Below are 116402 nucleotides of genomic sequence, written 5' to 3'. Positions count from 1 at the left end.
ATACAAAGACAAATCATTAATAAAAATCTTACGACAATTACAGATATTTGATTGAATGTATGAAATTGAAAAAAATTTTCATGAATTTGTAATGAATACAGATGAAAATAGACTAGATGAAAACTAAAAATGGACAAAACATTCCTCTTATACTTTTTATTGGTAATAACTCCCGTGAACTTAGTATTCTGTGGTTCATACAGTATTTTACATATTTTATCTCAATGTTTATAACAGGTTTACAATGTACAGTGATCTCTGTTTCATGGCCAGGGACACAGTTAATAAATGACAGAGGCTAGATTTGAACCCTGTTCTTTGTATACTAGCATACTTTGTATGCTAAAAAAAGGCAGGTGTTATGAAGTTTCTCATTGATTTTTCTATTTACTGGGTACTTATAATATATATCCTTTTCCCCATCTGTTTTTGAGACTATATAGATTTTGTCTATATATGTTTGAGTCTATATAAAGTCATCCCATGGGTTCTCAAGTCAGAACTTTAGAGATGTTCTGATTACTGCAGATAATGAATTTTGTGAATTGGTCACATTCATTATTTGGATTTGCAATAAATGTTTGAATTGGGTTAGAACCAATTGCCATATTTTACATAATTATAACTTAAAATAGTATGGATACTTGGGACAATTTCAGGAAAGTCATTATTTGTACTAATCAAATCTTATCTATATACCTACAGTTCTGGCTCAAGAACCAATGGGAAGGTTCATATTCCTTCCCCTCCATCCCATTGTTCCTTTCTTTGTATGGTTTCCAATCACAAGGATTCTTCGAAGCTTCAGGGGAAGGTAGTGTAAGGCAATGATGGAAGCTTTATCTCTTCCAAAATCACTAGGTGACTGACCTGAAGTTTTAAGATGGATGAACTGAGGTGACCTTGTAAGTTATAGAAGGTCATGAGATCCTGGAAGATCACTAAAGCTATGGCTTTAGTGTCTACTGAAGTGGTGAATTGTGGTGATAGTATCTGTAGGGGTGGGCTGGAACAAAAGGAAAAGTTATGTTTGAAAAAGTAGAGCCACTGGAAAAGATCTCCCTTGGAGACGCACATACAGGCACACAAGGTGTTTGAATGTTCATGAAAAATGTGAAATCACTAATTAGAAAAATTTTCAAACTGAATTATATGTCAAGACTTGCTCTTACCTTCCTGGCAGATAACTACAAGTTACAAGTTGGCTACAAGTTCAATTTCCAAATCCTGTTTAAATTATTCTTGTAATTCATACTCTGATTCTATTATGTTTTTCATTGCTTTCCGTGTGGAAAGAAAATAACCTGTCCTATTATCTGATGCATAGGATAACATTTTTATTTTTTTCTCTTTTTGGGAAATTCTAGATTTCTCAAAGCAACATTAGTGTAAACAGCCATTTTCCTTGTGAAACAGAGGTAAGATGAGGAGCCAATGGTTGTTCAAATAGCTTTCAATTTCATAGCTTTTTTCTGCTTTGTTTTTTTTTTTTTTTTTTGGATTGAGTGCAAGACAGTTAATGAAGACCTTAATTCAAGCCCAGTCTCAGATACATACTAGCTGCATGACCCTGAACAAGTCACTTATGTTCTATTTGCCTCAGTTTCCTCATCTGTAAAATGGGGATAATAGTAGTACTCACTTCACAGAGTTATTGTGAGTTTCAAGTAAGATAATATTTGGTAAAGAGCTCAGCACAGGCCCTATACCAGACTTGGGGAAACCAATTTTAAACTCATCACCACTCTCAATGTTTCTCATGGATTTTAATTCTTGCTCCTGTTCCCCTCTTATGATTCTGGGAACATTTAAGAGAATAAGCCTTGATTTTGTAAAGCTAATTGGATGATTAAAACAAACAAGAAATTAAAAAGAGGCTCATCAGCACGAATATATATATATAAATATATATACATATATATATATGTATATATATTGGATACTCAAAAATCCATATAGGGATCCTTATTTTTTGAAGAGAATGTTTCTTTCTTCTTTTCCTTATATGTGTTAGCTAGGATATCAATTTCTAACAGTGTAGACTGAGAATGGAGCTGCTGCATCCTTTTCAAAGCAGCTTTTGAAGGCACCTGGTTACAAATATACACTTTTGAAAGTGAGAATATATAGTTCCTTGCCTAGGGACTGACATAATGGACTTATTTGGTTGAGGTAACTTTTCCAGTAAGTGGAATGTCCAGAAGGCTACATTTTAATTTTCAGGCTTCTTTCAGCAAGGAATTGAGAAGTTTTTAATTTCTTTGGGTTGCTCTGTTTCCGGCCAGAGCTCTAATCCAAATGAAGAATTTCTGTTTCATTCTGGGCAAACTTATAAGAAAGACATATGCTATAAACTTTCTATTCATATATATTTTGGTGGTCTCAGATTATTTCCCTTTCCCAACAGATGGGCCATAGGCAGCTTGGTCTTTTTCTATTACAAGATTTTAATTTGCAGTATGTAAAAATATATTTTACATATAAACTCTTATGTTTCTGCATATAAGAATAACTGTCATTGTCATACTATACAAAACTCAAAAGTATTTTTATTTGAAAAAGCATGTTGTATGTACACTGGAAAGAGCTCTGCATTTGAAGTCCAATATACCATGTAGAATGCTATCACGATGTTGCTATTAGCCAGTTGCTGGCTAATGAAATCTAGACTTGTGAATCTATTTACTGTATCACTTAGCCACCCCTCTAGAATATCCTAAGTTGAACAAATCCCTTTGAGACAGGTCAAGCACAAATTTTGCAGCTCTGATCATAGGGCTTAACTGTTCTGTGTTTTAGTGTCATTATTTATAAATTATTCATAGGGGTGGTCCAGATCAGGGCTTTTTAAGCTTTTTTCCACTCATGACCCTTTTTCATCCAAGAAATTTTTATATGACCTCGAGTATATAGGTAGATAAAATAGGTATACAAATCAACATTTATGGACAATAAATCATAATTTCATGACCCACATATTCAGTTATGTGACTTCATGTGAGGCTGCAACCCACAGTTTAAGAAGCTTTGACTTTGATGATCCTCTTAAAGTCTCTTGTAAACTTCAAATTCAAAGATTACTATGATGGCTACAACTCCAGCAATGAAATATATACCCATCTTTGGATACTCTCTGACCTAGAAAGAATATTAAGAATGCTTTAAAAGAAAAATTATCAAACTTTCTTGAGATTGATCTTGGGACATATATCAGTCCTTTCATGATTTCTCCATTCCTTTCCCCTAATAAACAATTTCCTTGTAGTTTCAGAAAAGAAAAAAAAAAAGTTGGACAAAGTCAAATTACATAGCACTTGTACCTAATTGCATATGCATTTTTATACATCTAAAGGCCTAATCTCTTTAATAAGAGAAGGGATTGTCTAGGTGAATGATTATTACAAGTTAGCATTGCAATGATTTTTCTTGTATAAAATTAATTTTTTTTTTCTAGAATGGTATGACAAATTCACTTCTCCATCAACAGAAATTTTGTGTGTAAATGTAATGACATTTTCACCACTGACTTCTCCATCTTTTATCACATTCTGCCAATTTGTAGGGTGTAAAGTAAAACACAGAGTTGTTTTTATCCACATATCCCTTGGTGATGGGGTGCATTTTTGTCACATAGTTTGCAATTCTTCTTTTGAGAACTATATTTTCATATCTTATTGGGGATGACTCATCTTAGGGCTTTATTTCTGCAGAGGGTTACAGATAGTGGGGGAATTCTGGGTGAATTCCTCCAGCCCAGAAAGGGAACCTGCTGATGTATCTAATTTGGATTCTCATCCTCTTTCTCCCCTCCGCCCAGGGCATCTTGACCTTTTTGAGAAGTGTGTGTGTGTGTGTGTGTGTGTGTGTGTAACAATCTGTGTTGTAATTAAAAGTTACATCAAAGTGGCAAGGAGACATCTGCATATAATAGCATGTTGGTTATGTGGTCCCCCATGCACAGTATGTAGTTAGCACGTGCCCAGTGTGCTATAGTTATGTAAGAGTATTAGGGTATATAAGGCTGAGAGAATTTTGAAAAAATGAACTCCTGTTTTGACCATCTTCCTGAGTTCTGCCCTTTCACTCATCACCCATGATCAGGATTTGGGCTGATACCACAATCCTCCAGTAAGCAGGTCTGGACATATTTCCATTCCTTATATATCTCAGGTATCAGAATTAAAAAAAAATACATATCTGATGCTGGTATGATTGGATTAAGTCAAGGAGTGCTCTATTGAGGAACTTTCGCTGTTAAGGGACAGATCAATTCTCTGAGAGCTTCCATAGCTGTGGATCATAACATCTGAAGGAGTTCAAGGCAGCCTTTGCTGACAAAGGTGTTGCAGACTGGGAATGAGATAAATTGGAGGCATAGGGAAGAAGAGAGAGGTCAGAGAACACAAGGGCCTCTTAGTCAGAGAGGTCAGTATACAGCAACTGCCTCTCAGTCTCCTTGTATCATCTTCTCGCAAGAGGAGATCCATTCTAGGTTGGATCTCCAGCAGCCACTGTGAGGTAGCTCCTGTGTATTCCAACATTCCTCTACAAAGGCAGATTGGTATCTTCTCTGCAATTTACAGCCATGGAGAGTTGCCTGGGGCACTCAGTAGCAAAATGACTTCCAGAAGATGAGTGATCAACTATGTGATTATATGTATCAGAAGTGAGAGTTTAAGCCAATTCTTCCTGACTGTGAGTCCAACTTTCCATCCACTTTTCCACACTGTTTATAAGTTTTAGTGTAGAAATTTCAACCACTAATGGAGATCAGCAATTCTTGGCCATAGTCATGCAGCTGGTTCATGTCATAGTCAAGACTAGTTCTTTTTGACTTTAAGACTAATCCTCTACTTATTACAGTGTCTTTAAATTTTATATGAAAAATGATTTTTTTATTTTATGCTAACTTCTATAACCCTTTGTTTGGTTAAGAATCCTACCTAGAGCTTAATTATATTTGTTAATAACTCTACTTCCCATTTTCCTGTAATTAAAAAAATTGGACCTTTCATATTTAGGTCACATATCTTATTATAGCTTGGTTGTGGTAAAAGGTATAAAATGGTAATCTAAAACCTAATTTCTATGCGATTGCTTTCTAGCTTTTTGGGTACTTGTTTTTGTTTTTGTCAATTAGGGTATATTTGAAAACTAATTTTGATAGTCACTTAAACAAATGAACTTTATTACTCTGTTTTTCTAATTTGAAAAAGGCTACTCTGGTAAAAAACTGAATTTATAATCTAATTTAGGAAATGTGGATCTTATATGTATATATACATATATACTAATTTAGAAACTGTGATCTCATATACATACATATATATATATATATATATATATATATATATATATATATATATATATATATATATATATATATATATATATATATATAAAAGCACATACACATACATACACACCACATAGATTTTTTTATCCAACCATGAAAAATTACTAACCCTTCAATTATTTATCTTCCTTTATTTCTGTAAAGAATGTTTTATGATTGCATTTATGTATATCCTAGGCATGTAGATTAATTCCTATATATTTTATTTATTTTATAATTTATTTTGAATTTCTATCATTCATTTTTTTTTGTTAGAGCTGTACAGAAATATGCATTTTGTGTTTCCTGCTTCTTCAGTGAAGTTTCTTTATTGATTAATCATGATTAGTTCTTTACTGATTCTCTGGGGTCTTATTAGTAAGCCATCATGTTAACTGCAAATAGGGATATTTCTTTTATCCTGCTGCTAAAGCTAGTATTTCTAACAGTGTTCTACATTCATAGTATCACATTGAAAAAGAGCTGCTTTCATATGTTTCTTTTTATAATGGCTAAATGTTGGTTTATATTTAACTTTTATGAAGGTTCTTTATATAGTTTCTCAAAAGACAGATATAGGGAAGGGATAAAGGGCCTATCTAACATAGCTGTAACAGAGGACCAGCAGTCCCAATTCATTGAAACACTTGCATATAGGTCAAGTTCTCTTTTGCTGGCCTCCTATCAGCAGAACCTACAGTAAAATGAAGTGGATGACTTTAATGTTCAAAGCCCATTTCTTTCCTGGAGTCAAATCCAGTTAGGTAATAGAGAGAAGTATCAAAACTCCAAGAAAAAAGATGGTCAAAGGCTAGTCAAGCATTTAAGACAAAGAAAATCCAAAGGGCAGAGCATGCCGATGAGGTAAGGATCTCCACTAAATAGCCTGGGAAATAACCAAAAGATGCTATTTACATTTGTACTAGCAGAATCAAATGATTCTATTTCTGGGGAAATCTCTTCCAGCTATGATGCTTTTTAACTGTTTCCTGCTAAAGCAAATGCTAAACTGATATCACTGATTTATTAACTTCATAATTTAGTTATTTAAAACCCACATTGGTGGCCAATGTTTATTTCAGCCAATAGTATCATTCCATTCTATTAAAACTGTTCACACTTTGTAAAGGAAAAACCAGGTGTTAACAATTTATTAACATATTTACAATTTATCATTTGTCACTGCATCAACTGAGTTGATGTATTTGTCATTACATCAACTGAGTTCTGAATGTATGTTTATGAAGGGAAGGGGAAAGGATAAGTTTAAAATTCAAAACTGACTCTTTACAAAAGAAAGAGAGTTAAGACTTGGCCAGTGTCGGGTTAGAATCAGAAGTGTTTTTTGCCTATATTAAGTTTCAGATTTAAGAGTAGATTAAGGATCTCTCCCAAGATACTAATAGTAAGCTAGCTTTCTTTTGGGACTCAACACATTTTAGTGAACTCTGACAAATATTTTAGTAAATATTTTCATTGAGTTGGAAATGTTGTGTATTTCCTTGTAAAGTGTCTAACAAATTACTGTACTGTGTTTATAACTATTATTTTAGTAATGACATTCTAGCACTGAAGCTCAAACTAAAGCTATATAATGACTTTTCATAAGTCCAACTTCACTAATAAGTCTGACTTCACTAATATAACTTTAAAAAATTCTATTCAGTAATTCAAATGATATTGATATTATATATATACATGATATAAATGATTACTACATGATCATAAACCATCTTTATTATATAATCACATTTGAATAGAAATATGGTTCATGAGAAAATACAGCATTAGGAATTATTTTTTCCAACTTGATTCTCTTTTCATCAGGAAAACACCTGATTAATTTTATGAGTTGATCTACCAAGGACAGACTAAGGCCTGGATCCCAAGTATACCTTCTTTCCCTTCAGACTTGTAAATTCACTGATACATGGAGTTTCCCTTGAAGTGCTTCCTCTATCAATGCAGGTCAATTCCTTCTTTGTAACTTCTAGTCACAGAAAATCATTAGGACACAGAACAGTTAAATGACTTGCCCAGGACCACATATGTGTCAGAGGTGGGATCTGAACCCCACAACTTCTTGTTTGTAAGACTAATTTTCTGTCAATCATGTGCCACAATGCATCTTCCTAGGCATATAATTTTTGATTGGAAATTCATAAGTTAGATGTTTGTTTTACATGTAAATCTCTTACAAATTGGTTGATGAGGCCCAGTTCTGCACTGACGGATCAAATGGGAAGAGTTCCTTCTGCATGAACTGAGAAAAGAGTTTGTGAACCTGTAAGGTTGAACAAAGAGAGAATGCACTATTTCAAAGGATTACCAGATTCAGTCAGTATTATTTCAGTATATAGTCTGAGTTTGGCTCCCTGAGTACAACTGCATGGCCTTAAGATAATGTGTTGACATTTTACTTAATTTTCAAACAGATACACCCTATAAACCTTATTGAAGGTAATGAAGAGGTGGGACTACAATTAGGAAAATAATTCCTAAATGAGTCAACACTAAAATGTATTTTCTAAACAAGATGCCATTGTATTTTCCTAAATCACTCCACAACCCCATAATGATATAGGTATGGGAGCCATTAGTTGCAGGACTTTAACCATATGTTCTATAAGGATGTTTTCTGTAGAATCATGGAACTGGAAGGGACCTTAGGTATTATATGGTGTCAGCCAAGCTATGTCTGTTAACCTTGCCCAGCTTCAATATACTGTGGAATATAGGATGTTATTTTATTTAATTGTATGGGATACATTTATATAGCTTCAGTATTAGATTTGTCTCCTGCCTTTCTTCTGGCATATTTTTCTATAACCACAGGTATTTGAGATATCTATCAATTTTCCTCTACGCCTCAGGAATTTTTTTCCACTTTTTGTATTCCATCTTGGATTATCTTCTGTCCTGTCTATGAAACTTTTCCAAATAAATCAAAATATACATAAAGGTGTTTCCTCTCTCCCTCTTTACCTTCTTTCTGAGTGGAGGGGAGCAACATGTGTTTTTATATCCTGTATATACAATATATGTAATTGATGAATAAATATCTTGTAGCAAAGATCTATTCCTTTGGCTATATGTCCCAAACACCAGTTTCCGATGCCTTTCAGTTATATACAGGTTCCTTGAAACCCTGTCTTTAATCCAGTTTAGATGCATCCTTTCCTTCCTGCTAGCCTGTTAATACACTGACAGCAGCAATCAGTAACAGGTTCCCATAGGTGTTAGCAGAGTTATCTCCTGACATAGAGGTAGTACTTTTAGGGTGCAGAATGAGAACTATATATATAGTAATACATTTAAAAAATCTTAGTCAATTTTTAAACTTTAAAAACTTCAGAAATATAAATGCTAAAAACAAAAACAAAAGCACTTACAAAATCAACATCTGAAAAATCATTTGAAAATATCAATATATTTACTAAAATTAAACATGATCTCTATCTTGTGTTATATTGTTTAAACTTTCATTAGAAAGTAGCAAGATCACATTTGTAAAGGATTGCATTTGCAATCTTAATTTTAAAATCATCCAAGAATGAGGTTTTGATTGATATAGAGTTTTTATGGGATCAGAAATGAAAAAAAAATCTAATGGACATATATCCGATGACAGAAATAGCTAAGTAGGAAGGACCTCTTCCATTGACTGACCCACCAGTTTGAGAATGTCATTCAGAACTGTTGCACTAGAAAAAACATACTGACAGTGTGCTCTAAATGTGAAATTTAAATAATTAAAACTTTCAAATTATGTTTGTTTGTTTTTTTTAATTTTGTAGCATTCAACTTGAAATTATTAAAGCTTAAAATGCCACTAAGACTTTTAGGACCAATGAGAAAATTTGTTTTGCGTGACTATGCATATTTGTTACAATGAATTTTCAAGAAAATTCATTGTATTTGTTTTTTAAGAATAAAGAGGTTGAGGGAAGCAACAGATGTGGAAATTTTCCATGTTCTGAGGATGTCACCATATTGTTAGTTTTGTTTAGTTTTACTTTTTTACAAGGGATCTATTGATATAAAAATGCAATATAAAAATAAAAAACATCACCATGAAGAAAAAAAAAAACTATATATTTGAAAAGTTATGTAATAAATATTAAATTAACTATAAATCATTTTGTTTTTATTTATAAGTGGAAATATTGATATTTATAATATTCATAATAAAAAGAGGAGAGGGTAGACCTTGGAGTTAGGGAACTTAATTTTGAATCCCAATTCTGATACTTACTACCTGTGTAAACTTGTGATGCAATGGACAACTCACTGGGCCTGGAGTCAGGAATGCCTGAGTTCAAATTTGGACTTAAGACACTTGCTAGCTGTGTAACTCTAGGCAGGTCACTTCATCTTTTTTACCTCAGTTTCCTCCTGGAAAAATGAGCTGGAGAAGAAGGATATGACAAACTACCCCAGCATCTTTGCTTAGAAAATCCACTTAATGTCACCAAGAATTGGACATAACTGAAATGACTGAACAATGGCAAGAGCTTTGGGTGTAATTCACTTAACCTGTCTGAGCCTCAGTTCCATATAAGTAAAATAAGGCCACTGAATTAGATCAGGGTCCCTAACCAGGATCCTATAGACCCACAAGTAGTCTCTGAGTAGATTTGGGGGGGGGCTTTGATGGGAAAATAATTATTTTTATATATTCATATATTAACTTTTCATTTCCTTTATATTCCATTCACTGAAAAATGTTATTCCGAGAAGTCCACAGGTTTTACCAGACTTTCATAGATCTTTAAGAACTTCTAGACTGGATGAACTTTAAAGGCCTTTCCAGCTTCATATATATATGTAAAATCTCTTTTCCAGGTCTTCAGTTCTACTGAATTTGTTCCCTTTTATAATTCTTTGAATTCATTTTGCCATACTGTTTTGTACTTTCCTCTAATTATACTTTATATTCTTTCTTATGACCATTATGTATATGATCTTTTCTCCCCCATAAGAATATTTGACATTTGAGGACAAGGAGAACATATCTTATTCATCTAGATATCTCACATAATTGGTAAGCAATAAATGTTTGCTGAATGATTATCTGAGATGAAGTGAAAGTCTGGCACATAAGGGATGTGTCTGTACATGTATATGTGTGCACTTGTGCAGGCATGTGTATATCTATGTGCACATCTTCATAAGTATGTGGCCCTGACCCATAATGCCATCACTGTAGGAAACTCCCAACGTGGAAATTTCCTCCATGGATGATTTAACTTAAGAGTTGGCAAACTACATTAAGCTCGCTAAATACCAATCATGCTTGGTTTTCTATTAGGCTATATAGTTAAGAATGCTTTTTTTAATAAATATAGTAAAATTTATTTTAAAAATGTAAAAAAAAAATTCTCATCTTGGTAGAAAAATAAGCAGCAGCCAGATTGATTTTTAGGTAATGTTATAGCCAACTCTGAAAATTTTTAAGAAAAAAAGATAAGAAAATTAGGATTTGAATAAATATAGGTTTACTAAATTAGAGATTTCATAAAGAAAACTATTGTTATCATAAGACTTGCAGGAGAAATGATGTATTTGATTCATTTAGCTAAAGTTTAAAAACAAAATAGTTTAAGAGCACTGTAACTTACAATAAGTTGAAATGCTACATATAAAGTTTATGGCACTGTTACACCTTATATTAAAATTCAAATACTGATAGTAGAAATAGCAGCAATTTATCAAAATAATTATACCTAAATTTCCTAAATGCTTAATCTTACATATTTAATAGAAAACACAATACAACTTTTAGAGAAAGATAACAAGAGTGTTACACAATTTAGTGGTTTCTAGAGTAACAACAACAAACAATTTAGGGGATATAAATATGAATAAATTTTAATAACTATATAAATATATTTATATACACATATATTCAAATAGTACATATTAAAACTTATGATACATTTTCTAATACATTAGATTTTTTCTCATTTATATATTTAATGGAAACCCATTAAATATTATGTAAACATAGCTCATTTCGTAAATGTAGATTATTTCTTCCTTTTTTTAAAGCATGTAATTTTTTTTTAAAACTTCTAAGTATTCCTGAGTTGCCCTGGAAACTGGATCCTGATTCAGATTTGGCATTCTTGTGGACTCATCGGTAGATCCTACTGGAAAAGCCCAGCAAGATCTCGATTCAAATTCAGCATTAGCTGGGGGAAAAAAAGGAAGAAAAAAAAATTTACATTTGAAGTTAAGTGACTTACCTATGGCCTTATGGACAATATATATCATAGGGAGGACTTGAACTCAAGTTTTCCTGAAGTCACCTACCATACTGGGTATGTTTTGAAGTTCAAATTAGACACTGTATGCAAAATGTTTTGCAAAGTTTAAAGTGTTATATAAATGTTGGACTCTATAATTACATTTGGAGCAATTCATCAAATTGTTCATATAGTATTTTTATTTCACCCTCTGTAATACAAGTCAGTATATAAGCTGCACATATAATTATGTTCATGGTGGTCTCTTTACTTTTGCTTCTGTTGAGCTCTATTTCCTATTTAATTATGTTTATTATTACCTTTAGGATCACAATGAAACCAACTATGCCAATTATTTTATTTGCCTATTTGAGGAAAATGTGAAGTACACTTCTATATAGCTATTCACTTCTTTCTAAATTTTGTTGAAGTCTGCAAATATGCAACAAGGTGTCATATGAATATCACTTTGTTCTTCCAGTACTGGTGATTACTAGAAAAAAAGATTGTAAATTAAGGATTAATTTTTATAGATGCCATTTGTAGGTGGTTTTTGAATTATGGGATTCTGAGTGTCTTTTGATCCCTTTCCCATTCACTCTCTTGAAATCACAGAATTAAACAAAATAATAGAATCTCAAGACTTGTATATGATTTCAATAGCTCTCTAGTACAAACTTTTCTTGAACAACAATCTTCTGCATCCTCCAAAAGTAGATGACTGTCTTCATATCTGAAGAGCAGAAGGAGTTATACAGAACTGAGGATCAATTATATTTCTATTTCGTGGGATATTGTGACCAAAGACTTCATCACTTATTGACCAATCAACTGGATCTAAGCCTCTCTGTAAGTAGCCAGGTTTGTCTTCTAGAAACAGATACAGTCTATCTCTGGATTTGTGCTAGCTTTACAGCTTATTAGAAAGAACCTGCTACATTTTAAATTTCACTGGCATAGAAGAATTCATGGTTACTTTAAAGTGGTAAAGACGAAGGAATAGCTCCTTTGTGGCAATTTATAAAAATCAGGTATAGCATCAAATTGTGATATTTTATTTATGAACTATTTGTACATACCTTCATCAAGTTCCCTACTTATGCTTTTGTCCAACTCCTGCCGCATCTGAAAAAAAAAAAAAAAAAATTAAAACACTGTTCAGAACAATGAAGTAAATGAGGAATAAGAGCCACAAATAATATATAGAACTCAAAAAAATCTTTTAAAGCATCACAGACACCCAAAGAAATTACTAATAAACTTAATTTAGCCATAGAAGGTATTGTATGTCTGCTTTGTTACCCTAGGCTTGCTATATATCAGTTTCCACTCATCAGTGCCAATTTCCTGGAAAGAGTCAATCCCAGGTCTTCATTTTAACCCAAGCTGACACCAATAAAGCAAAATTTATAAGCTATTTATAAATGTTAAAAAATAAATATTTTTTAAAAAAAGAAACCAGTACAGTTTTCAAAAATCTATAAATAAAAAAATATTCTTTTATATTAAAGTTACTTTCCAACTACAAGCTTAATCTATGAGCTACAATTTTCTCCTATGCAAAATGGTAATGATACTTACACTGATATTTTATAGGGCATTATAAGGATAATATTAGATAATATATGTCAAATGTTTTACTAAGTATAAAGCACTACCTATACATCTATACATCCTCCAAGACAATTCCTATTATTTCAGTTTTTAGATTTGAGAAATTATCATATTGATACTCTAACCACTCTTAACCTAATATGATATTTCTCAATAAGGCTGGCCTCATGCAAGGGTAGGGTAAATCATAAGTCCTCCTGAATGGGACCCCTCCTCCACAAATGGGGAAATGGTGCTAAGAATCAATCATAATTTTTAGTCATTTTTATAAACATTAACTTAACTGTTGGTAATGTAAATGTACGATGACTAATAAAATGCTATGCTATTGGAAGAAATCAACTAACACACATATTGATATTACTGAAATAAGTGAGAAGACAAAATGAAGTTTCTAGTTAAACTGAAGGATGACTTAGAAGGATGAACCATAGTTGGTTTTACTATGTATCCAAAGGTAACAAGAACCATAGTTTCTCATGTTATTTGGCCAATTCCTATCACAATGCTTATTATAAGGATCTTCAAAAAGTTCACCATCATTATAATTGTAGCCTTTGGGCCAATATCTGTTGAAAAGAATTAAGTAGAGAAAATCTATTAAAAACAGAGTTTCTTAAGTCAAAACTAATTTTGATCCTTAGTAACTTTGAAACAAAGATGAGAATAGGAGGAGATTCCAGGAAGTATGCTAGAAAACATAGTTCATGTTTGAGAAATGAAGGAGACAAAAGTTTTCAAGATTCTAAGAAATCTATGTTTGTCTCTCTGTATGTCTCTCCTGACTATTTTCTGCCTGAAAAAGTTAGAAGTTTAAAAAACCAACCAACCAAACAAACAAAAATCCATTATTAAATGATAAGGAAAGACTGGCTATGGTTTTGGGAATGACATTAGCAGTCTGAGTGTAATATAAATATTGAGTAGGTTTTTTTTTAAATGATAAAAATACGCATCAAGTCATAAGTGACAAAACATGAGAAGACATTTTTATATATTACTTCAATCTAACCCATTAAAAATCAGATGGTGATTTGATAGCAAAAGATAAGATATGCAAAATGATAAAACTATGAAAATTTTATGGGAAATGGTAATAAGGTCAAGTGATAAAAAAAAAAAGGCCAACTCAACGAGAAGGTCAAAAAAGCCAAGAAGTGACTTTAGCCAGATTGTACTGAAGTTCCTGATAAAACTGAGAGACAAAGAGGGTGACATGGTTTAGAAGATAAATTCATTTGTAAAACACTGAGAAGGACACATACAAATGTGAAAAGAAGGAACAAAATTATATAAAGCTACATAAACAATTGAGATTTCTGGAGAGACAAGATATCAGGGCTATGATAATGGAGTTGGAAATCAGGAATATCTATATTCAAATCCTATTTGAGATATTTCACAGTTCCTAAGCAAGTCGATAAACTTTTCTTTGGCTTTACTCATTTGTAAAATGAGAGAATTATTTTCAAAAGTCAAGTCAAGACAACTTTAACACTTTAGTTTTCAATAAGATAATGTAGATACAACATTAAAGATGAATCAGGAAGAGAAGTTGAATCAGATCAAGTATGAAGAAATCTTTACTCATGGAAATATAATTAAGAAAGCACTGAAGGGTTATTTGATATATATAAGATTTTTCAGTAAAGAGATAACAAAAGATAGAACAAAATTAGAGACAATATTGTTGCACTCAAAAAAGTTCACTGCAAGGACAATGAGTACAAGTGATCCATCTACATACTTTTTAGACTTTACAAAATCTTTTTAAGAATGAAATACACACATCACTGTATTCTTAATGTAATCAAAGTTTTTTTCCATTTTGCCTTTTATAATGTTCTTCAGTTTTTCTTTGATTATAAATTCCTCCCTTTTCCAAAGATCTGACAGATCTTATTATTTATGAAATCATCCTTTATGCCCAAACCATGTACCCAATTTGACGTTATTTTGGTATGGGATGTGAGATTTAGGTCTATGCTGAGTTTCTGATATTATTTTCCAGTTTTCCCAGAAATTTTTATCAAATACTGAGTTCTTATTCCAGAAGTTGGAGTTTGGGAGTTTATAAAAAACTAGATTACTAATCTAATCTATTCCATTTATCACCACTTTGTTTCTTAGCCAGTACCAAATAGACTGTTGCCTTGTAATACAGTTTTAGGTTTGGTACTGTTAAGCTACCATCTTTCGTATTTTTTTTTTCTTTAATTCCCTTGATATTCTTGACCATTTGTTCTTCCAGATGAATTGTGTTATTTTTCCTAGTTCTAAAAAAATAATTTTTTGGCAGTTTGATTTGTATGGCACTGAAATAGTAGATTCAATTTAGGCCGAATTGTCATTATTATTATATTAGATTGGCCTACCCACCAGCAATTGCTATTTTACCAATTATTTAGATATGATTTTGTTTGAAAAGTGTTTTGTAATTATATTCATAAAGTTTCTGGGTTTGTCTAAGCAAGTAGACACCCCAAAATCTTATTTTATTTATAGTTATTTTAAATGGAATTGCTCTATCCACTGGGCTTTGTCAGCAATATGTAGAAAGGCTGATGATTTGTGTGGGCTTATTTTATATCCTGCAACTTTGCTAAAGCTGTTAAGTGTTTCCAGTAGGTTTTTGGATGAGTTTCTAGGAATCTCTAAATATAACAACATATCATCTACAAAAAGTAATAGTTTTATTTCCTCACTGCCTATTCTAATTCCTTTAATTTCTTTTTATTTTCTTATTGCTAAAGTCAACATTTATGGTACAATATTGAATAATAGTGCTGATAATGGGCATCCTTGTTTCACCCTAGATCTTAATGGGAATGCATCCAGCTTCTCTCAAATACAAATAATGCTTGTTGTTGGTTTTAAATAGACACTGCTTATTATTTTAAGGAAAGCCCTCTTTATCCCTATGTTCTAAAGTGTTTTTAATAGAAAGTGATGCTATATTTTGTCAAAGGCTTGTTCTGCACCTATTGAGATTATCATATGATTTATGTTGGTTTTGTTATTGATGTGGTCAGTTATGGAAAGTTTTTTCATATTGAACCAGCCCTGCATTCCTGGTATAAATCCCACTTGGTCAAAGTATATTATCTTACTGGTAACTTCTTATAATCTCCTTGGTAATATTTTATCTACAATTTTTGTATCAATATTCATTAGGGAGATTGGTCTGTAATTTTCTCTCTCTGTTCTGGCTCTTCTTGGTTTAGGTTTCAGTATCATATTTGTTTCATAAAAGGAATTTGGCAGGATTCCTTCTTTACCTATTTTTCCAGATAGTTTATGCAGTATTGAAATTAATTGTTCTTTATGTATATACTGCAGCCTCTTTTGAGAAGATGGGGAGGAAAAGCATAAGAAATGATAAAATAAAAAGTACAACAAAGAAATGGACAGTTTATGAATGCCTTGTATTGTTAAATATGCTTTCTTGAAATGGAAATTTATTGTTCAATATTCTGAATCCTTCCCAATGTTCTACTGAGAACTTGACAATTTGTGTGTGTATTTTTCTATTTTTAAAAAATTTTGTATTTAAATTTTAAATAAACACATAAAAAAGAAATGAAAATTATTTTTAAGATGATAAATCACTGAATTCACTGTAAAAGAAAAAATAATAAATTTGGTTTTCCCAAATCATTTCTTCTTTACCCTTTATTTGACTGTGTAAATCAGTGGTCCTCAAACTTTTAAAACAGGGGGCCAGTTCACTGTCCCTCAGACTGTTGGAGAGCCAGACTATAGTTAAAAACAAAAACTCATACTCTGTCTCCGCCCCTCCGCCCATTTGCCATAAACCAGTAGGCTGCATAAATGTCCTTAGTGGGCCGCATCTGGCCCGCGGGCCATAGTTTGAGAACCCCTAGTGTAAATTACATAACTTTTCCCATAAGCTTTGTACCATTGGAATGAAGTATTATTACCAAAAAATGCATTAATATGGAGGATACTTTCAAAAAATCAGTTATTAGACCATAGTGGTCCGACTCACAAATGGAGAGACAATAAAGAACACTGAGCAAAATTGACTACACACCTTTTCACTAATGTGGTTACAGAGAAGAGTAAGGAGAAACAGATTGCTGATCAAGGAACTGAGTAAGTTAAGAACACACATATACATCTTACACAAAGAGGGTCAGTGAAAAGAGGGAAAAGTAGTGAAAGTGAGATTTATTCTCAAAGAATAAATATAATGTCTATGTCTATACAGGTAAAATGAAGTGATCAACTAAGAAACGATAAGGAGACTTTAATGTGAATATTTTCTTTAAAATTGCAAAACACTATTTTTAAAATGAATATTTTAATTAAATGCTTCAGAGGAAAGATTTATTAACTAAAATTCATATTATATCAATATCATGCTTACAAGATGCTTTTATCTTGACTGATTAATTTATCAATTGACTAATGTATTAATACATTTTTGAGGGCACTTAGCAGTGTCTTTAGCAGCTGTCTTTATCAGCTGCTAAACTTAATGTTGACTACATTACATTTATTGTGTAAGGGCTGGAAAGTCCTTAGTGGGAGAAAAATGCTATACACCTACAGTGCCTCTTAAGACTATATATCTAGTTTAAGAAAACCTTCATACAAATATGAACTAAGAAACAATTTAACATATAGCTATCTACATTACATGAGATTGCTTTGCAAAAGATTTCTTTAGGATACTCTAAAAAACGGGTGTGTTTATATGTGTGGGGTTTTTTGTATTTATATACACATTTGTTTAAAGAAATTCTGAAAAAGAAACAAAAGTATCAGATTTTAAAAAAAAGTTAAGATGCTATTGAAGGAATATAGCTTCTAGGAGAGACAGCACTAGGGAGGTTCCCCTGACTTTGGGGGGGGGCTTCTATTCTAACAATCTATAAGTGATTCTAAAGTCTTCTGGCTTTAGAATCTATGATCCCGAGGTCCCCTCTCCCCCAACCTTGAAATGTTACTGTTCTGGCAGTCTGTCAATGATTGTAAAGTCCTCTGGCCTAGGAATATAATAGTATTTCTTCCCTTAGATTTTAGGGAAGATAAAGTGATCCTGTGGCCCTCTTACCTTAGAATACTATTGTTCTAACAATCTGTCTGTCAATGATTTCAAGTCTTCTGGCCCTAGAATAGTCCTATAAACATTACTGACTCTCTGTTAGTCAGTGATAACTATATTCTTGAGACCACTCCTCAGTTCTATCTTTGGACCATAAAATTAGCATATCAATGACATGAAGAACTGGATAAAGGTGTTCCCTTTTTCCAGATTTTTTGTAAAATTCTTTTGGAATTTAGCCCACTTCAATTGGTGTTACAATCACAATAAATTTTGCCCCTTGACTTGTATATGGGTCCAGCCTACAAATTCTTTTGAGACACCTCGTGACATTGGGATCCCCAGCCTTTTGGGATCCCTTCCCAACCTCAACACTATTACCATGGGAAAATAAATCAATGAAGATAAGTCTCTCTTTAAATATTGGTTGGTGTCAAATAATATACAATTTAAAGAATTCTTACATGAATTTCACTTCAAAGTTACAAAACTTGTGTAAAACTAGGTATGACTATATTTAAGAAGTTAATAGATTGGAATATGTGATAGTTGTGGATCTAAAAAAGATTTTAAAATTGATTATCCAGTATTTTAAATTATCATTAGTTAAAAGAACCACCTTTAATCACAAAAATCAATATGATACATTCAAAAATACATAAATAGGAAATTTTACCACAATGAATATTTTAGATTATATCTTTAACATAAAGGAAGTAAAAATAAAATTTCTAAATGACCAACCTTTGCCAAGTAGGCCTCCATGCTGTTTGTTGAAGACACTGTGTTTCCAGTAGAATATAATAAATTTCCTCTTGGAATGAGACGCCTATTGAGGACCATAGTAGTATGAAGATCCCCAACATGAGGGGGCTCCAGAACTGGGCTTGTAAAACTGTTGATTAAAATTCTACTCTTTTGTTTTTCATTTAGTAGTCTGGAACTCAACTCAGCTAGCCTCTCATTAGTTCTGTGAACAATTCAAAGCACATAAATGGTATTTTTTGTTAATGCTATCATAATGCTTTCCCCTATAGTTTCTTCACTCTAAAAAACAATTAAAGTATGTAAGTTATTTAAGTTTTTTACGTAATTCAGTTACTTCCATTAAGATCCTTTCCTAACAAATGTTAACTGAGAGAAGAAAAAGATTTTCAGAGTGTCCTGGGAAAATTCAAAACAAAACAAACCACAAAAGATACTTGCAAATCTGGGATTCCTTATTAATCTGATTTTTAAGGAAGCCATTAAAAGCACTTGTATTCTATAAATTCATATGAAAATTACTAGAATTATTTTAAGGGTCTCAGGTAGTAGCCAAATGACTCAGGGTTGCAGTCTCGAAGGAGAAAAAGAGGTGACTCAGTTGAGGCTAAAAAAAAAAAAACATTGTCCTGAAGATCTCAAATAATTAGACAGCCCATAAAACCTTCCCAGCATAGTCACCAAGACATATAGCAAGGAATATTGACAAATCCCTTTTTCTTTAACAGATGGTATCTTTTGGCTATCCAACACTTTAATCTAAAGCCTTATGTAATATATGTATAATATCTTTCTTTTCCCTTCCATTCATTTCCTCAAAAAGCTTTCACCTGCACAAAGGTTATAATGTGTCACATATTACTATGATTCTGTAATACATTTCCCAATATACTTTAAACCTTTTAATATTGTAATTCAGTGAAATAATAAAAATGTTATTCTAATTTTCAAGTTATCTAACTTCATTAAAGAAGGATTAATTTGTAGCAAATAATGAAAAGAGATATAGCATATAAAAAAGGCACACTTAAAAATAAATAAATTTCATAGGATGATAGATTAAAGACAGAGAGGGATCTTAGAAGCTACCTAATGAAACGTCCTGCTTTTAAAGATAAAGAAACTGAGGCCCCAGGAGTGGAGTTGTTCAAGATAATACAGAAGTAGTCAGGTCCTTTGACTCTATAGCCATTGTATCATCTTTTTAATGCATTCCTTGGTATATATTTAACATTTAAAAATATTTGGCTTGTTAAAATTTACAAAAGAATATTCTCTCATTTCTCAAAATCATAAATATGTCCATTAAGTATTAGTTATATTCAAAATGGAAAACTTTAAAAGTAATCTGGTAAAATTAAGTACTTTTCCCCCAGTGTCTATATTCAGATTTACCTGTCTAATTTGTTTGACAGTGATTCTCTGATTTTTAATTCTTCAGAATAAAGCTGTCTGTATATCTCTAGTTCTGCTTTAGTAGAGTCTTGATGTGAGTTTTTCATTTTGGAGAGTTCAGATTCTAGATCTCGAATTCGATTCTCCATTTGGTTTCTTATTGAAGCATTGTTATTTTCTCTTGATTGTTCTAAGTAATCTTGAGTTGCTGCTTGTGTCTAAAGCAAATGGAAAACAAAGAAAAAAAGTTAACAAAAAATGCCTGACTCTATTCTTAAAATTATAAGAAGTTCATTGCCACATTCTGTTTCAATTTCAATTTCTATTTCAGTTAGTGATTCAGAGAACAATTCTGAATTCTTAAAAATAGATCTAACTTTGAAAGAACTTAACATCAAGGTCAGCTGAGTTAAATTTGAAGTTAAGAAAAACCCAAACTATTTCTATTGGATATTAGTTCACAAATTCTAATCCTTGTGCTAATATGTTAAATTATAAAAAAACCCAATATGTATGATTTTAAACTCTAGAATTTTTCAGAATATTTTGTTACAACTAAAATATCTATTGGGAAGAAAAATGTCACCCTTCAATTTTTAAAATTATGCCAACTATTTTTAAAAGTGGATAGCAAGGGGAGGATTCTGGGAAGATGGCAAAGTAGGTTGGTAAATTTCAAACTCTCCCAATTTCCCCCACAGATAGAACAAATTTATATATAAGGGCAAACATAGATTGGTGAAAAACCAAGAAGACTTGGGGTAGAACAAGGATCCTCCAGATACAACCAGAGAAGATCTGAAGATCCAGGCCTGGGATTAATCAATGAAGTGCCTCTGGGTTAGTTCCACAGAAACACAGAGTGGGGAACCCTGAGGTTAGCTGGATGTGGCCAGAGCTTCAGCAGGAACCACAGAGAATTTCACATTCTGGACTATATGGAATCAGGGTCTGAGTCTGAGAAGACAGAGGATGATTAGGAATGCCAGGCCTAGCTGTACTGTAGACATTCAGCCCTAGGTGAGAAGGAACTAGCACCTGCTAAGTGCAGAAGTAGGACGGGCAGGGACACTGATGATTGCAGGTATTTGCTGGAGAGTGGAGCTCTTGGTTTGGGGATCTAAGGTGAAGCTTGAGGCAACCATTTCCCACCCCCCCACACTCCAGGATTAGAGGTATTTACACTAATACTCTTGTGTTTGTTTTTTTGTTTGTTTGTTTGTTTGTTTTTTAATAAAACCGGCAAAGAAGAAAGACCAACTATAAAAACCTAGTATGGGAACAGGGAAGACTATGGTTCTTTAGAAGAGATCCCTGAAATTTAAAAAAAAAAAAAAAAAAGCTTCTACCCTAAAGAGTAATGTGATATGGCTCTCTGCCTAAAGAGAATTTATGGAAGAATTCCAAAAAGAATTTAGAAATCAAATGAAAGGTCTTGAGGAAAAACTAAAAACTAACTAACTAAATAAATAAACAAAAACCATACAAGGAACATGATGACTATGAAAAAAATTATTAGCCAACTAGAAAAGGAGATGAGTCTCAAAGATGAAAACAATTCTTTGAAAATTAGAATTGGGCAAGGGGAAGCCAATGAAGCTATGAGATCCCCAAAATAACAAACATATTATAAAGAATAAAATAGAACAGAATGTGAAACAAAATAAAAATGACAGATATGGAAACAGATTAAAAGGAGAAAATATAAGAATAACTGGACTGCCTGAAAATTGTGATCTTGACACAATAATGCACGAAATAATCCAAAAATAATGTTCTAAAATGATAGAACAGGAGGGAAAAGTAGAAACAGAAAAAAATCTACCAATCCCCACCTCAATGTGAAAAATACATAGGAACATTATTGCCAAGTTTTCAAAACCCCAGATCAAAGAGAAAATTTCGCAAGACAAGGAAAAACAAAACAAAACAAAACAATTCAAATATGTTGGAATTACAATTTGAACTGTACAGGACTTAACAGCAGCCACGACAAAAGATCCTAGAATCATATCTATCAACAACCAAAAGAATGAGGCCTGTGGCCAAAAAAAATCATATCCAGCAAAATTATCTACTGAAAGAGGAAAAAAAAATGGACATTCAATGAACTTGCAGGGCTTTCTATCAACCAAATCCAAATTTAAAAGAAAATTTAACATATAAGAGCCAATAGGAAAGATCAGCTTCAAAGAACTCAACATGGATAAATTGTTTATGGGTTTTTTTAACATAGGAAATGTATAACATATGTTTAAGATTGGAACTATAGGACAATTCAAAAGAAAAACTGGGGTATAGTTAAGGTGAAAATAGCAATTAGGTTATACGGACGAGGTGCAGAGGAAGAATAGATACAGAGGTATTAGAGGGAGAAGAACTCCTACTTCTGAAAACCTACTTACATCAGCAATAGGTTAAATAAGTAACAATTTATGAAGGGTATAGTATCCTCCACAATCTATAAAGAAATAAGGGGGGATATATGAGTGAACAGGAAAGCAAAGGGTGAAGGAAGAAGACAAAGGAGGGATCCATAGGTGGGGGGGGGGAGATTGAGTAAGAGTAAGGTAAGTTAGGAGTAGAATTAAAGAAGAGGGTCAGCAGGGATAAGAAAATATGTGTATGCATGTGTGGGGTATGTGTGTGTATGTATGTGTATAAATTTATCTACATATGTACATAGAAATATATCATTACTTAACTACAATCTGCTTGGGAGTGGTGGAGGATTAAAAAGAGGAAAAAAGAATAAAAAAGGTGCATAAAATAGAATAAAAAAAGCAATTTATGAGGAACTAAAGAAAAGATGGACATTGTGAATATAATTTCTTCTACTTTTCTTGAACTGGTGTTTGTTGTTATATATTTTGAGTCCTCCCTGACATTCTGCTGGGCATATGACAATGTTCTCTTTTGTTTTGTACTCCTTTTCTGTTTTTCTTTTTTCTTATTCTGTTTCTTTAAATAAAATAAATTTGGAAAATTCTTCACAAAATTAATAAAAAAAACCAAATACTTAATAGTATATATGGTTATGCATATATGGCCATTACTTTTTTTTTTTTTTTTTAATGGTGACACCAATTTTATTGAGACCATAGAAAAGAAGGCAGAAGGAAATTTTTTTTTTTAAAATCCTGGATTTAGAAAAGGGAAAAAATCCTAAATCTTCATTTATATGGAAATATTTAAAAAGTATAGTAGTGATAAAGTAACCTGTAAGAATAGGTTGACTTCTTTTAGTTTTTCTACAATCTCTTGGTTTGCACGTTCTTCAATCTCCCGTTTATATTGTTCTACTTGACTATGTTCTATTTTAGTAATTTCTAAATGATGCTTAAGATCAACTACTTCTTCTTCCAATTCTCGTTTATTCCTTTCCAGTCTGTCACATTTCTTTTGCAAACTTTTCATAAAAAGTAACTCTTCTCGAAGACTTCTATTTATTGATTCCAACTGTATACATTTTGAAGATGTTGCTTCCAATTGTTGTGTAAGGTCTTCATTCTGTTTGGATAAAATATCAATTTAGAAAATTACACAAGTAAAAAAAAAGAATCTTTCAACTTAAATACTAATTTAAGATTATAAGGATTCAATTATTTTTAATTAAATTGTAATGAAATGCATTATTATCCTTATGTTATATATTTCCTAAAACAATTATTTAGGTAAATTTACAAATTCAAAACAAAGTTAAGATTGAAAGGAGAAACCATAAAATTAATTCACTTGTTTTTACAGTCTGTGTAATCTATATTTAGTACTTGATCCCATATTGTCTTATGGATTATCTCTTATTTTTTCAAGTGTTTTTTCTTATCAACTTCTATTATAATGAGCAGATATCAAGAAAATTTGTAGATGGATATGAACAAATCTTTCTTAAGTAATGCTAGGCCTAAAGCATAAATAGATCTTAAAAGGAATTTGGAAAGAAATGAGATTCCTTTTTGTCATTCTAATTGAAAACACTGATTCTATGGTAAAAGACATTAATGAGAAAGCAAATGAATTTATGATAATTTGAATGTCACATGGTGGGATGTATAACACAGAGCCACAAAAACTAATTTCTTTCTCGTCCAAAAAATCTGGCAATAGTACCCAGGGAATATATTCCATTTGCCAAAGATTTTATTGTGTTGTGGCCCTCTTCTTGCTTCCCAAATGCCTCAACAAAATAAATCAACAAGCTTAGCAGGATTTCTACCTCTTTTCCTTTAGTCCCAGGAGTTAGATGACCAACTGAAATAAGTGATAAATAAAAAAGTTTGATACTACTGAGGTCCAAATGTCACAAACTCCTCAAGTGTTAAGAAGTCAATTCTGTGTGATAAATATTGATGAGAACTGCAGGACAACAAAGTAATGATAGTAAAATGTTTCTAAAGAGTCATTTGTCATTATATTAAAAAGTAATACTACTACTAGTTAGCATATATATATATATATATATATATAGAACAAACAGAATTTGCAAATGTAATCTCATTTGAATTCTTATATTTTTCAAAATCTCTTTAGGATTTTCCTATAACTTGTAAAAAATGTCAAGAGTGGGGGAAATGCCTCAATAATATTAAATGCTAGAATCTTAAAACAAAACAGAGTAGCTTTAGATATATTAGTCAATATATTATTCTTTTAGCAGGGGGAAAATCTTTGCTTCCCTAAATTAGAAAAGCACTGTATATAGGGCATAGTGCAATGGAATAGTGTTCCCTCACTTATTGGTACAATGAAAGAAAATCTAAGTTTGAGAGTACTTCCCACTGTTAAACCAGTCCTTAACTTTTAACTCTGTGTTTTATATGTGTATATATATGTATATATATATACACACACATATATATATATACATATATATATGTATATATAATATTAGTAGAGATCATCTTACCAACAAACTGTTGCTTTATTTGTTCTTTTTCATTTAAAAATTTCTTAAAGAGATATTATTTTCATACAGAAGCAGAGTGTTGAGAGGAGCTCTGTGGTTCTAAGGGGCCTGCAAATATTGTTCTTAAAAGGCTTTTGAGAATTTGGTTTCTTAAAAACAGCCTTTTCCCCTTTGGGATCCCTCTATTAGAAAGTTTTTCTTTACATTAAAACTAAATTTGTATCTTTACAATTTCCATTCACAAGCAAAATAATTCTATTTGACATGACTTCTATAATGTGAAGAGAAGAAAAATTCTTAATATACAAATCTATATAGAAAACTACTGAATTCCTGAGAGCAATAAGAACTGTGTGACTAAGCTTTAGGTAAAAGTTTTGCCTTTTGAACATGGAGATTTTTTATCTTCCCATGATGTCTAAGAACCTGCTACATCTATATCCATTTCAAAAAAAAAAAAAAAAAAAAAGATAAGACATTGTGCATTTTTCAATATTAGAATTACCTTATTTTTCAACCTATTAATTTGTCTATCCTCGTCAAAATGTGTTTGCTTCAGTACTTCTTGGGAAATAACCTCTCCTTTTTCATATTCTCTCAATTTCTTTTTTGTTGTTTTCAACAATTTTTTAAATCTGTGAGAATGAACAGAAAAATTAAGCCCAACTCTTTGTTTAAATATTATACATTTTAAAATATTATGTTTGACCCATTGCCTTAAATTATTTTCAATCCCAGAGAATAAAATAAATGAGGTCATTCAACTTAAATCTGACAATATTTTGTTAAATTTCATCTCTTATTTCCAAAGATGTATATTTATTGCCAGATATTTATTAATATCACTTCATTGAAGAATATTCCCCAAATTATTCTGGTCAAAATGTAATAATAATAACACCTTTTATATAGGAGATATCTTCCATTAATATTATAAGAAATTCAAATAAGTAAATTTATTTTAAAAAATTCATGGTGATGATTTGTGCCTTTGTAATTTTAATCTTAGATTTGTATAAATTAGCTCATGAAGTATTTAAATGCTCTAGCCCACAAAATATAAATGATACCATTTTCAGTTATTAGAATACAAAATTGTATTTAAAAGGTTTGTTAAATAGATGAAATATAGGCAGTCTCCAACTTGAAAAGTAACTGCAAATTGGATTGAGTGGAACAGGAAATGAATTTCCCCCCTTAGAACTAGTACTCTAAAAAAGCAGTTCAATATAAGCTCATTAAAACCTATTTAATATAATATAGCTGAATTACACTCTTGGAAAATACATGATGATTTGGAGACTCTCCTCTGCCACTTAAATGGTACCCTGAGAGGTTAGAGGTTAGAGGATCTGATACCTCAACAGTGGTGGCTCTTGCCATATTCAATTCAGGTTCAATCAAAAAGCCTTAAGTGCCTACTCTTAAGGTTGTGATAAAATACCAAATTTAGATAGATTATGGTCTGTTCTCTCTTACAACTATATTACAGGACATACATGTAGATGGTTATGGTAAACAACAAAGGGTAAAAGTATTAGGAAAGTATCACAGAAAGTTGGATGTTTAGTGTGATGGTTATGGTCACATGTTATCAACAACAAAGATCAGAAGAGGCCCATAGGGGAACTGCATTTGAGTGAGGTTGAGTGCAGAAGGCATGAGTGAACATTACAGGCACAGGACAGAGGTGGGAAAAGGCAAATTTTGAAGAAAACACTGAAGTTTAATTTAAACTTATTGTATAAGAAAAAATAATATAATTAAAGTGTGGAAAGGCAAGTTTCTGTCACATAGTAAAGGGCCTTAAATTTGAGATCTAGTAATTTTGTAGGTTTTTGTTCAAAAGTTATGTCCTTAATAGAATCTCGCTGACCCCTTAAAGTAAAAAGATATCTTTTCCTCCTCCAGTCTCTGATAGCATTTTCTTTGGATCATTGCCTAAGCACTTTACTGTATTCTTATTTGCACAACAGTTATTTGTCTCCCTGCATTAACTCTTTTATTACATTGTAATCACTTTTAAACCAGTGACTGTATAATATCCTTCTCTGCAGCTCTGGGGACTAGCACAATATTTTACATGCAATAGATGCTGAATAATGTTTTTTGAATGAATAATTAAGGGAATAATAAAGAAAATTAAATTGGAATAGAAAACATAGACACCTTATAGAAACTATGTGCAGAAATAGTGTACTCTAACAAGAGACTGTCAAATGCTGCAAAATATGATTCTGAAAAACATAGTTTGAGCACAAACAAAATATATAGCTATATAACATTTTACTATAACTTCAAAGATGTAGGTAAAAAGTGTTGATTTTCAGCAATAATTTTATGTATAAAATGAAAATAAAAATTTTAGAATTGATGTATTTTAATTATCCAAGTGTTAATATATAAAAATTTATACTTAGGATTTAATAAGTCCTTGCTTACTTAATGTTGGTTGAAACATTCTGGAAAAAAAGGAGTCTTACCCACTGACGTCTTTCTGTAATTCATCATTTCTCTTCATTTCTTGTTCTAGACGATTTTCCAGGGATTGCTTTAATTCAATTAGTTTCTTTAACTTTTCCCTTTCAGTATCAAGCTTTGATAACATTTTAAAAAAGAAAAATATTACTAGAACTAAACTGACATTTTAAAAAAAGGATACTTTTCATTCATTTCAGATGCTACTATAAATATCAGTTTACATATAGTTTATAAAATCAAAACAAATATGGAGAGATTTGAAAGTGATTGCTCTTACTTAAAATGACATCTTTGCTCTAATTTCATTACAGACTTTTTTTTTTTTTCAAATTTAGGTCAATGAAGGTTTTCATTGGATTTCCATATAAATATTACTTATACTAATAATGTTCATAAATTAAAAAATCATTGAAATACATATAAAAGAATAGAATGTGGGTTAAATTTGTTAACATGCTTTGGAAATGCACTGGCCTTTCCCCTTTGTCTACAGACAATGGAAATGGACCCTCATCCCCATTTCACTTGTCTTGGCACAATTGGGCCTGTACTCTAAGAATTATCACGTTGAAATGGCTTATAAATGTGTTCTTATATTAGGCTGTTCCCCAAATTTCTTTGTATTTGGCTGAGGTGAAACCTGTGTAAATTCATTTTGTTATTATCCTTGAGGTACCTATTGCTCTAGATTATGATACAGCTAACAAACCTGCCTTCTTTACAGCTTCCTTTCAAGGTTTTTAACCTTTCCCTTCTCTAGTGGTCTTCTCCACCTTAAAAAGGAATGCCCTCTCATTTGGGAAATAGACTCTGAACCTAACCTTCAATTTAGAATCTGCAACTCTAGGAGTTTTAGGGAATGGAGTACGATATCAGGAGGTTACAAGGCTTGCCCAGCATCACAAAACCTTTCATGTCAAAAGTAAGATTTGAACACATGTTCTCCTGACTCTGAAGCTGACTCTCAAACATAGAACATTTGTTTATTTCCTTGAAATCTGGATTAACTCCCTACTAGTATACTGAAACAGCATTCTCACTAGGCAGAAGTTCTATCCATATTCAATTTCTTTTAGTTCTTCATTTTGCTGCCATACAGGATCCTGTTTCTCTTATCTGATTTGTCATTTATCATCCCCCTAAATTTTTTCTTCACAATGTTTTTGTTTCCTCTTATATCTCATGTGTATCACCTTAGTCCAAACTCATAATCTCAAGAAGAGGATCATAAACTGTGAGGTGAACACCTTAGTCCAAATTTCTCATTTTACAAATTAGGAAACTGGCACAGTGATATTAAGTAACTTGCCAATGATTGAATAAAAACAAAAATCTCCTAAAGGGTCTTTCTGTTTTTAATTTTACTCCTACATTAATCCTTACTACAAGATGCTAAGTTAATTTTTATAAAACACTGTTTAGATCATATTACTCCCTACTCAAGAACCTACAATGAGATTATTATGATCTACAGATTGATTCTTAATTTATCTTATCTACCTTTCCTTCTCTAAAATCTTATCTCAACCTACTTTTTCTAACTTTTACTTCTAATTTCTTTACTTCTGTGCTTTTTTTTGCTCATGTAATTTTCCTAGACTGTACTGTTCTTGTTCTCCTGTCCTCTCATTACTGATACCTTCCCAAATCTCAAAGGCAACTCGAAGTTCTATCTTTTTGATACAGCTTGTCTTGTTACCTTGCAACAATGAGCTCTTCCTTCACTACATTCTCTGCTATTTTTGTCTGTAGCATACATTAAGTATGCCATTCCAGTTAGTTTCTAATTTGTATACAACCACCCACTTTAGTTCTTTATTTTTTCAGCATCTATGCTGATATATTGCATAGAGATATAGCAAGCACACATTAAATACTTTTTTAATGCTACATTTGGAAAAGCTGACTTGATATGAGAATAATAAGCAACTGGAAAACACTCATTTAGAACTGTAGACTTTTAGAAGAAAAAGGACCCTAGTGATTAGTTACTACACCATTTTAGAATGAGAAAACTGAGGTCTAAAGACAGAAAACCATTTGTCAAGTTATACAGACAGCAAGGGGCTGGGACAGGACTCAATCTTTAATGTGTGACTATTCCTCTAATATTGAGTAATAGTATTATAGGATTAGGATTAAGTTTTAGGCTTTTTAAAGGTTGTTTCTTCCTTGTTTTAGGAGTTCATTATAGGAAAAATCTCTAAATAGAATTTGTTTCATGAATATGGAAAGTGAACTCCATTTCACGCCTGGTAATCATTAGCCAATGATTCCACTTTCTAGGATTCCTAGGAAGGCTTAAACAGAAAAGACAGGAGAAGAGAAACAAATGCCAAAAAGCAAAATCTGTCTCCTTCAAATTAATGCTACACATTAGGCCCATCTGGGCATGTTGCTACTGAGATTTGCCCAAAATTGAATACCTAGTATGTTTTAATTTGATTCATTGTTCTAATTAGTTCAAACAAACCCTCAAGTAAAAAAAAAAATCTTATTTATTAATAATTTAGACAATTTAGTAAGAAATACAATTATGACAACTAATCTGACATCAAAAATTCATCAAAAAGCTTTTGATCAAGAAGACTAAATCATAATCATGATCAACACTGAATTACTTTTTAATTCTTTGCAAAACATGAACACTTGCCTGAAACTCATTATAACTTTTTAATCTGATACAACGCCAATAAATTTTTAATTTTATATGGAAAAAGTTCATCCCTCCCACAAAGTAATGATTAACACCAACAGTGTCTTGAATCAATATGAATATAGTTAGATATCAAATGACATAAACTACTGGATATTTTTACAATTAAAAATTCTTACCATTCTATTGCTTAAAAAAAGGAAAGTTTTTAAAATGAGAAAAACTAAATCCCAGAGTTGACTTACTGAAGTAGAATCCAAAATATTTTTCTGAATGTTCTCAATTTTGCCCACTTGCTGTTTTACTGTAGCTTCTAACCTGGCATTTTCAATTTCAAGCCTAAAAAAGATAAATATATTTTCAACAATTCAATAAATATCAAATACTTTTTATATTTAATTTAACTAAACAAGTTCCAATTAAAGTTTAGGGGCTTAACTGCAAAGCCTGGAGGACAGATGTAAAGGACAAAAATAAAAATGGCTTCAGTCTTGAGATTTTATCTTACTAGAATGAAAATAACATCTAGAGTCAAATAAATATGTGAAGCATATTTGAAGTAAATATAAAGTAATTTAATAAAGATATTAAAAAAATTAATCCAGAAAAGACTTATGCAAGAGGCAGTGCTTTTTTGGGTTGGGCTTTCGTAAGGGGTTGCATAAAGTGGAGGTAAAGAGGGAGAGAATTTGTGAAAAAGAGTCAGTCTATTCAAAGTCATAGAAGCTGAAGATAGACAGTAGTTGAAATCTGGGATACAAAAATCAAGAAAAGCAGTAAGGAAATTTATGTTACATTTGTATATACCTATTGCTATCTTCATGATATGATACATTTAGATAAATATATTTCTTTTAATAAATTCTCATACATACATGATCAGCATCTAAAATCATAATGTTTTGGAGCTGTGATTTCCTTGGTGTAGAAAGACACTATCTATATATTCAAACCTCCAACTTCAAGTCTTTCAAAGTTGCCTGCTAGCACTGAAAGATTCAGTGACTGGACCAGGGTCACACAGTTAGTCTATGTCAGAAGCAGAATTTTAATCCAGCTCTTCTTGACTCCAAGGTTCTTCTCTCTATTAAGCTTGTCTCATGATTGCTTTTGGAGATTATAAAGCCAATCAATTTTTTTGTTTTAAAGAAAACATATCTTTTTATAATTCTTAAGACACACTTTCTTAAATTATACATATGTAAGACACTAACAATTAAATATGAAAAACATTGTATTATTTTTGAAAAGAAAAAAACACTGATAAAGCATAATTTGCCAGATTTTTTGAGGGGGCATTTTTAGGGGCTGAATGTGTAGCAAGACATGACATTTTTATTGATATAGGGAGGGAACACTTGATGAAGAAATTCCTCCTACCAGTATGTATCTGTGCCAGCTCTGCAATATATACTTTTGGGGAATTGTATGGGGAACAAATTTCCCAGGACACACAGACAGTAATGATGGACATACAACTTGCATGGGAATTTTCATAATTTGTAGGCAGGTTCTCTACATTGGATTACACTGCTTCTCACCTAGTTCTTAAGGGGAAAAATAGATAATGTGGCATAGGTTTATTTTTTAAGGAACAATTTATGCTGCTTGTCCATCAAATTCTGCTGAAGATTTTCATTATAGTCAAAGTGCAGCACTTGAATATACCGAAAACTTGAAAATCAATACTTTTTTGGATGTGTAATCTAATTTACTTCCCTATAGTTCCATGACCCTGCAATTCTCAGGACCCACGTGTCCCTCTTTGTCTATGATTAGGATGGAAATTCTACTTACGGGCACAGACACTTTGCTTTTGGCATTGGTATCTTCAGTGTTTAATACAATTCATTCATTCATCTCTAAATAAGCCATAGTTAAGTAGATGTTCCTTTCTCCCACTGAACATAAAACTTTTAAAGATAATACTACTAAGTTATGTTATATTCTGAATACATTGTAGTAGTTTATCACTTTTATCTGCTCTACGACTTATCATAGTGCTAAATTAAAAAAAACGCTTTAACTCTTACTTTTGTATATGATCTTCCAACTCATTAGTAGATCGTTGCGATTGTATGTGCCGTTCTTGAGATTCTTGCAGCTATAAAAATTGCAAACAAAATGTCTCAGGTTTTGCAGTTTTAAAAATAAAATCAGTCTTATACAGAATTGTGAATTAACAATGTCAGCACATAATTATTAAAATTTACCAAAATTTCTGCTATTACATCAAAGTAGTAGCCAATTATATAGATTTTTATATTCCAAATGACCAATTTCATTTTATAATCACATATGCCATACATTAAGTGAAAAACATATGATTTTAGCACTATAGGAAATTTCATCAGCATAGATCACAGCCATTTACAACTATAAATCCTAGAGAATTGCCTGAGGCAAAGAGCCTTAAGAAACTTTCCTGTAGCTAGAAAAACTCAGAAGGTGAATTGAATTTTTCCTAATTCCAAAGCAATACTCTACATGAAAGTTGTCCCATGTAAAATGAGCAAGATTATGTTTGGTGATTATGAACCTGCATAATGAAAACTCTTGCTCTAAGAAATAAACACATGTTTTAAAGAAAAGTAACTTTTGGAAAAGTAACCTTCAAATGTAGGTTTTTAATTATTTATATTTATGCACTTATCCAGAATATTTGTTACTAAATCTAGCTGTTTGTTTTTTCCAAAAAAGTTCTAACTCAGGAAATTTGCACTGAGTACTTTTTATTTTCCATGTTGGGAAGAAGAGGACTGGATTAAGTATCATCTGATCTAATTTCCAACAAAATTATTTTCTCCCCTTTACAAATGCTTATATTTGTTTACATGCTGACTTGCATTATAAATGAATTTTCCCTATTTTTCATTGGCTTCCCAGAGAGACTGCAAATTTTTCAAGAACAGAGGCACATCTTACACATATTCTTTCTAACTTAGTCAGAACCTATTATACTATAATTCACATAAATGACATTCATTAGCTGATGTTAAACAAGGAAGAAACAATTATTTCACCTAATTACTATATAGCAAAAGTTTAGTTACTTGCATGATCAGGGAAAGAAGGGAAGAAATGGTGCCAGTTTGTCCTAAATGTCAATTAGCTGAGCTAATACATATTGCCAAAGATAGACATTCATTTATTGCTTCCTTTCTATTCTTTCTATGGTTCACTCCATACCTAGTTCCTAGACTATAGCCTGAAGATTAATGCTTTTTTGAAAGTTAATATTTTGAAAATTAATTAATGTAGGTCAAAAAGAATAGGAGGGCAAAGTGGAGCCAAGATCATGGAGTAAAGGGAAGAACTTAATATGCTCTACCTGAAACCACTCTAAATTACTTTAAAGAATGATTCTAAACAAATTTTAATGTTGGATACAACTTAGAAGGTCAATATGAAAGGTCTGTGACATCAGGGCAGGAGTCCAGCATGCAGAGTTAGTGTAGAACACACCAGTACTGCCTGACCCTGGTCCCACACCAGCAACATAGGAATGGGCTTAAGGACCTCTAAATCAATAACAGAACTGGTGTTTTCTGGACTTCTCAGCTCAGAGACACCAAAGATGACTTGGAAAAGTGGCAGGAAAGGTTTGTCACTAAGATGAGAGGCACTGGAAACCAGCAGGCGTTAATAGTGGTAGCTTCTTGAGGCCTTATGCTAGACACTGCAAAACTTAGTTCGCAGGAGGTCTCTTTATTAGCATTAAGGAAAGATTCTGTGGTTTTAGCATACTACACCTTATAGCTGCTGAGGGGCAGGGACACACAGTAATTCTAGGGCAGAAAAGAGGTCTCAACAATTCTAGGGCAGAAAAGAGTCATAGTCTAAGCTATGAAAGTGAGCAGACAACAAAAAAAGTTTCTGACTATAGAAAGTTACTATGGTGACAAGGAAGATCAAAGCACACTCAGAAAATGATAACAAAGTCAAAGTTCCTACATTTAAAGCCTCCAAGTAAAATAAGAGGGGTTTTGGCCATGGAAGAACTCAAAAGACAATTTGAAAATCAATTAAGAGAGAGAGAAAGAGAAAAATTAGGGAGAGAATGGAGGTGCAAAGGGAAATACAAAAAGCTAATGAGGAAAAGAACGCTTTCAAAAGCAAAATAAGCCAAATGAGAAAGAAGATATAAAAGCTCACTGAGAAAAATATTCCTTGAAATTGAGAATTGAGTAAATGGAAGATAATGACTTTTTTTGAGAAAGAAAGATGCAATAAAGCAAAACCATGAATCAAAAAATAGAAAAATGAATGTTAAAGATCTCATTGGGGGAAAAAAAAAAACCTGACCTGGAAAATAGATCCAGAAGAGATTTAAAAATTTTTGGTCCACCTAAAACTCATGATCAAAAAAAGAGCCTAGATATTAACTTTAAAGAAATTATCTAATATTCTAGAACCAGAGTGTCAAACAGAAATTGAAAGAATCCACTGATTACTTCCTGAAAAAGATCCCAAAATGAAAAACTCTCAGGAATATTATAGCCAAGTTACAGAATTCCAAGGTCAAGGAAAAAAATATTGTAAACAATGAGAAAGAAACAATTCAAATGAAGTGGAGCCACCATCAGGATAACACAAGATTTAGCAACTTTTATATTAAAGGATCAGAGGCTTGGTATATGTTATTTCAGAGAGCAATCAATGGAGCTAGGATTATCAATCAAGAATCACCTATCCAGCAAAACAATATAATCCTTTAGGGGAAAACATGGAAATTCAATGAAATAGAGGATTTTCAAGCGTTCATGATGAAAAGACTAGAGCTGAACAGAAAATATGATTTTTAAACATAGGACTCAGGAGAAGCATAGGAGATAATAAGGAAAGTGATTATAATGGACTTAAGAGAATGATACTTGTAATTCATTAGAACTTTCACATTATATTGGCAATTAAAAGAGTATATAAAAACAGAGGGCACCAGTGTGAATTGAATATGAAGGATAATATCTAAAATAATAAAATTAAGGGATGAGAGAGAAATGTACTGGGAGAATGGAAAAGGAAGGAGTGGAATGGTACAAATCATCTATCATAAAAGAGTCAAGAAAAAGCTTTTACAATAAAGGGAAGAGGAGGAGAAGGAGAATGAGTGAACCTTATTTATTTATGGTATAGGGCTTTTAATCATAACATATGATATAAATGATTTATTTTATGACTTAGAAAAATACTTCATTCCCACTATGAGGCCAGATAAACAAAATTGTTAACCACCTAAACAGCAAATAATCATTCCAATTTAAGGGTACAAATGGTAGATATTATAGGTCTTGTTCAATTAATTTAAATGAAGGCATAATGCTTGGAAAATACATAATATAGGAAAAAATGTTACACTGAAAACATTTTCCCTTAATCAATGAAAAGTTATTGATTTTTGTTATACATACTTTACTTTTGATTTGATCTACTTCCTTCTGGAGTTGCTTTTTCTTATCTTCTAAATCATTTCGATAACGTGATGTAACTTCTAGTGAAGCTTCAGTCATGGATTGTTTTTTCAGGGAATCAGCAAGTTCTTGTTGAAGCCTTCTTACTGTACCCTTATAGAAATATGTCCATATTATTTCAACTGCTGATTTCACAAATCAATATTAGCTTATGTGAAATAAATATACCTTCAAAATTAATATAAGTATTTTTATATACAACTTAATATCATGAATATATTCATATGGTTATCACAGACTAGACAAAGTCTGAATGACTATTTAATCCAAACATCTCATTTTGCAAAACTAAGTCCTAAATAGGTTAAATTAATTACTTGAAGTCATAAAGATAGTAAAAGAGAAAAATATGTGAACTTAGTTTCTGATACTACAAACCTCTTTTGATTATACCATTCACCTTCCAATCAGCATGGACCAAACTTTTTAAAACAATACATAGTCTGATTTTCCCATTCTATCTTTTTGAGAATTATAACCCCTCCAAAGCCACATAATTTTTTTTTACATAAAATTTAATTAACATGGAAGGTGGAGTATGGGGAAGGAAGAATATATAAATTTTTGTACTTGATAGAAACATTAGGAGTTTTTTCCTTCCATTTTTCAGAAGTTAACTATCTTATTTCTTTGTACCTGCTCTTATAAGAATGCAGGCATCCATCTATAAGAAAAAGATGTAATTTCTTTCTCCTCATATGTTTTCCCCTGAAGAATGATCATATACAAGTGATATGCTTGTTGGCCTTGATAAAAAAGCAGTAGAAGTGATCGATCTGGTTTGCTGAAAGCAAAAATGGAAGGAAGGATAGAGAAGTTGCTAGCCACTGTTCATATCTTCAATTGTCCTTACCAAGCTTTCAAAGAAGTTCCTTTTTCTGTGAGAAGAATTATACTACTGATCACAGTCAATGGAGAGAAAAAGGAGGAAATGATAGGAAATATGGTAGCTTTCCCATCTACATATATAAAGTACAGTACAAAGTCACTGCTAAAGGGAAGTAATTTCATTTCATTGTCTAATCTAGTAGGAATACCAAAATACATACATAAAAATATAAATATACACAGTCTACATATATATATATATACATATATATATGAATATATTTATACTTTTACTGATATGCTATAAAAATCCTGTGCATTTTACTACACAGCAATGAAAATTGTTGCATACATCACTAATAGCAAATGAAATTTAAAATTATCTATCTCATTAGATAAGATTAAGTGACCTGTAAAAACACATTCAACTGAAGTCTAGTAATTTTTTAAAGAGAAACAACTGAAAAGAAGCCAATGTAAAATTGTTAAAGGAAAAAAATTGGCATAATTAATTGAATTACTACAAATAAACTAAATTCTAGCATGAAATAGATTCAAACACGTGAGCAAAGACTAAAAAAATAAAATCTGAAATTTTTTTGTCTGAAAAGTTTTGGTAGCCCTGACATTGCATATATATAAACAAATCAGACAATGAGAACTGTTTTTAAACAGGAAAACTTATCTATTTTCAACAAATGAAAGGTAGTAATCCCAGAAATTGCAATTTTGGACATTAAGAAGTGTTAATAAAACAGTAAAATTTTGAGATAAATAATATAAGTAGTAAGAAATCAGAAACACATTAAAATGGCTCTTACTCCCACATAAAATTAATGTTTAACATATAAAGTCTCTTTGAAAAGAATTACTATCCTAAATTTTGATAGGAAAGTAGTTGCTAATCTTTGCAATTTCATTAAAATATTTCTAAAATTAGTTCTAATTAGTTTGAATTAAAATCAGTCAGATTGATAAATATATTTAAATGCTTATGAAAAGAGTAAGTATAATATATACCACAATATTTAAATTCAAATGTCTAATTGGAATTGTTACATTATTCCTAGAATAATTTTTCAGGATTTATTTTTAGTTTTACCATATCAAATATTTCTTCCATTGCAGCATTAAAATGGAATATCAGGCATATTATTAGAATGATAAGTTTATCAATATTTATTTAGAAGTAATGTAACTCTAACTGCATTTATTAACCAACACTCTGCTCTTAAAATTTTATGGGATAGCTATATTTTATATACATATGTATATATGTATGAAATAAGTGACTCATCTTATCTAAAAGATGGATATCAGGTTAATTTCTATCATGTTATTGCTTCTTCATTCTCCTTTCCTATGTCAGAAGTTTTAAAATTAATAATACCTAATATATCAATCTACCTACTTAAAATTCAAATTTGTAATTTATGTTGGTCAAAATAACTTTGAAATTAATTTTAAAAAGTTAAATACTTATCAAATGATATTACTTAAAGACCTACCTCTCTTTCTGCTTTCTCATTTTCATATTTACACATTTGCTCTCTTAAGTGGTTACATTCAGTGATTAACTCTTTATTTCTTTCTTCTACCAAAAGAACTTGTTTTTCAGTATCAGCACGGAGTTTGTTGAAGAGATCACTAAACTGTACCTGGACATCATTTACTACCTTTTCTTTAATAACACCTTTGTTTTGGGCATCTTCAAGTTGTTGTCGAAGCAACATATTTTCACTCTGGATTTGGGCTAATCTTTCTTGGATGGATTCTTGTTTGACAATATATCTGTCCAGCTTTTCCTTATCCATTTGATTTTTATTTTCAAGTTCCTTTGCTTTATTTTGGGTCTGGTTTAATTCTCTCTGTGTGCTTTCTAAAATTAGTGTCTTTTCTCTGAGAGAATCACGTACTTGATACAGCTCATTTTCTAATCTATTAGCTTTACTTTCAACTTTAGAAAGCTCTTGAGAAAGGACACCATTGTTATCTCTTAGTTTGTCCTGTAAATGAAGCCACTCATCTCGTTCTCGCTGAAAGGTATTTTCAAGGTCTAGTTTTGAAGTCTGACTTCGTTCATGATCAAGAATAGCAGAATTTAGACGAGAACGGTATGATTCAACTTCTGTCTCTAGTTTGTCTCTATTTTGTTTTTCATTATCCAATTTAGAGCTCAGCATTGTATTCTCAGTTGTCAGAACATTTACTTGTCCACTATACTGGAATATTGTTTCTCTTAATGCTTCTTCTTTCAGTTTTAATTCTTTTTGAAGCTCATCATTCTTTTCTTTTAAAACTTCATTTTCTTCAGTATATCGATCTTCTTTTTCCTGATCTTTAATTTTTACTGTGTCTAGTTCCAGTTTGAGTTTCGCAACTTCATCCTGTAGAGATTGATTTTCATGCAGCAGACATTTTTCTTTTTCATGACTATCAGGAACCTAAACGCAAAAAATAGAAAAAAATATATTCTGATTTTTTCTTGGTAATTATAAATAAACTCCAATAAGCTAGGAAGCATACTTTTGTAAGGAAAAAAGTAAATTGAGAGAATTTCACCTATTTCACATTATCTAGTCCAAACTTCTCATGTTACAGATGGGAAAAGTGAGGCCCAGAGTATGATCGGTAGATGATAATCTAACCATAACCATCACATTTTAAAGAAATAATGAAAGAATTATTAAGGCCTAAGTAGAAAATTTTGATGTTGTACTCCCATCATATCCAAAAGCTTTCCTATACTATGAGATCTTTTCAATGAAACCAGGAGGAGTGTATGAATAAGCAACTAATTAAATGAAACACTCCAGTACTCAGGTACCAAATGACCACTAGGAAAAGAAGTGTGACAATTTACTTCATACCATTGTTAAAAATAAATGAAAAAGACTAAATTTGGCATTTTATGAACTGGTGCTTTCATTATGTTGAGCAATGACGAATGTGAATGAATGAATCCTTATAAATGTAAACATCTTTATTTGAGAAATCCAAGTGAAACTTCCATTGCAAATACTTTTTTCCCCACAAAACATAGGACAATAATATGAAATAGACCAAAAAATTATCATGTTTGGTAACCCTTAGTTTCTGCCCAGGAAAGGACAAACAGAAGGAATTACTTAATTAAAGAAAAAAAATTGTGTTTTAGGTATCATCTCCTACATGGCTGCATTCTTTTTTCCCCTTAGGGGTTAGTTAAACTGATGAGCTGCCCCCTTCCTATGGCCAGAAAGGGCAGGGGCACTACTGAAAAGCAGAAATCTTTTTGATGGGAGTACTCCTGGTTCTCTGGAGGGAACATTCGATTCAAAGAAAAGAAGCAACAAAGTGAACCAAACAACCTGTGCTGATTTTGGTCACCATTTATGCGTTACTGCTTGTTTGTTGCAGACAGATGTATATTACTGAGGATGACATATATATCCAAAAATAATGTACCACAACCCTGACTTTTTAAATATGCACACAGATTTGAAAATGACCAAAGTGAATACCTCAGAACTCTGAATCATTTTGGAAGCAGCTGCTTCAATTTCCTTTTGCTTCCATAGATAATTATTCAGAATTCCATCTTGCAAAACTCTGGCGCTCTGCTCTCGAGAAAGTTGTCTTTGAGCATCATTTCGCTCTTCTTCAACCTGGAAACAACAATTTTATAACAGTTTTAATTATATTTTTTCTTCAAAAGTCAGTAAAAAATTCATTTTTAAGAGAATTTGGAATCTGAAAAAATAGGCTATTGAAAATAAAAGGAGGGGAAGCTAGTTGGTGTAGTGGAAAGAGCACCAGCTCTTAAGTCAGGAGGACCAGAGTGCAAATGTGGTCTCAAATACTTAACACTTCCTAACTGTGTGATCCTGGGCAAGTCACTTAACCCCTTTGCATCAGGAAAAAAAAAAAAGACAGAATAGTAAGAGTTGCAAATAAACCTCATTAACTACTTAGTCCAATCTATATTCATTAATATGTACCTCAGTCTTAGTAGATTTGACTCAGCCTCAACTTGAAGTCTTTGCAGGTGGAAGAATACCATATTTCAAGACAACTTATTCTATTTATGGATGGTTCTATTTGTTGGCAAATTCTTCCTGACAATAACTTTAAAAATGTACATTTTTGCAACTACTATCCATTGATCTTAGTTCTGTCTCTGAGCCTGAAGCAAAGCAAACTTAGTCTTTCTTTCACATGACTGTCCTTTAAAAATGTGAAGATAGTTACCATGGGCCTCCAATTTCTAGTTCCTTTAAAAGATCCTTATATATCATGGACTCAAGGCCTTTTCTCATCTTATTTGCCATCTTGCTTACTGCCTGTCATAATTCTGTGGTGGCCACAAATGAACATAATAGTTTAGGTGTTGTCTGATATAATCAGTATAGATGTGTTTTTACTTCTTCACTTTTGGAAACTATGCTTCTCTTAATGCAATAAAGTTATTTTAGTTTTTTAGTTCCCAAATAACAGTGCTAATTCAAATCAGAGTTCACTAAAACTCCTGCATCATTTCAGACAAAATGCTAACGAATCACATTTCCTACAACTCATACTTGTGAAGCTATTTTTAAAACATAAATATAAAGTTTTACATTCATTTTAATTGAATTTCATCTTATTAGTGAGTTCAATCCAGTTTCTGACCTATTCATATTTTGCCTTTCTTCCATTTTTAATGGCTTGGATAATTTTAATTACATAAAAGCTAAAGGTGCTAGAGAACAAAAAAAAAAAAGCTTTTCTGAAAGACTGAAGAATATGTCGTACATATATATGAAATATATGGAACAGAGAAATTTGCAATTTTATTGACCTAGAGATTTCTCAGATAAGGAAACTCCCTCTATTAATGTAGGTGTTCACATCTCCACTGGAACTTAAGAGAGTTGCTTAGAGCAGAGGTGTCAAATTGATTCCCTCCAGGACTAAGTTTTGTGGGCAGCTTTTGGGGAGTTGGACTCCTGGCTTGGGGTCAAGTGAAACAACTTGTCTCAGGTCATCCAGCTAAGAAGGGTCAGTAGCAATACTTCTATACACTATACCATTCTGATTCTCTACTGTGAGATACACTCTAAAAAGTACTTACCATTATCATGGGTATTATGCTGAAATTTTACATTAAAATGCTAAAAAAAAATTAAAATTTTTCTTTATATATTTATAAATACATATTTATGAATGATTGCATCGTGATTTACTTATGTTACATATAAATAGCATGGCCCTTTTTTAATATTGGAAAGATTTTATGGTACTGACTTCCCCACTCCCAAGAAACCCACATATATTTAACAAAAAAAAAAAGATGGAAATAGTGACTTTTAAATTCCAACTTACCTGTTTAAAATTATTTTTTACTGTTCTTAGTTCTAAATCCAGAGTTCTAAGTGTGAATTCAAGTTGCTGTTTTAGCTCCACTTCTTTACTATATTGTTCTTCTTTTCTTCTTAGTTGCTCTCTAGTTTTTTCAAATAGCATTTCTGTACTCAATTGCTTTTCTTTCTCTTGTTTTAGTGTAAACCTAGATTAAGATTTTTTGTATTAAAACCACAGGTCAGTAGAAATAAGAATTACAATCCCATTTAAGTATATTTATCTGGACGTCTAAAGAAAATTGTAAATTTGGGAGAAATTGGATTTCATCATCAGGAAACCCCTTCTATTTTTTTCTATTTGAAGTCCAACACTAGTCTAAGAATCTATGTCTATTTTTGCCATTGAGCTTAGGATTTAAAGATAATATTTCAGACTACATCCTAAATGGAAGTTCCTGAACCACTTAAGAGTCAGAAATCCTGTGCATATTATTCATACTTAAGAATTAATACTCAATTTGTTGAAATGGCAATCACAATTTGAAGTGATTTCTAGGAAAAACTAAGGAGACCAAATTTTATTACCGACATTATTTTCTTCTTATTGGCTTACTTATTTTCAGTACTTCATAATCCTCCAGGATGAGGCATTAAGGGAATATTATAATATTATTATCATAAAATTCAATAATGACTAAGAAAATAAAATAATAAAAATTAAAGAATTAAGAGTGTTAACTTTAAATGATTTTGGATTAGAATCATACAGAATGATTCTGTTATTGCAAATATATAGGATAGATTACATATTAGCAGAGAAATCATTCCCAAATACTCCACTAAGAAAGTCAAGAGAGATTCTGAATGCAGTTTATGAGCTATTAGATCTCCCAAAAAAGTCAATCACTATTCGAAAACAAGCATTTATTAAATGCTTCCTCTGTGCCAGGTATTGTGCTAAGCAATGGGCATATAAACAAAGACAAAAACATAGTCTCTGTTCTTAAGTGCCTACATTGTATAGACAATATCTGGGAAGTAATATTAGAAAAAAAAAGGCATTAGTAGTTAAGGGAACTGAATATTGATGAGCAGGAGAATTTCAGAGAAACCTAGTAAGTTACATGAACTGATGAAAAGTTAAGGGAGTAGAACCCAAAGAACATTGTACCCAGTAACAGGAACATTATGTTATGATCATCTATCAATAACTTAACTCTTCTCATCAATACAATGATCTAAAGCAATCCCAAAGGACTCATAATGGAAAATGCTATCCACATGCAAAAAAAGATCTGATGGAGACTGAACAGGTTGAATTATGCTATTTTCATTTTATTTTTTCATGTTTTTTTTTTCTTTTGGCTTGTTTCTTCTCTCACAGTGTGACTAAAACACATCTTACATGATTTCACATATACAACCTATATCAAATTGCTTATTTTTTTAGGGAGGAGGGATGGAAAGGAGGGAAGAAAAAAAATCTGGAATTCAAAATATTTTTAGAATGGATGCTCAATATATATATATATACATATATATGTATATATGTATATATATATATATATATATATGCATGTATATATAAATATTAGGAGGTAGGTCAGTGTAGACTGGATTGTAGAGGCAGGGGGAAAAGGAGGAAAATATGAGAAAATTGGAAAGGCAGTAATGCCCAAAATAGGAGCATTTGATCTTGGAGGTAATACAGAGTCACTACTGTTTAATGAAAAGAAAGAATGACATGGTAAGATCTATGCTTTAGGAAAATCACTTTTTGCAAGTGAGCAAAGAACAGTTGGTATTATGGAAGGTTTTGAATCAGAAAGAAAATGGAAGTCTAGTGCAATAATATAAGCAAGAAGTAATGAAGAACTGAATTAAAGTCGTGACTATGTGAGTAGATAGAAATGGACCTCTATGAAAAATGCTACAAAAATAAAAAATTTGTCATCAGATTGAATATGAAGACTAAAAAGGTGGAATTAAGGATGTTATTAAGTTATTAAGGAAGTACATCTGGGTGAATAAGAGAAAGGTAGTCTCACTAATAGTAAGAAAGACAGATTAAAGATAATATTGTTAAGTTCAAGATGTATATAGGATGTCCAGTTTGAGATGTTCAAAAAAAAGTGATGTATGGATGTTTTCAAGAGAGAAACTAGGACTGAATATACAGATCAGGAAATAATTTCTTCATAGGGATGTTATGTGAACTCATGAGAAATAGAAGAGTTTAAGAAGAAGTAAAACACCTTAAAAATTGTAAACTCCATTAAAGCTGAGGTCAAGACATATTCATGTCTTATCTCCCCTAAAGTTTCATAAAACATTTTGCATATATAGCTAGGAGATAGTAAATTTGTCAAGGAATTTGAATAAGTGAATGTTTATTGTATATGAGAAATAGAAATTATATTTCTAACCTTATATACACTGCTCCCTTTCTTGTATTCTGTAGTCTAGTCAAACTGATCTTTTTCTTCTACACAGGACAATACAGACTCTATTTCCTAAGGACTCACTTTAGTCCTAGTTGTCTTCTATGCCTGGATGTACTCCTACTCTTCTCCTAATCTCCCCATATCTTAGAATTTCTTGTTTCTTTTAAAACTCTGCTTAGGTACCCCCTTCCTCAAGCTTCCAGCTGCTAGTACTATCCCCTGAAAATAACACCCATTTCCCGTTTCAAATTTCTGTGACTTAATTGTATTTATTTTTGTATTTACATGTTATATTCTTGTATTGAATGTAAACTCCCTGATGGCATTTCATTTTTGTTTTTGTAGCTCCAGTGCCTAGAACAGTACTTGGCACATAGAAGGGACTTGTTAAATGTATGCTGATTAAAGACAACTATCTGGCCTTCAAAAAAATATCATGTAGTAATAGTTGAACTCAACGGAAATTATTCCAAACAGGAAGATAGATAATACTCCATTAAAGTAGGGTTCCTTAGAATATTATTGAAAAGATTTGAATTCAGGTCCTCCTAACATCAGGGCTGGTGTTTTATAGACTGTGCCATCTAGCTGCCACAAGTATTATTTTAAAGATGTGTCATTTTTTCTTTCCTAATCTCAAATCTTCTGTCATATTGCTTCAACGTAAGAGAAATGCTTTCAAGTCTTTATTTAAAGTTAGACTTTCCATACCTGAGTCTATAGAGTTCTCTATCCCATTCTACTTTTTGATGCTCTAACTGGGATTTCATTTTTCTTGTTTCTGATAATTCTTCTTGTAGTCCAGTAATCTTATTTTCCAAACTTTTAACTTTTCTTGTGAGTTGTGTACATCGTGCTTTTTTAAGTTCTACTGATCGTTCATATTTGAGAACTGCATCCTGAATTTTCAGAAGGTGAATGGAATCTGTATAGAAAAAACACAAATAAATAAAAATATCAGGATTTTATAAAATCTTCTGTACAGAAGCATTATACTTAGAATTCAGATTCTTTGGCACTGATAAAATAGCATCCATATATGAATCATAAGGTAATGTCAAAATATTATTTTGCCTATACATTTGAATTGAATTTGAAAATAACCTACTTTCCTGTGAGAACTGTGAACAATTAAAAATAATCTCTAAGTTACACATTATTTTATTTAAAAAAACCAATTGAAACCTCAGAATTCTTCACAATAATTTAAAAAAATGTGAAAAGTAAACATTCTGATGTGTACTGCAAGTGGGACAAGTAAGATCAATAAAATAATTTATATATTTAATATCTATATATTACAAGTATGCTGAATTATTTTATAAGTATAATAAATATTTTACTCTAAATAGTTACATGCAGCACTGCTTGCTTTGTAGCAGCCCTTTTTATAGTGGCAAGGAACTTGAAACTGAATAGATACCCATCAAGTGGGGAATGGCTGAATAAGTTATGATATATTAATGTAATGAAATATTATTGTTCTATAAGAAATGATCAGAAGGCTGATTTCAGAAAGACCTGAAGAAACTTACATGAAATGATGCTAAGTAAGTTGAGTAGAACTAAGAAAACAGTTTATACAGTAACAAGATTATGTGATGATCAATTCTGATGGACTTTGCTCTGTTCAACAATGAGGTAAGTCAGGTCAATTCCAATAGACTTGTGATGGAGAAAACCATTTGCATCCAGAGAAAGGACTATGGGGAATGAATGTGGTTCACAACATAGATTTTCACCTTTGTTGTTTGCTTGCTTGTGTTTTTCTTCCTCATTTCCTCACTCCTTTGGATCTGATTTTTTTTTTTTTTTTTTTTTTGTGCAGCATGACAGATATGGAAATATGTTTAGAAGAACTGTGTATGATTAACCTATATTGGATTACTTGCTGTCTAGGGGGCAGTTGAGGAGGAGAGGAAAATTTGGAATGCAGGGTTAGGAAAGGGTGAATGTTGAAAACTATCTTTGCATGGATTTTGAAAAATAAAAAGCTATTATAAAAACACTACTTGTTTTTTAGAGACATAATATAAATCAGGTGTAATATCATACAATAAAATCATTAATCATTTATTCACTAGCCAGATTTTTGGTAACTTTTAAAAATATACCAGAAGAAAAAGAAAAAGACAATCTTCCAAGCCTTAAGAAAAATAGATGGCATAAAACCCATGTACTTTATTGTACAGAGATAAATTTAGACTTAACCCAGAGTTAGAAATGTGTGTTTTACACCAATGCATTGTTCATGGAGTTGTGAAATGATACACCTATTTTGGAGAGCAATTCAGAACTATGCCCAAAGGGCTATAAAACTGCATACCCTTTGATCCAGCAGAGTGATACATACATGAACTGGTGCTAAGTGAAGTATGCAGAACCAGAATACTGTACTCAAAGATGGACCTAGCTCTTTTCAACAATGAGGTAATTCATGGCAATTTCAACAGATTTGTATGGAAAGTACCATCCACAACCAGAGAGATAACTGTGACGACTAAATATAGATCAAAGAATTATATTTTCATCTTTTTTTGTTGTTATTGCTTGTTTGCTTGTTTTTTTTCTTTTTATTCCCTTTTTCTTTTTTTATTTTTTGCACAGCATAATGAATGTAAAAATATGTTTAGAAGAACTGCACATATCCTATATGAGATTGCCATTTAGGATATGACATATATGGGGGGAGAGAGAGATGAGAGGAAAGGGAAAAAATTTGGAACACAAAAATTTGCAAGGGTGAATGTTGAAAACTATTTTGCATGTTTTTTGGAAAAATGAAATACTATTAAAAGTGGAAAAACTTTTATCAAGTTACAGACTGACTTGATTATCTGGTTTCCTTTGTCAACATTTAATTCTTCATATTGAATTTTCAGCATTTAGCAGAATTGAAGCAACAAGGACATGGGGGAGAACAAGACTGAAGTAGACACAGTGATTGTAGTAGGTGGTGAAGTTGACAGTAAGGGAAATCATAAGATCAAAGTTTCAAAACAAAATAAGAAATTGAGTCACAGAGAAGTTAAAGGATTTGTTGAAATTAGTCAGTAGTTATATTAGGCAGAATTTGAAAATAGGTATTAAGACATCATGTTCAGTACACTATCCTATGTGCTATGCTAAGAGAAGAATTATAAAAAATAGATAGAAAATGTGTGAGATTGGTGACATTTTTGGCCACTCAGTGAAAGATTTTAATATTTTGGCTATTCTTTTCATGGAAGAGAGCACTTCATGCAACAAGTCATGTCAATGTCTTCAACAATGCTCTTCTATTATCAACCAAATAAAATTCATACACTTTATCTTAGTACTCAATATGAATAACTCACATGAAGTACTAATATAGCACATGCAGGCTTATAAAATACCTTCTCCATAATAATCCTTTGAAAAAAAGTATTTTATAGAAAACAAAACTCCATTTAAATGATTTTTCTATACACACAAAGCTAGATCTACAATATTGTAATACTCTATCTTTCCATATGTATTATATACATACATGGATTTTCACTGACATTTTCCTGCCTCTTTGCTCACAATTCCCATGTTTGAAATGTTCATTTCATTTCCCCTATAATTCCACAACATATTGAATTCAAAGCCATCCTTTAAAACTTAACTCAAATGCTATCTTCATAAATAGGTAGGTTTTTTTTTATTCTTGATAGCTAATGATCTTTCCCACTTTATACCTCAAAGCGATATGACTAAACGCTTCAAAAATATGTATTTTTTTTAATATTGGAGTCGCTTACATATGCTCTATTCTCCTAAAAGATTGCACACTCAATAAAGAAAAGGATTGTCTCATTTAAAATTTGTGTATTTGGCACACTAAGTATTTAATAATTCTTATTTAATTGAAACAAATAGTAGGTCAACTTTGAGAATGTCTGTGGCTGAAAAAAACTCATCACTTTGAAGCCAACATCATAATCCTTTTCAGCCACAGATTAGACTCCAATGTCAGAGCCTCCAATAATCAGTCACTTCTATTCTGCTACAAATCCCCAGTATGTCTTCAGTGGTATCTTTTTGGATATACACACATCTTTGAATTCTACTTAATACTAATATTCTGTTAGCAAAATTTAAAAATATTCTTACCTTTGCAATCAACACTAAGTTGTTCGATCAATAACATAATATTCTTATAGTTTGAGGGAGGCAAATCATAATCTTCTGTAGCTGTGTCAGATGACTGAGTGAGATCATCAAGATCATCTGCATCCACCTGTACTTTGTCCTATAAAATAAATAAAAGTACTATAAAATAGTAAAAACTTAAAAATAACAATATTGGCTAACATTTACATAGTACTTTAAGGTTTTTACAACAATCTCATGGCATCTTCATAATTTTGTAAGATAAGCACCACTCATAATTTTTGAAACAGGTTATTAGAGAAATTAATTATCCAAAATCATAAAGCTATTTAAGAGCTCAAGGACAGATTCACACTTAGGGTCTTCTTAATTCTATTCATTAGGCCACTTACCTATCTAAAAGCTGAATTATTTAGCAACCTTATGAAAATGATCACAAATCACAATATTTCTTATAAATAATAAATGGTCTTCATTTTATTTATGGGGGGAAATGAAGAAAATCAGGCAACATAATTAGCTTTCTGGTATTCATATTTCACATTTTACTAGCAGACTATTTCTAAAAGTATCCATTTTCAGGTTCAATAGTCCTATACTTTATAATGCAGAAAAGAGGTCCTATCTGTTCATTGAATATTATATTATTTTCTAATTTATAATTCTAGCATTTTTTACAGTACCTTATTCTTTTCATTCAATGTTTTCTTTGCAGGCCTAAAAGACAAATAATTCTTTTTATTGTGAATATAATAGAGAAGATACACATAAGGTTTGTTATCATTTTATCTATTTGATTTAATATATACTTATTTGAAAATCAATTGCTTTCTCATGTTTCTAGTAAACATATATAAACCACTATTTTTTATATAGACCACGTTATAGTATACAACAGTATTTAATCTCATAACCATAATGCTTTTCTTTGCCCATTAAAAAGTTTTTAAAAGAAACAAAAAAAATTAACATCTGAATTTCTTCCTTTAATAGAAAGAATATATTTTCAAAATAAACATGAGCCATAAAAATCTTAACTTGTAATAGAATACCAATGATTTACCTTTTCAATTGTTTGTATCCCAAATTCCTTATTATTAAGATTCTAAAATAACAAGAATTTTGACAGAATACTGTAACAATTGTTAGTATGAACTGAGTCACCAATAACTATTAAATTATGTCCATCATGTTTCATCATATTCTAAGTTTTAGAAAATATTATACATAATAACCAACATAATCATAATTTTAAAAATTCAAGTTCTATGCATGAATGTTCTATTTACCATATTGCAAACTCCTAGTGATCACATACTATCTTATTCACCTTTCTATCTTTCCCAGGGCCTGGCATAACTTCATATTGTATGTGATTAATGCTTTTTAAATTATTTTATCAGTACATTGGTGTAATGTTCTGATCGTCTCTCAGTTGAAATCCTTCTCTGGGAGGAGGTTTCTTTTCTGTATAATCTTTTCCTCTATGAGCAGGTTTCTTGGGAGGCTTCTGGAGCCTCCAGCCAGCCTCTTCTTCCTAAAACCTGGCTCTGAATCTCCTCCAGCTCTTGTCCTTCCCCAATCCAGACTGCTCTCCAGGCTCAATGTTGCCTCTTTTTATCCTCCCAGAGAATGGGCGTGGGATAATGCAAGGGCTTCTGGGAAGACCACTTCAACCAATGAGCTTGCTCCTCCTAGAATTCCTAAGGTGTAAACTCCCTTTAAAGGCCCAAATCAAAGGTCTGAGCCAGAGAACTGTCAAGTCAACCTGAGTTCTCACCTTGTAATTGTCCAGACAACCTGAATTCTCACCTTGTCACTGTCCAGACAACCTGAGTTCTCACCTGTAATCCTAACACATTGGATGGACTCCTTGTGGAAGAAATATGAGAGGATGTGCATTATCTCTGACAAGATGAGAAACCACTATATTCTCCTCTGGAGAAAATACTTATGTTGATAAGACTATACACAAATTCTCAAAGTTAAGTGTGATTAAATAGAATAATACAATTCAGAGACAGAAATTCTATGAAAGAATGATTGGCTTTTTCTAGGTATTTAGAAAATAATGAGATATTTTAGCTTCAGTGACCTAATAACATAAACTGGAGGAAGAAAAATCAGGCAGAAGTAAGTTAATTCTGGCAAATTATAAGTGAAGAAAATAGGTACTATCAGTTTCCAGGGGTTTAGTCAACCATTCTATTAAAAACAATTATAAGTTAAACAGACTTTAACTAATATATATACAACATATAACTTATAAGTAGTATATCTACGGCCACATAGTTTTAGGAATATGATCTGTTTCAATGAAGACTATTATAACAATATCAATCATTAGCAGAATATCTTACTGAAAGTAAAAGAAATATATTTATTGAATGAATAATGATAGTTTGTTTCTATAGCACTTTATAAAGAACTTTCTTTACCACAATCCTGCTGATAACCCAAAGATTATAATCCCTATTTTATAAATGTGTGATATGTCCTATATTCCACTGCTAATGATGGCCTTGTGGTACGGTGTAAGGTGTACTGAATCTGGAGAGCAAACTCTGGTTCTTCCTCTTTTCACTTGTGTGACTATAGGTAAACAGAGTTTGGACTAGATGACCCCTACAATGTCTTCCAGTTTTCATGCTAGGACAGGAGGAGAATGGAAACTTCAGCCTTCAACTTCTGACCACAGAGTTGGTATTACTGGTGCTTAGGTTTATACAGTGAAAACCATATTCCTATGGACTAATATTGAGCCTGTTGTATTCTGTCACCACAATGAGAAATTAGAGTGCATTATCACTATGACCAGTTGGTCATGTTGGAGAAAACGAGAATTTCAACTGTCAAGTAGTGGGAAGTAGTGTGGCATATATATAAATGGGGAGTCTGGGCTCCTTTGTTTTACTATAATAGCAATTTCTTGGGATTTGGAATTCAGTTGCCTGAAAAGTGTTATTGTGTCTCATGCCCCCATCTATTTAGAAAGAATTCTAAATCCTCAGAACAAAGAATATCAGGGCAATAATCTTCTGCCACTACAAAAAGTACATATTGCTAATATTTTTCTATAAAGTAGCAGCTTACCTTAATTCATAATTATCTGTTTCACTTAAACTGCTGTCATCACAACTGTGGAGTAAGATACCAGAATTCACCTTTTCAGAAGATAAAGTCATACCAAGATCCTTGGGAATCCACTTATTATTCTGAGGTTTTTTAACATTTTTCCTATGCATGGCAAAATCATTGCTGAAAAAAAAACCATGTAGGGATGTTTAGACTATTCTCTATTGGAATAGAGAAAACTTTTAACAAAACAATGGGGGAATTTTTCTTTCTCTTTTAATACATATTAGATTTTGCTTCCCTACTAAGCTTTCTTAATTAAGACTTTGATCATATCATTCCTCAGATAGTAAATCTTTAATGGCCTCCTGTTTTATAGTGCATCAAATCTGTACTGCCAGGCTCTGAAGTTTCTTCACACTCAAGCCTACTTTTTTAATCTATCAAAGATTTTTCACACTACTTTTCAGAATGCAAGGTCCGTTCCAGTCAGATTTGTGTCTTCCCTAGTCTAGGAATGTGTTTTGCTTATTTCTCTGCCAACCTTTTCTTCACCTACAATGTTCCTCATTTTCTACCTACACTTGGATTAAAAGACAACAACTGTACAAAACTGGATAGTTTTGACTAGATAATTCATGTGCAAAATATCTGAGTTATCATGGCAGGTCTGATTAGACAACAATACCAGGAGGAAGTAAAAAAATTTAATTTAACTGTAGACTGAATTCTAAGAGGCATAGAATCTAGGAAGGAGAGGACATTCTGAACAGAATATGAAGAGCATATTCATTTCTGAGAGACATATTTTAGGAAATACATTTAGCACTCAGAAGATATGTAGATGTTTATCCTAGCTAGAGAAGAGAAGATGAAGAATTGGGAGTATAGGGAATAATAAATACACTTAACATATATAAAAGAGTATTATATTTAATTGATCCTCCCAAAAGGTAGGACTAGGGAACAGAAAAACACATTTGGGATCAATATATGAAAAGCAAAAAACAAAAATTTTCCAAATAATTAGACTTATGTAAAGAGGAATGGACTGTCCTAGGAATTAAGCACAATTGTGTAACATGTATGTGTATATGTGCACATACATGTTTGTGTTTGTATGTATGTATGAGTGTGCATGTGGGCAAAATCACTAAACAATTAACAATCACAAATGTATAAAGATTGTGCTTTGATTCTAGTTTGAATGGATCTCACAAACCTTGTATGTTACTCTGTTGACATAGCCTTTGACTTTTCCCCTTCCCATTCTAATATAGTATCAAAGAAGTACTTTGTGGGGAAAAAATGAATCGATAACCAGCACATTTTGTTATGATTCTTGATATCAATTTATTCCAGCCCCTAATCTTATTCATAAATTTCAAAGAATTTGAACAGAATGTTCTCTTGCAACTCACCCTGCTTTGCCCTGACTTTCAGGCAAAACTTTTCCAAATAATAATTTCTCTAAGGCTATAAAATTATTTTTCTCTCCCACTGCTAAATATATATCCCAATGAGGTATTTTTACTCAAGCAAGGAAAGTCCTAGATAAAACCAAAATAGTCACAGCAACACTTTTTATAGTGGCAAATAACTGGGAAGAGAGTACTTGTTAATTGACTGGAGAACGACTAAACACATTTATTAATGTAATAGAACTCACAATATGTTGTTAAAAATAATAACTATTTAGATGCATCAAAATATTTTAAAGAATTAATGCAAATTAAGGATGCTATAAATAGTAACTACAATAATGTAAATATTAAGGACAATAAAACAACTGAAACTGAATGCTGTGAAATTATATTGACCAAGCTTCATCTAGATGAGAATACCTCTCCTTTCGTTTAGGCAGGATAGAGGACTATTTATGTGGTACATTGTATATAATACTGATGTGGTGATTAAGGATGTTTTTCTAGAAGGATAAGGAGACACATAGTGGAAAATGAAGCTGATAAAAAAAAGAAAAGATGACAATTAAAACAAAAGTACACTTTTTCTCAACTGTCCATGACTTTACTGTCTTTCACAAATAAGTCTAATGCTGTTACTTTTTACTAATCAAAGGAAAAGTAAACAATTTTTTCTCTGCATGCCACTGAGGTCTGTTATTGAGGTAGGGAAAGTGGCTGTCAAATGTGTTATGCTTATATAAATGTTCTTGAATTTATGTAATTTTTGCTCTTGAAATTATCTTATATGATAGGTTTACTTAATACTATTGTTAAATTATCAATTTAATAAAAGTATGCTTGGACTTGCTTTTTTTACATTTGTTACTTTCTAAATGTCAATTCAGAACACTTTCAGATTCCAACTCTTATGAATTGGAACTTTAGAGGTGGTCTAGTAAGTATAATCCAAATTTGAATTGTGAATCCTTTTTATCATAATCCTGTCAGGTTGTTATCTATCATCTTAAGGTCCTATGATTTTTTTGGTGGGAGAGGAGGTAGCAGTAATCTGCTTTTTTTTGCTTTTCCCCAGCCTGTCCATAACCCATATGAGCAATAGAAGGCCTTATGGAACAAGTGCTATATGATCTTGTCTTTATTTATTATTTTTTTTTGTCTATTTCCCTTTTTTCTTCCTCTATCCTTCCTCTTTTTCTCCTCAGTTCCATCCTCATGGGAAAGAACCAGAATATTTTTCCATTTGGACCTCTGGCTGTTGTCCTCTAACCACTCTTCACATGATGGTGGGTTGGTGGGTGTCTTTTCTATTTTTTGCATATCAATACTTAAAAGTGTGAGGTTCTTGACAATCTAGATTGTCTGACTTTTTTGGGGGTGGGGGAAACCTCAATGCTTGGCAAATGAGAAGTACTTAAATTGATTTGTTTATGAACACTTCTACTGATGGGGAACTTTCTAACTATTAAGAGAGTCCATCTAATTTTGTGGAGTAACTACAAGCATATTTTCATCTCATTAGGATGAAGTATTTATACATTTGCAAACTGTCTTGCTTTTGCTTCTTGCCATAGATACCTTATATTTCATGATTATTCTTTTGGATCTCATTAAAGGCTATCTACCTTCTTTCAATATATACTGATGAAACAGTTCCAAAAGAAAAAACAAACAAACAAAAAACCAACTGAAAGCCAAAAAGAAATATTCATGAGACTTTCTTGATAAAAAACAAGACTGAAATATATACACAGTGAATCTGAATTTAGATGTTGAGCAAATTGAACTTACTATTAACATTATTATTTTATAATAATATTTCAGTTAACTATTTGACAAACTTACTCCTTTAAAAGATGGTGGACAGGTACTGAAATTTCCTTGGAAATGCTCATTATTGGAATTTCTTCCCTAGGGATTTTGTTTTCCTCATCTTTATTAAGTTGATTGCTCTCCATAGAAAATAGCTCATTAACTTTGCCAGCCATTATATTTTCACTTAATTTATCACCATTTTTGTCCTCCAATGTTTCCATTTCATTGTGCTGATGCTTTCTCTTTTCCTCTTCAACCTAAAAGGAAAGTTTAGTACTTAATATATGTCACTTTCTTTAAAAAAAAAAAAAAAATATATATATATATATATACATATATATGTATGTGTGTGTGTGTGTGTGTGTGTGTGTATATGCTTATTTAGGGACAAGTACTAGATCTGTGATTTAAATAGTACAAGGAACTATCTGAAGAGAAAATTCCCCCTACCAATGGTGGTCTATACTTTCTTGGCAATTTATAGTTGTAGAGTTGTCTGGAACATTGAGATCTTAAATGTCTTGCCTATCTCTATCTATCTATCTATCTACCTACCTACCTATCTACCTACCTAATTAGAGGCAGGACTTGAACAAAATCTCCTTGGCATACCAACCGTTATGCTATACTGCTTTTCATTTACCTATTTTTATTTTTAATTATAAGCCTAAATATATTATACTCATTTTTTTTAATTTTGTAAGTCAAAATTCTCATAACTTTTTAAAAATTTTGTTTGAAAGAAAAAAAATTTGCTCAACTTTCAAAATGATAGCTAATTACCATCTCATTTTGCTTTCTCATCCTTTCTTCAGGTTCTACTGAAGGGATTTTTCCCTTTTTAACAAACATACAGGACAAAGAGATACACATTCAGACTCTTTTTCAGCCTTTTTTACTTTGATTCCACAAAGAACAGATAGACCAAGCTGAGGATAGAAATAATTACCTTGGCTTATTTTTCACCATACGATGGGTGTTTCCCATCCTATTTCTCATTTCTTAATCCTTACTGTGAAGTTAAGGAAGGAGAAAAGAACTTAAAGTAGTCACTGAAATATTGGATCAATATTCTTAACAACATAGAAATCAAGTACAGTGGGATCTAGGCTAGACTAGAAAAACTGCTAGAAAAAGAATGGCTGTTCACTGTGCATGTTCAAAGAAACACAATCTTTTTAGATTTGATAAAAATCTTAAGTCTAATTATATCATTTTACAGATGAGGATTCTAAAGCACAGACACATTAAGTAACTTATAAGAAAATAAATTATATATAATTATATAATATAATAAATGATTTTTTTTGTATAAAACCTGTGATTTTATCAGTGTAGGTTACTCCAAATGAAGAAATTCCCTCTATAAATGCAAATCTGTCCTGCTTCTAGTCTTGGGGTTGCCTGATAAGATAAATGGACTTGTCCACGGTAACATAGTATGTGTCAGAAGCAGAACTTGAATCTAACTGAGTTAGGACTAACTGAGTTTGGTTCTCTATCCACTGTCCTCTGTTGTATCTTACTATTGTGAAAGGGTAATTATAAGAAAGACAAATGAAATTATGGACAAAACATAAAACATAAAATGACTTGTAATATAATCCCCTCATTCATAAAATAGTGGGTTTTGACTCAAAGACTGCCAAAGCCCCTTCCAAAAAATAAAATTGAATGATTAAATGAACTGTGCTAATTTGATAGTATCTAAAGCCAGTCAGTTATTGAAAAATATCACAAGTCAGTGTTTTGATATTATTTTTCCATCTTTTCTCACATTTTTACATCATTTCTATGTGCTAAAATGACAAATATTTATAACAAATGAAAATATTTTTAAAACAACTAACTGAAGAAGAGCATTGAACTTGTAGTCAGAAACAGAAGTTTCCAACTCTATCATTGATTAGTTGTGGGATAGACAAATACTGTATTAATGCTTCTCAAGTAAATTAAGAAAACTATGTTTTATGTTATTAGAAAAATTATTAGTAAAAAATTAAATAAAATCTAATCATTTTAGCAAAAATTTTAGTAAAAAATTAAATAATATCAAATCATTTTAGTAAAGTCAGTAAAGATAAACTTAACAGATCATAATAAAAATATTAGTCTAAATCTAGTGGATAAATTTAAAATTTCTCAGTATTAGCTTATAGTTTCAAAAAATTAAGCTACTTACATCTTATACTTGGCTAAAAAATGTTCATAGAAAGAAAAATTCTTTTAAAATTCTTTATAAGGATTTGCATAAAAGAACGTCTGAGTTAATTATATTTCTTTTCAGTATGTATCCTAATTTATCTTTGTTCTTTTTTGGCTACCTAATTTAATATTCCAATTTACATATCTACTTGAGAGAGTTTCTTGTTTATATGCTAAATATTTTGGAATAAGATGAAATAAATTACATGACCAAAATAACTATAAAAAGGCCTTCTGGATATTTTTCTTAAAATTCAACTTTCAATATACCTTTTACAAATAGCAAGCATTTAAACATGGCTTTTTCATCATGTGAAAAATCAGTTCCACAGGATGATTGATGAGTAGGAAAAATAAATAGAAGGCTAGGAGGTGAATCTACCTCTTTCTGTAGTTGTATTTTTTCTTTCTCCAAAGTCAGGAACTCTACTTGCAATATTCCTAACTCATTTTTAAATCTTTGCATGTCTTCCTTTAATTCTTTATCCAGTTGTATATTTGATATTTTGTCACTATATGGAAGGGAGTGTCTCCAGGGTCTTAGCTTGTTTGTAGCATTATTGGCATTGTGATCACTATTCTGGAATATGGTTTCATTTAGTTTTGTTTTCTCATTAAATTTTGTTGCAGTAATAAGTTTAGGCTTTTTTTCTTGCATGACTGATTTCATTTCATCAGAGCAAGTAAGGCAGACAGCAAATTGGCTTCTTAGACCATTTGATTGTAGCAAACTTCCTGAATCTGGTCCCAAATTTGTGGTATGTTTGTTCAGACTTCCTGCCATTTGCATACCAAATGCTTCATCTTCCTTCATTTCATTTATAGCTATTTTTGAGTCACCTCTTTTTATATTTTCTGCTTTATAAGCAACATCCTCTTCATTTACATCACAGGTACATTCAATTTCTGGCTTATTATAATTCTTAAGATGTAGATTGCTACTTTCTGAGCATAAATAACAAGATGACTGAAGTACATTTTCATTGAAAATGAGTTTTAAATTCTGCAAAGTAGCACTTTCCATACCATATTCCCTTTCTCTAGGAAATGACTGAACTCCTACATTGAGAGGGCCTCCATGTTTCTTCTTTTTCTCAGAATCACTTGAGTTATTTGTCAAAGTCGGGGATACTTCCTGTAATTGTTTTAATTCCTCTTCAAAGACTGGTAGTACCTCTTCTTGTAGTTTCTCTGTTGACTGATCAGCAATTTTGTCTTTTTCATAAATTTCACCAAACATCTGCTTTAACTCGGTTGTAATAATTTTAAAATTCTTTTTGACTTCCATTTTCTCTTCTTCCACCCACATTTTTTCATATTTTTCTTCCCAATTTGGATCTGCATCTAAATGTACATCATCATCATGAGCTTTCTTATTGCACTCTGGTCTTTGAGGCATTCTTTTCAGATACAAAACTGGTAAACCAAGTGGCTTAACTTGTTTGTTAAATGCAGTTTGTTCTGGTATGTTGACTGTTTCTAAAGTAATTTTATCCTTGGGTAATAAAATATGGACAAAGAAAAATTAAAGAATAAACAAACAATAGTTAAAATTAATCTTTATGCTTAGGATCTTACCTAATCATAAATCATTTTGTTTCAAAGGAAAGATAATAAATTATCTAAACTTTCTCTAAATAACAGAACACATAAAATTTCAAAGTAAGTTTTATTCAGGGTATTCTGATTTAGGGTAAATGTATTAATATACATATGTCATACTATATTCATATCAAAATAGGAACAACTTTGTATTTCATATCTTAATTTTTTCTGTTTTAATAGGATAATACTTTTTAAATAGGTTTAAAAAGATAATTTTAAATCATCAAAATTATAATACAGATATGTTCAATAAAAAAACAAACAAAATTTAGGATGGGATAGAAAACTGACCTCACAACTCCTTTTAAGTAGTAAGATTCTTCACTACATTTATGTATTTGCTGCTCACTTTAATATTTCTTTAAATTAAGGGAAAATTAGAAGTGTAAAAATATCAACTCTAAATTATGACATAAGTCTATGGGAAATTAGAATATGATTTTTAAAAATTGTATTGCCAAAAAATATACATGTCTAGATAGTTCCCTTCTAAGATTGGTGTCAGTTCAGAAAATCCCAATAATTATTTTACTAATTGGAGGGTTAGAATTGGCAAGAGAAGCCAAATGATTTTTTAAATATATAATTAGGAACAAGAAATAAGAAATTATTACAATATATAATTTAGATACATCAACAGAATTAATGAGATTTACAGAGTAAGAAGTGACTGTTTTAAAACAGCCAAATAAGACATGATTCCCTGACCCCAGTACAGGTAAGAACCATGGATTATAAGAAACATGGATTGCTAAAAGCAATATTCTTCAGATATTCAGATGTGTTGGAATTATCATCCCACAATTAGTTTGTGTGCGATAAAGCACTATAGTGTTAATACAAGTATTCTTGAATAAATTATATTAAAACTGTTTACATGACAGAATTACATTCTATTATTTACAAATGATTACAATAACCTTTTTTGTTTTTCAGTCATGACTGACTTTTCAGGACTCCTTTTGGAATTTTCTTGACAAAGATACAGGGGAGGTTTGCCATTTCCTTCTCCAGCTCATTTCACAGTTAAGGAAACTGAAGTAAATAGGATTAAGTGATATTATGATCAGAATCATATAACTAGTAATCATTGGAAGGCAAATTTGAACTCATAAAGATGGATCTTCCTGACTACAGGCCTGGTAGCACTCTATCCACCATACTACTTAGTTGTCCATAACTAAATAAATTACTTTATCATTTCCACCAAAGTTGACATTTTAAATAATTTAAGGTGAGGTGGAAACATTTTATTTGACTGATTTTCACTATATTCCAAAAACACAAATCTACCAAGAAAACGAGTTCATTATCTACAATATCTACAATATCCCTAACAAGCCAACTAACAAGTAAGCTTCCAGCTAGAGATAACCACTGTTATGATACATATTAGTTTCTAAAGTACTTATGTTCTTCATTGATCTATTAATTATAGACACAATTATTTTCTTTAATGAATGCAAATGAGACAATAAAATCATTTCATGTAACAGTATGGGTTTAAAAGGTTATTTTAGCACTAGATCATAAGTACTTTTGATCACATGTTATGGTTCCACCTTGAATTAAAAATCTATGCATTCCAAGAAAATATTCAAATAATTGACTTGTTGATGACTATGGTGCTATTTGGGCGATATTCAGATTAAAGTTCTATAATTAGTTCATGAGGATAAGTTATACAGTAACAAGTTATTGATTTTTAAGAAATCACATTGGAAGAGTTATAGGGTGGTGATATAATGAATAAAATTGTGTAAGTTAGATAAAGTATAGAATTGAAGGCTCTGGTTGTGAACTGGAATCTAATATTTCAAAGATTCTGTGGGAGGATAAGACTGTGTGACCTGATTTTTCTCTGGCCTGTTAATCGTGCAGGTTATGACAACTAGGTGAGACATGATCAAAAGACTCTTAAGATCAAATATCTTGTATAGAATATCTGAATCATAGAATTTCTTACTTTGTTAAGGAAGACAATGCTGGAAGGCTCTAGTGCATGGGATATCCTGATACCACCCCTGGTAATTTCAAGTTATATGATTGCAATTAGCATCAAAAGACACTGAAATCAATTTGCATATTGGACTAAAGAATTTTTGTTTGAAATCTTTGAGTAGTTACAGTTTAAGGAGGAGTTGCCATGGAAATAGAAAAAGATAAATGTTATTGATTCCTGGGAAATTCTAACTTTAAGTTATCAAAGTAATAGTATGTACATACTTCCAGAAAAAAGTTCTAGTTCTAAAGTGGGATCTAAAAGAATTGATATGAGTTCAATAAGAACAAGTTATACTAGACAATTTACAAGTTTCCTTTTATTTTAATTGTCAATCAGTTCTATTCTAAAGAATAGAAGACTAGATTCAAAGTTTGTTAGTGAGTTATAGTTTAATATGATGTGGCTATCACAAGGTCAAATATGATCTTTGCAGTAACAGTAGTATAGCATCCTTAGTAAGACGGAATAGTTCTCTACTCTGTTCTGTTCAGACCTCATGTATATTACTATGCTTAGATAGGACACTGGAAAAGTGTAGTTCAGAATAACTAAAAGAGATCCTTAGAAATTAATCATGATTAATATCTCAGGAAGGTTTCCTAAGCAAGTGGTGTATCTAGTCTGTAAGACTAGATTTAAGGGATGCCAGGATAATAATCATTAACAGTTAGGGGAATAGAATACAGAAGGGTGGCTTGATTTGTTCAACTTGACTCTTGAAGTCAGAACCACGAGCCCTGGATGCACAATATGGGAAGGCAAATTATAGCTTAACATAAGGAAAATACCCCAATAGTAAAAGCTTTTCAAATATACAATGGGCTGCTTCATTTGGGTAGTAACTTTTCAGTAACAGAAGAGTTGCAATTATTCAAGGAACATTGTAGACAGGATTCATTATTTGGGGTAAGGATAGACTAGATTAACTTGAATTATCAATGTAAGGTTTTATTATAATGGCATTTTCAATGCCATATATTAACATTTTAACACTGATAGAATTTAGTATATTTGTATAAAATTATATACATTCCCAGATATTGACATTTCAAGTTATTATTTTTCAGTTGGCAACTAATAATTTTAGACTGTCTATAAGAATACAGGACTAAGACACTTTCACATGCATCCAGGTCTATTATAATTCTATCATCACAATTATTTTGCCTACAAAGGGCAAAAGTATTATATTATCAAGTAGTTTATTGGCTTCCTTATCATGTAAAAATTTATAAAAATTTCAGCATAAATACTCTCTAGTGACTTGTCCTTTACTCTAAATTATTATACAATTAAGGTTGAAGGTTTGCTGCTGGTCCTTGTACCTCCAAAGGTACAGTGAAGTAAGACAAAAATGCATTTGAAAGCATACAAAGTTCTCTCAAACTTCCAATAAAATTAATCATAAAAGGCATGTTTACTGGAATTAAATAACAGAAATTTCAATATAATTTTTTTCCATACCTGTTCTTGGTCACTTTTATCAAAACTTTCTTGGCTTCCTTCTGATGATCCTTTAAATTCCAATTCTCGTGTTAAATCTAAATTAATATTTAAGTAAAATTTCATTTTATTTAGAATAATTTTTCTTATATTAATTAAATCCCACCTGATTAAATAATAATAATTATGACAGTTATAATTTTATCTAGTGTAATCTATTTTGAAATAAGATATAAAAAATTTAAGAAATATCTATTTTACTAATTATGCATTTAGCTGATTAGTTTAAAATTTCAATCTACTGCTACATTTTAGGAGTAAATCACAGGAACCTTTAAAGATTGATTAATATATTTAATCTAGCTGAAATAATTATACTTGAAAATTAAAGGTAAAAAGAGATGAATGTCTGTGCATGATCAATTTATAAGTTAGGCTAGCAGCTATTAATAAATTTGATCAATGACCTTTCTCAATAACCAAAGACCATGAGGTAGGAATTACTAGCCTTCACATAATTTTGGGAAGTACAAGAGAACAAAGAACAGAATTGGGGAGGTAGGGAAAATAATGAGATAGGTTAGAGAATCGATAGCATCATGGAAATAGAATTGGAAAATTGGGAATGAGAGATTAGCAACAATCCCTTCCTTCTCTTTTGTGACTAAGGAACATTCATTGCTCGAGTCCGTCTGAAAAGTTTGAGATAGTAAACTAGTCTTTGGATAACAAGTCAGGTATCCTTGAAGGATAGCTTGGCAGTAAAAAGATAGTATACCACATTCTCTGGTATCCATATACTTCCTTCAAGAGTAATAGATTTCTTTGACATAAAAATACAAAAGTGATTAGTAAGGGAAGTGGATTTCTAAATTTAATTCATGACAGAACAGATGAATTTTTGAATTAAGTTCAGAGACAAAAAATCATGACTTAGGCAGAGAGAGGACAAAAATAATTTTAAAAAGACAGAATCAATTTGATTATTTCTTTTCTTTTCTTTTTTTTGCTGAGGCAATTGGGGTTAAGTGACTTGCCCAGGGGCACACAGCTAGTAAGTGTTAAGTTTCTGAGACCACATTTGAACTCAGGACCTCCTGACTTCAGGGCTGGTGCTGTATCCACTGTGCCACTTTGCTGCCCCATAAATTTGCTTATTTCAAATCACAGAGAGAACAAAATCTAAATTTTAATATGGCAAACCATTGACCAGAACTATCCAACAAGAAATAGGGAAATAAAAGTAAATGAGATCTGTATCCTTCAGTAACTGTATAAGTCTCTCTGATTAAGCCAAGGAAATGTGAAAACAAGATATGCAGATACTATTTCAGCAATTAATTTGATATTCACTGCAAATCTTTTAGTTATCTCAGAACTAGACAAAGTATGATAACATGGAGAGAAATTCAAAAATGAAAAGATTAATTGAACTTCTAAGGGAGAGAAATTATAAATGCTATAGGTCAAACAAATCTATTAAAACAAATATTTTGAAACACAAAGTTAAACTTGAATATGACACAATCATCTTAATTTATGAATCTTCTGATGATAGTATTTTTAAAAAAAAAATTATTCCATGTTATAGTAATTGCATTCCAGTCAAATTAATGTTATTGAAACAATGACTGGGAAACATCACCTAACTAAGTAATTTAAAACATAAGAAAAGTTAAATTGATTATATTTAGCTTTGGAGAAGATAGCTATAAATAATCCAAAATGACAGAAAAAAAGAAAAATCATTCATATATGGATCTTATATGTGAATATAAATACCTAGTGGTTTTAGGATTTGAAACACTCAAAACACCAAAAAACAAATGAAGTAGAAAATAACAGTAAATTAGACAGGAGAAGACTAATTTAGGACACAAACTTAAACTACTCCTCTTCAGTGTTTGTGGAATATATTATATTGATTAAAGGGGAAAATCAAAATACCTGTTACAAAAACACTTGCTAGATTCTAGTCTGCTGATAAGATTAAAAATAGGCAGTGAATTTTGAGAGCACATGATTTTACCATTTATTTTACTTACCTATGCTATTAAAAACTGGAATGGAACAAATTGAGCACTATTCTACAAATGGAAAATTCAGAATGTTAACCTTACATACTTCTTTCTTACCTTCTTTATCATCCTCTTTTTCTAAAGGTGATTCATATTTCTTCTGAAGGACTGCATTTTCTACTAAAGTTGCAACCCTAAATCCAGTCACAGGCCCACTTTCAGCTTCAGCCGCAGATTCTGTTGCTTCATCTTCTTTTAAAGGCATCTTTCCAAACTCTATGGATCCTGACCAATTTTTGGTTAGAGGCAGTGATTTGCAAGGATAATTCCCATTAAAATTCAAATCCTTGGAATTTCTGTAACTCTCATTTTTCTGAGAAATGCTGGTAGAATCCCAATCAGAAGCATCTGAAATGTAAATACTAGAGTTAAATAATATGTTAGGTTTTTTCCACCTGAGATATTATTTAATTTTTTCACAGGATGTCATTAAAAATACCACCAACTTTGTGACTTTGTTTATTTATGGCATTTTATCTTTTAGGTACCATGAGGAAAAAAGCACAAATAATTGTTTTCTTTCATTAGCCAGTCTATCCTCTTTTCCTTGGATTACCAGCTCTAACTTTCTCATCAACGTCTATTTTCATGCATGATGCTAAAGAATTTACTAGTAAGATCCTTGGGGAAAAGTTTTACTTTTGTTGAAAACCTTTTAAAAATAACATGTTTAACATTTGATTTTTCAAATTACTTGGGATTAGGAAATAGAATCTGGAACCTGTGATTTATTATCAAAGAACGCTTAGTAGGGAAACTATCTGTAATAATGTAGGTAAGTACCTTCTCTAAAACTATATAATTTTATAGCTTCCTACAGTATTTAGAGGTTAAATGACTTGTGACTGATCACATAGTCAGAATGAATCACAGATAACACTTGAAACTACGTCTTTTTTGGCTATGAGAATAGCTCTCTGTTATGATAAAATATTTTCCCATAGAAGATGCTTGCAATTAGGATCCCTTCAGTGACGTTATTTTTTGAAAAAAGAATTACCATTTATTCTAATCATGGCTGCATCATTTTTTTTTCAAATATGAACTACTTTAACTATAAGTTTTTTTCAGAATAATCTAACTTTTTGAAGATTAGTCTTTTAACTTTTAACATGCATTACAAATTCCGCATGAAAATGAAAATTTATGAGTTTAAGTTTTCAGTTTTAAAATATGACAAGACTACAATTATACTAGTTTCAAAAGTGCAAAGGGATAAACATGTCAGACTATCCAATGAACATTTAATTTTCTGTGTCTTTAAAATTCCTCCCTTTATTTAATCATGGCACCACCTCGGTTATTGTCCAATTATCTCCCATATTTTTCATTATTCTTTTTGAAGATTAATCTTTTAATTTTTAATATGTATTACAAATTCAGCATGAAAATGACAGTTTATAAGTTTAAGTATTCACTTTTAAAATGTGACAAGACTACAATTATACTAGTTTCAAAAAAGTGCAAAGGACCATTATGTATGAAAGGGATAAACATGTCAGAATATACAATAAACATTTATTTTTCTATGTTTTTAAAGTTTCTCCCTTCTTTTATTTAATCATGGCACCACCTCAGTTATTGTCCAACTATCTCCCATCTTTTTCATTATCTAATTACTGTAATTATTTATAGTGACTCCTCAAACCCTTTTATTTGGCTTTGGGCTTACTCCAAGATGATCAATGATATTTTATTTGTTAAATCTGATCAACTTTTTCTTACTCTTCATCTTTCTTGACCACATTATATAGCTTCAGATACTGCCTCACTAGAAAAATCTTTTCTGATAGTTTTTGTTGGTGATCTCATTCCACTCTCATGATTTCAGAACAGGTCATAGTATTATCTTCACATTCTGACAGGGTTACTAGAATGAGTAACCAGGAGATTGTTGCTGTTATAGCTTACTTAAATTTCAGCAAAGTATTGGGCAAATTCTTTCACCTTGGTGGACAAAATGAAAAACATAAGCAAAAACACAAAATAGAAGTCTGGATACATAAGTATTGGTCAGAATTTGTTGGATTTTGTTGATTATATGCTCAATATTAGTCAATGTAGCTGCCATAAAACCTGGAGCAATTTTTATATTTCATTAAGAAAGATTTAACATCCAGAGGAAGGGAGATGCTAATCTATTTTTGCTTTGGTCAAATAACACTTGAATCTTGTGCTTAGTTTTGGATACCACATATTAGGACTGGCTCTTGGACTTTTCAGCCTGTATGTTTTCCTAGACCTTCAAATTAAACATAAACAAGCTTAAACTTATAATTTCCTTTCCTCCCCTCTCCTATCTCTTTAGTCCATTAATATTTTTTATCTTTGTTAAAAACAGACCATCTTCTCTGTCATCTGGGTCTATGTCTTTGACATTTCCCTCTTCACTAAAGATATGTATGCGTGCGTGCACGCGCCGCGCGCACACACACACACATCCAAAAGTTCCTAAATCCCACTGATTCTATTTCCATAACATCTGCCATTTCCCTGTTTTCATGATTCCTAAATCCACTCTCTCATTTAATAACCTTATCAACTTTTACCTGGATTTTTGCAATACATTACAAACTGGCCACCTTATTCTTGATTCGTACCTTCTCTGGTCCATTCTAGCTTTAAAGCTGTCAGGTAGTCTTCTTAAGGCACTTACATAGACCATTCTCTTGCTCTAAAGCCTACTCTGGTTTCATACTGTCCCACTTCGGGAGGCATCAGAGCTATGAAGCCCTCCTCAAACAATTATTAATTACCTTTTCCTGCTCTCTTCCCTCTCAATTTTCTCAGAGCATTTTTGTTTCTCTCTCTTGCCTCCTTTATTTCAAACCTTTCAAACCTTCAGTTTATATACTGTATCCCCTCACAGAAAGTAAATTCCTTGAGGCAAAGAACTATTTCTTTTTATCTTTTTATCCTAGAGAAAACAGCAAACACTTGATATGTGGATGAAACATAATAGTTGGTTAATACATTTTAATATGAACTGGGAGAATACATACATTATTAGATTTATGTGCCTTTATGCAATATAGAAAACAGCCAGGAAGTATAAACATCAATTTGAAATATGGTCTTCAAAATATAAAAGTAAAAACCTGAAGACTATAGGATTCATCTTCTAATAGATGTGATTTAAAAAAAAAATTCTTTTACTCTCATACTTGGAAATAAGGGGAAAAAAGGGTAAATACCATCAATATCATCTGCATCATCTAAACCAAATTCTTCCATGAAATCTGTAATACAAATGGAGAAGAATAAAACAAACATGAATGCTGAAAAGTATTTAAAATATACTTCTTTTCTTCCTAAATTATAGAATTATGAAACTTACCTGACTTTTGTTTTTCCTTAACTCCCTTTTCTATTTCTTGGTTTGTGAAAGAATCTTTCATTTCAAGAGTAGATTGAATGGGCTATGAAACAAGATAATTAAATAAGATAGTTATATTAAAAGTTTTCAGCACATATCAGAAAATAAATTTAAAATGTCAGTATTAATACCTTGAAAATAGGATTTCTCTGAGGATGATCTGAAAAAAAAAGTTTTCATACCAATGTAATTAAACAGTATAATTCAATCACAAATTCATGCAAAATGAACAGGTTTGTTGGATCCCATCACAGGATTTGAAGAATGAATGTTTCAATTTGGTATAATTCTTATTATGGTATTTGCATGACAGTAATTAGAATCAAGTATTAGTGCTAGAAATAAAATAAGAACATACTGTTGGCCCAACATGCAATTTACATTTCAAATGGATCAGATATCAAGGAATTCAAAAACATATGTGTACATATATAACAATATATAAACATGCTCATCAATGACACACATAAAAGTTATCCTTTTAAGAGATGGATGATTAAGTTCCACAAGAGGTTAATTACAAAGTTGATGTTCTAATGCAGCAGTATATTTTCCAAGCAATGAGAATGATTAATGCAATTATACTACAAGTGCTCATAGTGTGGATGATTCCTTAATTAGGTATGTAATTTGCAAAAACAAAAAAATACAGTAAACAATAAGAGAAATTAAGTCTTAAAAAATCTATAAATCACAATCTTATCATAGAACTAGGAGGGTAGAGAAATGAATGTTCTGAATACATCCACTTAGATGTACACTTGTAGAATAGCAAATGTGTTTTCATTTCTTTCCATACCCACACTGCCTACTGGCATACCTATACTTCTTGTATCCGTTAGTTTATCCATCTTAAAGTTTCTTGATTCATTCAGGAAAGAAGGTATATAAGGTACATCTAAGAAATGATGTACAAAAGCATTCAATTTTGCAAGTAATTTTTAAAAAGCAAAATTGTTTTAATCATCTTAATTACTAAATCTGTTATTAATATACAAAAACTCAACATATATAATTTAACATTAATGGAAAACAAAGCTATTTACATAGATATTGACAATAAATCTTAGAAAATAAAATTTAAAATTGTGAGAAAATTACTTATTTTACATTATTAAATTAGTTTACTATATATCAGTCCAAAAATCTTAAGAAATTGTTTACTATAATAAATGATAAAATTAGATTTGTTATATGTCAGTATACATTAGTATTAAAAAATTGAAAGAAGTTTTAAAATAGATATTTCTAAAACAGCATGAATAGCATTACTTTATCTCTTATTCCATATATACAAGTTATATATACATTTTAACTAATTTCTGTGTAAAAATTTGTACTCACTCAACTAGGATAAAATAGAGACTTCACAATAGAGAGGATAGACAAATTGCCTCATATGTTTCTTTCTGACTTTGGCTCTCTTTTTCTTCACTCATAGTAGCAGCATTTTCTGATTGGGGCAGAATATACTCTAATGGCTATGGACAGCTGGAACATGTGTTTAATTTCCGAGAGAGAGGGACAGTCTATGCTGTTAGAGGTGAACAGTACTTGTCCTTATGTGTCTTTCTGTGTGGGTATCATTGAAAGCCTGACAATAATATAGTAATTTTTTTTTTTTTTTTTTTAGCCTCAGAAATTAATGAAGACTAACTCAGACAAGGTAGGGAGGGGGATTCATCCACAATACATCAGCTTCTAGAGCATCTAGATGAAATGAACTCGGGTCCTTGGGGTAAGTGAATATTTACATATAATTCTTTTTTATTACTATTTTACATTTGTCCTATGTTTCCCATTAGGAAAAGTTCAGAATGAACAATGGCTAAATTTAGTAAAGTGGGACAGGTTATAGGTACTCTATAACGTTAGTTGAAATTGTTTACAAGTATGCCTTTTAAAGAAAGCAACAAATTAATATATTGGGAAATAATTATCAGGAAGACTAGTAAAATCTAGGAAAACTTTATGGAATATACACATGAGAAAGTTTCTGAAGGAAAAGAGAATATTACTAGAGCAAATCTGTCTTTCCACATCATCCACTTCTATTTCTTTTCTTTTTTTTTTCCACTTAACTCTTCCATTTTCCTTCCATTATCTCTTCTTCCTTATTTTTCTCCTATTACATTCGTTTTTTATCTCCCTCGTTTCTAATCTTGCTCAGGCAAGCCTTCAGTGATAATATACAGTTATGTTATTAGCACTAAGACTTCATGTACTTTCAAATATACATATTTGATGATAGATTCTCTTCTAATCCTCCCTCCAAAAACTTCCTTTTTCAGATCCAGCACTTTTCTTTTCTTCTTTTTTAAAAACAAAATTAACCATCTATATAATATAATCTTACCTTCAAGTTGTTCCATTGAAATACTGTCTTTTATGGTTTGATTTGTGGCTGCAAGCATATGTCTGGAAGATCCTTTTGGAAGACTTTCAGAGGTACACTTATCAAATGAAAATATCAACAAAATAATTAGTAATATCACTGGTGAAAGCAGTCCTGAATGCTTTCTGCTAATAAATTGTGAAGACCACTTAGAGAGAAATGTGAACTTTACAGAAAATAAAAATGTTTTTATAAAATATTTTTTTCAAAAGAACAACCTGATACTCACATGTAAGTTTACTCTTCTGTCTTTAGATGATATAACTCTAGTAAAATGTAATGTTATGGGCTGGAATTTACTTTTTCATACAGAAATGCTGACTTGTCAGTAATGGCAGAATTATGAGTCAGGATATTATTGCTATGACAGTCATAATAACTGTTTATTGTATATGTAAGATACTATTTTCCACATGCTAACAACATAGAAGAAGAAATTATTTGAGGATAAATGTACAATACAGAATTCCCTCAGAAGTGGCGGCATAGTTCACAGAGCCCTGGGCTTGGAGTCAGGAAGACTCACCTTCTTGAGTCAAATCTAGCTTCAGACACTTATTGGCTATATGGCCCTGGGCAAGGCACTAAATCTTGTTTTCTTTATTTTGTTACTGAGAAGAAAATGGGAAACCATGTCAGAACCTTTGCCAAGAAAACCCCAAATGAGATCACAAATGACCTAAATTACTGAATAACAACAAAGTTTTGCACTGGGCAAATTGATCTAGGTTTATCACAGATTATATATCTACACACACACATTTACACATATATACACTCATATACATACACTTATATATAAACACATACACACACAAATATGCAAATGCTGTAAAAAGGGGGAGCCTTAGCTCTCTATAAATTCCCCAATGACATTTCTCCAAATAGCACACAGAATAGTTTAGTGTAATCACATTATCTGTATCTACTGTAATGAACAATGTTGATAACCTAGGGTATTCAATACAATTACCATCTTCACAGATTATATATCTACACACACACATTTACACATATATACACTCATATACATACACTTATATATAAACACATACACACACAAATATGCAAATGCTGTAAAAAGGGGGAGCCTTAGCTCTCTATAAATTCCCCAATGACATTTCTCCAAATAGCACACAGAATAGTTTAGTGTAATCACATTATCTGTATCTACTGTAATGAACAATGTTGATAACCTAGGGTATTCAATACAATTACCATCTTTTCTAGAAATCTCCCACATTTAGATTTTTTTTTTTTCATTTAATCACCAGTCTTCATGTTTGATGTCCTTAACATATATGATGGCCTCCAAACCTCTGGTGAATCATGATTTTTTTATCTCTTGGATGGTATCTAGTAAAAACAGTCTTCATACTACATTTTACATATATTACTAAGCATAAGCATACTCTTTGTCCTTTAATTGTCTTCACACTTTATGCCTCTGCCTCTGGTTATTTCCAACACAAAACTGAGACTTAATCCCTTCAATTCAGCCTATCTCAAGAGAGATTCTTACATGACACAGATTTCTGATCTCCTTTTGCTGGAAGACAAGGAAAATCACCTGACTTTTCTTTCAAGTTTCAAAATTCAAGCAATCAACAAGATAGCTCCATTGACATGTTTTCTGAGAACTAACACATGAAAAAGTTATCTTAATCTATTATCAAGTAAGCTCCTTAACCTTTTCCAACTTTTTCCTTTCTATCAGTGAGATCTACATTTTTCTAGATCCTTAGGCTTAAAAACTCAGTTATCTCCTTTGCTAGAATATTCAAGTAATCATTAGATAAAGCTGAATCTTTCTCTAAAAAAAGCAAATTATTATTTAATCTTTCCTATTTCCAAAAGCAATCCAGTTTATCACCTTAAACTATCAAAACTCTATTTTTTGAATCACACATATTTAACTTATATCAGATTACTTGCTGGGAAGGGGAGTATAAGGGAGGGGAAAAGAAAAATTTGGAACATTAAGTTAACCATTTCTACACATATTTGGAAAAATAAAATCTTATATAAAAAAAAGAAATTACATTTTTTTGCCCATAATACACCTTTTTACTAGCTTATCTTCTATACTGATCACAAAAAGTTTTACTAAAATACATTTCAAAATATGGCATAAGAAATGATAATGGCTCCTTGACCTCAAATCCTAAAGCTCTCATTCAAGGCCTTAACTTATACTATCTCATTTACACAAAATACTATATGCTCCCTATAGTAGAACATTTGCCACATCTCACAATTTACATTCCTTGCAAGTATCCTTATTTCCTTCTGCCTATCCTCTCTCCTGTAATGTTCTGCTCCTTTCTCTCTGACAATCACAATTTGGCCGTGTCATTATGCCCTGATTGATGAAGTCTGTCCTGACTAACCACAACATATTCTGCCATTTCCCTTTGCATTGGCCTTAGCAGTTGTGCATACAAGTTGCATCTGCTAGCATACATATGTGTTTATGTCCTATCCCCTCACTTAAAGTTAAGCTACTCATGTAGTACAGAAGCAGGGTTGTATATTAAGTCTTTGACTAAAATCTCTTTCTTTACTAAAATACATCTTAATAAGTAGGACAGTATATGGTACTGTGGTATTTATTCACTGAATGATTGACTTGACTAATGAATAAATGACATATTGAAATTAATAAGGTAATAAGGGATAGAGTGGAAAGTGTAAAGTCCTGAAAATTAGAAGCCTTAGATTCTATTCTTGGCTCTATCACTTAAACTAGTTCTAAGATCAGAGGCAACTTAACTGACTTCTCTGGGTTTGGTTTCTTCATGTGTTAAATGATTAGTTGTACTAGATTATCTTTAAGGCCCCTTCCAGCTCTAAAATTTTGATTCTAATTCTACGTAGGCAATTGCAGTAATTAGTAAATAAGAAAATCTGAAATGTAACCATTAATACTGAAACTTTAAAATAAGAATAAAAATACCTCTGAATCCCAAGGTGATTCTGCATCGTCTTCCTCTTCCAATCCTAATGCTGACATCATATCTATAAAATATAGGTAAATAATATGTGTGGCTAAGAACATGAAAACTGTTTAAATATGTCTATTTCACAACTGCTTCAAGAAAAATTAAATGAAAATTACAATAGAAAAATTCAAGTAAACAAAAATAGATTAAAAGAGCAACATTTGGATTCAGGGATTATGGGCAGAAATTAGAAGCTAAGTGGTAATTTTATGTGAAATTATGGGATAATTATTTTTCTACAATACATTTAACATAATGGATAAAAAAGAGAAAAAGGAAGATTGTCTATATTTAACATACACCAATGTTAAGAGAATATGCATTGAACTTGTAAATTTATAATGGCAATTTCTAACATGAAAGTTTTATATATTTTATAACTTGAGGGATAACACAGTGTAGTGGTTACAGGGCCAGTTTGGAATTGGGTTCCAGTGCCATTTCTGATATATTGGCAGTAGGACCGCAGGCAAAAACACTGGATTTCTTATTGTCTCAGGATACTTAGAAAGACTAAGCTGTATTGCCAATATACATTGCTAGAAACTTCATTGGAAATTTACTAAAGTGATGAAACATGTACTGTCAAAACAATAATTTACCTTTTCTAACAACACTTCTTGCTGATGTATTGTGTTCATTGGGAATACTTGGAGTTTCATGAGGTGTTTGTTTTCCAGTATCATTATTAACTAATACACCATCTTCCTTTTCTTCCTCTTCTGAGTCTGTTGATTCTTCCTATAATTAATAAGAATGAAATATACAATGTCTTCTTAAGATTTTCTTTAATTTATTGCTATCAGAAACAATGCAAGCCCATTGACCATACTACAACTGCCAGATGCTGATGGATCTAACAATTAAGTAATGCAAAGAATTTTTCTAATCATCTCTTTTAGACATTTGATTTATAGAAAATTTTTCAGAAATATTGATTTACAGCAGCATATATGCTGATGAATGTTTCAATTCTTCAACAAATTTAAATAGTAGAGAAAAACAATAGAATATACAGTTCTAATCCTCAAGAAATAATTTGGGAAGGAAAATACTCTTTCATTGGAGGAAGTGCCATGAATTTCAAAGCCTCTATTTAAATAGGGGACTCAGCACAGACATGTTATCTCTCACTTTTCTACACTTTTTGGGACTTCTCTGACTTCTCCATCATGTTTCAGCACTAGGTAGTTTCTCCAAACTTCCAAATTCTTGGTTTTCTTTTATGTTGTATGTTATCTTCCTCATTTAGACTGTACTCCTTGAGGGCAGAGACTTTTTCTTTCTTCTTTTTTTTTTTTTTTTTAATATTTATATCCCTGAAATTACATACTGCTTGGTCCTAGTAGGCACTTAAAGCAGTGTTTGCTAAGATATAAATATGAAAGCAAGGATAATCTGTGAAATGTATTGACCAATGAATGCTTTATAATGGTATTGCTCCATTCGGGCCTTCATGACATAGCTAGAATTTCAAAAGGCAAAAAAGAGGCCAAGAAAGATATTCCAAACACCAGAAACAATGTAAGGAAAAGCAATGAGGGAAGAAATGAAGATACATTGAGGAAATACTTGACTGAAACAGAGATACATGAAAAGGGACAGATGTAACTAATTTCATATAAAGTACTAAAATTCCATATACTTCAAGTAACTTAATAACATTGTCAGTTTTTAAACTGACTTTTTCCATTGCTATGAGAAATTCAAGTTTTTTGTGGATGTGTTAGATCCCCAATTAAATAATAAATTATAGAATGGCTGGGCCTATGTTGTCTTTGTCTCTGAACACCATAAAACAAAATACCTTGAATATAATATATACTTTATAAATGTGCAGTAAATTGTTGAACTCCATTATAAAAACATAACTGCTATTAAAATATAATGGAGAAATTAGGAATGAAATTTGGGAATTTGATTTTACTACTTCTTTTTCCTCGCTCTACATGAAGTCACAATACAATGTTCGTTAATGGTGTTTACTACATGTAACAGATACTAAAGTTTTGAAAACTAGGTCTATTTTTAAAAAGATTAGAAGATAAAGAATTACAATAAAATTATTATTCACATTCTGATTTAAATTTCTCTGCTATATGTTAGTAATTACTTTAAAAAAATCTGTGTCCATCTGAAGAACAAAGAGAGGTAAGCTTAAAATTGATCACAAGTAAAAGTAAAATCCCACTTCTAAGTTATCTTGCTCTTGAGGTTAAAATTACAAAGGTCTGATGTAAATACTCTGGAATCATTATTTTCTAAATTTTAAAAAATGGAATGTTAGGGATGTTACACATACATTTTAAATAAGTGCAAATATATATATATATATGTATATATATATATATATACACACACTACTTAAACCTTTTAAAGTTTCTTCTATTTTTATAATTCTACTATTAATGAATATATTTTATCTTATGATCAAAAATTCCATTTTCATTAATTTTAAACACTTAAAATATGTAGTAGATACTGAGGTTTTTGAATAAATGAAAGTTCTTATGGCCTGAAATATTTTTTTCACATAATTCTTGTTTTAACTTACCTTTAAGAACAAAACAACCAAATTTTAGAACTTGAAGATTAAGATGCTGAATAAAATAGGGAAGCTCTAAAGATCATTCTAGATCTATATCTTATACGTCTAAAAAAAATAGGTTTTTTAACCAAACAAAATATTCCATCATTTTTTACCTTAAGAGAAGTGGCATCTGATTTTCCATAAATATCAGTTATAACTGCCACAGGAAATTCTGTAGAAATGTTCGTTACTTGTTTTTCTTTACTTATTTTGCATTTAGCTTCAATTCTATCATATTTAACAATAGGTAGAAAGAGATTCTGATGATTATTCACACCTTCTTTTTCCTTCATATTTTCAAAGTCTTCTTTATCTTCATCCTCTGTATCTATGTATTCTGATTCTTCCTCTCTGTCTATGACATCTTGAACATCTTGACTGAATTCCTCTTCTTCTCCTTCCACTTCTTCTCCTTCCTCCTCTTCCTCACTTTCTTCTTCCTCTGCCACTTCACCTTCATAGTCTTCTAATTGTCCTTCCTCTTGACTGCTTTCTAATTCTTCTTCTTCTTTTTGAGAATTCACACATGAATTCTCTAGACCCATCAATGTTTTATCTTTAATACGTAAATAGCCATGAATTTTCTTGTGATGTGACTTTTGAGAATTTCCATTTCTAGAATCCTTCCCCTTCTTCATGAAGTGATTATGAGCATGGGAGGAAAGGACAGAAAGTAAAAAATGTGAAAAGAAGGATAGGAATTATAATAAACATAATTACCTTATTAATAGCCAGAAGAGTAGACATCATATGGGAAGACTTTGAAAAGGAGCGAAGTGAGGGATGGACAGGATGAGGGGAGCACTGGGCTTGGGATGAAGGCTTAGGAAGGGAATCTGTCATATCTTCTTTTTCACTATCTGACTGATGGTGCCCAAGAAAAGTTCTATGTTCTGTATTGATAGTGCTACTCTTTTCATCTACTATATTAAAAACAAATAAAAGAGTACATGAACAAATCTATCATTTCAAAGCAATAAATAATAAATAATACAAGAGTGGAAATTCTTCAAATGGCTTACTGCTTTTTCTTATTTGCTGAGAAGCATTTATTATTTTGGTTATGTTTGACTTGGGTAGTTTCTGCCAAAAAAAAAAAAAAAAAAAAAAGGATAAGAATAAGGAGTATTAACACTACATTAAATAGTTCACATTTCTTTGAGGTTTGGTATTATTTAATCTGATCATAATATAGAAAATAAAATCTTCTGAACTATTTTGTTCACCAACAATCAATACAAGAAGAAATGTTTTTATGCTTCAATACTTTGTCATATCATTGAAAAATACTAGAGTTTAGAAATTAGTATTTAAAGTATCTTAGTCATTAGTTTTAGATTCTTTATGTGTTTTGAAATAGTAAAAAATTAGTCTGAATTATTTGTTTTGTTAAAACTAAAGGAAAGACCTGAGTTATCCCCCAGTTAGCTGGGGATACCTGGGGAAACTAGGAAAATGCTAATGTCAGGCTCACTTTTTCTAGATCTGGTTTTTGGGTTCACTCATTATGCTTGACACCTATGCAGGAAAATATCAAAAGTTCTTGCTAGCCAAAAGATCACTAAACTGAAAAATTTCGCATTTTCCAGTTTATACAAGATCTTGAATACTTTCACTGTACTACTGAGAAAAGCTGAGATCTTAAGTTCAGGTCTCACTTCTAAACGTCAGCTGCAAACTATGTTGTACTGTAAGAACTTTTTTGTGTTTTATGTAAATACTTGGGAAAACTGAGTTTTACTTTGTAGAAATTATCTAGGTCTAGGAAAAGCTGTAAAAGTTCAATGTAATGATGGATATTTTATTATGTATTATTTAAGTCAATGTCAACAGTCAAGCACTATATACATTCAATTAAAAACACATTTAAAATAGAGGTTTCTTACATTTTATGTGTGTGTGTGGGGTGTGTGTGTGTGTGTTTGTGAAAAAGAGAGAGAGTGAGTGAGCGTACACCATAGGCCTCTTTGGCAGTTTAGTAAAACCTATGAGCTATTATTTAAAGAAATGCTTTTAAGCTCATGAAATAAAATATATAAGTTTAAATAGGAAACCTATTAAAAAGTAGAAAACATTTAATCATTTTGACTTGGACCATCACATATTTATGTTATATAACCTCAACTGGATCTTTATTACTTCTAGTAAGCCTTCCAAACCTCCCTTATCAATTCACTATCCAATTCCCCACAGCAGCTCTTCTATACCTTTTCATCCCTTTTATAATCTTCCATGGTTTTCTCTTCCCCCATATTTTCAGCTGAGAAAATTGCTTCATATTTTACAAGAAAAATTTCAGGCCATTTGACATGAGCCCCTTCTTCTCAGATGTTTTCTGTCACCATCTCCTTCATCTCTATATGAAATGATGAAGTATGTTTACTCCTTTTCAAGGTTGAGCCCTCTACTTGTTCAGGTGATCCTATCCTGTTCTATCTCCTCCAACAGATTTGTTCCCTCTTCTCATACATACTCATTTATTTTTAATTTCTGCAATCTACTAGATTATTCCTTATTACGTACAAACATATCCATTTCTCCCATATCCTGAAAAAACCCTAAGTAGGTCTTTCCATCCCTGCTATCTTCTCTCTTCTGTCCTTTGTAGTTCTTTAAGTCATTGCTACCACAATATACTACCTTCTTACTATAAGCATCATGTACCAAGTAATTAATAGAATCAAAGCAGACTTTTCAAGGACTTCTTAAGATAAGGGACAATGAAACGGGAACCTGGTATTTACAAAATAAAGAAATTTGAGTCACAACCCAAAATTATTACCAAATAAAACTCAAGTTTATTCTAGAAAGGTAGTAGAGCTGGATATTTGAACAAAAATAATGATTAGAACACAAGTCTTAATTCAGGAAGATGCAAATCCAATTTCCACCTTAGACACTTACTAGCTTTGTGACTACAAGCAAGTCACTTACTCATTGATTGCTCATCTGTAAAATGATGGTAAGCACTTACCTCTCAGGATTGTTGTTTGAATCAAATGAGATAATATTTGTTATGTGCTTAGCACACCATCTGCCATGTGGCAAGTGCTATATAAATATTAGTTATTTTTAATTATATATAGCCGATTTTTAATAATACCTATTCACTTAAGAAAAATGTTCATTCAATCATATTTTTACTAGATTCAAAGGAGATAAAAGAGATGTTCTACCCCTAAGGAGCTGTAAGATATTTATACCAATAACTATAATATAAAACAGTGTGATAAATATGAGAAATGTGATACAACTTAAGTTATTAATGGACATCAAGGAAAGGAGAAAGAAATGGAATAAAGGAAGATTTCTTGAAATAAGCAGCATTTGACTCAGGTTTTCATTTATAAATTAATCTATAATTTACAGGATCAACAAGCAAATGATGGAGAAAGACATTTCAAGAGGAAGAAACTATGAGTTAAGTCTTGGCCATTAGATTACAAGGCATGGTCAGAGAAGAATAATCAAACTTCTATGGTTTTTAGGATTTTTTTTTAGGCAAGTAAGGTAATTTCTAAAATTACCTTACTGAAATTAAGGTTTTAGATTTATATTTTATATTATATACTACAATAAATTAACTAACTATATTATTAATTAAATATTTAAAATGAAGAGCTGTAATAAATGTAAAAAAAATTGATTGGCTATAGAAGATACTTTTCACCAAACAAAAGAATTATTGGAGAAAAAAAATCAATAGATTTGATTATATAAAATCTGTATAACAAAAAAAAAGTTATGCTTCTAAAAGAATTTTCTATTCTAAAAGAATAGAAAAAATTCAGAAAAGTATTTTTAAAAACTATAGAATAAAGATAATATGTTAGTAACCTACAAGTTCCATCCTCAACATTCACATGCTTTTAACTTTTGCAACTTTAACTTTATTTTCCCTGTCACAGTACAATAAATAAACAAAAAAATGAGAGGCACAATGTTGCAAATTTGTCGAACTGCTGGTGTCTAGTTGGCACTTCACTGGTCATGTTCACGCTACCTTTGTAGATTAAAGAACTGCCTGTGCATTCTTTTGTGTAATGTTATTGTTTGCCTTTAAAACCAAAGTTTTGTATTACAGTTATGTTCCTCAAATTCACAAGTCTCCTGAGGTCTTCTGAACAAGACCATTGTATAAATATATCTCATTATTATATGGAACCTATAAGAAAGCAGATTAAGACATACTGAAATGAGTTTTTTAGGGCAAAAATTTTAAAAACAAACTTTACAAATTATATAATAAAACTGTAATTAATATTGTGACCACAAGATTCTATAGCATAGAAAAAATACTTATTAAACACTTAGAATAAGTCAAACATACTGTTAAGTGCTGGGAAAACAAATACAAGCAAAAAGGAAAGACAGTCCTCCCCTTAAGGAGTTTAAATTCCAATGAGAAAAATAGTACATAAAAGGAAGCTATAAAAGGGTCCCAAGAGAAAAGATCATCCTGGGGAGCTTGGCAGAAAATTAGACTAAAGAGAAGTAGGTTAGGCTAACTGGATTCAAAATGGTAAGATCAGCCACCTCTAGTGAAAGATTATTGATATTGCTAGTCATGGGAACCCTTTCCCCTCTATTTTTCATATGTTCTATGTATATATGTTATTTTCTAAGAACATTACCTCCACAAAAATTGAGATTCGACTGAATCTGATACATATCTCTAAATCTAGTATATCTCCAAATGAAGCAATGACTGAATGACATATATTAACTTCATGAAAAATGTTCCAATTTTCCTATAATCAGAAAAATGTTTCACCTAGTTTTTAGTAAAAAAAAAAAAAAAAAAAAAAACCCAAAAATCTAGTGGTGGAGAAACTCAAAAGAAACCTAAAGTTTGACAAAACAAAAGCTTATTTACTTTTTGCTTATTTTGGCTCCAAATGCTTTGAATTCATTTGGTGTTAAATATTATAGATCTTGTTTAACATTTTACTTTTTTGCTTGTTTGCTTTTGTTGATGGCTAATTATGTTTACAAGAAAAGTAAGTAGAGTAGAAAAAAATTTCATAAAGAAAATTTACCTTTATAGTAAAATCTAATTCTTCATCATCGGTGGTTGGCCAGGAATCATCAGCCCCTGGTTTGTCAGAGAGTCTTTTCAAAAAGAAAACAAAAATTAATAGTTTTATTTCCAGAAGACAATCATCAAAAAGACTTTTCAGTTGTTGCAAGATAGTTTCCCACCAAATGATACATTTTTCCAAGATTTAATTTGGCAGAGAAGAAAATACTGGTATTGAAATGATCAGTGGGTCTATCCTCCAGAATAATCACACTTCCAATTTTTATGGTCTTCTAAAGTTGACAAATGAACACGATGGGACATTGTAAATCACATAATCATCAAAAACTTGCAATATTTGTAGTATGTTATTGCCCCCTGTATCTTACTAGGTTCTGACAAACGTTTACATGGTTTCTCATTTTTTCTTGAAGTTAAACTCAATTGATTTTAGCTCTAGACATGAGTTGTATTTGTTGCTTTTTGATCATTTCAGTAGTGTCTTTCTCTTTGTGACAGCATTCGGCATTTTCTTAGCAAAGGTCCTGGGATGGTTTGAGTTTTTTTTCCCCCCAGGTCATTTTACAGGTGAGGAAACTGAGGCAAACAGGATTATGTAAATTGCTTGGAGTCACAAGCTAGTAAGTGTCTGAGCCAAAGTGGAACTAAAAAAGCTGAATCTTCCTGATTCCAAGCCTAGGGCTCTATTCACTGCTTTGCTTAGCTGCACTGTAGGCTTATTAGGAATCCATCCCAGGTAGATAATATATAGTGTGTTCATTCTTCATTGATCTAATAACTATTTACTAATAGTTGTATTAAGGCATTGTGGATAGAGAGTAGATCTGGGAGTAAAAATATAGTGGATTCAAGTTCTCCACTTGTTACATACTGGTTTTCTAAGCTCAAGTAAGTGATTTAATCCTTCAGAGTTTTCAAGCAACTAACAAAGAACAGCTGTCAATCTGTTAAGTAAACAAATAAACATATACACACATTCATGCATGTGCACACATGTACATATATGTTTACTCATTTGTATATTATTTATAAATTTATTTTGTATATTGTATACAAACATATACACACGTGTATGTCTGAATGATTGTTCGTAAAAATAAACTTTCTTTTGTATTTGTAATTGCTTTGTGAATATATATATATATACACACACACATATATAGATACATATTAGCTGTTTAGTAAACCTAATTCTATGCAAGATAATGAAGTAAAAATATGGATGAATAGTGGTGATTGGTAAAATTGAAGATATGTCTTTTGGGAGGCATGAAAATCTGCTTTGTGTTGGATAGAAAAACCTATTGGAGAATGGGCCATGAGGATTAATTAATTAAATGAAATATTAACCTACTATGAAGCCTACCTGCTTACAGATTCTTCCGCAGAACTTTCTTCCACTATTGTAGAAAGAAGTAAAATACAATTAAAACACAAATATCAACACATGGCATTAATGTGAAAAGTATAATTTATGAAGATTGGCTACAATGTGTCTGGTGGGACATGACAAGGACCTATGATTCACATGGAAATGCTATAGATATGCTATATCTATATATGCTATAAAATGCTATAGATAAATGTCTTAAGTATTAAGATTCCATTAGCACAAAGGGATGGTCTTAAAGTATGAGATATGTCAGTGATTTGTTTATATTAACCATTTCATTAGCAGCTTTCTTCACACTGACAGATCATAATAAACAGAAAGAACATAAGCAGATATTGTAAATAGAAGGAACAATATGATTAATCTAGGCTTTTTATGTAGGTAGATTAACAAAGACCTAATTTATTTTACCTTTCTCACCACACTCCCCACAGATAGAATGTTTGGAGATATAGTATGGCCATATTCAATATGACATAGCAGGACCTGTTTGGTCCATTCTGTATATCAGGACAGATCCAGAGAATGTTTAGTATGATATAACATATTTCTAGTTCTTCTCCATGGGCAAATGATTCAGAAAAAATGTACCTTGTATAGACCTCTACAGCCCCTAAAAGAAAGGGGTTGATGAGTTTCAAATCAATATATTTTTTTTCTTTTCAAGCCTTTTAGGGGAAGGAAGCTAAAAGCAAAACCAAAAAAACTTATGTTCTACAATGCACATCTAATATTTCCTGTGACCTTTTTCCCTCAAATATAATCTAAAGATAGCTAGATGGGCAGTGAAATAAACACTTCTTTTTCTATCATCCATCACACTAGTCTAAGAGAAGCAACTAAGAGGTGACCATTTGCCTATTTCACTGGATTTATAATTTCATTATTGGATTCATAACCATTCTCCAAACTTTATTTTCTTCAAACGGTCCAACAAGTTGTTGTCAGCTTACTTTTGAACTCGTGTTCAACTAGATATGAGATCTCATTTGTATGGAATGCACAGTGATAAATATTACCTCCACTGCTACAGACAGGCAATTTCTTTCCAAATTACAGTCTTAGTGAGTTAATGACTTGAGGCACTGAAAGGTTAAGCAATTTGTATAAAACCAACCAGCCAATATGTACTAGAAGTAGGTTTTAAATCCATGACTTAATATAAAGACCACCTCTCATTCCAGTCTTTCCCATTGGCTAGCACCTAAAAGAGTGTTCACCTTTGTCTACCCTTTGATGATTTTAGAATAAGGTTTCATTGCATTTCAGTATAGAGCATAATACATACTGGGGGTCCTTAGTAATTATTTAATGAGTGACAAATACAGTTTCTCCCCATTAAAATGTAACTAAGCTAAAAATTTTATTGTGCAGGATAAAAATATTCCAAAAAAAAATTCATAACCACTTTCCCAAATGATAAAAGATCAAAAGTCAGCTAAATTCACACAAAACAAAGTATATAGTTCTCCTCCATAGTTAGATCGGGAAAGATTTTACTGTAGTGGTTTTTAAAAGCATAAAAGCTCTAAGACTCTCAAAGCTGGCATATTGTCTCCAGTCTCATTTCATACCATAAACATGATTCAAAGAGATAGTCTTATGTTATATGGCAAAATGAAATTTACATAATAAAGCAAAGAAGAAGAATCATAATTTGTAGGCTTGTATATCACTACTTCTTCAGAGCCTCTTATGGTGAAGAATCTCAAGCAACTTAAGACCCATAGTTTAGAAAAATCATCCTTTTTTTAAATAATAGGAAAGTATTCAACCTGCAGATACAATGATTTAAACAAAACTTCAATACAGTTAGCAATTACATGGTCACACTGAAAATTTTATCAAAATCAGAGTAGTAGCCAGATGATATCCTTCCATTTTGTACCATTCATAAGCAATTAATTTGAACTAGACACACAGACAAATTAAGATAGCTTGCAAAATTATCTGATTAGTTTATCTCTTTATATATAACAGAGTGTACCTATAATAGAAATATATCAATATAATAGTCAATATAATATCAATAGAAACATGAGTAGAATTAATTCAATTCAATTATGAGTATCAAAAAATAACATTACAAAATAATTTTGAAAACAGAAATTTCAAATGAAGATCTTTATAAAAACTTCAAACTCTTAAGATTATGTTTCAAAAAATAGTAAAATGCCAAAACAGATTCTACTACTACTTTTTTTCACTGAAATCATCTCTTAATGATTCTTAACAAAATGTTCAAAGCTTATCAAGTTCATAAATTGTAAATTATTTTCTAATGGCATGCCACAAAGAAAATGTGAATATAATGGATCCTATCTTATTTTGTTCTATGTAATCTTTAGGCTAAACAAAAATAGTAAAAGAACCCATCAAAAATAAAATTTGAACTAGAACAGCACCTGAAATAGTTTAATCATTATTTGAATAAACATTTTTATTTTGTTATTTCAAAGAATACCTTTCCCTGAAATTCTTGTTCCTGATGTCTGCAATGGAGATTCCTGCATTTCTAAATCCATTTAGGAATAAGCATGAAAGGGATAGATGAAACAATGAAATCAGAAAAAAAAAAAAAAAAACATGAAGACAAACAACTCTATTCTAAAAGGAATGTAGACTATTTGATTTACTAATTATGAGAATACACAAAGAGAAAAAATATATTATTAGAACCTTATTGAGACAAAGTTAACTGATTTTCTCTCACTAATTTTCTCATTTCAAAAGTTTACATGCCAATCTGCCAACTGAGATGCCTCTGTCTATACAATTAATCCACTAATGATAATATGATTCTCTTTTACTTCCAATCTCATTTCTTATCTAATAGCAAAATACTAAAAATACTGCTCACTCAATAAATGATGCTGTATAAAGAACATGATGTGCTACTACAATTTAGTAATTTCAATATAATTAAGATGGCCTCTCTTTGCTCCCATGACCACTGGGATATGAATATCAATATTTTAAAGAGAAATTCTTGTTATAAAAATCATGAATTATTTATCTGGCATGTTTTTTTTTTGATATTCCATGAGGAATGCATTGTTACTTTAAATGCATTTCACTCTAAAACTATATTGAACAAAATTTAATTTATAGAGAATTTATAACATCTACATTACCTTTAGAAAGTAATTATAAATATAAATTATAATTGTAACATGGATATACATATATATATACATATATATATTTATATATACATATATATAGGAAATTAAGGTTGGTACAAATCATCTTTTTTGATATTTTCTATTATTTATAAAAAGTAAAATCAGATTAACCAAATCCAAGTAAATATAGGTCACTTTGGCTATGGATTTTGATGGTAAGAGAGAACATTTTATTTAATTTTCTCCTCCATCCCCTCAGAACTGAATTGAAAACCCCAAAATAGTTGTACAGGCTTTTCATATTCTTTGAAAAAGGCACCGTTTTCCTACTTAATTTGGGCAGAAAAGACATAGGTTAAATTCTCACAAATCATCTAAGCTTTTTGTTCTTCAGTTTCATCATCAGTCAAGTGGAAAGTAATCAGAATACTGTGCTATCTTTTTCATAAAGTAATGAATATATTTATTTGAAAAAAAATCTTATAAGTGTGAGATCAATTTATTATTACAAGCCCGGATCATTAAGATTGCAACCTAGCTATCAGGATAAAGTGTTAGGAGATAAGTCAGAAAACACTTTCTATTTTGAAGTTTAACTGCTTGAATCAGGAAGCTGTAAAGTCTTTCAAGCGTCATGTAGGTAGGCACATTTGAAAATATCTACTGAAAATCTAGGGACATATATATTACCTTTCAAACTTGCTTCTCTGTTCCCCACTCCCATTAATTCCTATGACTTTATTATTCTCACTATGTAAAGAGAAAGCTTTATGAACATTTAAAATTTTTGGAAACATTTAAAATGTATTTCCCAAGTTTGGATAAGTGATTTACATGGAGTTCCAAAAATTGAATGAGGACTCTTCTCTCCTGCTGTTTTACTGTTCAATCTTTATATATCATATATCAGATCAATCTACCTGTTTATGTATGTATGTATGTATGTGTGTGTGTGTGTGCATGTGTGAACATGTTATACTTGTATAGGCTATTATATGTTTTATTTTTTCCCATATTTAAAAATCAGAAACAAGTAATAATTCTAAACATAATACATTTTTAAAGTGTTAAGAGTTTTTCTATTATTTACTTAAGCATATAAGCATATTTGGAAAAATACAGAAATCAGAAAATTGCTATTATAGCCCATCTAAAATTTTTTTTCTATTTCATAAAGTAGATAATAATAAAAGGTCTTGAGACTAGTTTTTTTTTTTTTTTTTTTTTTTCAGTTTCAGGATAGTAGACCTACAAAGATAATTAAATAACTAACCAAAAAGAAACCAGTTATTATCTCTTAAAAAATAGCAAATATAGACTACATAAAATAACAAAAATAGACTACATATGAATTTTAAGATTGCTGTATCATTATTTTTTTTAAATTAACGATTTCTTTTGTCAGCCCTACCTTCTTTGTCCAGGGCAGGTCCACCCAAAATAAAGCCAGTACCAGAAACCCTCTGTGAACAGCTGATCTGGGGTGAAAGGTGCTGATTACGTTCCCTCTGTATTTCATATTGATTAATTAGTTGGCGATGACTGTATATAAAATAAAATATAAAATGTAATAATTCTACACTAAGGAAGATAAAAATTGCATGCACCAAGTCTGTGTATCTCAAATCATAAATAATCAGATTATCAACAAAATTTTTTATTGTAACCATTCAATCTGAATGTAATATGCTTGTCTTCAGAGACACAGTATCATATGTAGCTTTAGAATTTAAAAAGTTCATTCAGGTCACTAATTTTAATCTCTGTCTGAATCACAGAAAAGGTTACAGTTGTCCAACGCTATATACATATGTGTGTGTGTGTGTGTATATATATATATATATATATATATAAATATAGTGAGAGAAGAATGATTCCTCCCTAGGTCCTCTGACTTTAAAATGAGTACTCTTTCGTCTGTACTAAACTGCCTCTCTATAAATTCTAATATTGACTATTAGCATTTATGATTCTTTTGAGTTTTCACTCATGTGAAGGCATCCAAGACATAATGCAATTTTCCCTAAAACTAACTTTACGTCTATTATAATTGGGGGGGGGGGGGTAAGCACAGTTAAAAAACAAAAATAAAAACAAACAAAAAACTATTACCTCATTTAAATCAGACCTTATTAAATTATAGAACTTTTGTGAAGATCAAATATGTAAATATGTATGTAAAAAAACTGGAAAACCTTACAAATTATAAAAATATACAATAATAACCAACTATGAACTATACCAATATAAACTAATAAAACTATAAAAATGGAAGCTATTATCATCATTAACTATTTCTGAAAATTCTGATCTCAGATAATATGATTCTACCTTGTAATACATTTCTTACTTTTATCCTACTGAAGTATCCTACTGAAGCATACTTAAGTATGCTTGTTGGATGATTACTTTAGAAAGCCACATCATTCTCAGTTGTATGGAGGAAAATTCTTTTAGATGCAATTATATAAAGATAATTAGAATGATATTAATACTTACATAGGATATCCACTGAGTTTAGCATACTGCTCAACTGTCCAACCATATATATCTTGACAAGAGAGATCAACCTCATATCCAAGAAGAAGACTGACTATGCCAGTTGGTTCACTACTGACAGCAATCATGAGGGCTGTTCTAGAATAACAAAGAAACAATTCATATTTAAAAGTTTAAACAAATCACATTTAAGCAGATTTTTCCTAATAGTCTACAAAAAGAGGATATTAGTGTTAATAAGCATTGTGGATTATGAACACATAGGGATGGATAGGAGTATTTTAATTGCTCATGTGCAACATTAAAAATGGCAATAAAGACCAGAAAGAAAGATAGAAAAGAGAGCTTTATTTTTTTGTCCCCTTAGATTTTTAGCAAGGGTTGACAAATTTTAGGCTTTATAATAAACAAGAAGGGAGTATGTCAAAGCCATTTGTGTGAAACAGTTTAAGACTTTCAGCTAGGGACCCTAAAAAAAGTTTCCACTTGTTTACTCACCTTCAAAGTAAAGTGGAGGTTCTTTGAAAAGTATTAAAAATAATCTTAGCAATTTATTCCACTAAAATCCTACTCTAATGCCCCATCATAATGTGGAAGTGACCCTAGGGTGTCAAAAATGAAACCAGAACAAGATATTGTATATCTTAATACATCTCTGAACACGAATACATCAATGAAAAATTGGGGAAAATGAGAATTTTTCCTTGAGGTTTTGCCCATATATATTTTGACATTGCCATCCTCTTCTGAGTTTGTCTTGATCTTTCCTGTCACCAGATTCTTTTTCTTTTTTGTTTTGGATTTTTTTTTTTTTTTTTTTGCTCATCTTTAATTTGCCCTTTATAATTTCTTTAAAATTTCAGCTCTGCTCCCAGGATGGGAGTACTTGCCTGTTCACATGGTTCTGTGCTGAAGCATGTGGCAATTCTCAAAGCTGGAGTCTGCCTGTTCTCCTGACTATAATGAGTTATGTGGGGATCCTAGTGCTGGCATCTGCTTACTGCACCATACTGGTGTTCAAGGTCTATAGCTAGTTTTCTGGGGTAGAGCTAAAGCTGCTAGCTTGCTTCTTATCTTGGACTATGCTCTACTTTTACCGAAGACATTTCCTGCTGATCTTCCAAGTTTCTTCACTCTTTCTTTTTGATGATTCTACTGGGTCAGGATTTGTTTTGGAAGCAATTTTATTGTAGCTATTTTATGGTGGTTTGGAGGTGAATACAAAAGAGTTACAACAATTTCCTGCTAACTCTACTATCTTGAAACCTAGAAGTCATTCAGAAATATTTGAAGAAAATCTGGCTTAGGATTCATGTCAAACAACCTACGGACCTATTCTTTCCTCAATTGCTTTTCATTGTTTTGTGAAGAAATATTAATCTCCATCTAGTATTTTCTTATTTCTTGATTATTTTTGTTATATTCTAAGCTTGAGTTAATCTTAGTAAAATAGTTCTCTTTTTGGTAGAGACTATTTTTCCCAAGGCGATATTTCCCAAGTACAATTTCTGCACAATTTTGGCCTCCATTTTTGGACAACTGTTTTATATTAAACAAACTTCTGAGAAATCATACACACACACACACACACACACACACACACACACACACACTGTCTAGCACAATCCTTAGCATACAGCAATGCTTACTATATGCTTGTTAATTGTATGACTGATATGTCCATTTCCCATTTTAGGGAGCTAAGAGATTGTTTAATCACAATAGGCTATGACAGTTAGAACCACTGTCTACTTTTCATCTTTATTCTTACTTCTCATTTATATAATTTTGACCTTCACTCTGGCTAGTCTATGATTTGAATGGAATGTAGACATCTAACTGATAACCAGTTGTAATGTGTAATATACTTCAACCAATGAACTTGCTCCTCCTAAGCATGCAAGCTCTTCCCCAGGAATTCACAAGTCAAACTGCCAGGAAAGGCCGGAACTAGAAAATTGTTAAGTATCGACTTAGCACTTAGTAAAAACCTAATATCTCATTATCTCGTTAGCACTTAGTAAGAACCTAACAGCCAGTCATTTTTGTCTACTAGATAATGTCAGTTCTATGTCTGGGGTTGGCTTGTTGAAAAAAATTTTTTGTGATATCAAGCAAGTTTCTCCCATGCAAATGTTAAAATCATACAAGATTCTATGGCACATGCCATCGAAAGGAATAACTTTGTTCTGTAATTAGTAGCATTAAGATAGATGTAAATAGTGAAGCACATGCTCACCTAAGGTGTTTACCAGTGCTATGTAGGCTGTCCTTTATAAAGTCCAAATAGAATAGAGATTGTATTTACAAATGCTACCATTTTGGGTATTGTGCTATCTGCATCAAGTCATAGAACATGAAAAATGCTCCATGTTGAAATCCCAACTTAGTAAAAAGAGATTGGTCTAAGAATCCAACCTGCAAAAGTAGATGAGAAGTAATTCTGTGTTGTTTAATGGGCAGCCCCACGAAGTTAGTCTATCTATATCTTTGTAGATGTGCTTAATCTGTTTATATATAAACATGCACAATGCCTCCAAGGTCATTGAAGAACAACAAAATTACTGGGAAAAGCAGATATAACTATCTCATTTGAGAAACTACATAGCACTTCCAATGATTCCACTGCCACAAAAGCTCATTTTATAAACACCAAGCTCAGAAGAATCAAAATTGTAGATAGTACCAAAGGCCATGGAAATATGAACAATGAATGAATACAAATAGATACAGGTAATAATGACTTTAATGTAATAAGTAATATCAAAGCCATGAGCTGTTATAGTCATAAATAATAATTTTTCCTTTCATAATTTATATAGGGGGATATATTTCATCCTTTTGCAATGATAATCAATTTCAATTATCATTATTAACTAAATGTCCACAATTTAAATTATTATTCCTGTGGAAACTCTGCCTTTTTTATTGTTAGCTTTAATTACTGTACCTTTTAGACTTATCCGAGGCATTCACATTTGCTCCATTCTTTAAGAAAAAATCTACCATGTCATGGTTATTTTCAGTAACTGCAAGCAAAAGTGGTGTATAGCCTTCCTGCAAAATCATAATAAAGATATTGTTATACTATGCAAGAATTCTATTTATATTTCAATTCAGCTTAAGACATTTTGTGAATATCTTATGAATTTGCCAATGACCCCTTTCTAGAATGTTTTTAAATGCCTAAATATACAGAATACAAAGCCTATTACACTGAAATAAATAAAAAGCTATTGTTGTCTTTTTAAAGTTAATGGACCCAGATTAAGAATTCCTACTGTAAGATTAAATTATACTGGTCTAAATCAGTAGAGGGAGTTTCCTCAATTGGAGTTCCAAGGTGAATGAAATATCTTCCTGAGTTCTGCCCCTTTTCTTTCTTTCTTACCTCTCCAACCTGCATTAGGACATTCCAAAGGACAATAGATTTTTGCTACAGAATGATTTTAAGTTTTTTTCATTAAAGAAAAGCTTCTATAAATATATGAATTATAAATTATGAAATACGTGAATAGAACATTATCTGATTATACATTTTAGTTCATAAACTACTTTTATTATACAAGAGGTGAGCTTCTACCTTGTTTTTTGCTTCAATATCACCTTTATGTTTAAGCAGCTGTGCTGCTATGGCTTTGTTCTGACCAGAGGCAGCATAGTGAAGTGCAGTGTTGTTGTTCGAGTCCACAAGATTAGAGTCTGCACCATGTTCTAGCAGGATTGTTGCACATTCCTCCTGCTGACACTGTACCGCCTGAAAGTATAATACAAAGAGATAGTACTCTAAATATAAAATTTAGTATATTAAAGTGTCATTAGTGGCATATAAAAAAAGTTAGTAAGCATATTTTCTTAGTCAAGGAGAGAAATCAAAATGCATTTCATTGACCAGCATATTTAACTAATAAGTACCTTAATTAAAGGTGTTCGGTTGTCATTATCACACAAGTTTAGTTTGCATTTTCTCTGTACTAAGAGAGACACAACATCTGGATATCCTTTTGCACAGGCCAGATGGAGAGGAGTCCTATGGAATGAGAAAGCAATGTAATTGTTTGACAATGTACTATAATAAACAAAACTGTACCATTGTTAGTATAATTTTTAATAAAATATGCATTATTATTCTTATGGCTAAACTATAAATATTTCTTAAACTGCCAGGACTGAAAAAAAAATCCAGCAGGTAGATTTATATTTCATTACAGACTGGCATGGAAACTTTGCTCAGTTTCTGATCTCAACTGGCTCACCTCTCCTTATACAACTGCCAGCCTTAGACCTCACTAGTATATAGGATTGCTGATGTGCATCACCAGGCTTGGTTGTTAAATCTAATAACTTTTTTCCACTAAGAATATCGACAATTACAAACTAGTTTGTAAAGCAACTGCCTAAGAAAAAAAATTACACATTTGAATATTGTATATTTATATAAGCACATGTGCACTTATTCTCCATTAATGCCTTATTGCAAATATGCATTGTACAGTTGAAGTGGTTCTGTGTTGCTAAAGGCTATTCCTGCAGGGTATGCCAATTGGTAGTTTTGCCACGCTGGAAAGGTTTGAAGTAAGAGCCTAGTATGTCAGTTGTCCAAGACCAACCTAACTAAAGTCATAAAGATATTACCAGCTTGCCAAAGAAGGAAGAATTTTTTTATTGATAATGAATCTCAAAGACAATCTTTGCAATTTAGTCATTTCAGTCCTGCTTGACTCTTTGTGACCCTATGTTGGGTTTTCTTGACAAGGATATGGGATTGCTTTGTCTTTCTTTCTGCTGCTCATTTTATAGATGAGTTAAACTGAGACAAACAGGATTCAGTGATTTGCCCAGAGTCACATGGCTAGTATCTAAGGCCAGATTTAAACTAACGAAGATGAGTCTTCCTGACTCCAAATCTAGCATTCTACCCAGTGAACCACAGAGTTGCCCCTAGCTGACCCTCTATCAAGTTGTAAAGAGGTCACGTTATGTATTGTTGGAGGAAATGTTCATAACAACAAAATCATATATTGCTGAAGTAATGAATATGTAAATAAATAATCATATGTATATTTTTCTTTCTTTTTTTTTTTTTTTTTTTGTTTGTTTTTGGGACTCTCCTTTTTCCTTATGCTTTCTTCTAGTGTCTCTAAGGCAGGTAAGAGGGGAAGAGATTTTTTTCTTCCCTCATTCTCTCAGGTGTAATGGTGATATGCTCACAAATAGCCTGAAAAGGAAGAAAACTAGCAACTATTATGTGTCCTCTCTGTCTCAGACACTATTCAGCACTTTTACAAATATTATCTCATTTGATATTATTACAAATCCTAAGAAGGAAGTGCTATTATTGTTCTCATTTCATAGTTGAGGAAACTCAGAAACAAATTTGGTCAGGGTCATACATTAAGAAAGTGAGTTCGAATTTAATTCTTTTACCAATTAATCAAATTAGTAATTAAATAAAACAGAAAAATGCAATAAGATTATTGCATCTCTTAAAAATAACTGCTAATGCTTAAAAAAAGTTTAATAAGAAAAGGAAAGGAATTTAGAAATATTTCAGATTTTTTAATTCAGTTTACATTTATGTTCTCTTTCTTAATTCAGGTGTATCTTATGTTTATCAGCTATGATTAAATTAGGCTTTTTTTGGTCAGGAAAGAGATAAGGAAAATAAAATGGAAACAGGAACAATATTACTGGGAAAGAATTGCCAGAGAAAGGGAAAGCTATTAAAAATGTATTAAGGTACATTAGTGAAATTGCTTAAGTAGGAAATTAAGTTATGAATAGTGAAATAAAGCAGAAAAGAAGGAAGCAAAGCAGCATAAAATGCTCACATTAGGGGAAAAGAGATTGAAAGAGAAAGATGTTGGGTCAGCCATAATGCTGGTTGAGTGGCACCATAGTGGGAGAGCAATGCAGTCACTGTGTATTTTAGGGGAGAATATAATCATAAATATAAAGGGGAGAGAAGAGTCTTTGAATGAGTTTACATGTGGTTTCTACATTCAATGCTCATCATTCTGGGGATGTCTATATATTAAAACTAGTGGATCACTAAATAGTTGACATATTGTTTATACTCAACTAACAAGAATTCTCTGATAGCTAATGAACACATTTAAAAGTATCTCAATTTTGAATAGGGACTAATAGTTTTTTAACTATCATGGCTGTAGGATTTTGTTTTTCTTTGAATTTTAGAAAATATTTGTATTTTAAGCCAATGGTTACCTACACTCATATCCATTATCATTATTATATTTAAGTGGAATTTTTAATAATCATATCAATAGCTTCCAAAAATACCTGGAAAGTCTTCAGTGAACTCAAGCAAAGTGAAATAAACTGTATACAAAGTAATAGCAATGTTGTAGGATGATTAGCTGTAAATGACTTTGCTATTCTAAGCAATGCAATGATCCAGGATTATTCTGAAGGACTTAAGACTAAAAATGTTTTCCATACCTAGAGAAAGAAGTGATTGTGTATGTATACAGATCAAAGGATATTTTTTAAACTATTATTTTTCTTGAATTTTTTTTGGGGGGGAGAACAACACTTTCTTTCCCAGCATGACTTTCAAGGAAAAGTTTTGTATAACTTCACGTGTACCTTTTCAATGGGGGACTGGTGGACAGGAAGGGAGAGAATCTGGAACTCAAAAATTTAAAAACAAATGTAAAAAATTGTTTTATATTTAACTTGGTAAAATAAAAATATTAAACAAAAGTTTAATAAAAAATAATCCTATGAACAAGATATCTATATCTATACATGCTCTGAACCTAATTAATCTGTAAATCACATCATATCCATTAGAAGAAAATCAGTAAAGATAATCAACCAACCAGGAAAGCCTTTGGTTTCAGTCATTTCAGTGTTTTTTACCCTACGGGGCTGTTCTCACTTATATACTCCTACTTTTACTCTGCAAATGTTAAGTCAGGTACACAGATGTATAAAAAGTATGTACACAAGTAACATGACTATGCTTTTATTTTTTTTGGATTTTAGGATAAGTAAAAATATTAAAAAATACTCAAAATATAGCTTGCCACTTTTATTTTTCAAAGCTAATGAATGAATGATATTGGAAACAACATAAAAATAAGTTTTTTAACATTATTTTTAACAACACATATAATCACTTGTATATTTTCACCAATTATTGATATAAAATTCAGTCTGGACAAGTAAATAATGTACCATCAAACTTCCAGTCAGGATTCCAATGATTTTTCAGTATTTAACAACCAAAATAAAACAAACCTGTCTTTTTAAAAATATGAAATTTAACTTCCCTATGTACAATTTCTGTACCTCATGTTTAAAGGTCCTATTAATATATATTATTTAATAAACTCAAGAGATACAGGACAGTATGGTGGATTAAAAAGTCATCTTGGAAGTCTGGAAATTACTTGTTTCAATCAAGCCATTCTCCAACTGATAAATGGTCAAAAGATATGAACAGACAATTTTCAGATAATGAATTTGAAACTATTTCTACTCATATGAGTAGAAATTACTATTGATCACAGAAATGCAAATTAAGACAACTCTGAGATATCACTACACACCTGTCAGATTGGCTAAGATGACAGGAAAAGATAGTGATGAATGTTGGAGGGTATGCGGGAAAACTGGGACACTGATGAATTGTTGGTGGAGTTGTGAACAAATCTAACCAACTGGAGAGCAATTTGCAATTATGCCCAAAATGTTATCAAACCTGTGCATACCCTTTGATTCAACAGTGCTACTACTGGGCTTATATCCCAAGGAAATACTAAAGAAGGGAAAGTGCAAAAATGTTTGTGGCAGCCCTTTTTGTAATGGCTAGAGACTGGAAAATGAATGGATGCTCCTCAGTTGGAGAATGGTTGGGTAAATTGTGGTATATGAACGTTATGGAATATTACTGTTCTATAAGAAATGACCAGCAGGGTGAATATAGAAAGACTTGAAAAGACTTACATGAACTGATGCTGAATGAAATGAGCAGAACTAGGAGATCATTATATACCTCAACAACAATACTGTATGAGAATACATTCTGATGAAAGTGGATATCTTCAACAAAGAGAAGATCTAATTCAGTTCCAATTGATCAGTGATGGACAGAATCGGCTACACCCAGAGAAGGGAAATAAATGTGGACTACTTGCATTTTTGTTTCTCTTCCCAGGTTATTTTTACCTTCTGAATCCAATTCTTCTTGTGCAACAAGAGAACTGTATGGATCTGCACACATATATTGTATAGTCTAGGACATACTATAACATATTTAACATGTATAAGATTGCCTGCCATTTAGGGGAGGGGGTGGAGAGAAGAAAGGGAAAAGTTGGAACAGAAGTGAGTCCAAAGTATAATGTTGTAAAAAATTACCCATGCATATGTTCTGTCAATAAAAAGTTATAATTAAAAAAAAATTACTTCTTTCAAGTCCTAGCTCTGACACATACTGGCTGTATATGAGATTGGGTAAAGTCATTTAACTTCTCACTGATTTAAGCAATTTTCTGAAATTTAAGTGGTGGAGAAGAAACTGACCTGCAGTGCTAAAGGGATTCCTTATTATCAATGAAACCACACATCCAGTCTACATTCCATGAGAAACTTTATTATACACATTTAATTGGGCAACTATATTAGTATGCTGAGACAGTATGAAGCTGATTGTATAAACTACATATGAAAAATCAATCTCCTTACATTATAGTCATAACTTCATTATCTGTTTTTTTAACCTGTTTTTATAAGGAAGTCATATTTTAAATGTTTATTTTAAATTGAAAATATAGATAAATGACTTGTTTTCAAGAACTTAGGATCTGATTGGAGCAGGCAGTTCTTATTAGAATTATTTAAAAGAAAATGAATAGAAGAGAAGATATCCCTTTGAAGATATGTCATATGGTAGGGCTGTAGATATAAGAGACTGGGAAAATTGTAGATGAGTTGCATTTTCTATGATTAATAGGGTCTCTTTCCACTCTATATTAGGTACAATAGATTAGCCTATTGCTACCAATAATTTGGTATGAGATAGTATGCATGAAGTAAACATTGATTGCTGATCTTAGTACAAGACATTACCATCTCCTGACTCCAGCCATCTTCACTAAATGTTCCCCTACATATGGAATTCTCTCTCCTCTCCTCTCATCTATTGCCCTACCTGACTTGCTGAATCCTACTTTCTACAAGAAGCTTTTCCCAATCCTCTTAATGCTGATGTCTTCCTCCTCTGATTATTTCTAGTTTAACCTATTTGTAGTATCATGTTTGTACTTAGCTGTTTTCATGTTGTCTTCCCCTTTGGAATGTGAGTGCCTTCACAGCAGGGACTGTCTTTTAGCATTCTTTGTATACCCAGCTCTTAGCTCAGTGTCAGTTACATAGTAGACACTTAAATATTTCTTGACTGACTGCTGTTCACATACAGCACTCCATCTCCTGACTAAGTGTCTCCACTGGCTCTCCTTATGCCTGGAGTGCTCCTCACTTCCTCTCCCGCCTTCTTGCAGGGACTGCCTTCTACAAGAAGCCTTTTTCCATTTCCCTTAAAATTAGTGCCTTCCCTCTGGTACTCTTACCTCAGCTTGTATGTACCTTGTTTATACATAATTCTTTTCACCCATTATTTTACACTCTCTCCTTTCCAAAGCATTATACTTCCACATACATGCTAATATTCCTTCTAATACCCTCACTTCATAGTTCCTCAACCTCCTCATTTCATATGATCTAAATCAGGATCCTCAAACTACGGCCGTGGGCCAGATGTGGCCTGCTGAGGACAGTTATGCAGCTTGCTGGGTTATGGCAAATGGGCTGAGGGGCGGAGACAGAGTGTGAGGTTTTGTTTTTACTATAGTCCGGCCCTCCAACAGTCTGAGGGACAGTGAACTGGCCCCTATTTTAAAAGTTTGAGGACCACTAATCTGAATCTTCATCCTATTTCAGCCAGATACAAAGATAATTATATCTTTGATCACACACAAATGTAGCACATCCATAGTTACAAATACTTAGTTTCTCTTATCTGATCACGATCTATTGTCATTTCACCTCTTCTTTTGCCTTGAAAGCCTAAACTGTTTTTTATGTAGACCATGATCTCCAATCCAAGGCTATCACTCCTGTACTAGATACACTCTCCTCCATTTCCCATCTTGACTCCTTGATGAACCATTCAATAGGTTTGTTCAATTCTACAATGTTTTCCCTTGAGTCCAGTGACCAATATGACATTATCATATTGCCAGCTATGTCCTACTAAACCTCAGCCTTGAATCACTCCTGCCATCTTCTGCCTTTGCTCATGCACATACTAAAAAAAAGGTGGAGAAAAATCATACAATTGTGCTTACTAGGTCTAATACGAATTTATGTTATATAACCTCAACTGGGTTCTCACTGATGCAAGGCTTTATCTTCCTAAATAATTCACAATGCCATTTACCACAGCAGCTCTTCCAAACCTTTTCATCCCTCCTTAAACTATGTGAACTTCTGCACTGAGTTAAGAATCTGAGATCTCCCTCTTCTCCCCTCCTCACTTAATATTATCTAAATGCCTTCTGCCATTATCTTTTTCTTTACCTATCTCACATAAAGAGGTGGCCTTTCCCCTTGCCACTCAAAATGTCTCTATATTTAGGAACTGATAGTACCTTCTTATCTCCACAACAGATTGCCCCTTTTCTTATTACTATTCTCACTTTACTTCTCTCTCTCTCTCCATACTAGCTATTTCCCTTCTTGCTTAACAACATGCTCATGTCTTTTCCATTCTCCAGAGAACTTTCACTTGGTCAATCCATCCCCACTATCACCTCACATTTCTCCTGTCTTTTGTAGCTAAATGTCACGAGAGGGCTGTGGACAAAAAAAGTGTCTCCACTTATTTTGTCATTTTCTTTCAACACTCTATAGTTTGGCTTCTAAACTCTCCAAAGATACTACTGATCACTTAATTTTCAAATCTAATGGTCATTTCTCTTTAATCACTCTTCTTTACCTTTTTGAAATCTTTGAAAACCTTTTCCTCCTTGATATTCCCTTTTATCCAAGTTTTGTAACACTGCTCTCTCCTGGTTCTCCTTCTATGCATCTGATCCTCTCCTCAGTCACCCTTGCAGATTTAGTTCCCTATCTAACCTCCTAGAACACAGTGTCAATCCTTGCTCCCCATTTCTCTGTAACTGTTGCTGTTAGTCAGGTGCCTGATACATATAGTAAATACTTAATAAAAGCAGTAATTGATTTTCCTCCTTGATACTTTCACACTTCCCATATCCGGTCCATATTTCATTTGCAGACCGCAGACTCATTTTTCTGAGTTCAAATCTGACCTCAGATATTTACACTTGTTTGACTCTGGGCGTGTCGCTTCACCCTGTTTGCCTCAGTTTTCTTAGCTGTAAAAATGAGCTGTAAAAGAAAATGGTAAACCATTCCAGCAACTTTTCCAAGAAAACTTCCCAAATGTCGTCACGGTTACTCCAACATTTCAGCAGAATAGTATTTGCTCCCACGTCGCTACGGATTATGAGTAAGTTCGTTGGACCCCTGGCTAAAAGTAAAATGATGGAGTCTTCCATTCATTAAAAATGGACATGCAGGGGCTTGCTACCCTATCTCCAGGAGGCAAATCCTGACTGACCAGGGTGCTGAGGGGAATTGCTTTTCCAAGGGTTACCTGGGGAGAGGGAGAGGGAGAGGAAGAGGGGAGATGGGGAGAGAAGGGTAAGGGGGGGAGGACGGACCCACGTGGAGGGATGGAGGGGCATCTTAAGCTCCTGCATGGGGGGCTTACCTTCTCTCTCCCCTCCCCCAACTCCTGCTCTTACCGCTTCACTTTATCCAAATCGTTCACGTCGTGCTTCCCCAGCAGCAGCAGCTGCTGGACCTTCGCCACATCCCCGACCGAGGCAGCTTTGTGGAGCTTCCCGAGGTCCTTGTCCCGGATAAGATATCCTGCGTTGGTGTCGGACTCTGAGACCCCGCAGTCCCTGCGCGGGATGGGGAAGGAGCGAGATGGGGACTGCCCTTTCTTGCTGCCGAAACTGAAAATCTTTTTCATCCTGGGGGCAGCCTTCAGGGCCGTGGTTAGAACTCGCGGGGGAGTCCTTTCCTGGCCCCTCAGCCTGCTCCGAGGCCTACGTTCCACTCCAGAATTAAAGGGGGAAATTTCAATAACCAGAGTCCAGAGGTTCAGAGAACGTGAGCGCGCAGCAGTTATAACCAATTGAAACCTAGAGCCGGCTGCAACCCTAGCAACGCCGGGAGGGAACGGAACTGCGCACGCGTCAGTAAGATACGCGGTCACGGGGATGGGCCCCAAGGTAAAGTCACGCAAGGGTGAGTGCGCATGTGCGGGCTCGGTAATCCTTTTCCCGGGATAGGCCAGAGATCCAAATCCCGAGGTGGGGGAGCTGCAGGCGGATTGCTTCCAGAACCGTAGGTTCTTTCGATTATCGCCCTGAAACCCGACGCGTGGGGGCGGACTGGAGATGGAATCGCTCTTGGAGGAAAGCTGATGGCTAGCGCGCTGGATCTGGATTGGAAGGAGTCGGGTTCGAATTTCGGGAGCAGCTCTTGATGCTTTCTTCTGTAACGCTGGACGAATCACTTCCTTCCCGAACTTCGGCTTCTTTTCATGTAAAACGAAGAGCTTTGACTAGATAATCTCCCAAGTCCCTTGTGGTTATTAATAATACGATGAAGACAAAGGCACCTAGACTGAAAACGAGGCCCTGGGCGGGGTGGGGGAGGCTAATAGATCCCCCTGGGACAAATCCTAAACCATAAGGAAATTTCTGCAAAGGGGAACAGTATAGATTATTATTAATTCAATGTCAAATAGGGGGCCAGATCACTGTCCCTCAGACTGTTGGAGGCAGGACTATAGTAAAAACAAAAACTCTCACTCTGTCTCCGCCCCTCAGTCCATTTTAATGGGCTCAGCGGATTCATGGGGGGGGGGGGGGAGAGTAAGGCTGTAGTTTGAGAAACCCTGATCTAATTGGCTTGCAGCCTCACTCTCCCTCCCCCCCTTTTCTCTTCTACTTTCCATTCAAGATGTGAAATGTATCCTTTTCACTACTACCTCACATTGATTTGTTTTTTTCAACTCCAGGATCTTGAGAATACAGAAAGGATGCATACCCATCTTGACACCAGCTGTTGCTGCTACTGCTTGTTCTTTTCCTCCTCTTTCCCTGCTTTTTTTTTCCTTTCATTTTCTCCTTTCCCCCTTCTCCCTTCCCCTTCTCATTTCTCCTTTCCTTTTCCTTCTTCCTTTTCCCTCCCTCCTTTTTTTTCCTTCTCCTTCCTCTGCTTCTCCCCCTCCTTTTCTTTCTCCTAGGTTTTTTTGGACTCCAAAGTGCACTGCCTGTGACAGTGAATATATAAGGTGTTCACATGTTGTTGGTTGTACTTGTGCCTTGACCTGTCAATATCTTTTCAAGGGATAGATTCTATTATATATGCCATACTTGATATCCTGTAGAATAAATGGCATGTGATGTTCTGTAATTTTCTTCTGTCTAGCACCATGATCTATTTCTTTAAATATATTTGGACGAATGCATGGCTATTTAGAAATCCTATTGAATAAGCAACAGACTCCATGATTATATACATAATATATATTTCATATAATTTGTGGACAGAAAATTAGTAATGAATTACATAATAATTTGAAAATATATATACTTATTAGGGAGAAGGTCAATGTATGTGAAGAGTAAAGATGAAAATTAAGTTTATTAATCAAATAGAATCAAGTAGAATATTAATCAAATCAAATAGAAAAATCCTCAATTAAAATTTCATGACTTAATTACAGATATTTGGTTGAAACCTAATATGAAATTTGTGGAAGTTGAAAAACATTTTTATGAATTTTTAAAGAAAAACATGAAAATGGACAAATGATTCCTCTTATAACTATTATTGGTGATATTAATAACTCCCATGTACTTAGTAGCATATCTTTCATATATCATTTTCTATACTTTATCTAAAATTTTACAACAAACAGGCAATTTAAGTACAATTTTCTATATTTCATGGCTAGGGACACAGCTTATTAATGACAGGGACTAGATTCAAACCTAATTCTTTGGATACCATATCTAATAAACTTATATGTTATGAAGTTTTTCATTGGTTTTTCCAATTATGGGACACATATGTAATGAGTCTTGTTCCCCATCTGTTTTTGAGACTATATAGATTTTGTCAATAACTTTCCATTGGTTTTTAAGCCAGAATTTAGATAGTTTTCAATTAATGAAAATAATGAATCTTGTGTATTGGTCACTTTATTTGGATTTGTACTACATATTTGAATTGAGCTAGAACAAACTGCTATATTTCACATAATCATATCTTCAAAAAGTATAAATACTTGGGATAACTTCATGGAAATCATTATATGTACTAATCAGGACTTTTCTGTAAATGGACAGTTCTGGCTCAAAAAACCAGTGGGTTGCTTCAAACCCCTGGTCCACCTCCACTTCACAGTGTTCCTTTTCCTTTATGGCTTCATATCATGAGGTCTCTTCAAAGCTTCATGGGAGAGTAGAATAAAGGGATGATGGAAGCTCTTCCAAAGTCATCAGGTGACTAAGCTGAAATCTTAAGTTGATTGAGCCCAGGTGATCTTGTAAGTTTCAGAAAATCATGAGGTCCTGGAAGGCCACGGTAGCTGTGGCTGTAATATCTACTAAAGTGGTAACTTGTGATAGTAGCAGCATGCTAGAAAAAAGGGGAAGAGTTGGCATTTGAGAAAGATGAACCAATGAAAAATCGCTGCCTTGGGGACAACACACACACACTGCTTTCTCTTAGCCTCCTGCCAGATAACTAAAAGTTACAAGTTGGCTACAAGTTGTTTCCAAATTCTATTTAAGTTATTCTTTTAATGCATACTCTGATTCTGTTATGCTCATTATTGCTCTCTCTATATGGAAATAAAACAGCCTGTTCTATTGTTTGATGAGGAAATCCTAATTCCCCTAAACAATATAACAGCCATTTTCCTTGTGAAATTGAGCTAGGGTGAGCAGCCAATGGATGTTCAAATATATTCCAATTTCATAGCTTTCTTCTGCTGTTTGAAAATCAGACATCTCCTAGAATTGAAACCTGATTAAAATGATGGTGGGTAAAGTACAAAAATTGTGCAGGTTGAGAGTCTTTGTGACTTTAGCCAAAGGGTATCTAAATAGTCATTTTACTTGATAGGAGACTTTGACATAATTTTGGAAATCTTTGCATTTGTAGGGTAATTAGGAGGCTCTGTGGCTTGAGTGCAGAACAGGAAATGAAGGCCTTAATTCAAACTCAGCCTGAGATGCATACTAGCTATGTGAGCCTGAACAACTCATTTCTGTTTGCCTCAGTTTCCTCATCTTTAAAATGGAGCTAATAATAGCACCCACCTGCTAGGACTGTTGTGAGTTTCAAGTCAGATAATATTTATGAAGTACAGGGTCTGGAATATAGTAAGCACTATATAAATGTTAGCGATGGTGATAATTATAAATATTGGAGAGATTTTTCATAGAAGATTTTTGTAAAGTTACTGAGGGACTTCCCATATGGAGAATCTAAGCATAAACTCAACTAGTTAGATTTCTTCCAGGGCCGCTAGATTTCTTTTTATTTTCTTATGTATTTATTTCCTTTAGCAATGACCTTGATAATATTGTGAGATCCTAGAGTATATAATAGAAGCAAGAATTTATGCCAAGGGTGTTTATAATTACAGCATAAAGCTGGTACCATGGGAATAGTGTTCATGGGAAGGGCAGAGAGAAAGAAAAACAGGCAGAGAAAGAGAGAGACTGAAATCAGAAAGAAAATTCTATTGAGAATTAAATTTTCATATGTAGTAAAGGTGAACTGTACCGAACTAATTAGCAGCACTGCAAAAACTGAATATTAGCTTACTAAAGTATCTCATACTAATAAATTAATGGATTTTCATCTAATCATTTTACAATTATTACTTAGCATTTTCTTTTCTGTTTAGGAATAAAGCTGCCTGTTACATCTTAAAAAAAAAAATGCAACTTTTCATTTTTTTGAGGAAACCATACATAACAATTATAGAATTGTCCCTGAAGTTAGGGAGGCAACAATTATATTGGTTAGCCTAATTCCTGTATTGAGAAGTCAAGCTTCCAAGCTTAGTGTGGAAACTGACAAACTACAATGGTAAGTGAAAGCCTGGCTTTAGTCCAAATTATTAGTACTTGGAATCTCAGTTAAACTATGCTTCTCTAGCTACTATGCTAGATATTATCCCAAATGGAGAGAAAGTATTACTGACTGGGCTTCTGTGTAGCTGGGAGAAGTTAAGGAAGTTCATTTTTTATTTGGTAAAATAAAAATACTATTAATATTCATGATTGGAAAAAGAAAAACACAGTTCATAAATATCTGTAAGTTTTATCAGTAAACAAATGAGTAAAATCTTGCTGAGAAGATTCCTATAAAAATTATGAGCATTTATATAGATCTTAAATTACTTTGTATATGTAAATATCATTTAATACTTAAAATAGCCTGGTGCTGAAGTAGGTGTTATTATCTCCATTTTTATAGATGAAATAACTAACACTGAGAAAGGTTGGGTGACTTGCCTGTTGTCACACAGAGAATATCTAAATTTGTATTTGAACTCAGGTTTTCCTGATTGGCCAACACAACATACCTTGTACTGACCCGACCTGCGGGTCTCGAACTAAGGGGGTCTGAAGCCGCGTGTCAACCTGTAAGCAAAGGTAGTAAGGCAACAACCTGGGAATGGGTGAAGAAAGCAAGAGGTGGAGACAACTCTGTGCAAAGCAGAATAGCTCATTTATTGGAGGAAAGTACAAGGCTTATATATGTTTCCAGAGTATAGGTTTGAAAAAACAGTTCTGTGACTACGTGACTAGGGGTGGTGGTTAAGGAACATCTGGTGGTAGATATGTGTGACCTTGTGATATTTTATGGCAGGATGTTCTCAGGCTAAGAAAGAATGTTTTATTGTTAACACCTGGGCTTTATGACCTTCAAGGCAGGATGTTCTCATGCTTCACTGTATTGCTTATCAGTTCTTGGTATTTGGGGTGTGGGGCAGAGGCTCCAGCATGTCCCCCTTCTCTAATTAGAAAATAGGAGGGAAGGCATTTTGACTCAGAAGAATCACGTCTAGCCAATTTGAAATTTTAATTATTATAATCCTGTTGTTATGGTTTTTCTCAATTCTATGCATAGGGAGGAGAGCACTGAACAGAACGGAGAATTAGCAGAGGCTTCTATCCCTAGGGTCAGATGGTCCACTGCAACCAACAGCTATGGGGAACACCAATTTTTGTTGAGTTTGTCTGTCTTTGTTAGGCCGTTGAGTCATAGGTGGTCCTGTCTATTCTATGGTAGGCAGAATTCCTAATGACCATATGTATTGCGGGCCGATTTGAGACGGGTATCAAGCATACAGTCCTGATGATCTTCTGGTGCTCGTGTGTTGCTGAGGTCAGTACCTTTCTGCCTTTCAGGGAACAGCCAGTGCATTATGAGTTTTGCATCTCCATCTCCGTATTTCTCTCCCTAGCAAGAGTATGAGAAAGCCTGGCCTTTTATAAAGGCTTATCAGCCAATTAGAGGTTAGAATTTGAGGGACTAATTCTTATGAATATCATTTTGCCTTCTCTCTTATCAAAGGTGGGAAAAAAGATTTTTGTGAGAGTAAAGGCCAATGCCTATTGATGTACAACAATTTGCATTACATCAGATAACTGTGAGATTCTATTTAACATTATCCGATCCAAACTTTCTTGATGCCGCCAAGCAGCATTGTTTTTTATCATAAATTGTGGTAGACTCGCAGCTAAAAAAGCTACCTCCTGTTGTATTTTATATATTTGCATTTCCTCTATCACATTAAGAGCCAAATTAACCAATGATATAGCTGTATCAAAAGAACTGTCTCGTTTCATTCTAGTTAGTTTTCTTATCATGTCTATAGACAAAGAAGGATTTTTACCAAAAAATTATTTAAGGGTTTGGCACATACATCTGTGCAGGTGCGGGGTACGGAAGGGCTTCCCTAGTTGACTCGTTCCTTATCGTCTGTATCTTGACAGTTCTTTATTAATTGTCTATGCCCAGGGAGGGAGCCACTCTTCTCTGGAGCACAAACATCTCTAGGAATGGCTAGTTCCTATCATCTAGTGTCAAAAATATACAGAGTTCATGGAACGGTCAAGTTCCCATAATTTGGAAGCTGAGGCCTGTTAGATTTGAGTGAGCTTATAATCCTAATATGAAATTTTAAATTTCTTAATCATTTGGCCTTAAGATCACGAAAATAATAAGAGGACTGAGCTAGTGGGGTGAAATTAGAGTAAATTAATTTCATTTTCCAATACATAAGACAATTACACATACATAATATAACTAGAAAGAGTAATAATAATACTATGGGTATAGCTAAACTATTAAAATAAATGGTAGCGCTACCTGATCTAAATAAGAAATCATACCAATGGTGGTTAGTATCCAATGTTACTAAATGAGAGGCCTCGATAAGTTGTCCTGCAGCTATAAGAGTCTGTATTTGATGTTCATTTAATGCGCGCTGATTAGACTCTAATAGTTTCTTCATAACTTAAGATCTGTTTAGGATATCCATATATATGAAGTAAAGCAAAGTAATTAGGTAAGACAAAAGGTAACACATGAAATTAATACATAACAGCCCATATCTTAACTTGACAATACACAATAGTTCCAGTACACCAAAAAGAAGTACACATAGCATTTTCAGATCATTGTTTCTTCCATGCTTCTAGTAAATTAAACATATAATCCCACATTGCAACAATCTCTGAGCACTTTCTTTTTGTATCTAGGTATACATATTTTGTAAAGAGCATTTGGTCCACTTAAATAATTTACTAATATTTCCAGTAAAACCCAAACTAGTAATAATACTATCATTAAAAATCTGTAGAAATTGGCCTTGATATTTTAATGTATTTTGGTGGAGTAGGATTGTCGTGGGCAACTATTGAGCATTTACAGTCAAAGCTTGAGAAACATCTTGTCCAGCACTGCGCAGTCTGCTGGCCAAGTTCTCAAGGTCTATTGAATTAACTATATCCAAACCAGTTCCAGCACCACCAAATAAAGTGTCATACCAGGTTCTTTTCTTTCTAACACAATATGTCAGAGGAGGAAAAGTTACATTATTGGTACAAGTTTTAGGAACTCTTATGATTGATGGAGGATATTTTGTAGGAGGGGGAGGTGTCAGTAATAGATATTTTATCTAATAGTGAGGTTTCAATACTGCTATCAAGATTTTATATGCACAGTTCATCAGTTGCTTTTCAATGTTTGTCTCAGCTTGTTCTCTGCATTCAGTTGGGAAGTCCACACCCTCAGAGTCCACTCTCTTTCCTATGTAGCACTGCTGTATCTGGATCTGGAACAGTCCTTTCCAGCTCAGGGTCAGCTTGTCCTCCTTCCATGTCCTAACCAGGACCCCGTCTCCAAGCTAGAACTCATGTACTGTTGAAACCCTAAGGGAGGAGTCTGAGCAATAAGCCTGTTTAGTTGTAAAGTTTTCAGATGTTAAAGTAAAGACATAACATATTTCCTTAAAAACAAATCCTTGGTTTCAAATATTGGATACAAGGAAGAATTTTGAATCCCTTTAAATCAGTTTGCTTTCTTCAACCAGAAACAGCTGCAGCTTCCTATTGCTGCTCTCCCCCTGCAAAAATACATCCCGTCTCACAGTCATCTCTCCGTGATTACCTTTTCCAACAAGTTCCTTCTTTTCCCCACTGATTTCTTCTTGAAATCATTTGCTCCCACTAATAAATCCTTCTTAAATCACCTTTATTCTCCTGTCCCATCTCTCTGTTTCTCTCCTCCCAATGCCTACTTGCTTAAACCTAACACTTCCAAACCAAAACTCGTCTGACTAGATGCTACATTTAAACTATTAATTGCTTTTGTAAATCAATCTCCCTTGTCCCTTTTCTTTAATCACCTTTTTTTAAAACTTTAAACTTTAAGATTCATAACCCATAATGATAACAAATTACCCAATGTTTCAGAAGCAAACCAAATAGTTTTTTTTTTTTTTTCTTCTGCCTGAGTGCTTCAAGGCCACTAGTAAGAAGCTTCCCAGGCGGTATTAAGCAGATAAGATTGTAATGCCGTTACTCCCCTTTAGCAGGCTTTGAAAATCTGCTTTTCAGAGAAAACTTTCCCACCAGTTTAAAATAGTCAAGTTTTTTCTTTTATTTTACTTACAAATTGGTACAACAGGTTAAAAAGTTTAAAATCACAAACAATTTTTAAGACCAATACATTTTGAACCACTATGAAAGAATTACTATTCTGAATGAATTTCAATTTCCACAATTCAGCCTGTTATTTTTCTAAGCCTGTAACACAGAGGCTGAATTCTTATCTCTTATGAGCTTGCTAACTTTTAACACAGAACAAAAAATTCAAAGCAGACATACACAGACAGACACAGAGCTCTATTTTTTCTATCCAGGCTCTGCATGCTTTTAAGTTAAGATCCACTCCATTCTTTTTACAGAGTTTATGTAATTGTGAAGCATATACTCCTGAATCTGTTGGCTTGATATGGGCTTTAATTATTTTTTGTCCCATGCCTCATCTAACTGCATCTAAGCAGTCAGGCTGTTTGCTTCTTCTTGATTCTAAAAATCAAGGAGCGCGTCTTTCTCTGTTCATTTTTGTAGAGGGAATTTTAAGAGGCAATGTGTGGGAAGGGATTGCATAGAGGCAGCACGAGACAGCGGCCGTAGATAAGATTCTGCATTGATAATTAATTGTCTTATTCCGCCGTCAGAAGCGGCACTTTCTACAACTTCATTGATTAAAGTCCAATAAGGGAAAACATTTATGGGGACGGAATCAGGTCCTTCTCGTTTAAGAACTTCATTCAGATCACGACCTACTCTCTGCCACTTAGCGGGGTGTATTTCTGGACCGTTTATTATAAACCAGGGACAAATTTTGTCAATATAGATAAAGAATTTTATAAGATCCTTTTTCTTAACTTTTAAGCCTCTTTCTCTAAAGCTTTCTTTTAAGATCTTTTATAAAAGCTTGTTCTTTAGAGAGTTGGGAACCCATGAATGTGGCAGATGGTGTATTCACCGTTCGCAGTCTTTTGATTGCTGAAGTAGGGGGGTCTGGCCAGACGGGTACGTTCCTTCTCCTCGCCGATCTGCCGGGCTGCCACGAATTTTCAGGTCCCTGTTCGAGGGCGCCAATTGACCCGACCTGCGGGTCTCGAACTAAGGGGGTCTGAAGCCGCGTGTCAGCCTGTAAGCAAAGGTAGTAAGGCAACAACCTGGGAATGGGTGAAGAAAGCAAGAGGTGGAGACAACTCTGTGCAAAGCAGAATAGCTCATTTATTAGAGGAAAGTACAAGGCTTATATATGTTTCCAGAGTATAGGTTTGAAAAAACAGTTCTGTGACTACGTGACTAGGGGTGGTGGTTAAGGAACATCTGGTGGTAGATATGTGTGACCTTGTGATATTTTATGGCAGGATGTTCTCAGGCTAAGAAAGAATGCTTTATTGTTAACACCTGGGCTTTATGACCTTCAAGGCAGGATGTTCTCATGCTTCACTGTATTGCTTATCAGTTCTTGGTATTTGGGGTGTGGGGCAGGGGCTCCAGCATTGTACCATCTCTATAATGATCAACATCACTAATCAGTATTCCTGAAAATTTTGATTAATGCTTCTTATATCATATTATTTGAGAATTATAATAGTGAAAGCACAATAAATTTTTGTTAAATTTATTTGCAGATGTACTATTAGGAAAAAGTATTATGCTTCACAATTATACAAAGTCAACTTTACATTGTGTTGTTCTAAAATAGAATTATTTTATTTTATTTCCTGTTGTTTACCTGGGCAATTTATATTTTTATACATATTCTATTTTACTTAGATTGTCAGATTTATTTGTATACAGTTGGGCAAAATAGTTCCTAATTATGGTTTTAATTTCCTCTTCATTGTTGATACATTCATCTTTTTCACTTTTGATACTGATAATTTTGTTTTCTCTCTATTTTATATAAACAAATTAACCAAAAATTATATTTTTTATAAAAACAATTTTTTTGTTTAATTTATTAGTTCAATAGTTTTCTTACTTTCAATTTTATTAATCTCTCCTTTGATTTTTAGAATTTTTACTTTGATATTTAAGGATTTTTAATTTGTTCTGTTTTATTTTTATTTGCATGCCAAATTAATTGATCTTCTCTTCTCTTTTCTTTTTTTTTATTCAGGTAAGCATTTAGAGATATAAAATCCCTCCTAAAAATTGTCTTGGCTGTATCCTATCAATTTTGGAATTATTGTTTCATTATTGTCATTCTCTTCAATAACATTATTGATTGTTTCTGTGATTTTTGCTGTTTTGAACCACATGTTCTTTGGGATTAGATTATTTAGTTTCAAATCAGCTTTTACTCTATATTTCCATGGCTTTTTATTACATGGAATTTGTGTTACATCATGATCTGAAAAGGATTCATTTACTATTTCTGCCTTTCTACATTTGATTGTAGGTCTTTGTGCCCTAATGTATAGTCAGTTTTTGTCTAGGTGCTATGTACTCCATTCAATCCTTAACTTATTTGTTATTTGTTTTGTGGTTAGTTTTATCCATTTCTGAGAGAGGGAGGTTGAGATCTCCCAGTAGCATAGTGTTCCTATTTATTTCTTCTGGTAACTCACTTTGCTTCTCCTCTAAGAATCTGGATCCTATACCACTTAGTGCATATTTATTTAGTACTGATATTACTTTGTTCTTTATATTGCTTTTTAGTAAGATGTAATTTCCTTACTTACCTCTATTTTTTTGCTTTTGCTTTGTCTGAGATCAGATTTGCTTTTTTTCATTTCAGCTAAAGCATATTATATTCTGCTCTAGCCTTTGATCTTTATGTGTATCTTCAGATATGTTTTTGTAAATAACATATAATAAGTTTCTGTTTTTAAACTACTTTGCCATCGACTTCACTCTTATGGGATAGTTTATCCTATTCACATTCATAGTTATGACTCTGTGTATTTCTCACTATCTTCTTTTCCCTCATTTATATTTTTCTCTCTCAAAACACTCTGCCCCTCTTCACCAGTGTTTTGCTTGTGAATAGTGCCTCCATCAGTCTTCTCTCCCTTCTATCAGCCCTCTTCTTTCTTTTCCCTTTCTTATACTTCTGCCCTCCTTTCTATCAGCTTTTATTATTCCCTTTTCTTTATCCTTTCATCATTTTCTTCTCTATAGGGTAAGATAAATTTCTCTAGCTAGCTGCTGCACAAGAAAAATCAGATCAAAAGGGAAAAAATGAGAAAGAAAAAAAGCAAGCAAATAACAAAAGGTGAAAATGCTATGTTATGATCCACAGTTAGTTCCACAGTCCTCTCTCTAGATGCCAATGGCTCTCTCCATCACAAGTCTATTGGATTGGCCTGAATGATGTCATTGTTTAAAACAGCTATGTCCATTAGTGTTGATCATCACATAATCTTGTGGTTGCTTTGTGTAAAGGGCTGAAAACTGAGTTGCACTGAGGTCCAAGCACTTGAGGCTAATTATCAATTGGACAATACTCTATTAACATATGCTTGGAGAATAGCCCTGCCCAACTGTTCTGTGCTGGCTTGATCTGTAGGTGTATATAGTGAATGAAAAGAGGGATCAGAGAGTGGAATAAGAGACACATGAGTGACTTCTTGGCAGTGGAGAGAGAAAAAGGAGGTGAGGGGATTCCTGTGCCCACTCCTCTCATTTTGATCAAGAATAAAGATCAAGGACTTTTGCTGATCCTGACTCTGGCTGATTCTAAGGTATCCAGGGTACTAACATGGTCAATATAGCTTTGCACAATGTTCTCTTAGTTCTACTTACTTCACTTAATATCAATTCATGTAAAGTGGATGCCCATCAGTTGGAGAATGGCTGAATAAATTGTAAATATATGAATATGATGGAATATTATTGTTCTGTAAGAAATGACCAACAGGATAATTTCAGAAAGGCCTGGAGAGACTTACATGATCTGATGCTGAGTGAAATGAGCAATACCAGAAGATCGTTGCATACTTCAACAACAATACTATATGATGATCAATTCTGATGGATCTGGCCATCTTCAACAATGAGATGAACCAAATCAGTTCCAATTGAGCAGTAATGAACTGAACCAGCTATCCCCAACAAAAGAACTCTGGGAAATGACTATGAACCACTACATGGAATTCTCAGTCCCTCTGTTTTTGTCCAGTTGCATTTTTGATTTCCTTCACAGGCTAATTGTACACTATTTCAAAGGCCTATTCTTTTTGTACAGCAAACAACTGTTTGGACATGTATATGTATATTGTATTTAATTTATACTTTAACATATTTAACATGTACTGGTCAAAAAAATAATCTTAAAAAGTAATGTTACAATGCATTTTAATAAAATTGAATCATATTAAATGTACTTATTCTACATTGTTAAACCCCCTAAATCCAGCTTTTGGAAAAGAGCTCACTATTTGACAAAAATTGCTGGGAAAATTTTCTGTTCAACTAACTCCTTTGAATGCTATAGAATATAGCTTTATGAATTATGAATTAGTTGACATTACTAATATGATATTTTAAACATAAAATTTGTTAACATAAACATTTTTCATAAAATAAATTTTGGATACTATTTCAAATATATTGTCTGTTTTCTTTTATTGTCTCATCTGCACATAGAAGGACCTCAGATTAAGGTCAAGTTACTGAATCACCTATTACATATTGGTCATCTTCATAACTATTCCCCATTTGTAATATGCAGTAATATATCCTACTCTTATATACTCTTGTTGTAATGGATGCTTAGGTTTGGATGTACTATTATTTAAAGTATTATATTTGTTATAAAATGTTTGTCAATATATATCATATTGACTGCTATGTGAATACTAGTTTTTAAATATACTTTCTTAATAATAATGGTATATATGATAGCACTATATAGTGAATAGAAAGCCAAACTCAGAGGCAAAAAAATCTGGGTTCAAATTCTGCCTCCTCACCTATACTGGCTGTGCAGATAATACAGCTCACTTAGACTGTAAGGTGCATAGAAAGTTCCCCACATATATGAAAATCATAGATCTGGAAAAAAGAAATGGTAATTATGATGTACTGGTGCCTTACTTTATAATTAAGTCTTCAGAGTTCCTAAATGTTCCACACAAATGTCCACACAAAAGTGATAGCAGATATTGAGAATATTCTCTTAGTATCTCAGTTACTATCCCTACTTGGATGAAGACATTATACCAATTCTGTATTAATCACTACAGAGGGAATAGCAAGGTTCCTTTGCAATAGTGATAACAAAAAAGTACATAAGGTCAATTATGTGATTGAAAAATTTTAATACCAGGTTTAATTTTCCAGTCTTCTGAGTTTCCATCTTCATGACCCATTGCCCGCTCCTAGACTTTTTCATTGTTCATTAAACCCTTACCAGGAATTAATGGGATATGTTACTAATTAGTAATTCTGATAACATGTTTTCCAAAGAGATGTTTAAACTACTAGTCAAAATGAAAAATCAGAAATTACCTCTGGATTTTATTTATCTAGACAATTCTTCACCATACCATCTATCCTCCTTATCATTAGAATTAACTGTAGTCTTTTTATTCTGGAAAAAGTAAGTATGGTTGTATTTTAAAAATAATTATAAATTAGAAAAAATATTAAAATATATCATTGATATAATTTATTTTTCCCCATATGTGATTAGTTTAAAAATTGCCTCTAGTAAACTCATAGCAATATATGTGTACATTACTAAAATTAGACTTATCAGTGTGCATGATGATGTATACTAATTTGTATACTACTTAAGCGCTTTAGTACCATTTCTATTCAAAGATAAAATCTCTGGTAATGATTCTAATATTCACACTGTAGCATGGCATGATCAGAATGTAGTTTTTTTTTATACATGTTTCCATACAGTTTTTTCTCTACATATGAAAATTGATCTCTGATTTTTTTTATTTATAATTTTTTTCACAGTATATATGCATGAGTAATTTTTTAAAAATAATATTATCCCTTGTATTCATTTTTCCAAATTATCCCCTCCCTCCTTCTACTCCCTCCCCTTGATGACAGGCAATCCCATATATTTTACATGTGTTACAATATAACCTAGATATAATATATGTGTGTAAATCCCATTTTCTTGTTGCACGTTAAGTATTAGATTCCGAAGGTATAAGTAACCTAGGCAGATAGACAAGTAGTGCTAACAATTTACATTCACTTCCCAGCGTTCCTTCTCTGGGTGTAGTTGTTTCTGTCCATCATTGATCAACTGGAAGTGAGTTGGATCTTCTTTATGTTGAAGACATCCACTTCCATCAGAATATATCTTCATACAGCATTGTTGTTGAAATGTATAGTGATCTTCTGGTTCTGCTCATTTCACTCAGCATCAGTTGATGTAAGTCTCTCCAAACCTCTCTGTATTCCTCCTGCTGGTCATTTCTTACAGAGCAATAATATTCCATAACATTCATATACCATAATTTACCCAACCATTCTCCAATTGATGGACATCCATTCATCTTCCAGTTTCTAGCTACTACAAAAAGAGCTGCCACAAACATTTTGGCACATACAGGACCCTTTCCCCTCTTTAGTATTTCCTTGGGATATAAGCCCCGTAGTAGCACTGCTGGATCAAAGGGTATGCACAGTTTGATAACTTTTTGGGTATAATTCCAGATTGTTCTCCAGACTGGTTGGATTCTTTCACAATTCCACCAACAATGCCTCAGTGTCCCAGTTTTCCCACATCCCCTCCAACATTCATCATTATTTGTTCCTGTCATCTTAGCCAATCTGACAGGTGTGTAGTGGTATCTTAGAGATGTCTTAATTTGCATTTTTCTGATCAGTAGTGATTCGGAATACTCTTTCATATGAGTGGATATAGTTTCAATTTCATCATCTGAGAATTGTCTGTTCATATCCTTTGACCATTTATCAATTGGAGAATGGTTTGATTTCTTATAAATTAGGGTCAGTTCTTTATATATTTTGGAAATGAGACCTTTGTCAGAATCTTTAACTTTAAAAACATTTTCCCAATTTGTTTCTTCCCTTCTAATCTTGTTTGAATTAGTATTGTTTGTACAGAAACTTTTTAGTTTGATGTAATCAAAATCTTCTATTTTCTGATCGATAATGATCTCTAGTTCTCCTCTGGAATTCCTTCCTCCTCCACAGGTCTGAGAGGTAGACTATTCTCTGTTCCTCTAATCTATTTATTATCTCATTCTTTATGCCTAAATCATGGACCCATCTTGATCTTATCTTGGTATATGGTGTTAAGTGTGGATCCATATCTAATTTCTGCCATACTAATTTCCAGTTTTCCCATCAGTTTTTTCCAAATAATGAATTTTTATCCCTAATGTTGGTATCTTTGGGTTTGTCAAAGACTAGATTGCTATAGATGTGCCCTTTTTTGTCTTTGTACCTAATCTGTTCCACTGATCGACCGGTCTATTTCTTAGCCAATACCAAATGGTTTTGGTGACTGCTGCTATATAATTTAGCTTTAGACCGGGTACACTTAGACCACCTTCATCTGACTTTTTTTTCATTAGTTCCTTTGCAATTCTTGACCTTTTATTCTTCCATATGAATTTTGTTGTTATTTTTTCTAGGTCATTAAAAGTTTCTTGGGAGTCTGATTGGTATAGCACTAAATAAATAGATTAGTTTGGGGAGTATTGTCATCTTTATTATATTCGCTGGGCCTATCCAAGAGCACTGACTGTCTTTCCAATTATTTAAATCTGACTTTATTTTTGTGGCAAGTGTTTCGTAATTTTTCTCATATAATTCCTGACTTTTCTTTGGTAGATGAATTCCCAAATACTTTATACTCTCAACATTTGTTTGGAATGGAATTTCTCTTTGTATCTCTTGCTGTTGCATTTTGTTGGTGATATATAAAAATGCTGAGGATTTATGTGGATTTATTTTGTATCCTGCAACTTTGCTAAAATTCTGAATTATTTCTAATAGCTTTTTAGCAGGATCTCTGATTTATTACTGCAGCCATTGTTCATTTATTTTATAGCTCCAGTGTCCTATTATTCTTCTATGTAGAATAGTTATATGATCTATAACCTATCAATTTTAAAATTTCCTCCAGTGATACTGACTGCAACATATCCATGTCTATAGATTCTTTATAACATTTATTTACGTTCTCTAATAATTCATTCATCCAATTGGGTCTTAGACCCAATGTCTTCATAGCTTCCCTCCTGACACTGCAAAAGTACCACAGTAGCAAAAATTTAATAGTGAATTTTCAAGATGTTATAAAAGTTAATTTGAGAAGAATATCTACATAGTATTTAGCCTTTCAAATAAAAGCAAATCATTACCATAAGACAAAAGTTTTTGTTGTATGACTTTTATTTATCAAAAATTGATTCTGTATAAATTATCCTGATTCTGTATATTCTACTCTGCAACAGTTCATATAAGTCTTCCCAGG

General features: G+C 32.2%; 1 protein-coding gene and 1 long non-coding RNA gene across 11 annotated transcripts; one reads left to right on the top strand and one right to left on the bottom strand.

The window, feature by feature from the left end:
* Positions 1-4393: 4393 nt before the first annotated feature.
* LOC141543251 (uncharacterized) lies at positions 4394-69393 on the top strand. Its single transcript, XR_012482394.1, has 4 exons — positions 4394-4695; positions 12301-12432; positions 69122-69223; positions 69314-69393. It is a non-coding gene; the product is annotated as an uncharacterized LOC141543251 (long non-coding RNA).
* Positions 10835-100618, bottom strand: ANKRD26 (ankyrin repeat domain containing 26). 10 transcript variants are annotated; one of them, XM_074268182.1, is made up of 39 exons: positions 99584-100616; positions 91641-91755; positions 91309-91482; positions 90676-90782; positions 87726-87863; positions 86638-86768; positions 84566-84616; positions 82075-82108; positions 80707-80779; positions 76690-76750; positions 76388-76590; positions 73680-73818; positions 73032-73093; positions 70037-70133; positions 68501-68578; positions 67812-67840; positions 67642-67723; positions 67499-67543; positions 64362-64652; positions 62248-62324; positions 57556-58668; positions 54999-55225; positions 51748-51912; positions 49338-49371; positions 48655-48793; positions 45247-45460; positions 42114-42297; positions 40274-40417; positions 38279-39214; positions 35883-36035; positions 32505-32575; positions 30717-30810; positions 27818-27930; positions 25840-25969; positions 23648-23938; positions 20429-20646; positions 19013-19238; positions 12663-12708; positions 10847-11529 (listed from the first exon to the last, which is right to left on the bottom strand). In XM_074268182.1, exons 1-39 carry the CDS (start codon positions 99814-99816, stop codon positions 11381-11383), a joined length of 6867 nt encoding a protein of 2288 aa, XP_074124283.1. In that variant the 5' UTR covers positions 99817-100616; the 3' UTR covers positions 10847-11380. The 10 variants fall into 10 exon arrangements, with proteins under 10 accessions (XP_074124280.1, XP_074124282.1, XP_074124281.1 ...); XM_074268179.1 differs by lacking the exons at positions 76388-76590; positions 76690-76750 and adding an exon at positions 75781-76299 and having other exon boundaries at positions 10835-11529; positions 99584-100618; XM_074268184.1 differs by lacking the exon at positions 68501-68578 and having other exon boundaries at positions 11164-11529.
* Positions 100619-116402: the final 15784 nt, after the last annotated feature.

This window comes from Sminthopsis crassicaudata, chromosome 5 (genome assembly GCF_048593235.1).
Source record: "Sminthopsis crassicaudata isolate SCR6 chromosome 5, ASM4859323v1, whole genome shotgun sequence".
Taxonomy (NCBI): Eukaryota; Metazoa; Chordata; class Mammalia; order Dasyuromorphia; family Dasyuridae; genus Sminthopsis; species Sminthopsis crassicaudata.
Note: the sequence above shows the minus strand (reverse complement) of the source record. Positions and strands in the feature narration are given on the sequence as shown.

Bases quoted from the DNA above. Each gene is read 5' to 3' on its own strand.
- ANKRD26 (XM_074268179.1), bottom strand. From the start codon at position 99,816: ATGAAAAAGATTTTCAGTTTCGGCAGCAAGAAAGGGCAGTCCCCATCT. The intron at 90,783-91,308 runs GTAGAAGCTCAC...ATGATTTTGCAG, and splicing joins ATATTGAAGCAAAAAACAAG to GAAGGCTATACACCACTTTT. The intron at 87,864-90,675 runs GTACAGTAATTA...TTGTTATTCTAG, and splicing joins GCCTCGGATAAGTCTAAAAG to AACAGCCCTCATGATTGCTG.